Here is a 143616-nt window from a genome sequence, read left to right as displayed (position 1 = left end):
CTTTTTTCAGCAGAAAGGTTTTGGAGCCTCTTAAAAACCTTTTCCAATCAGCCACCAACCTGTTTATTGTATGTCCACATCCTTTGATTACCTGGCCTTTGCTTTGCAGCACATGAGCTTCCTACAAGCCTTAATGCATTTATCTTCACAGATAAATGTGAGGGAAGGGAAGAGCTACAAACTTCCTTGGACAGAGCAGATCTTTTGATGCACGTCTCCTAAATCCTCGGCCAGCCATTAAATCCCTCCAATGTTTAGTGATCTCCTCTTTAGGTCATTCATTATTTATAGTGTGTGTCTGGCTGTATGGTATTTCATTACCACTGGAGGAGGATGGCAAACACAGAGTGAGGAATCTGTGTCCTCCTTAGCCTCAGAGACACTGCAGAACTTCAGACTCCTTGGAGTTAATCCCATGCTCTTTTAACTAATTTGTAAACTTTTCCTCTATCGGAGAGGAAAGGATCCATCAATGTGATGTACAAGTCCTATACTGTCAGTTTGTCACATTGAGCCTGCAAGCTGAATGCAGACGAAAGCTTATAGAAATCAATATACCATAAAAAATGTCATTATTTCTAGTTCACATATTATCTCCAGCAGTGGTTCTTGCTGCAACTTCACAAGGGTAAAAAGCCCTTCACAATTGGGTTCTTCCCACAGAGCACCTACTAGCAAAGTTCCACTATCTGTCTCAATGTGATAAGTAGCCTGATCTCTCCAATTCCTGCAGTGCAAAGCAATCAAAACCTCTCAGATAATTTTTGCAGTGTGTAGCTTTCCACTGCAACATAATTTTTTAGTTCCTTTAAATATAAGCCTCATTTTATGAAGTCCACAATAAAGGCTTGGAAGGGGAGACTAAATGACATAGCTGGAGAAACTGGACAAGCCTTCAGTTAGTGAAGACTAATAAAAGATACTGCTTTTCTCCAGCATCCCTGCCTTGCTTTGTAGCCTTAAACCACCTCATCTTCAGCAATTCCAGTGCCACAAAGAAAGCATGGAAATCTTAAAAAGGCTGAACATCTAATCTGTACAGCCACAAAACAGCATTATTATGAGGACTGCACTGCCTGAGCTGGTTTGTTGTTGTAGGATAGCTCTCCAGTACTAGGCAGCTCCTATTTCTGAAACACAAATCAGCACTAAAACCATTTGTTTGAGTTCAAAACCAGCAATGGTGTACTCAAATTGCAATAAATTAGTTATGTAGGGTAACACAGAGAAACACCAAAACTACTTAAAGTCAAGGAGAATATAGTAAATATTTTGATAAGCTGTAGTCAAAGCACAATGCAGCTATTTTTAAGCTATAGCTTCAATCTTTGTCTGGCTACAGATATTGTGTGAGCTCCCTTTGCATTTTTCTGTTTTGTCTTCTCCTCAGGCTTCAAAAGTTAGATCTGGGGTAAAACATCCTCCCACCTTGAGGCAGGTTTTGAGGAACAGCTGCCCAGGATGTACCTGAGCTGAGATGCTGCAGTTCTCTTTCCCAGCAGCTAACGCAGCACCTGGGGGACAACCTAATGCCAAAATATCACATGTACAGAGAAAAGCATTTCAGGAAAGCATCACTCCTAAAGAGAATGAAGCAGACTGTAAATCTGTCCAGCTCAGCCTCCCCTACAGCTGGGAAGGTCTCTCACTTCAGATTCCCTCCATCTGTCTTTCCAGCATCGATCTGTCACCACAGAAAGCTGCTGACAGACGGCCCCGATTCACACAGCCACGCAGGAAATGGTGATAACCAATTATCACTGTGCAGGAATTCATCTCACAGACAGGCATCCCTGCCTGCCACTGTCTGCAGCTTGCGCAGCCAAGTACCAGCATCGTTGTAGCAGCACTTTTTAAATTTAGTTTTAAACAAAATTTCAAAAATCAGCAGCGTCATAACCTCTGCACTCTGCCTTGTTCAGTAATGCTAGCAGCAGCTGCTTGTGCCAGAGGGTTGGGGATGGTTTGTTCTTTTTCCTCAGGAAAAAAACAGACTTCAGAGAAGGCCATAAAGTTTCAGTCAAGAGTAGACCTGCCTTGTATCCTTCTTGCTCTGTTCCCAAGAGCAGTGTGGGCCTGGTGAAGCAGCTGAGAGATAATCCCTCAGTAGATCACACTCAGTAATTAGGATTTCTCCACCTGCTCCCATAATCCCCCCAGCAGACTTGCATGAATACAGCCCTGCCCACTGCAGCTACCCCAATACCAGTGCCAGAGAGCACGTCCTGCCCTTTGTGCTGCTCCATAGCAAGGGAAGTAAGCTGTACCAATACAAAAACATCACATCCTTGACATTAAAGCTCAGTTGATGTAACTAACACAAAATTACATCTTTACAGAATTATGCTGACCAAACTTCTATGAGGAGACCCAGACACAGAGAATGGCTTGATGAAAAGCAGTGTCTAAAAGTACAGCAAGTAAAAAAAAATTATATTCTGGATCAATTACTTACATGCTGCCCTAATCCCCATATCCTCAGGGCTGTTAAGGAAAGGATATTTATTTTACAGTTAAAGAAAGATACCAGGAGATACAATAAGTTATTTCAGACATTAAATGAAAGCATTCCTGAATGCTGAAAACAATTGTGTGCAGAACGGGCACAGAGAAGGAGCCTTTGAGAATCCTGAATAAGAAAATAAATCTCTCTTTATTTGCCTTGGAGAGTCTTTTTTTTGATGTCAGCTCAACTTTTCTTTGAAACCTTACCATCAAGTTGCATACTGCAAAAGGGAAACAGAGATGTTTATTTATCAGCAGAGAATCACAAGCCACTCTCTGCCCAGAATGGTCTCAGCCCTCTTTACAACTGCTGAGATGGCAAATACATCTTCTGGTATTGGAATTCACAGTGGTATTGCCCAGGATAACAAGCCCCAGGAGCAGTTTGCAAACCCCATCTGTATGTGAGGCATCCAGAGGGATGCATGAAAAGTTTCAAAGCAAAGGGTGAAATGGCTTGAAATTTCATTTGTTATATTCTATTCTTTATGAATATAGAAATATAATTTTTATTCCAGTCCCTTCACCCAGGATCTTAGGAAAAATCACCATATTTCCTGAATAACTGAGTGGAAAGAAAGACCATTTGGAATTAAAAACTAGTTTGTAGTGCAAAGGTTAAAAGGTAAGGTTTTCTCATGTATACTTTCAGTGCAAAAGCAGCCTTCCTGTTAAATCCTTGGTAATTTCATAATGTAAGAGGCACCTAACAAAAAAGCACCGAAAAACATGGCAAACTTCTTGATTATCAGGAGCCTACAGCCTGTTCCAAGGTCAGTATTTCCTCAGTCCCTAGGCAGAGCCCTTCCCACCTTCACCATAGATGAGCAATGCAGAGAGCTGAGCTCTCCCATGTGGGCTCTTCTCAGGGGCCGGGAGCTGCTGTGCAGGGACAGTGGGGGGGTGCTTGGTGCTGCCAACACAGGGACAGGGCTGGGACCTCACACAGACACAAACAGTCTCCAACATGAGCTGGATTTGGGCTGGTTCATCGAAAGAAAAAATCTGAGCAGCTTGGTCACTCTTTGGATTTTCTTCAAACATGTCTTCACAGGCAGTGAAGGATATATTTGGACATGGACTCATTAACTGCTTCCCTTCTCCTGAGGACTGGGATGACTGAATGTATCATTTTCCTTCTGCCTTGAAAATGTAATTTCCTATTGCCACCAGTGCCAGCAATGCTTTAAAGAGAGCCTTGCCCCCCTTGTACATCTCTATGCTTTTACAATCAATCCCTCCCAGTTAATGGCTGTCTGCAGTAGATGGGGAGCCTTAACCAGGGGGTGGACCAAGGCCATTGAGAGTTGCCCATCACTCAGGAAGCTCTGGGCACTGTTCCTGGGGTTACCCATGGGCAGGGCAGTGAGGGGCACAGCCACAGCCTGGGGCACAAGCACAGAACTGCAGCCCACCGCCTGAAGCAGAGGCTGCAGCCCATGGCACCTCTTGGACACCATGGGAGAGAAAATCCTGTCACTTCAGCAGGTGCCTTCAGACAGATCTTTGTGCTGGAGCAGTGCTTTCTCTGCCAGGAATGCCCTGATGCATTCTCCCCACCCTCACAAACCTTGATGCATCCAGCCAGCTCCTTGTTTTCAGAGATTGGTTTCAGGAAACCAGGATGCCCAGTTTAAAATCTCAAACAGTTTTGTGCAGCTGATCTCTAGAATGAAAACTAAATATATCCCTCCTAAAATGAATTGCTGATATATGATGAAATGCTGATATTGATCCAGGCTCTGAGCAAATAATTGAATGTACTTCTACTGTTTGAATGGCTAAATATTTCCAATAAAGAGCATTATGAACAATGCATAATATGTTTGCTTTGGAGGAAGGCTGGAGGATTTAAAGCTCATGTTAGAAACATTAGCTGCTGTCACTAATGTGACTTGCTGACTTGAATGTTTGTTTTTTCTGATTTTCCCCCTTTCCCTCCAATTTTTCAATTAAAACTTAATCGCCTGCCCTCTCACTCGCTGCAGAAGTGATAGGGAGATTATAAACTGTCATAAAAACCTTCTTTGGTTTCATATTTCTCTCAGGCAACACAAAGAAAAGGTCAATTCTAGTGCTGGCCTACACACTAAGCCACACTTGTGGCTTAAGCCCCTGCTGTAGGAATGTTCCTTGGGTGTTGGGTGGTGTGTTCATGTCCCACCTTGCTTCAGTTTGCCTGAGTGTCTTCTAGTGAGCTGCATTGCCATCTCTGCCACAGAAATCAGGAGCCAGCACTAGATGACATATTCCTTGTACATGCCTCTGAATTGGATATGTTAATCTGATTTTTATGGCTTATTTCTATATGTTGAATTAAAATAGGGCTGTCTCTGTGTATGTGAAATGAACAAAGAACTGTGTTCCAGCTGAGCAGCTGTCCAATCCAGAGGAATTCTGCAAAGATCATCACCTGGAAAAGCAGGCTGAGTAGGGAGAGCACAACACTTTACCTGCTAGGAGACCACAGCAGCCTGCTGCTATTGCCTCCATTTCCTTAAACAAGCCTGTAGCTGTAAAATGGCAAGGACTAGTTTGAGCCTGTCACCAGAGCAGTGGCTGGAGGGAGGCTGTAAAGGCAGTTTGTGTATATGTACAATGATAGCAGCAAGAGAAGAGATTAGACAAACAGGAGATCATTTACAGCATCATGTGCCTCACAAGCCTCTTCTGGCAGGAGATGTATTGCATCCACTCCAAAACAATTAGCTGAGCTGACAAGCAGGGAGTATTCACTGGGGGTAGGTAGCAAGGGTGATTTGCACTGAGACCCCTAGGCTATCAGAAGAGCAGAGGCCAGGGTTTTTCTGGACACTTTTATGGCCAGCTGTTTATTTTTAAGATGAATTTATTGTTCCTGGTTGGTGTGGTGCTCTAGCAGGCTAAAAGAGATGTTGGGAGTGTCATCCTTACAGGAAAAAACAGGGAGAAAATTTTGGCGTCCCTGGTTTACTAAGTGGCGTGGAGGCCAAGAGTTTGGATAAACCTTGTGCAGACAGCAATAGGAAACATTGCAGTGATCCCCTCACAGACACACGAGCTGCCATTCCCAGTAGGCACACACATCTCCTGCCTCCCAAAGGGAGCAGAGAGCCTCCTGGAACAACATTATCACTCCACAGTGCTGTAAATGAAGAGAATCATACACCTGCAAGGATTTTTTTCTCTCAACATACTGAACATTGAAAGTCAAGGCTTTTCAGTAATAAAAGGAAAATTCCTGTATTCCTCTTTCATCTACAGTTTTGGGGGTGGCAAATTTTTCAGATGCAGCAGAGTCAGCCCTGAGACAGAGCTGTAAGGAACTGCTGGGGCTCTGAGGCCCCAGGAAATGTTTTAGAGTAGCTCTTTGCTCCTTAAACTCTCACCAACTCCATACAATCCCAGGTGCAGCCCTACTGAGCTCCCACTGGCTGGAACTGCCATGTAGCTGGGAAAACCCCTCACAACAACCAAACACATGGGAACAGGGTGGGGGACAGAGCTTGGGGAGTGTGCAGTGCCCTGGGGAAGACCACAGACCTGTTGGAAGAGCTGTGGAGTCCTGGTGCCCATTGCCCAGACATGGTCCCTCCCATGGTCCTGGTGGCCACTGCCCAGGCACGGTCCCTCCCCTGGTCCTGGTCAGCTGCTGCTGGGCTGGAGGAGGGGGTAAGGCAGCATTTACCTGAGCAACAGAGTCATGAATACAGCTGCTCTGTGTCTTTGTGAAAAGTATTCCTTTTAGCAGAGTCATCCCTTTTAGCAGACTGTTTTCATCTGGATCCTCTTGGCATTTCCAAGGATTACCCAGATAGCCAGATGAAAAATGTTTGCAATCACTTTCCATATCTGATTGGTTTTTCTCATCTGAGCCTGGTATCTTGGAGCCCATGGCATTGTGCCTATTCCTGATTGGAAGGCTGAAGGATTTTTAAAAGGAGAGAAGTAAACTGCAGATAATAATATTTTTAACCTTTCTGCCAGGTGGTGTTAGCAGCAGGAACAGGCAGAATGACAGAGTCTAGAGTTTCCATTTAATATAACTAAAATAAATGGTTCTGGCCTCCACCTAATACCTTGCCCTCTAGAGTTTTAGGAATGCAGACTGTAAATCCCTGATCACTTTAATTCCTGTTATTTTCTGAGCCCAAAGTTTATGTTATTCATCAACTGACTGAACTGAAATTCTTCTGAGAAGGATTTCTTGGTAAAATTCCCCTAGACCTCACCTGTCAAAGAGTACAGGGAATTTTTAAAGCCTGGTGGTATCAGCAGCAATGCTGCAGTGCTTGAGGCCCTATTGCCATGGAGGATGGCATGAACAGATCTCCATTCCTGAGAAGGCATCACCAGAAAAAGGAGTTCTCTATGATTTGGGAAAGGATTTCCCTTGACTGCCTTCGTTCCAGAGCTACAGGCAATCTTTTAGATAGACTGGACCCCATGCCACAGCGTGCCTTGAAAATTTTATCTGAGACTTGTACTTGATTCTCATGAGGAAAGTTAGTTTTAAGGCTCAGTTTCTGGACAAACACCTCTGTCCCTCATTTCTCTACATTACAAATGTCAGCAGACATAGAAGTGACAGGGTGGATGTGCTTCCCAACCCTGGGCTGCAGAGGAAGAACCCTGCAACATTTCACGGATGTTTCTGGGGCTGGAGGGCTCGTGCCAAAGCACACTGCCCTGCTGGCTAGATAGAACCAGACAGAAGGCAGTGGAAGGATGGATACAGCCATGGCTTTATTTCTAGGGCTGCAGGTGAACAACACCCACAGGGTGCAAGAACATTTTAAAAGGCACATTCTTTGTTGCCTCAAGCAGAGTTCCTACAAAGGCTGCATCTGAGTCCTGTTTTCCATAGATGATCCAGATTTTTAAAATAGTACTATCTGGGGAGTAACAAAAGACATCCACTTGCAGATCTGCAAATATTTGGGTCAGGAGTTCAGGCCATTGGAAAAATACCTTCTGCTTGGGAGAGAAAAGGAAAACCCAGGGACCTCACTGATTTTGGTATAGAGTCTGGATAGTTCCTATTTCTTTGGAGGCTCATTCAGCTTTTTAATTTATACAGTCACACTTTGCCACACATGTCCAATGTATCTTTCTGATAAACTCTTCTTCCTGGCTTTTCAAGTGTAGGATCTCACCTTGCTTGGATGTCCTTGAGTAATGCTCACAGGAAAACAACCCCTGAAATGCCAGACAGATGTGAAAATGCATCTGAAGAGGAATGTAGGGGTGTTGTCTGTCTGTCATCACCCCTTTCACCATTTTACCTCCTCCCCTTTCATCTGGTGCCCACCTCTGCCCAGCCACAGACAGGGGAGCTATGTGAAATGTGAGACAGGGTCCTGTTTAACCTGACCTGGGTTTCTGCACTGTGAGCTCCCCACTGGTCTTTACCTGGCTGTGAGATTCAGCTTCACTTCACTGAACATTTCCTTTAGGGCGGAAGAGTTGTGCTTGGGTGTTTTGGGCAGGTTCCTATCAAAGAGCTGCTCTACCCTAACCAAGATCTTCAAGATAGGAAATCTCAGGAGCAATTTGTACTTAACACTGGAAAAGCACCACCATCACCACCCCCTGCATGTGAAGCCAGTGTGAGAGGTTGCTGCCTTTATTCTCAGTTGGCCACATTGTTTAAAGTTCAATTACTTTTCCACAACCTGTTCTTAAAAAGGTTGAAAAAGATCGAACACTTTTAAGCAAGCAGGTTTGGCTTTTTTTTTTTTTTCAGAAAAACAGATGTTTTTCTTCTGAGATTTTTTTATAACAAGAACAGGGGTTTCTGGCAAAATAAACACAGGCCTTATTATAGTAATTAACAGAACTTTGCTTGATAGAAATATAAATGCACCTAAAAACTAATAAGAAGTATATGACCAGTTTCTAGTTTAAGAAAAAAAAAAAAAGTAATTACATTCCCTCCCCAAAAGTACAAAAAATTTGCAGCAGATCCCTAAGGACTTTTTAAAAATACACAGATACAGTCTGAATTTCTCAGTAGAAGTTAAAAATAATGTCAGTCTGTAACCAACATCCACCAACATCTTCAGAAGGGTATTTTTCTTTCTCTTTCAACCTTTTTTCCTAAATGGTAAATTCCATTTTCTATAGGTAATTGAATAGCTAAATTAACCAAAATCTCTACTGCAATCTTCTTAAATTATAGCTTTTCCCTGCAAATGCTTTGAAAGTCCCTGCTTTCCAGTGCTTTCAAAACAAAGGCCAATTCTCTCCATCCTGTTCCTCTACACCACATGGGACAGAAAGCACATTCTTGCTGGCCATACTGAGAAAAGAGAGGGCATGGTTTGCTTCTTGCCTGTGTCTGAATTACTCTGATGCCTGCAGTAGAATCACTTCTAAATATTTTCTACCACCATAGAAACTGAAACTCTTCTTTCCACAGTATTTGCTCTTCTGCTCTGGACATTTGAATAATTTTGGTGCCCTCCTCCCAAAGAACCTCCTGTTAACAAACTGTGCCCCCCCACTCAATGCTCTTGAAGGTATTTTCCATCCTTAAGGATTCTATGAAAACATAATTACAAGGCAGAGAAAAGGATTGTTGATAAAAATAAACAAAGCAAATCATTACTTAGTAAGAATGGAGTGAATGTGATCTTAGTGTAGTGGAATTTGTGAGACAAGCTTTAGTTTAGGGAACAATATGTGACCTTTCTCTTTTTCAAGAGACAGAGGCTCTTGGCATTCTTCAGCCTGAAGAATTCTTAATTTGCTTGAAACCTGAGCCATGTTGATACAGATCTTTTAATTACTGTCCTCTGTTGACCTGGACTAAGCATTGTGAGAAGACTTCAAATCCATCATTCCACTACTTTGACTGAGTGCTCACCTGTTCAAAGGTTTGGTTTTGGTTGCTTTATTTTTTTGAAAAACTTGCAAGCAAGCAGAAAGAGAGAGTATTTTCTACTATCAGCAAGCTCTTTCAAGCAGCCATTGCAAGATAGGAGAAAACATTTTTCTACTCACTGATCCAAAACCTCAGAATTAAATTCCCAGAGACAATAATAATGAAAACCACAACAAAACAAATTAAAACCAATAAATAACAACAACAAAAAAACCCAACCAAAACCATGACCTGGTTGATTGCACTGGAATGAATTTGACCAACAGATGGCAGCTATGAAAAGCGAGATGGGTCATGTTCTCAGCCATGTAAACAAAATGAAAGCACTATAACCCATCTGCCATGAAAAAATGTTTTTAGTCCTGCTTTTGAGACAAGTAATATAAAAGAAACATTCTCATGTCCATTGATTTTGGCCTATTTGCAGCACAAAACACTGTGCAGAGATATTTATATGCTTCACTGTTCTCAGGTTAGTCTGTGACTTTGCAGCTTTCAGGGCACATAGGTTTTATTTCCTCTGTAGAAAACCTTTCTGCATTCAGAGGGTGAAAATGGAGGAGAAACTATAAATGCAGGAATTTGCAGGGACTATTCTGCCAGACAGCATGCAGGGGGCTGGAAATATCCCAGGAATAATAAAAACACCAACACGCAAATATCAAAGCCTTGCGAGGAGAAAAAAGGCTCAGCAGACTGGTGTGTGAGGGGCCAGTGCTCAGCCTGGGGACAGCCCCAAAAGCATCCCTGTCCTAAGGCACAACTCAGGCACCTGGCCACCAAGTGTGTGTGTGGACACAGGGCACATAAACCTCTCCCATGAAGATTCCTAAGCAAATCCAACAAACACCTCTCAATACCAGGGCAGAGTCAGACCTGGCCAGACACTGAAGTGGCAAAGGCTTTCAGTGGAGATGAAAGTTTGTCACCTATCTCCATTCAGGTGACAATTTTTAATTGAAAAATATAAATCTGTGCAAGTTTTTTTTTTTTTTAGTTATTTGAGTGATTTCCAGCTACAGGAATGCTTTTTGGTTCAAAAGAGTTTCAGTTTTGCCCTGAGAAATTTTTTCTTTGTTGTCGGCAATATTTCTGGGCATTAGTTGGTGCAAGAAGAAAAGGCAGGCAAGGAATCTGGGACTTCCTAATCCTTATAATTTGCACATGGGCACTCCTGGTCTCCTGCCTTCAGAAGGAGCACTTCGGCCAGGAAAGACATGAGGAGCAAAGAAGAGGAACAATTTGTGCAGCAGTAGAAGTTCTACTCTGATCTGTCAGATGATCACAGGCAAGGCTCAAATGCGATGGCAAAACAAAGAAAAGAGCTGCTTCTGGTGGTCTCTTCTGTGCTTTTCAGAAAAGCTCAAAACAGCCATCAGAAAACACAGGGATTGCTTATTTAATCTGGTTTTTTAAATGGAGTAAGCTTTTTAATGGCACAAAAGGCAACAAAAACAACAGAGGCTAAAGGAATCTGTTCTGGAAGGCTCAGGGTCTGGGGTCACAGCCTGAAGGTGCTCTTTGGGTGCACATCTTTCTTTGAACTCATGGTTTCAGCATCAGGTGCTGATCAGACCAAGGGGCTGAATAAAGGCATCAAAAAGCAAGAATGCAACACTGCAAAAGCTGTGGCTATAAGGTACACAGGTGAGTTAGAGAACAATCAGCTGCTCATCATTTCATGCAAATGTTGATCTGTCTGGCTCCTTTGAGACTGACCCCCTCCCCCAGAGTCAGAAGAAGCAGATCTTGTGGGGTAATTGGCTTGCTAGTTTGGAATATTTGAAGGTCCCGATAGGAGCACACCAACCTTTGTAGGCACTTCAGCATCTTGGGAAATCTGTGGATCTCTCTAAGGCTTAAGAGTGATCCCAAGCCAGGGAATGCAATTAAGCCAATAAGTCAGAAGCATTAATGTCAGAGTTCCTTGACTCCCCCCATTCCTGGGGCAGTAGGCTGAAGGCAGAGTGGGCACCATGAATTGCTCACCCCAGGGGCTGCAGTCTGAGCCCAGCAATGGATCCAGGCAGGAGTGCAGAGGGGCTGGAGCGTGGCAGGGACATTAACTACCAGCCATGGTGAGCAGTGATTCATTGCCCACTGGGAGAGGGAACCACAGCATTCCCAGTTTGTCATTTGCAGATGCTCAGCAGTATTCTGCCCACTGGCCCTGAGCCAGCTCAAGCAAGGAAGTAAAAACTTTCTCTCACTTCATGCACGGGGTAGTGTGTTGGAATTCATGGGGATGACAGGAGTGTTCACACATAACTTCTTCTTCAGACAGAGCTCACAGATACATACTCAGTGTGCGTGATGGCTGTGAAGAAGGGTCCCAGCACCAGCCTGTTTTCCTGTCACTTCTTTTCCCCATCTGTGAACCAGCTACAGCACTCACACTGTGAGGTGCTGAGAGGGAAAGCACAGAGATTTTTAGAGGCTGCCTTTAAAACAGCTAATGATAATGAGCTGAGCCAGGAACCCGGTGGGGTCGGATTGTGTTGCCATGCAGGCTGTTTCTACTGGAACTGAAGCAGAAGCTGTAAATGTCAGGAATTTGTCTGCCAAATGGAGCATTATCTGTCAGCAAAGCCTGCCAATGAGATGGCTGTGATTGGGAGAGGTCGTTAAGTGAGAGATCGCTCACTGAATCAAAATTATTTGTCATGGATTATGTGCATGTCCTCAGCCAGCCAAGGGATAAACAATCAGCTGTGAAAGAGATGCACAATTTGTAGGAACACAACAAGAGCACCATGGCTACACTGCTGAGAGCTCAGCATGCTCTGCAAAGGGATTGCCAGTGCCTGGCAAGTGCAGGATGTGTTGTGCCCCACAGCTCTCACCTCGTTTACAGCTCAGTTTGCACCGTGTCACCTCTCCAGGACTCGGGCAGCTGGAACCAGCACTGCTGACTGCATGGATTTTGTGCCTCATAGGAGATTACTCTGAAAAGCCAGTTTCTGGTGGGGAAGGGTCCGGTTTTTTCTTCCTTGCTTTTCTTTATTTTCTCTCCAGAACAGCTTCAATTATTGAGCCTGACTTTATTAAAGTTCCTGCAGCAGTCAAGCTGCTGCCCAGTGTGACAGGAACCCAGCATTCCTGGATGTCTACCTCCCAGGCTGGTTCCAGTTGCTGCTGATAAGAATGAAACCTTACATTTAAACTCAGTCCTGCTCTCAGTGCATCTCTGAGCTGTTTCCTCTTCCCTTGTGTTTCCCCTCACTCTCACACATACTTACTGCAGACTTCACCTGAAGGTAAGAAGGAGCCATGTTTCCCTGCTCCATCACCTTACAGTGGTGTGGCATTCCTGGCACCAACTCCAGTACAGGAATCCATCCATAAAATCCACTGTTGGAGCAGCAGGCAGGTGGGGTGCATCAGTGTGTCTCAGCCCTTCTTTAGACTGAAAACACCCAGGTCCCCGGTGTTCAGCAGCCCTGCTGAGCCACCATCCAGCCTCTGGCCTTTCACATGCAGGAACACCTTCTTTTGCCATAAACTGCAAGAGGCAACTCCATAAATCTGACAGGCTTTACCAGGTGCAAGAGACATTCCATGTTACAGAGTACACAGTTCTTGCTGTCCACAAGATCCATAGGTTTTTAAATCCAGAAGGAAATGTTAGTCAAGCAAGCTGGTGTTTGGCATCACACAGGCTGGAGAGCATCGTCACCTGTGGTGGGGTGAGCCCATCCTTCTGCTGAGGAAAGACATATTTTAGAGAGACACCTGGTCTTGATTAAAAAGTACTTATGATAGAGAACCCAGTACAGCCTCTAGTAAATTATTTCAGTAGTTAATTTTCTTCACTGTAAAAAAATCTGCACCTTATTTCCATGCTGAATTGTCTGGCTTCCAGTTCTCTGGATCTGCTTGGACCACACCTCTAAGAGAAGTGTTCTAGCATGCAGCTCTCTCCTTTGGCAGCTTGTGTAATGCTGGAACTGGTCACCTTTAAAGCTTTGCTTGAGCTACATCTGCAAGTTCTTTTTGTAAAAGCCTCAATCCTCACACAGCACATGTGCTGAGGCAACTAGGAATAAAGGCAGATGCCCGGAGAACACTCCTACCCAGCTCCTGACAGTAGCCATCCACAGGGGTTCAAATACAAATATAGAATCCAGGGCAAGCAGAATGACCCTTTACATGACACATCTCTGCAGCCTCAGTCCTCAGGGCTTTGCAGGTACCAAACTGGAGGCTGGAGTGAAATTTGTCAGCTGAGGCATAAGGTTGCTGCTCCCGTGGTTTCCAGACTGCTTGGGCATGGGCAGATTGAACTCCTCTCTATTTGCACATCACTTCACAGGCATATCCTTAGATAAACATAACAGAGGAACACTCAGGGCAGGTTTTCCAGGTACCAGCTCACCCACTTTCCTTACCTCATCATAAAACTTGATCTAAGATCTGTGATTTCTCACCAAAAGTCCCCAGTCACTTTCTCCTACAGTTTCCCTACTCAGAGCATGACCAGGATCATGGCTTGGTACCTATCCAGTCACACTTGTACTAAATTAAATGCAGAGAAAAGACTTTTGGCTGCATTTTGGCTGCCTCTTGGACTCACAGCTCAGCATTTCTGGTTCAGTTTACACCACCAATACAAATGCCCTAAATTGACAGTATCTGGTTTACATTTAAGGCAGTTTATACAATTCCTTTGGCTAGGTTTTTGCAAAATTCCCAGTAATGTGTATAGCCAAATACAAAAAAATCAGAGTAGATTATTGTGCTTTTCCCTGACAAATATCACATGCTTCTATGTTTACTACTACTAAGATGCCACACAGGTACACCAGCCTCAGGCCAGGCCCCTTTCTGTGCTTGATGCTGTACAGATACAGGAAGAAAAAGCCACTGCCTCACATAAGTGAAACTGGAGTCCTCTGGGAGCCTGCCACCTCCTAGAATGAAGTGTTGTTTCCTCCCACACATGATGGTACAGGGCACAGAGACCACAAGCGAGTTTCAGATATCCTGATTGACTGGCAAAACCATCATCTTACAAGCTTGGCCAGATTTGGGGTGCACCAAGTGCTGGCAAACTGGAGCAGGCAGCCAGCTCTGGTGCTGACTGGCAGCCCATGTGATACACAGTGAGAATGAAGGGGGACAAGTGCTGCTAACCCTGACAACAGCCCAGATCAGGAGCTAAATGAAGTTTGAATAGGACATAGGGCTTTTTGTTCCTGCCTGGGAAATCTGCTGAGCACCTCCCAGCTCCATGACAGCAAACTCCTGGCAGCGGGCCGCAGCTCATGTAACCCAGTAAGGATTGCTGGCACAGTGCCCCCGTGGTGGGAGGTGGGCTGCAGGTCAGCACCTGATTTCATGCTGGCAGCCCAGTGCCAACACTCAGCTGCTGCACAGAGCCAGAGGGCATGTATTGCTGAGCACACTGCACTGACAGCACTGAGGAGATTGCTGGAGCACAATGGTGCACGGGAAGCCAGCCATTCCTACCGTGACATTGCTGGATTCAGCTCCCGTTAGCTGTGCCCACTTGCTCTCAACAAAGCAAACAGCACAGGAGATAACTGGCCACAATACAAACTCCTGGAGGGCTGATAGGAGGCTCTGAGCTTTCTACAAGCATTTTTGTGGTCTGAGTTTTGCTTGCAGGAATATTTGTGGAGAGCAAGTAAGTAAGTATGGAGAATAGCATCAGCATGGCTTCCCATCTTTTATCACACTCATATTGCAGTATTTATCTTCCTCGACAGATTCACCAGCCTGATGAGTAGGTCACAAAGAAGTGGTGGAAAATTTTCCCATTTGCAAAATGCAACCCAGCAGCATGACTGCTTGGTGTTATGTTGGTACCATTGCCACTGTACTCCTCACTTGCAATGCTGGAATTCCTTGCTAAGTTTTGTCCTAGGCTGTCACCAGGCAGTGCTCTCTCAGTGCAGCTCCCTGAACTCCAGAGCTTGTGGCTGCTGCTTGCCAAGGCTCAGCAGACATCCATCAGGGCAGCACTGTCTCAAATCCCTGTGCAGTTAGAATGGGCCATACGTACTCATTGCCTTTTTGTGCAAAACCACATTGGAAATCAGACTTCTAAGAAAGGATAGCAAAAAAAGAGCAAGTGTACAAACTGGCCTCTTCAGTCCTCCCTAGAGCTGCACTGTTACTGGCTTTGTGACTTCAGTAGCATGTTAACTCTGTAATTAAATACAACACATTCTGGACAAACACAGGTTAGCTTACAAATTTATAGAGGTAGAGCTGGTTGTTGGCTTGTAAATAACCAGAAAACTGGTCACTTAGCAGAGTACTGTGGGGATCAGTATTTTTCTTCTTCTGTAACTCTGGTGCTCTAACACAACCCGAAGGTACCAGGATGCTTAGAATGCAGACTAAAATCCAGCTGGAAAATTCCTGTGTGGAAAACTGGACAAAGCAATGACTCAGCTTTGAGATGCTCAGGAGAGTACCCTTTAACCTGGGATTCTTAGCTACACATGCTCACTTTCATTCAGACAGACAAAGAAAGAGGGCTACAGGAAAAGAAACCGAACATAAAGTGAGAACTTCAGATAAGAGAAAGCTGCCAATTATGCACCCCCCTGCCCTGACCCTGCCCTGATCAGCCTCCAGCCCAGATCCTGGGACATTCTGCAGCTCTCAGCTCTGGCAGCACACTATAGGAATTGCAGATGCTTTTTGTGCCTGGGTATCCCTGGGTGTCAGACATGCCTTAGCAGCTCTCACAGCTGGGCCACTGCTGTCTGCACACTCAGCCAGTGTTAATTTTAGTGCTATGCTGCCTCAAAAGTCATCTCTACATCACCTTCCATCATATGTTAGCAAGATGTGACAGAATTTCAAGCTTTTGTATGGTCATGGTGATTTCCAGAGAGTCACTGGAGAGCTCAGGGACTTCATTTATGTTTTCCCTTTCCAAGTCTTAATGTTCTTTAACCTCTTAATGAGACTTCCCCCCCCTCCCCCGTGGAGGGATAGACATCCTGACTTCAGCCTGGCAGAACAGATTGGCACCACTGTCCTTCATCTGCAGACTATGGGGTTTGTGTCCCTGCAGCCTTCCAGGGGTAGGGAGTGGTGTTTTGGGGTGCCAGGGGTAGGGAGTGATGTATTGGGGTGCCAGGGGTGGGGAGTGTTGTATCGGTGTGCCAGGGGTAGGGAGTGATGTATTGGGGTGCCAGGGGTAGGGATTGTTGTATCAGGGTGCCAGAGGCAGATGCAGGTGCTTGGTGTGAGGCCACACACATGGCCAGCCCAGCAGGAGCTGCCTACCACTCCACGCTGTGCTTGCACCACGCTCTGCAGTGCTCAGGAAAACCTCTGGACTACTGTTTCCCCTCCCACCTTCTGACAGTCCAAGCCAAACTGCAGCACGTGGAGGTCTTCCCCTTTCTCTTGAAACATGAATGCGTTACAGCTGGTCAGCAGATTATTTTTTAATGAAAAATGGTTGTAATATAATCATCTGCCAGAAAATCAATTTGCAGAAGCAACAGCTAATTTTTCTTTTGAAAACATCCATCCCCTCTCAAATATTAGGTTTTTCTTTCTTGTTTTCATTTTTAGGAACCATTTAAGATTTTAATTGCAAAGCATGCACAAACTCAACACTAGAAATTTGGAAACATCATGGCATTTTCTAATAAAAATATTTTTTCTGTAGAAACTGTCAGCAAAATAAAAAAGCCAAAAAAACATTGAAATAGTACAAATTAGGAGCATGCAAACCGAATATCCTCAGCTTTCTGAGTAGTTTTGGCAGCATACAGGCAAAGGGATCCCAAACTCAGGAGGCAAGCCTGTGGTGAGCCTCTCTTCCAGTGGGTAGCCATGCAGAAACATGACTTCATAGTACCAGACACAGCATCCCCATTATCCCAGTTTGGTTTTGTGCTGAAACCCCCACAAGCTGGTCTCTCTACAGCTTCAGGAGAAAAGCAGCTGTAAGTTTGTTAGGACCTTGCAGCCCTTGGTGTGAGAGGGGTGTTAATCTTTCATGCTTCAGTCATCACAATCTTCGTGCACGCTGCAGTTTTCTGCTGCAACCATTCTTATTTAACTTGTCTATTTAAAGGCAACACTTTAAACCTGTATTTCCTTTGGACCTGGAGAAGAACTGTTGTTTGAAGATTGATACAGCCTGCTGTGCCAACTGCTTACAGAGCTAGTCAGAGCTGCCTGAGCCATCTCATGCTTCCAAGGGTTTGGCAAATCAATGTTTGATCCTTGTCCATGTCCCTGCTGCTGGTGAGGCTGGTGGTGGGCAGGAGTTTTGTTGGCTGACATAGCTGAGAACTGAGAGTGTTGTGGCTGGGAACCCACAGTGGCAGGAAGCACAGATGCTTCCCAAGATCTGGGTGATGGCTTCCTAAGGGCAGGCTCCTGGGCAGCCACAGAGGCTGCTGTTCCCCACAGACCCCAGAGCTGGGGAGCCACTGCCCCTGACCACAGGGGAAGGGCACAAGGAGGTGCCCCACAGGATTCTGCTCCAGCCAGGCTTCCACAGAGAGGCCCCACTTCCAGGCTGATCATTAATCACTGCTGTGCTGCCTTGAAGAATACTGGCCCCAGGATGAAGCAACTGCCTTGTTGTCCCTCCTCATACTCCTCCTCATCTCAGAGCATGGCTGAGGGCCCTGCCATGGCGAGCAGGGCTCCCAGCACAGCCTTCCCCTGCAAGGAGGCTCCCAATGAGTTTCCAGTGCAGGCTGGGTCTGGGATCTTCAAAGGGAACACTCTCTGGAGATGCCCAGGTGTAACTGAGGTGCCAGAGCATGGATGGGCTTGGGGAAGGGTGCACAACCCAGCCTCCTTGTGTGCTGCCTCAGTGACCCATGTGGTGGCCATGGGGCTGGGCCCCACTCACCCCCTGCCACAGCACATTCCTGGGGGCTCAGACCCCTTCCCACCCAGTTTGTCCTCTCCTCTGACCCCTGTTACTGTTATGGAGACATCACTGCCCAGCTGGGCCTGACTCCTGTCACCAGCATCACCACAAGGCCCCCATTCTCACCAGGGCCTTAATTCCCCTACCCCAGATTTGCAGTAAAATAGCTGAAATTCCTCAGCAGGAGGGGCCTAAGCCAGGCATGAATATGCAGCCCTACAAATAAACAAACTTCCCCCATGTTGTTTGGCCTTCTTAATATTTCAGTCAGCACAGGAAACTTCTGGTGAAGGGAATGGGCAATATTTCAGAGAGGGGAAACAGCCTGTTGGTCACGAGTTGAGCAGGGAAAGCTCCCCTGGGAAGGCCACAGGAGGGAAAGACACTGTGCATGTTCACTCCTTGTCACTGCTATTTTCTCTCCATTAGAGATAAAATACTACCAAGAACCAGACCCAGCCATGCAATCTCTCTATTTCAGTTGCCATTCTGGTCTTTTGCTAACTGTATCTAAGGATACAAACTGCCTGATTCTGAGAGACAGAAGATTAAAAGGGAGAAACAAATACTGATGCACATTGCAATTTTAGGTAAAATATCATGGTTTTCTCCTGATCCAGTTGTTTTGAGATGCTAACAAGAAGCACTTTTTATTCTGCTTATATTCTGTGGTCAGATTTTTTCTCTGTTCTTCTTTCATTGCTTTGTTTGGCTCTTGAAACCTCTGAACTGCAGGTATGGCCAAAATTATTCCTACCTGCTCTTGTGGAGCCATTCCTGGTACCAGAGAGCCATGTAGTTCAAAGGGATAGCCTTACCTCCTGTCAGCTGAGATGAAGTACAGAGTAAACATTTCGCCAATAATCTCCCAGGGTATGAGTCAGTTCTTTCTTCCCAACTTGTGCAGCCCATATCTCTGGTCCAAGTCTAAACCCTTCTACAGCTCCATCTCTTCCATTTAAGCAGAGGAAGGGCTTTCTGATTTGCCATCCATGAGCTCTGCCCTTGGCACTGACCATTGGGTCAACATCCCCAAAGGCAGCAGCATCTTTCTGGGAGATGTCACTGTGTGACCCTCATGCTAACAAGCAAGAAGCAAATGGCCTTGGAAATTGCATTTGGTAAAAAGAGCAAGGGATAGCCCCAGTCTAGGGAACTGCCACGTTTAGACCACGTGGATTGCTCTTCACCCTGACTGCTGGCTGCTGCCCAGCTGGACACAGGCCCAGGGACAGTGCCTAGAGGAGGGGGACATATCCACCATGGTGCCCAACAAGTGGCTCAGCCGTGGCTGTGCAGGAGCAGGGCAGTGCCCAGCACAGCAGCACAGCAGCACAGCCCTGGCACCTGTGTCTGAGCAGGGGCTGAGCCCACAGAGTGCAGCAAAGGCCAGGCACTGCCTCCACAGCAGCAGACAGGCAAAGGCACATCTGTGATCTGGTTATTGTGCTCACAAGGATTCCCCACATGAAGTCTTTCAACTTCTGATTCCTGTTCTTGAAGATGAGGCCAATGATAATCCCAGGATCTCCTGAAGAGAAAAGAGGAAACTTCAGTAATGCTTGCAAAATCCTTCAGAAAACAGCCTGAGGGTGAGCAAGGGTGATTTCGCTGATAAGCTGTGCATTAACCTGCAGCCTGAGGAGACAGGTTTGCTTCCCATTGCAGAGCAGACCAGCCACAGCAAAGAAGCTGTGCTGGAAACACTTCCCCTTTGCCCACCCGGACTGCAGTGGGATCAGTTCAGGACTGAAATAAGCTTTGGGGAGTCATTGAACTCTGACCTAAGCTAGAATAATAGGATGTGTTTATGTCTGACAATGGGGGAGCTTTGCAGAAACCTCCAGTGAGCTCCATGTGCAACACTGTTTTTATGGTCCTCCTAAGAAGGGAATTTCAAGGGATCATATGTGCCTTAAGTGTAAATTATGACATGCATTAAGGACCACCCACATCAAATGGATGGTTGCCCCAGCCCAGCATTTTCATGGTGAATTGAGAGCAAATTCCACAAACCCTCTGGTTTGTGCTTCCATAGAATAATATATTTTCAGGTCAGCAGAGCTGTCTGCTTCTCACACAATAGGTCCTTTCTCCCTTTCCTCATACCTGTCAATTGCTCTCTGCCTCTGCTGTAATTTATGTTTTACTTCCGAACTGTATGACTGAATTCTGGAAATGTGTGAGGGTGCAGCAGCTAGACAAGCCTGTTCCCAGCCACAGTCCATTTGGTGTTACCACTCCCAAAATCCAAAGGGGCACAAGAAGGTCTTAGACATACACTGTGTTATTACACAGACTGCATTCAAGATGGCAAGACTGTTACCATTGGACCTATTTTTGTAGTTTATTTCAAATGCATCATGCTGCATATCTGTAAGTAGAAAAGGTGTAATAATTTAGAGGTCAAAAGACATGTGAATAGATGTAAACAGATACACGGATCACGGTAATAAGTAAATTTTCAAACTCTTCCTTTAGTATCTGCTCAATATTGTAAACTGCATGTGATCTCTACCAGTTGTTTTGGGAATGGACAGCTTGTAAGCTATACTAGTTAGTTTCAGTGACTCTTCTGAAGTATATCCATCTTATCCTTTCATCACACTCAGATTAACTTCAAAATTACACCTCTTGATCTCCAGTGATGTTACTGAGCTCATGTTCTTTTCATCTTATCTAGAATAAAGAATCACTGATTTTCTTTTCACTGACTAAATTTGAAACCTTTTTCTCTTAAGGATTAATCATTGCTGCTATTTTCAAATTTGAAATGGTTTTCCTCACAAAGTGCTGATGAATAATATTCTACTGCATAAATACTCTATAATAGACTGCTTGCAGTTCTTCCATAGCCTGCTTTGTTTCTTTCCAAATCTTCCTTCTCATTTTTCATTATCTCTTAGAATGGTTGCAAGAAAGCCAATGCTCTAACACAGATTGTTTTCTTGTTTTATATCTCCAGGCAGGCCCGGTATCTCTTGCTCTCTCTCATACAGCATTTTTCAACATAATATCTTCCACTCTTTCTTCCACAGTGTGGAGTTTCAGTTTAATGTGGAGGCCAAACATAGTTCTTAGCCTTGAGAGCAGCCCTGAAGTTGTTCTAGTGTACACCTTGAGCTCTCTGTGACAATGAAAAGCTCCTGCCCTTTTCCCATATACAAGAACAAAACAGATCTCAAATTGCTGTCTCTTTCTCTAGTGCTTGTCCAGAGAATTGTTTAATATAACCATCCTCACATGGGACTTCTTTATCATAAGTATTAGACAGTGAGACAGATCTCTGAAGAGGGGCTATAGGACACACTCTGCATGTTTTTCATGCCTTGTTTCAGGCAGTAAGTAGCAGAAAAAAATGCCAGGGAACTTCCTGTTCTTGTGGGAATTCCTGTTAGTCTAAATCCCAAGCAGTGGATTCACTAGGCTCCCCACAAAGACTGTGCTCTTGTATCTCAGAGTCTGTAAAGCTAGAGATAACAGTGGAGAGAAATCAGGAGTTCAGGGTTGACAGTAATAATGGACTGGGGACTGAGAACTATCCCTGAAAAAGGGCTGGAATGTAGATGATCCAAACCAAGGGTGGCCACCATAATTTAGCAACACCTCCAGATGCAACTTCTCCCTCAGCTTCCCCAAAACACTCAGGCTCTGTGGCATTTCTGTTAGCAGTCTCACTGAGTTAGCTGCTCCCACCAAGCAACAGGAGGGACATCAGTGACCATCCAACACTGTTAGATTGGGCACCTGATCACAGCAGCCAACCAACAACCTGTAAGGGCTTTGTTCTTAGGGACTGTTCTAAACAATACAGAGCACCGATTTAACTGTTACCCAGTCCTGAATGTGGCAGAACTGTCTCTTAGAAACAAGCCAGTGAATTTTGTCTTCCCTTTTTTGCTGGTTTTGCTGTTTCCCATCACTGCTTTGCTCCTACCCTCTGTCAGGCTTCTCCTTCCCACCTCCTTTTTTTTGTGTGTATAATTCACTTAACATCAGATGCACCATTTTCCGCTATATGTGTTTCAAGATTTCTGCAGTGTAAACACATCTTGTCAGTAGATTGTATTTACTGCCAGTTCATTTACAATCTGACCATGGAATAAGCAGTTCAATTTTTTCAAGCTAAAATGGTTTGAGTTTTATATAGCAAAAAATTTTCTGTTGACTGATTTTCAAACTGCCAGCCATCTGTCTATTATTAGCATCAGACCCTGACAATGGGAATATTCTACTCATTAAATCACTGTTGAGCAAAGTGTTTAGGTTTTACCATTAAGAAAAAAGAAAAGTTTTTCATGTTATGAATGGTTCTCAGGAGATGCATGCTACCACTTACAGCCAAAGCTAACAAGGTCCTCAGAAATCACGTTGTTTCATGTTTCCAGCTTCAGAACCAAAGGAATGCAGGCCTGGAAACGACTTGCTGGATCATCAAGTTCACTTCTCACAGCACCACATAACACAATTTCTAGAGGCTTGCCTCATGTTTGGTTTCTCTGTATCAACTGGCAACAGATGATCACTGTCATTTAGGCACCAAAACTTCATCATACCTGCCTATGGTCAAAGGGAACTGCAGATACTCCATAGAACTCAATGGCAGGACCTCCAATTTAAGTGTCTAAAAACACCTGCAAAGTTTAAAAACAGCAGTGTAGACAGTGCTAAACATCAGACCTATCTCATATCTGACCTCATGGAGAGGTGTCACCCACAAAGCTAAACTGCCATTTACAGGCTCCCTCATGGCTTCACACAAAATTTCCAGGCAAGGCAGTGAACCCAGCATGATTCCTTTACAGCAAAACTTCTGTGGACAGCTGAGGTCTCTTTCAAAGAGGTGGCATCCCTCCAGACGTGCCCTGAAACTTGCAATATAAACTCAGCAGTGGCAGTTTGCAGTCAGTGGAACTGATATTTGAGAAGAAACATAAGTCTATGTCCTGCCTCTGCTGAGGACCAGGCAATGGACCTCTGCATGCTGGGTGAAATCAAATTCCTGCATGCATACTGCAAACTATGGGTAATTACAGACCATGCTCATTTTTGTGAGGTGCTGAATGCTCTGACCTCAGCTCAGCCAAATCATCCCGTTGATTTCCCATGCCTGGCCCCAGCAGCCAGCCAACCCACCTGTGAGGGTTTGGCTCTTAGTGACTTGTTCATAACAATACATAACACTCAGTATAATCACCACTACAACAGCAACCTTCAGGTGTCACCTCAGAGGTGCAAAGGAAAGGTTCATATCATCCTGGTTTGGACAATGCATCCTTTAGTACTAGGATGATAAATAGCTGAAAGAAGGAGCCAGCATTAAATGAGACTAAATTAAGTTTTGGGTTTGTATCCAGTTGCTGTACAGAGGAGCAATTCCAAGTTATTAGTAGCAGCACAGTTTAACAATAATAATAATTAAAAAAGACATCTGGATGAAATCAGAAGAGGGGAGCAGAACCACATGTGCAGAGGGAACCCAAGCATGTCCCAGACTCACTCACATATTTTGCTACAGAAAAGCCAGAGTATTTCATTGAGGGAGGAGGAGGAAGCCAGACAGAATGCACTTGAAACCTGGAGCTCTGCTACTTTTAAACTAAACATTTCTGCTTATCTCTTTACCCCTGCAAAGACAGCTTTTGCTGAACATCCAAACGTTAATGGAACAAGCCTTCAGGGAAGACAGCCAAGCCAAATATCCCTGCCCAGAACTAGCTTTTCTCCTTGATTGCTCCCTTTCTCCATTTGTCCAATATTCCTCAGCCTGTTTCATTCTCCTTATTACGTACAAAGATCTTCCTGACATCCTCCTAATTCATCTTGATTTGTACAACAGGCTCCCCCAGCCCTAGATGCCTCCAAAAGCATATGGTTTGCAGTGATTGTGGAGAGCAGATAACAATTGCTTCTCACATACAAATCCCAGTCTGGATGGTCCTCGGCAGGGAGAGAGAGTTGCCTGCCTTGGTCTGCAATGCACTCTTGAAGATGAGCTGACTGGGGCACCACGAGATTTCTCCGTTGTCCATGATCTGGGACATCCTTGGACACGAGGGTGGCACAGGTAGCACCCTTCTGCACTGTCTTCCCTCCAGTTCCCAACCAAGCCCAGCAAACACCAGCAAGACCAAGCTCCATTGCCATTTGAGAAGGCAAAACCAGCCAAGGTAAGCAGCCAAATACATCACACAAGATCAATTGAGGGAGGTGCCTTATTTGTAATTGCACAGGGAAAGGACTGAGGGCAGGAGTTCCCAGCTCTGCCATCTTTGACTTGCCTGTTTCAGGAGGATTTGCAGTCCCTAAATACATGATCCAGGTCAAAGGACACTGAGTCCACAGATAGCAAAGCCACCAGGGACCATTCTGTTCCTTACAATACACTCAGAGGACTTTCTCCAGCCACTCCTATCTCTAGGCAAACAAAATCAACGTGGGAGGATGTAGCTTTCAGAAAAGATATCCTCTCTCAGAAGTACTGGAGAGATGATTGCTCCCCAAAGTTGATCACCACATCAGAGGAAAGCTTCAGACTGGCCCCAGTGCAGACCCATGAGTGAAAATTAGGATTTATGGTGCAGCAGACAGGAGGTAATTACAGTCTGTCTCAATAGTTACCTGGGGACTAACGACCTTGCATAGATGAAATGGTGAGACTATTAGAACTGATTTTCTGAAAATACTCAAGCAGTCCTCTGACAGCTGGACAGACAGGGATGTTACTGGAATTGCTGGTCAGAGCAGCATCTGTCAGCACACTGCCAGGGAAATATGCTGCAGGAATGGAGTCTGCTGCACATGTTGCCTGCAGGGCCTCCTGGAGAAACTTTGCTTGCAGGGAGCAATTTGTAAGGATGAGAACAAGGAAATCCCTTTTCCTTTGGTTAATGCTAACTATCTTCCCATTTCCCCACCATTTTTTGAACACCATTATAATTGCTATATATAAATGCACAACCTGGGAAGAAGCATTATTAGTATGGAATCAAGAGAAAGAAGAGGATTGATATGAGGAGGCTGAACCAGAAGAAATCTGGTGACATATAGGAGGGGAAATTTGAAGGAATTAGATTTTTTTCTGGGGCAGATACTAGATGAATTTTCAGTGGACAAGAGAAACAAAGCCTGCCAAGTTACAGATCTAGATGGAGTTCTTATCACAGACCACACTCCCCAGGTATCTTCTCTTACAACAGGGGAATGCCTTTGCAGTAACTTCTTCTTAAGTAAAGAATAAGTATTTTCCCTAAATAGAAATAATATGGAAAACTGATCTCATTTTGGGCCTGAAAAGTCAATACATTGCTGTTACAAATGGAACTAGAAAAGGAAGGAGAGCTCTGTGAGGAAATAGCATTAAGATATCAGTACTCATACATTTTTTACAAGATGTCTCTAGTGTAGAACTGCAACACAGCTAAAAAAAGCCAACTATTTTAATAATTCAAAAATTAAAGGACACCACAACCAGAAGCTGCTTAAGTGGGTTGTGAAAAAACCTGCTGTTCCCTCCACCTTTATAAATTTCCTAGTCCCCTCTGAATGAACATCTTTGTCCTAACTTTCTGAATACCAGCCAAAATAACTCAGTTTTAGACTCTGCAAAGGATCACAAATTGAAAGAGGCTGCCACTCCTTTGAAAGGCAGGATCAGAATGAGAAATGGCCTTGATAATTGGACAGATAATCCCAACCAACATGAAATTTGGTAAGTTCAAGTACAAAGTATTACCATCAAAAGGAAAAATCAAGTGCAAAAGCAGAGGGGAGAATGATGAGCTATTTACCGACTGAACAGACAACTGCACAGTGCAGAATGGTCAAGTCATAAACTCAGTGAGTCAATGGTGTGATGCCATTGCAAGCAAGACAAATTTCCTTCTAAGATGTATTATCACAAGTGTTATGTGTATATAACACAAGAGCAATGATATCACTCTTCTGGAATACTGTATTCATTTTGGGGCACCACAGTTAAAGGGAGATGTAGAGAACTGGAAGAAGTCCAAAGGACAGTAATAGGAAGGATTGAGGTATTTGGAAATATGGCCCAGGAAGGATAGATGAAAGAAGTACATTTGTTTAGTCTAGAAAAGAGAAGACTAGGAGAGATGTAATAGCAATCTTCTCACATTTAAGAGGTCAAGAAGATTATGATCAATTGCTCTCCAGGTTCCCTAAGAGAAAGAGAAGAAAAACCAGTTTTTCTCCAAGCAAGGCAGATTTAAAGGGGTTATTAAGAATGCTCTCTGACTATTAGCATAGTAAAATATTGGAGAGGTTTTTTTAAGAAGTCAGACAAACAACCATAAGCATTTTGTAGAAGTAATCCTCCTGCCTAAATGCAGAGTGATGAAGGAGATCTCTGCAGGCCCCTTCCAGCACTAAAAGTTTATAATGAATCTATGATTTTTCATATTAACTTTAGCCCTTAGGAAAAACTCTGCACCTGTGGCTTCTCCAGCTTTAGGGAGGTAAAGTTAAAAAGAGATAAAATTCCATCCTTTGTTTCTGAGTACACATCAGATTTGTATGTGTTTAGTAGATGAAAACGGATACATCCAAAATATACACACAAAGAAATATGAATGCACACTTTCCTCTGGGTCCATAGGAGACTAGAGTTTGGCCCTGAATACCAAGCTTCTAAGGGCCATAGGACTCCCAAAGCCAGATAAAGAGCTAAAAACTTTTTGCAGTACTTTATTATTGAGTTACATTTATATTTCTGCAGTCTGTTTTCTAGCTTGGTAATAAGGTCCTTTGCTAAAGTTTCTGGATTCAGTTCTGCTCTGGAAGAATGAGCTGAGAGGAATTTGAGTGTCTTCAAATGTTCAGACACCCCCTGTCTCTGGAGCATTCCAGCCAATTAACTGTCCCTAGATATCCAGGTTTCTTGTCCAACCTTGGAGATAGTCCAAAGCACTTGACAAAGTTTGTTAGTCTCCACTCACTCCTGCAATCTGCTTTTATATATTTATTCTGTCACCATAAAAACACTGCATCCTTTGGGGAAAAAAGCAATTTCTTTGGGGAAGAAATAAATTCACTAGTGAAACTTAATTTAGAGGTGTTACAATAGTGGGGAGACAGTGAAATCACAAGTGGATTTAGAGAGATTTTAAAACACACTCTGAAGCATCCTAGGACCCAGACTGGGGAAAAGCAAGCAAGATGCTGTAAAACTGGGAAAATATAGCACATGCAGTTACTAGAGAAAGACCAACACCTTTTTACTCTATACCAGGTGGCATTCGGATAGTTTAGTGCCCTTTCCCGAGGGGTTCAACCCTGCACAGCCCAACAGGCCATTTGGATAACTGGGCATCTCACATTCCTGTAAGAGAAGATGCTGGTTTGTTCCTCCACCCTGGCATGTCCCGTGGGCCTGGCACCAATGCTAAACAAACCCATCCTCACTCCCAGCCTTTGGGGGGAGAAATAGAGGCACATTTTCTGTATCTCTCGAATCCAAGAGGGACTCAAACCCCTGCAAGAAGTAACAAGGTAAAAGTACAGCATCCCTCTGCTGAAGCAGTGGTAGGGAGAGGTGCCCTTGACTGCAACTTCTGTATCTACACCCCCAGGCCCTGGTGATCAATTCCCAATTTCATTCAACTGCTGCATGCACGCAGCAAGATCTGCCTGGCCCTTGCCTTTGCTTTGTTCTTGCACTGATTGCTCCAGCAGCCTTTTCCAATCCCCCTGCCAAGGGCCTTTCCTTCCCAGTGCTGCCTGGCCTCTGCTCAGGATCCAGACTTGGCATGTTGCAGACACCAAAATCAAACATTTTAGCAGGGAATTGGAAAGCTGTCACAATCCCTCCTTCACTGCACACTCGTGTTTGTGGCTGGGACCAAAACACTGCTCCTCACTGAAGGAAGAGACTGAACATGACAATTGCAGGGAGCCAACTTGATTTGCACTTGCACCCGGACCAAGAAATAAATTACATAATTATCAGCAAATTGCAAACAGATCAGGGCCTGAGTGTGGACTCTAATCATACCAGGAGCCCAATGCTGCTTAGAGGGAGCATGGTTCTGGGGCAGTTTAGAGAGGTTTGTCATGATGATAGATGTTATCCTCAGATATTTATCCTGTACTCCACAGCTGCTCAACAAATGCACAGAAAGGCTGATCTGCAGCATCCATAAAGCTCTGTCACAGCCCAGGGCACACACCACCACCAGCAGAGGGGTCCTGTGCCTCCGGGAGGGGAGAGCAGCTATAGCCAGCCCATCCAAAGCCCCGTGGTTTCCCATTTCCACGTTATTTGCATGCTGCAGACAGATGTCACCTGGTGTTTCTTGTGGTTCAAAGATGTGGGTCAAAGGCAGGGATGGGTTAACAAAGGGGTTTGCTGGTGTTTATCAAGGACAAGTAATTCAAAAACACACATATTTAAATAGCTGCTTCAAAATCTTGGGATACATAATGCCTGGAGGCATGATATTTTTGAATGGAGGGTTGGATTCCTCTACCTGCCACAGGGGCTCTTTGATGACAGGGAATTCAGCAGAGACCCATTCAGCTCCCTCACCAGGGCTGTTAATAAATACCCTCCCCTTTTCTACACACAGTTCTCCTCCTCCTTCAGCACAGGTAGTTGTTCAGGTATTAGCAAACACATAGCTAAGTAAAATGAATTTGAAAGTTTTTTTCTGGCATAAAATAATGTTTTCTGCAACAATATTAATAACTGTTGACATAATGCTATAAATATACATTTCCCCAATTATTGTAAAATTCAAAATTGTGGGAAAATACACCAAATATTTAACTTTTTTCTCCTTGGGAAAATGCTTTTTCCATGATACACATAGGCCTGCTCCTGGCAGGTATTGGCTTCACGTAATGAGAGGAGGCAAAACAACAGTTCAGGGGAACTCGACTGTTCCTTCCCCGTGAGAGGGTAAGTGTAAGCTCTGCTGGGGTTACAACAGGCAGTGTATGAGATGTCCAAGACTTTTCAGTGCTGCAGGCATCTCACACTTTATGGCCTGCCTGCCCCACCATACTCCCAGACCCCAGTGCATGGACAGCCCCCATCCCTCCCCAGCCTGAGCCTTGGTGCAGAGCATACAATCTGTTTCCATTCACAGCCAAGTCTTGCTGAGCTGCCAAGCTCTCCACTTCCTTGCCAGATCCATACATTCCCATCCCAAGGAGAAGCGGAAGCTGAAGATTACAATTCCCACAAAACAAAATCCCTGGATTATATTCGTGTTGAGGGCTGCTTCAAACCATTGTGCCTGAGGGAAGGCAGGCCCTGCCCTGCTCCTGGCTTGGTATGGGGTTGGTCTGCACATGATGGGAGCCACAGCCCCGCAGCATCTCACCCCAGTTGCTCTTGGGGACCTCACGTGGCAAACACAGCAGAGCCTGTGCACCAGCCCTGTGCTGGCACAGCCCCTTGGCTGGAAGGTGGGGCCTGAAGCAGAGTTTCTGAGGCCTTGCTGCATCAGAAGATATTTTAATGCCTGCAGGAGTAACCCTGCCCTGGCTTACACAGTTCATCACATCCCAGCTTGATCAGCTGCACATCTCCACAGCCTGCAGCATCACTGAGCTGTGAGAGGGGATTACTGCACAGAGTAGGATGCTTAATGCAAGTTAACTGATGTACCCAAGGGCGTACAAACAGCTAGTGACAGTCAGGGGAAATGGCAGAAATCCTCAATTCTGACATTAGGCATCTCACTCTAAAGATGGTGCCTAACTCCTTTGGACAGCTCTGGAAACCCAGATTTCATCTGCAAGAGGGGCACCTGGTTAGGGGAGGGGGAAAAGGCTGATGTCAAGCAGGCAGCTCTGAATGTCAGGTGTTCTGGATTCAGTTCCCAACAGTTTGTTTTTCCTTGCCCTGTATGTACTCAAGCACTCTTTAATTTAGCTTGAGTGACGATTCCTGTCTCAAGGGTGCTTGGTGAGCAGCCAGCAGCAGCCCAGTAATAAAACACCTTCCCACTGCTGATAAGACAGTGTAAGGCATTTGCACTGTGAAGCACCCAGCCTGGAGAAAGAATGCAGGTAGCCTGCGATGCATCAAGCCCAGCTTCTTCACTCCTTCCTCCCCCAAAAGGGCCTGAGCAACAAAGCAGCAAAATCCTCCCTTGCTGATCTTGTTTGGCAGCTGTTTTTTACAGTTTTGGCTGGAACAGCACACAGTCATGACCTATGCTTGCAACACTGCCTATGGACCATCTTTACTCAGCCAGATGGGAAACCACTTGCCACGGGGGACATCCCTCCAACTAGGGTCTGGTAGGCTTACTCAGGAATCAACTCACCCCAAAAAGCAGGTTATTTTCCCTGGCATGGTTTTCAGAGTGAGATTCAGTCTCTGTCCAAAGGCAAAAGCCATATAGCTACAACACACCACAGCCTGCGGCTCCTCTGGCTCTGGGCACCAGTGACTCTGAGGGCACCAGGACAGAGCCAGGGCACCCCTGGCCCCACACCAACTGATGGATGATGAGTGGAGGGTTCCAGGGACACTCAGTCAGGCCTCATGGCTTGTAAAACAAAATGCTACAACAGTAGGGATTATACTTTTTATGTGTAAACTCCTGCAAAGAGCAACTGAAAAGGACCTAACTCTAACACCCATGAACAAAGCATCCTTGACACTGCAACATAGTCTTTCCTGAGCCACTGAACTTCTCACCAAGCCATGTACAAGGAAACTGTAATGTTTCCTGTAAAGGCCTAAGAAAGAGGGACTTTTCTCTCCCAGGCATGTTTCTGTTGAGGCTGCAAATTAACACAGGCAGGGCCCTTCTCTGGGCAGGGTCGTGCAGAGCACCATGGCCTCAGGCAGGTACCTCCAACAGTGGTAAAATATCAACGGCCAAGTCAGTTTTCACAAGCTGGTCAGACACAGAGCTAAGAATCCCCAGTGACTGGCTGCACTTTATGGCAGGATACAGGAGGACAGAGCCTTTACAGGGCTTCTCTGTGCATTTCCCAAAGTAATTGCCTTCACCCTAAAAGCTGTATCTGGGAGGCAATCCCAAATTTCACCTCTGAAGTGGCTTTCAGTAAACAGACATTTAGGCACCTGCTTTTTGGCCATGAAAGTACTTACCTGGTAGCTGTACTGTTATATGACCAGGAGACTGCTTGCCATGAATACAAGAGTTTAAGGGATGCAAAATTCAGGATGATCTTTCAAGAGAAGCTGCAGAAAATAGACCACTTACTGCCCCAGCCTTGTCAGCAAGCAAAGCTGCTTTTTAGGGATGAGAGGAGGAGCACTCACTACTTACCCTGGAATACCTGACATTTGTGCAGGACAGATATATTGACCAGGAGGGAGCTGCTCTCCCTCCCTTTTAAAAATATTTACACATTTTACTTTTTTCTCCTTCTTCCTAAACATACAATTGAAATTGCAGGGATTATACGGAAATTTGGACATGAAAACAACATTATCCAGAGTTAACTCCAGAACATTTCCATCACTGTTCCCTTCCCATATGCCTGTCCTTCAGAGTCCAGAGCAAGCAGTAGACTCCAAAGGGAGCTCATCCCACAAGTAGTAGGATCAACTCACAAATCATTGCTTCTGGATCCAGCATCCTCCAACACAAAGCCACGTCTGATATTCCAGGAGCACAGTCAGACCACAGTGACATTTCCAGCCAAGCAGAGATGAAGTAACAGGCTTGGTCTGGTCCTGTTTGGCTTCATTTAACTGCCAATAAAAAAAAAAAAAAAAAAAAAAAAAAAAAAAAAAAAAAAAAAGAAAAAAAAAGCAGAGTAGTCATAGGCCTGCTGATAATTTGGGATGTTTCAATTTGTGAAACAAGCTCCACGTTTCTCTCATGACTAGCCATGGAATAACAAACAGGCTGATCTAGTTTCACTGCTGCTTGGATTGTCAGTTTGATTTGTTCTCAGATGTTATAGGTTACACACTGCTTTACAGAGACATTCAGCAAGGCAGAAACACAGAGAGGTCCATGAGTTAACGACACAGTCTCATAAGGATTTCAGTCTCATGGTAGTTATAAGCTTTGCCTGAAGCTGCAGCACAGTGAGTTTCTCCTGAGTCCTCTCCCTCCTTTTCTTTTCTTTTTTCTTTCTCTCTCTCCCTTTTTTTTTTTTCTTTTTTTTTTCTTTTTTTTTTTTCTTTTTTGGGTGGAGAGTATGTTTATAATTCCTAATGAATTCAACTCCCTGAAGTTTTGCCCCTTGCTCAAAACATTAACAAGGTCTTGCCCCTCTCTTCAGGCACTTATTTTCACAAAACATATTGGAACAAAATTACCTTTGAGAATGTGCCTTCCTGGTAAATTTGGATGAAATTAGTTGCCACAATAACAACACCAGATGGGTGAGATTGAAAGGCACTCATACATGCACAAATTGATTTATTTTGTAGCTTTTGCTTCCTTATGAAACCAAAGCAAAAAAAACCCCAAACCAAACACAACACAGAGAAGAGTGAAAGTTACTGAAAATAAAGATGAGAATAGAAACAAACCACAGCCAGCATAAGCATCCATTTATTCACCATTCGGTGAATAAAGACAGTGTGCTTTTTCTCTGTGGCTCAGCTGTCTTTGGTGGGATGTTCTAGTCTTTGCAGAACAGACTCAGCTTTACTTCATTGTTTGACATTATTTTTATTGCTAACCTGGATGGCCCTGGAAAGAAAAGTATTTAAATTACAAAAATTTAAAGAAAAAAATGGTTTGCAGACTCAACTAGCTTTATGAACCCATAAAACAGTTTGCAAGGTTCATAAAACCTCAAAAGCCAGAAAATCTCCGCCCCAATTTCCTTCATCCTTCAGCCCCAGTCTCACTCCACTCATTGCAGGATGCTATAAGCTCCTTCCTCTAATGGATTGTAACTTTTACACTCAGAGCTGATTACATTGCCTTCACTCTTTCTTGGCATCTCCCTGCTGGACTGCAGTCTGCATTTGAGCAGGATCTCCCAGGTAATGAACCTGACCCTCCTGCTGCTGGTGGACTGTCAATGAGAGCTGGTGGGGTTACTTGGCTTTGCTCTGATGCCAAGCAATTATTTGTGCAACAATATAGAAGTCCCTAATGTAATATTCTCTATTTTTCTTTTCCATTCTGCTGAATGAAGAGAAATCCTATTCAGCTCCCAGGCGAGGGGAGTGCATCCTCTTTGCAGCATCCCCAACTGGGCAGCAAGTGATTTGAGGAGAGCAGGAAATAATTATATTTTAATCCAATCAGCAAGCCTGAAGCAGCCTCCACCTCCTAAGGGCCACGTTTTATGTTCCAGTAAAGCCCCGAAAAAGGAATATTTTTCAGAGGGAAATAATTGACACTGAAATGCAGCCTGTGAGATTATTCCCTGAGCCCTGAGTTCCTGGCAGACCTTGTGACCCAGGTGCATGTGTCCCATAGCCTGTGTGGCCAGCAGTTATCAGTCCAGGCTGCTGCCAAACCCTCAGCAGGCAGTTTCAAGCCTCTTACAGGAAACACAGTGGAGCCTGCAGTGAAAATGCCCTGGGTGTTTTTCCTGCCTGACACCACTGCAGAGGCAGACATCTGCAGGCTGTACAGAGCAGAGGGTCTGGGCACACAGTAATTAAATGAAGCCTCCATTGCATTTTCAGAGGCCCACGCTCACAGCCCTCTCAACACACTTCTAAAAGGGATTTTCTGATGCTATCTAAGGTTTGCTTTGTCCTTGATAGAAACCTGCATGGTGCCAGTACAGGGAGATAGCAGATGGTGTCTGTGGAAAGGACCCACCTGCAGGTGGGGCTTGTGGAAGCTCAGCAGGAGGCAAAGGCATCACTTGATCCTTGGGCAATCCTTGGGCAATAGAAACAAGCACGGTCACCACAGCCTCACAGGTCCAGGACAGCATTCCCACAGTGTTTTACAGTGAAAAAAAAGGCAGGATGTATTTCCATCCTTACTCCTTTGAGAGCACTGCTAGACACAGCAAACCAGGTTTGACACTGTCTATGGCAGAGGCTGAAAACAGTCTCAAGAGCCTTGTCCACATCATCAGTGTTTGCTGCAGCAGAGGGCTGGGACAGTTGGCCACCTTTGAGCATTGTTCATGCATATGAGTAAGAGAAATACTAGAAACAGAGCCCCCCAGCCCAGCTTCTCCTCATGGGACAGTTTGGAGAGGCAGGGAAATTCAAGCACTCCCACCTCAGCCCTACACACTGACAGCCCTGTGACATTCCAGGAGCTGCAGATGAAGCCTGTAAGGCAATTCTAAGGGTGAACAACCAGAAAAGAAGCTGACTCACCAAGGAGAAAGTCCAGCCCAGACTGAGGACACCAAAGGAAAAATAATGAAAAGGAGAATAAAATACTTCACAACTAACACCAGTAAAAACGAACCAGTGACCTGCCTCCCTTGAACACAGGCAGAACTGCAAACTTCCTCTAACTATCTAAACAAAATAAAATCAACCTCATGTTACTTTTATTGAAGTAAGAAAGATGCATACATTGGTCTGAAGCAGGCACCAGCAAAAGAGCTTTAGCTCAAACATCAAAATGTTGGCAAAGGTATCAGCAGCTCAGAAATGCCTGTTAGAGCTGGAGCTGTGCTCCAGTTTGTAGGCAGTGCTGCTGGGCCTCCACTGCCACACATAGCATGGCACAGTCTTTGCCAGCCTGCCCAGGGGCAACCAAAACAACCCCAGGGGCAGCCAAAACACCTCAGGGGCAGCCAAAACACCCCAGGGGCAACCAAAACACCCCAGGGGCAACCAAAACACCTCGGGGGCAATCGCTGCTTGCCTGGGACAGCAGCAGAGGGAACCCACCCTGCAACCACCACACACAGAGCAAGTACTCACTGAGGTCAACAGCAGGCAAAGGCACACAGCTTGAGCTTCTCCCCACAGCAAAAGGCTACAGAGACTTCTCTTAAAGAAATCTTGTTTTAAGTGCCATGCAACTATTGCTAAGAACATTATGGATATGCTAAATAAATCAACTACTTAACAGTAAACACTTACTAATCAGTCTTGATGACTAGAAGCATAGTTTTAATTTGGATTTAGTTGCAGTATTAGTAATTTATGATGATACTAAATGACTAATATAGTCATAATGATTATGATCTAGTATTAATGGTGGTGTTTCCTTTTGCCATATAGCATATTCAGTTTTTCTCAAAATACAAACACATGCTTCTGAAGTCTCCTGAAGAAGATCCGGGATCCTTTGTGCACAGCAGCTCCCACTGTGCAAGAATCCCTGAGCTGTTTGCAGCATAGTCCTAATCACAATGACTGCCAGCAGTCACAGACCTTTATCCAAATAGGGAATTTTAACTCACCGAAACAAATGAGTTACTTATGCAAAAGGAACTCCCCATTTTGCAACCACTGCATCTAAATAGGCAGACAGACTCTTTCTGCAAACCAATACGGATAAGTGGCTGCAATTTTCCTAAGCTGCCTTTAAAACATGGGCTTTATTTTATTTTCAGTTCAGCCAGAAATGACCTCATGTGACTCTGGTTCCAGCCTCCCCTCCCCAGGCTGCCAATTCTTGCTGGGTGCTGGGCAGAGAGGGCTGGCTCCCATTGCCAGCGTGCTCCTCAGAAAGGCGGCACCACCGGAGTCCAGGGCTGCACTCCGAGCTCTCACTGAGCCACATTCACTGCATAGCAAGGGCAACTGAGAAAAAATAAACACTTCTCAAGTCTATGACCAACTGAAGCTGTAAATTTCAAACACTTATTATGGAGTCATAGCTTAGCAAAACAACACGGGACGTGTTACGTATCAGAGGGTAACCTTTAAAGAAGGACTTACACTCTGGGGAAAGTTCTGAAACAGAACAGGATGAAGTTTATGTGCCTTTTTTCATGTGGTTCTTATAATTAACCAAACTGCCACAGAAAATCATCCTAGAGGCCTGGATTCAATCCAGCCTTCTCTAACATACATCCCATCATCCTCTCCACTACTGAAATATCCATGCTGTATTTGTTAAATCATTAGGACTAGTGAACAATTTTTCAATATAGTTTTTCTCCAGCCCTCCTGTTTACAAATTTCCTCCTGGCAGATTGTGGGGATTTATCCCTCTTTTCATTTAGTAGAGCCAAATGGAGCTATTCCCATTAGGCCAGAGCACCAGGTGCTTCCCTAGCTGTGTTTTAACACATGTTTACCCAGTGTACACAACTTACTGCTTAGTCCCTGTGCCTGGTCATTCAAGGCACGTGCCATGATTTCTGATCATGACTACATAACCTTGCTTGACTTAAATACATTACCTTTGTTTCAAAGTTAAATAGCAAAAAATTCTATTTCTTAGATTCATGCATGTTGACCATAGGCTCAAAATTCTCTCTCCATCAACAATACAAATTCTCCCTGTGCAAGAATTTACAAAACAGCAAAAAGGGAAAGCTGCATAAAGAGGCCAAACTGTTTACAAACAGGTCTCAGTTTTACAACCACTTCTCTGTACAATCATAAAGTGCAGCCACAAGGGCCTTGGAGTTAGATTTTATCCAAGACATTTGAATGTTCAGACCTGGATTTTGGCTTATTCCACCATGAAGATCCACATAAAGGAAACTTGCACACTGTAGGGAGGATGAGGACAATCCTTACTCTGAGAAAGTTTAGCTCTGTGTATTGGGGATGGGCCATTGTTCACTGAAGGTCACAGTTCATCACGTCCAAAATGCTCTCAGACATCTCTATTACAAGAGCAGCTGGGATGAAAATATACATCAAGAGAAATATGTTGCACACATTTTTTTTTTCTCTATATTCTCTCTCTCTCTCCATAGGTTTTCTCAGATTCAATCAGTGAGAAAATCTGGCTGGTTGAGGAAATATGTAAACAGATGTGTTAAGCCATGCAAATATCTGGAAAATGTCTGTTTGGTGTAAGAAAGAGTTAACTGTGGAAAGACTCAGTCAGCGACTGCAACATTTTGCAGCAAGAGAACAATTTAATTTTATCATTCTTTGCCAGCTTGATACATGTAATCTTAAAAGAGATCTAATGGAGCACCAAGGTATTTGTAACTTTTTATCCATCAGTGGTGTAGCTGAGATGTATGAATATAAATAACAGACTCGTGTTGGTTACAAAATAATCACTGCTTATCATGCTCACTGAGGTGCAGATGACAGCTGTCTTTCTAGGTCTAGTTGTAGAGTGCAACGGTGGAAACACAAGACTGGAAAGGTTCACCTTGTTTGTGAGTCAGGTTATTGCTTTGTATACAATGACAGTGCTATTTATTTTGATTATATAGAGTGGTTTGAAAGAACAGATCACATCCATGCTCTTAGTTTTGTTTTTGATTCACATTGGCTGTTGTAGATGCTCAGTCTTCTCCAGGTATTCACATGGAAGTGACTGAGACATGCCAAATTTACCAGCAGCTTCTCATTAGTGGCTCTTCCTTGATTATGACATCTGGTGAGGTTGATGGCAATAACAGAAGAAAAATGTGAAGTTCAGTCATTTGGAAATTACTTAAGTGGAGGCCATTTTGCACAGTATGATGTTGAAATGTTAGGAATGATTGAGGCCAGATTTATAGCTCAAGCAGTTTTACATCTGTATTTCATTTGTGAGTAACCAATACAAAAAAACACCTTTAAAACATTTTAATCATTTCCCAACTGACCAAGAGCTCAAAATATTCTGTCAGCAATATAACCTAGACCACAGAATTGTTCTTGTCAAAAGGAATTTCCAGAGAATTGTTATATGGCTAGTCCAACAAACCTGTGCTAGTCAAGGCTGTCAGTATCTCACTTTTGTCTCTGCAGAGTGATTCTCAACTGCTGGTCAGTAGGAGAGGTTCCTGTAATACTCATGTATATGACAAAGAGACCATTCACAAATTTTTAGCTACAAAGAAGGACAGCTCATTTTTACCCTTCTTCAGTAATGGCCATCCTGCAGATTGTCCTGCTAAAGCAGCTTCTCTCCAATACCATCCACAGCTCAACATGACAGAGTCATGCAGAAATAGGATAAGTTATGTGAATTTGGTGACTAGGCTGTTAACAAATTAACTGCTTTTTAGAGTTATGCAAAACCATTCATTTCCAATGATGCTTTTGGAGTGCTAGATAGTTGTTGAAAATGTCTGATCCATTTAGGGCACACAGTGAGCACAAAGTGAGTTTAAACTGTATTTAATGCCACCCAAATATTCTCCTTACATGACACAGATCCAAAACCTCAGGCAAAATTATTCTCTATAACACACATGATTAACACTGCCACACACAATCAACAATGGCCCAAGGAACTGAGGTTAACAAAATAAATGAAACCATCTTATGAAGCCAGTCAGTGTACCAAATACAGGCATGCATTGCTTTGCAATGGAAGTTAAGCTCCTAATTCAGTGCCTAATCACTTTCTTAAGTGCTCACCCACAAGAGAAAGATGCACTTAAATATCCCCCAAGTCCCTAGAAGGGCAAAAATAATAGTTCTTTCCTGACCAGGCAGCTCTTCTGCTTGCACACCATGTAAGGCAAGGCGATAAGACAAAATTCCCATCCAAGATACAGCAGATAAATAAGTGGAGTAGAACATTTCTAAAGCAGACTCGGAATCATTGCCAGCAACAAAAGGAGGTTTTCATGACTTCTGCATGTCCATGGTTGGGTCATAAACCGAGATGCTCTGATTAACTTCAAAATTCCTATTTGCCAGTGTTATCACCTTTAAGCTAGCAATCACCTTTGTTACCTGTCTGCCAGACCTCCTGCAGGCTGGGGAGAAAACAAGGTTTGATGAAAAATTGACAGAATTTTCTGATGAGTTGCTCTACTCTCAGCACTATCCTCCCTACAGAAAAGGCTCAATGCTGCATTTGCAGAAAGCAAATTGAAAGATGAGGAGTTCCAACTATTTGCCCTTCTCACTGCCCTTTTTCTCTCCTATAAGCAGGAAATCTGAATACAGTGACTGGAGTGATGGAAATTCAACTGACCAGGGGAGGGATGGCTCTTTGAACAGATGCCTGTTCCTTTTCAAGTAAATGTCTTGGTCTCTGATATATGGCATGCATATAATAAATGTAGAAGTTTTTTCCTGTATTTACTTCTAAACCAGAGTTCCCCTCTTCCCTGAAAGATTTACTATCTTGTTTTGGCCCCATGGCCACAAGGATTCACTTTCCCTGTGCACTGGCTGATGGGAGCCACGCAGTTTTTTCTTGGAAGGTAAGTGGCACTCTTATAATGACAGAAACGCCAGTTAGGATCACAAGTTGCAGTGCACACACTGAACACCACGGGGCTGAACTGTGAGCAGAACAGCTGACCAGGAGCCTCACCTTGTTTTATCAGACTGAGGCCATTCACTGAGTTCAATGCCTCCCTGTTGTCCTCGCGCATCTTTCTGGGGCAGGCACCAAGTCTGAAGAGAAATTCTCACATCTGTACTATGACAGACTGTCTAACCAGCAAAACCTGGCATGCAGAGCTGGTTCTGCCGGAGCTGAGGGCACCAATATAGCTGAGGGGCAGCCCCAAAGATCCTACTGGACTGATTCATGTTTCTCCCAATGATATTTTAATTATTCAGGAGTGTTCGAGCTGCAGCTCTCTTCCTGATTAGTCCATGTAAACCACACAGACCTACTCAAAGTAGAACTTTAGGGCAGACCCCTGGAATGAATCAGTGGTCTCATATGCTCAAAATCAGAATAAAACTGTTTTGCTGAAGCAAATATGATTACAGAGAAAGCAACTGCCCGCAGTTAAGTCCCCAGAAAGACACTAATTGTTGGCAAACAGCAACTATTAACAAACATGAAAAACGATAGTGTCAAGATATACAATGTAATTATCTGTACACAAAACTGCAATATGAACCCTGTATAGCTATGAATAAAAGGCTTTGTTTGTTAAACTGGCCATTTCTCAACACTTGGATGAATGTGAACAAGTTCAAACATAAATCAAAGATATAAGCCAGGAGACCTCAACGCTGGTGATAATTCTTCGAGAGTCTGGACTGGACAACACCTTTCAAATAAAATATACTTCCATAATAGATGCTGTTTATTTTCCTCTACTTCCCTGTTGGCAAAGATACTTACTGACCAATTTATTCTTCACTGCTTGCAAATTTTCTGGCTGCCCCTTCTGATTGTAAACATTGGTGGAAGAATATTTATTTGTTCAGAAGTATACTCTTGGGAAGAATGATAAAAACTATTCTTCTAAAAAGCCATTCTTCTGCTAAAACCCTGAATCATGGGCCTAATTTGAGAAGAAATTACTTTGGCATTGTCAAATCTTGTGATTTTTATTCTACCTCTTCAATGTGCAAGACATTTTATCCAGAGAAAGTGCAAAGAAAAGGAAGGGGGAATCCTGGATTTTGATTTTAGTCTCAGAATTTGCTGAAATTAAACCTAATAAAGTACCCAAGCAGCTCCTACCAAACTGGGCAGCCACAACACAGGGGCAGCTTCACAACAAGGACACTCCAGAGGGAAGATGAGATGGGTTTGCATCACTGAAAAATGGAATCGTGGTGCTGCTGCAGACATGGTTGTGGACACAGAACACCAGGCTGAGTGCTGGACACATGAGAGAGAACCAACTTTTCTTCCATGTTTCCAGCCACTGTTAAATTTTAAAAAGCTAGAAAATTTGTCCCAGACAAATATGCCCAAAATTCAGAAGGGAAATAAAAATAAGGCAACAACTGCTGCCTTTTTATTCCCCAGTAATTATTTTTGAAGAAAAAACTGAGCTCCAGGTGGCTGATTCATTTTAGGAAAGGTGCGAGGTTAACAATATTCCTTTCTCTTTGCAAATGCTCTTATTAGTCAGGAGCAAAGCAGATTTGTTCCATATCTCCCTTATGAATTTTTAGATACAATGCAAAAGAGCTTTGTGATTAAGTATTTTTACATTGAACAAAATCTGAGTTGTATAAACATGTCAGTGAAATACTTGCAATGTTTTTGACAAAAAAAAAAAAAAAGCCTGGCTTCATACAAAAACAAGTGATGAAGTTTTTCTTAAATGTGATGCTCTTCTGTTCTATGGTAATCAACATGATCTGAGTGTCCTTGGAGGAAACACTGACATGATGGCAATTAAAAGGAAAGATTTCTGTGTGCCTGTTGCCCTAAACACTGGTCAGCCTTTGGTGTCCCTGCAGTGAGCAAGGCAGAGGGGATTACTCCTTCCTGTCAGTTTTGTTGTGGAGTGGAGGCACTGGAAGAGCAGTCACTATCCTGTTACAATTCTAACTCTTTTTCCCACCAGAGGTCCTGTGTTTTGAGTCCTTTCCCTTCCAGTAGATCATTTCTGCCTGAAGTTTATCCTGTGTGGTCTCCTGCCAAATTCTTTTCTAGCGGAAGTTTGTGGCCCATCACACAAGGCTTTCAAATCACTCACATTTGGAAAAGCCATCTTTGCTTTCCCTGGGAAGGCACAGCTTACAAATATCTTGTCTTTAAAAGTTCACATTTTTCATTTCCTTGCCCTCATACAGAACTCTCAAGAAAAGTAGTGTGTAAATTTGCAGTGTGACTTTGCAGTTGTTTGCTGCAAGATTTTCTTAGCTACTGAAAACTCTGAACTCCTTTGTCTTTTCTACAGACACACAAAAATCCAAGACAAATTAATCCTCGTGATGGGAAAGCTCCACATGGACCTTTCAAACTGCATGAAGAGGGAGTTCAGGATCAACTTGCTGTAGGAGCAGAGTAGCACATTTCACAAGCACCTTGGACAATACCAAGCAGAAATTATTCTGTCTGGGAAAAGGGGAGAAACCAACCCCTGCTTGCTTCACTTGAGTTGTGTTTACAGCCAGCTCTTCAAGACAGGAGGGTAAATGTGCAGTGCCGCATGCAGAAATCTTGCCCTCAACCATAACCATGCTGTATTTCACACTTCAAGCCCAGACAAGAGGAGCAGCAGTGACTGCCTGATACTCTGATTAGCAAATCAGAAGCCCAGTCGTCCTGCTGAGCTGAGAAGCCAGTTGTTAATAGCCAGGCTTTGGTGATTTCCAGATGGCATGACAGGAGCTGAAGGAAGACAATTAACAGGTAATTGCAAATAGTTTATCAGGGAAACTATTTCCATCAATAGACAAAACAGTTCCCCAGCAGGCTCCTCAATTTAACTAGACAGAAATAACATCCATAATTCTAGGCTTGCAATTTCTTAAGTGATTTACTCTTTGTCACTTTGTCCCTGTGTTCACCCAGATAGTTTGACTTAGTGCAGCCCAGCTGAAGAGGAAAAATGCCTGGAACAGTCAATGTGCAGAGAGCATCAGCTGTCTCCCAGCTCCCCAGTATCCTCCTGGTATGCTTCATCACACAGCATTTATATGCCCAGCCCCACTTATCAAGAAGATTAAATTTATCAAGAAGAGCCAAAACCACCCTTAGAACAGCAGAGAAAAGCATCCAGTGTGGGCAGCATTAAAATACAAATCGCATACTATTGCTCCACAAAACATGAGCACACAGGAAAGGTAAAATTCATTCAGCAGTTCTTCACAACTTTCTTCCCTTTGATGGCTCAACATGGGCTCCTCAACTCCACTGTCTGCACAATGCTAATACTTTCACCTCCCTTAATGTATCCTGCTTACTACTCCTCAGTCTTAGTGACCCACAAACACAACATTTAATAAGCTCCTGTGAAGGTAGGGCAGCATATTACCCCCAGTTTACAGACAAAACAGCAAGACACAGAGCTAAAGACCACAAATAGCTATGCTGAGAAATGAAGCATCAAGTTCCACCTGGTTTTAGGCACCCACCCAAAGTGGGGTCAGCATAGCTCCTTCACACTCCCCCAAAACAACACTAATGACAGACATCTACCTGTCAGTGCCATGCCATCTTGAGAGAAGGCTGATGTTTGAGGACATGATTTGCACAGTCTTTACACTGTGTTCCAGGTTTTAACCAGCATTCACCATTTAGCCACACTGATCTGGTGTGCACAGCATCTTCTCAACTCTCCACATCCCCTCTAGACAGCCCCAAAGCAGCATGCAAGCTTCCTCTTGTACACTCAACACACAAGAGTATGACAGTGATTAACCTGCCTCATATGCAACCAATTACCCAACTTTACAGACAAGTCCTCAAGACTCCACATTTCACTTTGTCTCCATAAGGTCATCCATCACAATAAAAATGCCTATCTTCAGCACTGGCAAATTCCTCTTGGGACAGGTAACTATCCTACAGGTACAGACTGTTTGTACAGCTCTCATATGTGTATAAAGCAAAGAGGAGCAATCAGGGAAAGAAAGGCCAGAGAAGGTATAATTGTATGAATCTGACCAAAGGACAGTTAATGGAGATTGATGGGAAGACATGGTTCCTAGACCAAGAAGGAGTCCAGGAAAAAGTGACAGATTTCCCATTACTTGAGACCATTTAAGGTAGCTTGGACAGAGTTTGGGAAGGAATAATAGCCCTGAGTTTTTGCATGCATCATCTGCCAAATAACTACTGCAGAACTGGCTCACTGCTACAGCATTATTTTCTGTGTAATTTTTTGCAGATATTTCAGCTGCACAGAGGAGCTATGTTTTACTTGGTCTTGTTAGGTGGAAAGCAGTATCCTACCCACTGCTGATCTTCAAATTCAGACAGGTCTCTCCCACTCCCTGCTGGCAGGTCTGCAAACAGTGTTACAAAACTCTTCTGCACCTTCTTCCTAGGCAGAGCATAATGTACAATGTTAAAGTGATCCTCCATATAAACATCACTGTATTCCTTAGCACAAAGTTCACTGAGCCTTTGGGTGTAAATTGTGTTTTATTTCAACCAGGAAAGCATCAGAACTACAAGAAACAAAAGTAAACATGCTAAAGCAAGCAGCATATTTATGTCCTCACGATCCTGATATACTACTTGCCCAATTCAGAGATTTAGCCAAACATGTAACAACCTCCTTTTGTCTTTTAGGATGCCTTTGAGAGGAAGGCAACCATGCACTGAAGCAGATTGTCCTGAATGGTTGTGGAGTCTCCTTCATTGGAGATATTCAAGAATTACCTGGACACAATTCTGTGCCAGGTGCTCTGGGATGACCCTGCTTGAGCAGAAAGGTTGGACCAGATGACCCACTGTGGTCCCTTCCAGCCTGACCCATTCTGTAATCGAGGGGTCACTGGAGCTGGTACTTTTCATATTACAGGACTGAAATACAGCCAGGACAAATATTCCAGTCCTGAAGCCACTGTCAAGGTGTACTGACACCAACAGTGCACACTGCTCTGCAGATGCCACAGCAGACTTGAGGAACTTCCAGTTTCTACAGATGTATCTTCCTCTTGCTGAGAGATCTCAAAGAAGTTTTTCCAATGACCTTTTCCTTCTGCTTCATGGGAATGTTTTGGCTGGTCAGTTAAGAGGGGGAGCCAACTCCCTTGAAACCAGCCACAACCTCACCACCCTCTTACACCCACATGAACACCTCCTTCAATAGCAGCTTTAGCCATGGTGTCCTGGAGGAATCACCACCACCAGCAGAGATGAGAGACAGTGGTTCCTCAGAGTCTGATCTGTATTACTTGAGAACAGATTGTTCCAATATGTTGTACTGGTTTCATGAGACAGACAAGTTTGGGACATAAGGTGTAATTATAGTGCAATTTCAATTAAGAGTCAAGCTGTGGTCCAATAAGGTGAAAAGGTCAGTGCTATATCTAGCAATACAGCTGGATGGTGGTTTTGCACTTGGCTACAAAACGAAGGGAAATCCTAACTGGGCCAAAAATAGCCCTGTCTTCAGCCACGATTTGCTGCCAAGCATCAATCCCAGAGCAAATTCTGAAAGGATATTTGCTGGGATTTACAGTTTAAGCAATGCATTATGCACTCCTGTGTTTTAGCAGGTTTAGGCTGCAACTTCCTCTCTTTCCAGAAAGACTTTTTTTACCCTGCTCTTTCCCAAGCTCTGATTACAAAAGAACTAGATGAAGAGATCTTCCTTTATAGAGAGTGTCTCAGCTGTCAAGTTTTACATTATGGAAAAAAAGACAACTAGCACATTGTCCTGTTGTAGCTTAAACAAGGATTTAAGGAACAAACACAGAAGACAGACTTGCCAATTAATCATCAACAGTGGGAAATTATCTCAGAGCACCTCCTAGGGGACGAAGTCTGAGAAAACATCTGGCAGGGAATTGGACGAAGCACTAACTAGGACAACAAATAAGTTAGCAGAGCATTCAAAAGGCAACATAAAGACAGCATAACTTGTTCAAGTTCTAAAATTCCCTCAAAAATTCAATATACTCAAAGATGTTGGACAGTGCTTAACATCAGAGACATGAAAGAGTATACTAAGCAAGAGTTTGAATAGGAAACCAGTTGAAAAACGAGCCAGTAAATTCCCATGGTGGCTGGAACCAGTACTGTAGGTGGGTCAGCCCTGGCACTACAACTGTTTCTTGGGGATTATACAAGTGACTTAGGCCATACACAACATCTTTACAAGAAGTCAAAGGAATGTTAGACGGGAAAATTATTTTTCTTCAAATAGATCTTAGCCTGGAAGCAAATTTTTGGAAAAAAATTGTGTGGCTGCTTTTTTGCAGTCATAGATATGCAGCCAAATGACAACAGATTACAGATTTAATGAAATCCTCAATCTGGCTTTTCACACTGGGTCTGCAAATGTTCACACGTGTCCATGAATGCTGCTAATCCCAAGGACTGGAGACAGAACAAGCCCTCCATCTGAGCCCCCTTGGAAAATAACCTCTGCCATCAGCAGGAATATTGTATATCCTATTAAGATTTTGGCAGCTACAGCTGGGAGCTTGATTTTAAAGCTGGGCCAGCTACGATGTCAGACACGTGCTCATGTCAGCCAACCATGAAGTGTCATCCAATTTGAAGTGCAAATTGCCTTCCAGTACTGTGTACAAGGATGTCCAGGGGAGTAGAATCTCTATAGCCTGCTGCAGAAATAGAGGATATAGCTTGGGGATGGAAAGGCTGAGTCAGTCATGACAGCAATGACTTTTACATCAGACTGGAATAGAAGAGCCTTTCCAAATAAAGCAGACATCATAGAAATAATTGGTCTTTATCTGATGTCCACCAAAATAAAAATTTTATCTGAGCCAGGTAAAAAAACTTTAACAGTTGGGCACAGAGAACTATGCCAACAAGATCTGAGCAGAGATAAAATGGATCTAGAAGATAACATGAAAAGCAGAATGCAAGGCTCTGAGCTTCCTACTCATAGATATCATGGAAAAGGAGAAAACCCTGAAAAATTAAGAAAAAAAAAAAGTCATGTTTTTACTAAGTAACAATATCTGACCTGACAGCAAATTATGGGTAAAATCACACTAATCTGCTCCTTCTGGAATAGGCAACATTTTCAATCTGTTCAACAACGCTGGTGAAAAAAATTCATATCTGAATAGCTCAGATATGCCTCTTGTCCAGAGATAACTTGCTTCCAAAATCCTTTGGCAAAGTGGGCACTGCCTCCATATCAGAGGATTCTCATTTATCTAGGTTTCTTATGAAAAGTTTTCTTATTTATCTATGCTTTCCAGAAAGTTGTCAGAAACTATTGTCATCTGAGCAGAAATGAACTGATTTCATCTTGCTCACACTTGTGAGAATTGCCATCCACTTCAGCAGGACAGATTCACACACACACACCAAAAAAAAGAAAAAAAAAAAAAAAGAGAAATCAGTTGGAGAGCTTCCTCATGGTTTTGAATGTACTAACAGTGTCTTTCCCAAATATGCTCGTGTGCAGTTGATAACAAATACAGCAGCACACACATGGGAAATCCCATTATGGTACAGAAAGGTATCTTAAAAACTGCTCATGAGTTCCCCTTTGTAGGAAACACCTTTTATTAGCACTGGGAAAACACCAGTTTTAAGTTTGGTTGAGCAAAGGCAAGCACTGGTTACCGGAGTATCATGCCAGTATAGAAGTGCAACCTTTTTAGCATCAGCACCAAGACAGAAATCTGTGGCAGCAATGCAAATGCAATACTCCACCCAGCTCTCAGTTATGGTGCCTGAGCCAGAAATATGGACAGAATAAAGAATTTAAAAATTTGGGAGTGTGCAGGACTGCCCACAGCTGCACAAAACATGCAGGAGAAAAATGCTTTGCTTCAAGGCTGCTGGACAAAAAGGCTTCTCACTTGAGATCTGCTTCAGTGCTCCCTAAGCCAAATGGAAGACAAGCTGGTCCACAGGGGCCCAGAGCAGAAATGATTGAGTCAGAACCTTTACACACACTAACAACTTAAAGAAATTAAAGGAAGAGCCCAGGAAAGACTTGGCTGGCAGTTCTCAGCCTTCTGCACCTGACAATGTGAGCAGCCAATTAGTTTGGATATCTTGCCATTTGCAGTTTGATGTGACATGGGAAACAAAACTTCTTGTCCTGACTGCTATTTGAACCCAGCATTTGAATCCCAAAGGAAAAGGCTTTGTTAAAGATGCTAGTTCCCAACACAAGACACATACCAAACAACACCCCAAGCTCTGCCTAATTAATCTTTTATCTCCTAAGCTCTCTGCCCTTTTGCTGGAACCACCCCATGGAAACACCACTCTTGCTCCTGCACCTGGTTTTCCATCCTTCCCTGTGATCCCACTCAGTCTGAATTCCCCATCTCCTCCAGGCCAGCCCCTTGCATTCAGTGCTCCTGCAGCCTGACAGCCAGATGTGGAGCTCAGCCTCAGCACCTCTGCTTTCCTCTTCACTGAGACTAAAGAGCTGCATCAGCTTTTGACTTCTATCTGGTCATACCTTTTTTAAAAATCATTTTACTTACACACCTGTGATCAACTGAAAAGTGCTCACAACTGCTGGAAAAAGCAGACAGATTCTCCAGCTTGCCCTGCAGATGCAACAGAGGAGCCAGGGCTCAGTTTCTCACTAGGAATACCTCCAGATCACCCTGGACACAAGAATCAATACAGGAAGCCAAGCTGCTATACACAAACTATCTGTCAACCCTCAGAACTGATCCTGCCCAACTTCCTAAATAACCCAAACTCACAATGTCTTTCTGCTATATCTCACAACTCTGCCAACATTTCTTGGACTGCCCATCTCCAACTGTCAATATATTGAGACCCATATTCTCTGTACACTCATAATTTAAAGGCAGAAGCTGGGAATGAAAGTGTTACCCACTTCCAAAGCCCTCCCTGCGCAGAAGGTGTCAGAACAAGCAGCAGCCCACTGCCATCCCCATCACTCACATGAAAAACACTCATTTTCCAGGAGGAGAGTTTTCTGCTCCCAACAACTTCCTAATGTGCCTGATTCATTAAATCCTGGGCACATCAGTTACATAGGCTCAGTTTAAAATCTGTTTACACAGAACTAGGACTGCATGTCCTGGATTTGGGTTGTACCTTTAATTTGTACAGCCTTCCTTAGGGCTTCAGAGATCTTGAACACTAAACATAACAAAAATAAATTAGATAAAATATAGCAGAGTTGCAGTTCTAAGAACAGAAACAAAAGACAGCAATAGTCCCAGTACTTCCACTCTGGTTGCAAACTTTCCAAATTCTTTTGAAATATTTGAGTGCTGCAGGGATAGCATGATGGATTTAGATTCAAGACACTGAAGAACTATCCAACAAAACTAAGCCTTTGATTTGCACTCAAGTAAATCTTCCTCTGGATTAATCTGCCCAGCTCTGAGATAACATGTAGATTTTTTTTTTTCCTTTCCACAGCCTAATATAAACAAATCCCCTACATGCAGCAAAAGTTGGGGCAGCAAAAAGAAAACCAGTTTGTACTTTCCAAGGAATGGAAAAACACTTTGTCATTCACTCCAGAGTTTGGCTTTCAGAAGTGCTGCCAGGGCACTGAGTGTTTGATATTATCAGTCTGCTACCAAGAACTTCATTTAAGCACAGGGAGCTGCCTGCATGGCTGGGTGATTCCCAAAACAGCAGGGATCTGGGTAACATCACCTCACCCACTCCTGCTCTCCCTCTGTTAAACATGACAGGGCAATGGAGCTCCAGCCTGAGGAAGCTGGTGGGTACTCACACAGCTGCATAAACTGGCATTACTGCTCCCCAGGGAATACAAGGCCATGAAGGCAGGCTGGCAATTTTTCAGCAGTAAATGAAATCTGCCTTTAGAAATGGTCATCAGTTACTTTTTTACCCTCTTGTTCCATCAGCAGTAGTCTTGCAGGAACAAGACAGTGTTCTAGGATGGACAAAGGTGCCATGAGTTCTTGTCTAACCTGCACAGATTTTATAGAAACAGACATGTCTTGATTTCTGGTCCCGAATTCTATGGTCAGTAAACCAAACCTCCACAGTAACACTGTGCCAGTCCTGGCTGGGCTCTGCCCCTCTTTGCCCTTGCAGCCCAGCCTCTGGCAGGCTGCAGGGCTGAGTGCCCACAGCCCCTGTGCCCTGCAGGCTCTGCCCAGGGTGGAAAGCAGCTCCCTGGGCTGGGCTCAAACGCAGCCCCTGCACAGAGCCCGCTGTCTGCTGGCTGCGTGGGAGCACAGGGCTGCTGAGCTCTGCTGGGGGAAAAGATCTCAGCTCCTCGATTGTATGCTACAAAATCCCCGCTGTGTCTGTTAGTTTGTTTTCCTCACCAGCAATTTTTTAGGAACAGCTGAGCACTCAGATTGCCCTTTCCCTGGGACTGAAAGCCAAGCAAACCCAGCTAGCACACACAGCTGCTCCTTCATAGGAGAGTGTTTTGCATCTGGTTAGATCAGTCCTCGAAAGCACGGTGAGAAAACACACTTGGATAGCAGTCAATTAACACAACAAAAGACACTTGAAGTAGTCCTTTGCCTGCTAAATGCTATCCCTGCAGCCAGTCTTCTGGGTTTCTACCCCATGCAAGGGAAACTTATCTATTCTCTCCTTGGCACACCTCAGGCAGCACACTACTTCCCAAAGGCACAGCCCTCCAGCTGGGAAAGCCAACCTGAGCCCAAACTGAGTCAGTAATGTGGGTTCTTTAAGCAGTTTCTGCTCAGTGGTGGGCTCCATTGCTGACAAGCTTTTGCCAATGTGTGTACTGCACTCTAGCAACAGTTGTGGGGATCACAGCTGCTGAAGATTCTTTGGCCCTTACTCTGATGCGCTCCAGCATCTTTTCTCACGTGGCTACACTGAAGCACCTCTCAGCAGTTTGAAACAACCAACCTTATACACCTTTGTGGAAAACTGGGTCCTGGATCTGCACTGACCATCCCAGGACCACCCCACCTTCTCATAAAGGCAGGATTGGAAAGCAAACCCAGACCTGTCAGCTCTGGAGATTTCAGCAACAAATCACAAGAAAAAACACTAGGACTGGCAAGAGACCCAAGTCTTGCAGCTCTCAAATCCACTCAAATTGAGGCAGACCTCTGCTGAAGATAAGCTGCAGTGCTGCCAGGAGGGAGCATGGACAGACACACAGGCTGCTGTTCAGGGCAGTTTCCCACACCTGAAGGGCTCCCTTTTTACACTCCTCTCCAGCAATAGCTGTGGAAACAGCCAGGAGAATACAGACATCACATTATGTGGAAAGCTAAAGGAATCAAGAGAAGTAACTCATGCCAATTATTTTACAATGCCTCTGGCCTTCACCTGCTGCACTGTGCACAGGCTGGTGGGGAGAGAGGGGGAACAGCAGATACCACCTCCAGCTCAAAACCTCCCATTAGAACCAACTGACTGCTTAATAGGGAGATCCTGAATTCAGGGAGTTCAGGCAAGTATGGCATTAGATTATGCCTCTATTTACATCTGTCCCAGAGGGCCACATTTCCTGTGCTGCAAACCCCACAAGAAGGGGTAATTAGATTTTTCCTTCATTGATATTTGGCTCTGTTACAGAGGCTTTGGCTTTTTGTTCCTGCAGGAGCTTCCCTGGGGAAACTATTTTCTTGAGTTCTCTTTCTCCTTCTGCCTGGCCTTTGCCTGAGCAAGGGTTACAGTGGGCCCCCATCCTGATCCTCAGCTGGTGTCCAAGGCTGAGGCTGGCCAGGATCCCTGCAGGGACCAGCCTCCCTCTGCATTAGGCAGCAATTTGCAAGGAAGGGCAATCGCACAGCAACTGATCTACAGCTGCTCACTCCAGGCCCTATGGAGAAGAATACCTGCACAGGAGATGTCCCCACTGCATTCTTGTGAGGCAGTGAGCGTGTGCATCCCAGAGGTGCCAGCCTGGACACAGACTCCCTGCCAGGCTGAGACTCCTCATTAACACGCCACAGCCCAAAGCTGTGGCACAGGATGCCCACTAGCCTGCAGATGTAGCACATTAGACTACTTCCCTCCTAGATAGTGTGGTTGGCACCCCCATGCTAAAATCTGAAGTTTATCCAAAAGGCTATCGAGCAAGGAGTTGGAGTTGTCTTTCATCTTGCTCTCTTCACAACATCATTTCAGCCTGAAAATTGTGTGAGCAGCAAAAGAAGTTCCTGAGAAAAATCTTAAGACTGCATGTGACCTTACCCCTGCAGCATATTGTCAACACATGAATTCACTTCTGGATAAAATTCTGATAGATTCTGACGTCCAGCATCAGGAAGACTTTCTTCAACAGCCACATAACCTGGCAGCCTGCTCCTTTGTTCATTCAGTGCTTGCAGAAACTTTTCAAAGGAGTCAATAGCAAGCGCATATCTCAGTTTCTTCAAATTGCTAATTCTAATTCTCTACACTTCTTCCAGCTACTTGCCATCCATAGAGAAATCATTGGGAAAATAGCCATGACCACACTTTATTGGTCATAAAGAAACACACTTAAGCCTATGAAGGTCACTGTTCATCCTGAAAGGTCATGTTATTGCAGGAGTTAGTCACAGCTACATTGACTGCTGGCTGAGTCTCTTGACTGTCACACAACTGGCTCCAGAGAGGCCAGGCAAGGTTTGTTTTGCTGCCCTCTTAAGCACAACAAACATTCAACAGCAAGGAGATGAGAGCATGCAAAGGGTTCAGAACATGGACTTCAGTCACATGCCAGCAGCATCCTTTCATTCCTCACCCTTGGGACATGTTTTAACAAAATGAAATGCATTTCATGGATAAAGGTGCTGCTAAAGCTAGGCTTGAGGTACGACATGCAGGACTCAGCAGGGCTGTGGAACCCAAATTCCAGGTAGAGCTGGGATGGTGGCAGAGTCCTCAGCAAAGGCACAGTGCCTCTGTACATGCCAAGACAAAGCACAAGAGAACCAAGGGGTTCCAGCAAATACTGGGGAGTGTGAAGGAGGAAAGTTTGAACATGTATGTCAGACAAGTTTCCCTGAAGGAACCCCAAGTGGCATGAAAACTTTGTGACCCTCTGTTGGCCAAAGTAGCAGCAACCAGTGTCATCCCACTGCACATGGCACAACTCTCACCCCAAACACCCCACCCAGAGGTTAGGAGCACACAGCAGCTCAGACCCAGAGCAGATCAAATAACAGGTGCATAGAAAGAACCACATACCCCCAGTTCTTTCCCAGGGGCTTAGGAAAGAGTAAGGAATGAGCCCATGACACAAGCTCAGGCACCACAGGGAGAAGAAATGCCCTGGCTGCTTGCTGGGCTGACAATGCCAGCATGACTCAGTCCCCAGCTTCAAGCAGAGCCCAAGCCAGATGGAGAGGACTCGGTGGGCTGGAGCTGAGGAGAAGGACAGCCTGTAGCAGACATTGCAATTCTCTGTACAAAAAGCCTGAATTACATGCTGCTCCTGGATCCAAGGGACAAAGCTCACAGCTGCTCATCTGGCAGCAGTGAGCTTCAGCAAGGAGCAGTGCAGGGAGCTTGCTTTTGGGTAGGTCCCATACAAAATAAGCCTCTTAACCACTACAGAGAAAGCAACTGAGCAGAACAGTGCTTCTGCAAAACTACTTCAATTTTGTTGAATTTACTTCCCCATATAACACAGCTGACAAATAAACAGAAAACAAGATCTTTGAACAAATAGAACATTTATACCTCTTAAAGATATTGGAAAACTTGAAACACAAGTTTGCTTCCAAACAGTAACAGAGGCAAAAAAGAACCCCATTTCCCAAGCCATCCATCTGTGCTCATGCTCCACCCCAACAGCTGTAGAGCTTCAGTTCTGCCTAATACCTCTCCAGATTTATTGGATGCCCAGCTAAAAAGCACTGATTGTTCCCTGTAGCAGTATTTTGCCACGGGTGAGGAATGTGGGAGGGATCCATAATATTTTTATGACTATTATATGACCTCCTGTTAACTTAATGGGATAAGTCACAGGGCCCTCCCTGAGAAGAGGGCAAGAATCCCTTGAGATGTATGCTCATGGAGAGGCACAGAGGTCAAACCAGCAGTGGAGCCTGAACATTGCTAGGAGTTTTAATTATGAATTATGAATCTAGGTACTATAGGTTGCTATTTCGGGAGCTGCTAAATTAACATGCAAGTAAGAAACAGGAGGATCTTCTCAAAAGATAGTGCACTTCTACCACCCACCCATTAAGGGATGTGAAAGGGATCTAACAACAGTGATTTGTGGCGCCTGATTTATCAAGGCCGTAGAGCACCAAGGCGAAATCTTGTCTTCGCTTCTGTCTCTCATCATGCCAAGGGGAAAGCTAATCCCCCAGAAAATCTCTAACTAGTACAGATAATATTTCTTAAAATAGGATATCATCTCCCCTCAGTTCACTTTTCACACTCTGAGTAAAACTAAGTAGCTTCTGACTGAAGCTAGATGATGCAACATTGTCTCTAGAAAGAAAAGAAAATGTTGCTAGATTCAAGCTGAGAGTTTTGCGAGCAGACATAAATCTAAAGAAAGAATAACTTCTGCTAGAAGTTCAACTATGAGAGTAAGAGAGTTTGGAGTCACTAAAAGAGAATTTTGCCTCTGGTCAAGACTACTGTTTTCTACCTTTCTGAAAAAGGCTAAAATTGCCTTTGAATTTCATGCCAGAGTTGAAACAAGTTTTATCAAAGACTACAGGAGATTCCCAATCCTATGCTCCCCAATCATAGGAAATTTCTTATCCATCAACTAAAAATGCTGCCACAGCTACTCCATGAGAATGTTAAGCCACTGAACTAGGCACAGGAAGTGAAATTTGTATCTGCTTGCCTCTGCTCCTGAGAGGCAGCCTTAGCATCAAAACAGGCACATGAGCCCCAGCTCCTCTCAGGGCTCAGGATACCCAGTGTGGATGGGAAAACCCCACTCCCAGGAGAGTGACTGTGTTTCTGGGGGGCTCACCGTGGCTGTGGCTGCAGAGAGGAGAGGGTTTCAGCGCCTTTTCTTAACAGAGCACTGCATTATTAGGAGCCTGGACACACTGATATTACCTTCCTGGGAACTGCTGCTTGCGTTGACTTGAGAGAAGATGGCAGTTGGGTGCAGAGCCTGCTTGAAACTAAAAGCATGCTCATTTTCCCCAGTGTCTTTATTTTTTTTTTCTTTTTTTTTTTTGCCAGCAAAGCATGAAACAGGCTGGGGAGTCAACAAGTTTCTTTTTAGGGCCAGTGGGTGAGGAAAGTAGTGTTTCATTCTCTTCATAATTAAAGCACATCTCATGAGAGCACATGAGGGCACTTTACCTCCTCAAGGGGAGGGGACTGCTGGCACTCAGCTCGTGGAAACAATCAGCTGGCCCAAGGGTGATCCTCAAGCCCTCTTTGCTTGTGTGGGGGGCAATCCCAGCCATGGCAGGGAAGCACCCACTGCCCTTCCTGCTCCCAGTAACCACAGCTCACAACCAGGCTCAATCAGCAGCTACACAAATCTACCAAGGACAGGAGTGATTTAGTAACAGTTACATCACCATCTCAGGTGAGCAGCACCATCTCTGCCCAGGACCCAACACCTCCAGCAAAGCCCTTGTTGGTTCAGGATGACCAGGGAAACAGACACTGGAGCTTGAAGGAGAGTTATGTACTTCAGACTCATGAAAGTTTAATTTACTCTGCTTATAGTTACTAAAAGAAGAAATGAGTTGTAACATTTCTACTAAAAGCATTTAAGGAAAAACCTTTCAGCTGGAACCAGAGTTGTTTGTTATCACAGACCACCTCCAGCAGGCCTTTCAGGTGAGAGGCCACCAGAGCTGTAGCAGGCTGTGTGCCACTGGAGATGCTGGCAGAAACACATCCACCCCATTCCCCCCATGTGTGTAGGGTGTAGGGTGTGAGAGGAAGATGGATGCATAATTGACTCCCAACTCATAAAATGGCTGCTTCTTTTTTTTTTTTTTTCTTTTTTTTTTTTTTGAGGGGGTCTGCTTACTGGGGGAGAGAATAATAATAATCTCCAGGGTGCTCACTTGAGACACCTGAGTTAAAGCATTGCAATGAGAAACCTCAGGCCTAACTCTGGTCAGACTTATGTGGTGACTAAAAATTTCCAAATGGGGATAAATATAGACAGATATATAGATGTCTTGTAGTCTATACAACTGGGTTGGTTTTGCAATTTCAAGCTGTATTCAAGTAAGAATGTTTGAAGAAGGGCCTGAATCTGACCCAGGTTCATATCCAAAGGTGCCCTTAAGTTCTGGTCCTTGTGCTCACAGCAGGAGCCTCTGGCATTCATGGTCACACAGCCAAGCGAGCCCTGGAGTTACCTCCAGCCTCCTCAGTTTTCACTCCTTACCCCCCCTTAACTTCCATGCATTTTATTCCAGCCTCATTTTTAGCTTTCTCATTCCATGGTGGCCTCTCAAACATACTAAATATAAATGTGTGGACCCAGCTATGTAAATAAAGTGGCCCATGTGGTGAGCACACATGAGGGCAGGGGACCTTTCCCATCCATGGGAGGGCTGATAGCCAAGCAAATCCCAAGCTCTGCACACAGGGAAAGGGAGCCTAAGATTTAGGAGCAGTCACAACTTATCTTGAAACAGCTGATATTTTTTTCTGCCTAGGGTAGAAAATGACAGGCACTGGCACACCAAGATCTGCCTCCATTACCAGGAGACAGAGACATGGAGGAGAGAGGGTCAGAGGACAGGGAGATATGTAGGAAGGAATTTTATGGATAAGTGGCCTGCAACCAGAAGGGATTACCAGTCTTACCCTTGTGTTGATGATATATGTGCACATCAGTGTTCATTGGGGTGCACACCTTATGGGGACAGTTTGGTATAATTTATTTGAACTCCTTTGTTCCTTCCTGAACAGTTGAGAAACAGCTCAGACTTGAAATGCAAGTGATGAAGCAGTTCAGATGGCCAGACAGCTGTGCAATATCCATTTCCTGTGCAATATCCCATGATGGTTCTGCCCCTCTGCAGAGGGTTCTGCCCCTCTGTCAGGTGAGTGGAGGTGTCAGGGTCTGCACGGAGGGCAGGGACTGGGTGTGAGGGCTGTGAGCTCTCCCTGGTGCACACTCTCAGGTGTGCAGGTGACCTTGCTGTCTGGCCCACAGAGTCTCTTCTGACACCAGAGGTTTTTGTCAAGCTGCCCTCTCTGACAGTTCTCTGTGCCATCCCATGAGGGCAAATGAGCAGGAGGGAGGTGATCTAGGGCACACAGCTTCCTCAGATTGTGAGTTCTTGGGGTGGGACAGCAGTGAGAGCACATGCAGGCTCTGGCTCACTGTCACACTAACACAGCACTCAGCCTGCTCCTAACCTTCAGCAGGCACAAATGAGCCCATGCCAGGTTCAGGGACTGGACCTCAGTGCAAAGGGAATACTACACAGCCAGAGGGACACAGGATTGCAGGGGATGTCCAAGCCAGGCAAATATAATACATGGCAGAAACTTATTCCCATTACCACAAACATACCTGATATGATGGACAAATTCAAATTTACATCCCAGCTTTCCAGCTAAGGCCAAGACTGTCTTCTCTTCTCCCTTCAAATCACACTAGTCATGGCAGGATTGCAAGGTTTTCAGAAGTAAGCACCCAGTGCTAGGCTGGGAGACCAAGCTGGCATCTGGGGTCCCTCCTGGGACTTGTGTGACCTCACCCAACCTCCATCTCCAGGAGGTCTGTTTCCTTTGCTGCTGCTTCTCCTTGCTCTCAGCCTTTTCCTATTCCCAACCCGAACTAGGGGTGATGTGACCAAACTTCTGGTTTTAAAGCTCAAAACTCTTTCAGACAACATAGTAAAAGAGGTGATGGATCCTGCTATGCTTGTTTGCTCTGCAGCCTTTTGGAGCCAATGCCAAGTAAAATGAAGCCCCAGAATAAATCCTACTAACAGGAACACTTTTACAAATAACCTCAGCTACACAGCTTCCAACTCCTTGAGCATTTCTACATCTCTGCAGCCAAAAACATATGTTTTGTATTGCTTCACATAAATCTCCCTGGTTATTTATCTATATAAACCCTTCTATAAATTGCTCACTGGGACTCGAAATGCAGCAAGCAGGCTCTTTGATGTGTCTCAACCCCCAGGTGCATCAATCACTGCTGTGCACACCTTGTTTGCTCCCATGCAGTGAGAAGTCACCAGTCCCCTTTGCCAGAGAAGAGGGCAAAGAGTCAAATGGTTCTGATGGATGGATGAATGTCTGTGGGATAAAGCCTATGCACAGAGCTTGTTTATACTGAGTTACTAGCTCTCCCTCCTCCCACTTACTAATAAAACACTGCTCCACCAGCCTTCCTTAGGAAATATACTCCGGATCAAGAGCCTGAACACAAATATTTGATCGCGTTGTGAGCTCCTTTTACACTACTGCATTTCCTCCCATGGTGGCAATTTCTCTGTCTACAGGAATAAGTAAAACAACAGCCTTATTTTGTGGTGTTAAGGTGGTATTTTAGTCTTGTTACAGACCTGCTCCACACAGAGGTGGATCTTACCCTTCATCATCATATCACACCTTTTAGTTCAGGAAATGAATCATGGGTTCAGGTTAGAGTTTAGCTAAGTAAGCTCCTCGACTGAGAGCTAGCACTGTATTTCACAAGGGAAGTGAAGACTTACAGACAGGTAGGCAAAGATTCATCATCCTTGAGTAAGCTGTGCTGGTGACAGTGCAGTGTGATACTATCTGGATCGAGGCATCACCCCACCTCAGTTTCCCCATTCAAAATGAAAATTAATCAGTGCAACAGAAAACTGAGAATATTTACTTTATGTTGACAAAGCACTTCTGTTGGCCTCCTTGGGTCTCAGTGATGAGAGCCAGCCAGCACATACAGAACACTGTAACATGTCACACTGCCCCAGGGACAGCTACTCCTTATGAACACCCTCTCACACCTGCATGTGGCTCCTGCGCTGCTGCTGCAAGTTGCTGCCTCCCACGGTGATGGCAGATGATAGAAATTTTTTTGTGGAGTGGAAGCTGAAGGGATGGAGAAGTTGGAAGAGGGGAGATGGAACCTCAGAGCAGCTTGGCCAGCAGTTCAAACACCTACTGTGACAGCCCAAAGCTCAGATCCACTGACAGCTACGGAGGAAGGAATTGCCTGGCTTTGGGAGCAAGTTACAGTCTTTATTCGGGGGTGCCAGCAGCAGCTGAGTGGCAAAGTCAGGCAAAAGATGTGTGATTGATTTCATTTCTTCTTCAGCTCTGTACAAATAGGCTGAGGCTACTCTAGCCTATCTCATGGGTAATTTTTCTGCCTCTGCACTGCTGCTGTGAAGTTACCTTTGGTGCCCCCTGAACTCTGGTTTTTTGTGACCTGTGGTGTGGGGCTGGACTTCTTTTACTATGGTCCAAACCATACTTCTTTTACTGTGCTACAAACAACACATCGTTATTGGTAAAGGCAGTGATGGTCTTTCAACCTCCAATTACCTCCCTGTTTGATTACTCCAGTCCCATGGGACTTCTTGTGTGGCGAGGAATTTTTCAGTGTCAGTGGGAAAAGTGGGTGTGTGCTTACTGGATCTATGTGAGGTGAAACCCATGGCCTTCACATCCAGATCCCAAGCCATGCCCATATTGCAGTAAGTGATCCTAAGCACAACCTTTTCCATCTGCTCTGCCTGCCTGTGTGTGCCTTACTGATCCCTTCTAGCTGCCTCTTAGACAATGCCAACCAACACACCCACCTGCTAAAGGACTGCCATCAAACTCAGACTCTGGGAATGATTTAGACTTCAATCTAGATATGGAAAAAAGGAGATGGATCTATTTTTAGTGATAGTCCATTGAGAGGCACTGATGCCAGTTTCAGCATGATGAGTCTCTCCCAAGTTCTGCAGCTGACTATCCATGGTAGAGGGTTCCTGTGCATGTGGGCAACATGGTCTTTGTGACATGTCAACTTTGAACACGTCTGGAGTTCCCATGGCTCCCATGGGAGCAGCTCATAGCAAGTGAGCCTGACTGTAAGAAAGAACAAGAACTGAGGGGCAGCAGGCATAGAGGACATGCAGGGACTTGTGCAGGGTGTAGCCATGCTTTAAGATCACATAAGGAACTCCCTTCACATTTCCCTGTCCTCTTTACATGCAAGTTGAGGTCTCCATTCATCCACTGAGAGCCAAAATCAGTCTCACAAAGGAGATTCCTAAGGAAGAGGGACAAAGCCCCCAAGTCCCCACTGCCAAGGCCAGCACTGAGCAGTGCTCCCTTTGCCCTGGCCATACCACAGCAGCCCCAACAGGCTGAAATCCCCCCTTGCCCACTGCCTCTCAGAGGAGCTGCCAAGCAGCTCCATGGCTCTGTTGCTACTCAGTGGAGTGCAGACAGTCCCACCGAGGGGGCTTGTACCTGCAACAGGGAGCAGCCCCCTTGTGAACCAGACACATTCCTAAGGAGCTCCCTGGCAGCTCCCTGGACAGAAGGTTCATACATCTGACTGGCTGGCATCCCCTGCCCCTTGTTAATCTGGGGGAGCACCCCTATCCCTATCAGGCCTCTGCTGCCTTCATGGTATTTTGCAGCTCCCAGCCTCAGTCCTCCTAGCCAGTCACACTGCTGTCAGCACAGAAACTTCACAGGCAGTTGAGAAGTGCTGAGATTGAAGGTATTTTTGCCTTGGGGTTTAGATTTGGAATTACTGCCTTGACCTTAATTTCAGCTCCTGATGTCCCCTCTCCTTAGTTCCCTGTGACATTTCTTGTTTAGCTATACTGTAATCCCCCAAAGATCATGCATTTTAATCATACAATTAGAAGTAATACTATTAGCAATAGGAAACAAAGATTAAACTTGGGAGCTTTCTTTCCTCTGGATTTTGAGTCTGTTTCTGCAGTTTTTCTCTGCAGTTTGCTGAGCTAGAAATGTGTTTTCATGGAGAGTCTTGCATAATCACACAGTTCTGGGAGCTGGACACCAATCGCTGGGAGCCCTGCTGTGGAAGTGGAGATCAAATGCATAATAAATAAATGTAATTTTGATAGTCCTTGTTATTACAGCTTAGTTTAAGAAAAACACGAGTTTTCAACACATATATATGTACACTTGCCTATGTATGCACACATCCTGATCACACATCTCTCTGCCAAGTACTGTAAAATGACACAAGCACACACTGCTCAGCCCACCCCCTTGGAGAGCAGAGCAGCACTGGGATGGGGATTGATCCCAGCTGTACAGAGCAGTGCCCCACTCCTGGGGGATGGCCTGCCAGGAGCCCCTCACACATGCTGCCACAGGGAACTGGTATCAGTCCATGTTTCTGAAAACCTCTTAAGTTGGTGTCAAACAGGTGACCAAGTGAGAAAACGGAAGTTCATGCTGACATGCTGGGAGGTCACTTTCCTGAGCAAAGGGCTGGGATGGGGAGACTTGCAGGCACTGGGAAAGCAGAAATCATCAGCAAGTCAGAGTGATAGAGGTGCTGAAGAGGTCTGTGAGATCCCCAGAAGTGCATCAGATGAGTTTCTACATCCATTTTCTGCTTAAGATTGCCTTTGCCACAGAGGTATCAACCTCAGCCTCCTTTCCCAGTATCACCCCCACATCATCCCACACCACTCTGTGTCCTGAGTTTCATTAACACCGGATGCCTGGATGAAAGCTCAGTCCCCAGGATAAAGGCAGCGTCTCTCCAGTTGTGCTGGCAGGGAGGGGGTCCCCAGGAGGGGCTGTGGGTACAGAGGCTCCTAACCAGCTCACCCTCTGTGCGGGGTCAGCCTGCATCCCTGGAGCTGTGCACCAGAGCCTCCTGGGGCTGGCGGGGCTGATGTGGGGCAGTCGGGGCAGTGTTGCCGAGCCTTGGCATTCCTGCTGCGAAGGGAAATTCCCGGAGGAGCAGACGAGTGCTCGGCAGCACGTTGATTCCTTTGATCGCAGAGCATAAAGCAAAACAGGCCAGTTGTTGATTTGTGTTCGCTGCAGCTCTGGGCTCTCCCCAGTCCCCTTCAGATCCATATTGTGGCTATCAGGCTTTTCTTGTTCAAACAGTAAAAGTTAACGATGCCCTTTCATCCCCACGTTGCAGGGGGCTGGCCCAGCCTGCCTTGCACGGGGAGCAGCCGGTCTGTGCCGTGCGGGGTCCTGCTGTCCCCTGCCGGGCGTCCCCAGCACGGCTCGCACGGCTGCCCGGGGCCGAGACTGCAGAGGGCATCGTTCTGTTATAGCAAAGGGAGGGACAGCGCATGTAAGGTCCTCTCTTTAGCTCTGCTGGTTCTGTGACTGCAGGCAGCCCTCTGCCATGTTTTTCCCTGGCTCAGGAGCGGAGGAAGGTCTGCCAAGCTCGCCTCAGGATGCTGTCAGTACATTCAGACTGTTCTGGAAAGCAGTGGACCTCTGGGGATACAAGGCAGAGTGAAACTCTTGCTGACTGCAAGGAGATATTCACAGCCAGTGAACCCACAGCTGCAGCTCATTGGTGCTTCCAATCGACTGGGTCCATCTGCCATCAGCCTGCGGTTGTGACACTCCATGTCCCCTCCATGGCAGGTGACCTGGTGGAAGGAGAGCACAGGGAGGCAGCACCTGGCACCACTGCAAAGGCTCTGGGCAGCTGCTTGCTGGCTCCCTGTCCTCTGGTGGGCCAGGAGAGCATTGGTGTCAGTCTGTCTTAGCTGGACACTCTGGTGGGAGCGCCTCAGCTGCTGCTGCTCAGAGAGGGACCAAGGCTGCTGAGCAAAGCTACCTGACATAGTGGTTATAGCTGAGGGCTGAGGAGAGAAGGTGAGAAATATCAGAAACCAATTTCCAGAAAACTGTCCAAGGCAGTTTGGGAACTGCTTTTGTACTTTGGGCAAGCTAAGCATGTTCCTGTAGGTTTCTTCCAGAGCATGATTTGTGGTACCCTATGCCCCAGGGTAGGACCTCCACCATCTGCATCACTCCTGCAGCATCACCATTTTGCAGAGACAAACATGAGGTGAGTGTGCTGCTCCCCTACATCCTTACTCGGGCAGCCAATCCCAGTGCTGCCTTGGTCACAGGAGAAGGGCCATGGTGGTGATGCCACACAAAACTAACTTGAGCAAAGTGTGAGCAGGGAGAGATGAAGACACAGACTAACACGACCATGAAGCCATAACCCTGAGATTAAATCCTCTCAAATCAGCCCATACATCCTGGGAAGCAGACTGTAAATGTGAATCCTGGCTGGCAGCCAAAGTGCAAATTGTAAATCCCTTGCAAGAGAAGTGGTTTAATGTGCTGTGGGGACCACTGCTGTTACGTGTCCCAGAACAGCCTGTGCTGGTGCATAGGTTTTGCAATGTTGGTTACAGGCTATTAAACCCTCTAAGCTCAGAAGTCATCAGTCCTCTTCTGACTGCATAAACTCATTCCTAAAAACCTCACTAAAACACACCTTCATTAAGGGTATCATCTCCCCACTTGAACAGAGACAGAAGGAGAAGGGATCCGTCTACCAAGAAAAATCAAGTTCATGTGAGGTGGCTTTGTAGGAGCACTAGCCAAAAAAATCCTAAATGGAGGGAAGGAGCTGCTAAATGGGTGTTGATACAAATGAAGTCTGAGGATACCAGCTCCCTCCATGCTACCCTGCTGGGCAGTGGAGTGAGAGAAACACCTAGGAAGAGTGAGTGAGGCCTTATGCTGCCCCAGGCTAAGGGTCTCCCCACATGGGGGACAAGGACCCTCAGGAAGGCAAATATAGGCCCACTCAGAGGATGGAGGTTGGGCAGTAGCCAAAGGAACATGGAGAGGAGATGGGAGTTTTAAATTGTTAATGTATTAATCTGCCTTTTCCAAATAGATTCTGTTCCTCCATGACCACCACCACTGGCACCCATACATTTACATTTATTTCAAACCCTGAGGCATGTTGCTTTCCAGAAAGGAAACATTGCTGTCAAGGGCACTCAGAGAAAGTCATGTACTTTCTGGGTGAGAGCTCAGTGAAGTTTAATAAGAATGCCAGAGTAAGAGCCCAGTATGCTGCACTGCCCATGGTGGCTAAGAGGACCCCCACCTTGGGAGGAGGCAGCAGCTTGCTGCCTTGAGCACTGCTGGGTGCTGAAGGATGGGTGGTCAGGGCTGCACTGTTTTCTGCATCTCTTCAAGACTAAGCTCATGGCTCTAACTGATTCTGAAAGACTCTTATGTCTTCCTTTCCTCTATTTGCTTTTAAAGTCGTTTTCTACTTTTCATATTTGTAAAGAGACATCAGTGTTAAAAAAAGAACATGACAGCCAGGAAAAAAGCATCCAGACTGTTTGCACAACCTGAAAGAACCTGCACAACCTGTGCAGCCTGGGAATCCCTGAGATTTGCTCAACTGGTTGGAGCATGGTGCTAGTAACACTAAGATTGTGGGCTCAATCCACATTTGGGCCATTTACTTAAGAGTTGGACTCGGTGACCCTTGTGGATCCCTTCCAACTCAGAGTATTCTGTGAATCTGTGTCCTGTAAATGCCAGGGCCTTTAGGCTGATCTGGTGATTACTGGAGGCAGAGGGTGCTCCTGGAGCCTGCAGCAAAGCACCATTAGAAGGCATAGGGACCACCCAGGCAATGCTCAGCCATAGCAGGGATGGGATTTTCTTCAGCCTTCATGTGAGCTTCCCTGTTGGCTGCCTCTGATTTCCACCCTCTTGGAAAGGGAGGCTCACCACTGAGTCACCAGGTGTGGGAAAGCAGGTAGCTCCATCAAACACCTGAGGTGGTGCAGGAGGACAAGAGGAAATGGGAACACCTGAAGTGTGACCCTGCCACAAAGCAAAGACATGAGTTGGGTTTGCACCATTCAGCATTGCACCCCAGGAAGCTCTGGAAACCCTTCTCCTGTGGGCCTTTCCATTTTTCACATGGAAAATGTGCACTATGCCCAAATATTGTCAGGAATCCCTGCTGCAAAATCTCTGCCACTCACAGCCTTGTGAACATTCAAAGAACCAGTATCAGCAGTTATTTACAGGAATCATGAACCCATTTCATAAGCTCAGGCATTTGGCTGCCATGGAAAAATACCAGTTTGAAATACAGACCAAGAAGCCATGGAAGAGAAGCTGTCACTTTGTCTTTCACACAAGTCATCTCTACTCCCAGGATAAGTCAGTACAGCACATACTGGCCAGGCTCAGCTTTGTGGTGTCAGGCAGGTGAGAAGGGCTCACAGGGAGACAGGTTCAGCTGGTTGCTCCCTCCCTGCAGGGCTCTGTGTGAGTTGAGCATGATTCACCCAGTCCCTTGCCCACAGCAGCTTCCCAGCCTGTGCTGCAAGGGGCAGGGGCTGCAGTGACAGTCCAGCACAAGGTGAGCTCACTGACCTATGAACCCACTGCCCTGCAGGCCTGTGCTGCCCACTGGGACTGTGCTGTGCTCACAGGACCCTCCTGCTGGGACTGCCATGCTGCTGCCCACTGGGATTGTGCTCACACCACCCTTCAGCTGGGACTGCCATGCTGCTGCCCACACCACCTCTTCCCTGGGTGGCAGCAGGTGGGGATCAATGGTGACCTCCAGCGAGGTGTACCCTGTTCAAGCACAAGGGAGGGTGGGGCTGGGGTTCAGAACAGCCACTCTTGTCTTGTCCTTCAGACATCCATAGGACTGCCCCTCTCCTGAGCCAGTGTGTCCTGCAGGGACAAGCCAGGGACTCCCAGGCTGCCTCCCAAATCCAAGGCAAAGAGGTCAGGGTACCTGTGCAGCTCATTCCATACGTTACTACACTTGTGAGACCCCGGTGCTGTTCAAATGGCTCCAGTAGCTACAAAACAAAAACATATTTTACTGGTGTTCCTAAAGAAAGAAAGTCAGATCCCTAGTCTGTGGGACCCCTCTGAATATGACCTTGTCCCTGTGGTTGCACATCAGCACAGACACCTCCCAAGCCATATTAGCTGGAAGCTGGATGGAGAGCAGCAGCACGGCCTCAGCTGCAGGCGGCAGTGGGCACCGGGTGCCCCCCATGACTTGCCACAAACGTGCTGCTCTCCTGCCAGGAGCAAACATCGTCATCCTCACAAATAGTTAACCTGCCGGGAGCCGCACAGCACTAATGATTTCACATTCATTTAATCAGCTTGGGCTTCCAGAGCGTCCACCTCAGGAGCAGGGCAGGCCGTGCACCCATGCTGCCCCAGCCGCACCCTGCCTCAGCAATCATTAATCACCGGCCGACAGGGAGCGGGCGGCGGGCGGGAAAGGGCCGAGGCTCCACAGCCCCCTCGGGAGCGGCGGCAAGCAGCGCTGACCGCTTCCCGGGGTGGCAGCTCGTTCTCCGACCACCCTCCCCTGGGAGGCCCTCTGGAGGTGGCCAGTCCTGCACGCACTGCCCTTTCCTCCAGGAAGGTCACTCAGTCCAGGGAACGAGAGGCTCTGCCTGCTCCTGGGAGCTGCTGGGCTGCGCCTGAGGTGGGGGCTCTGAGCCCCAGGAGCTCCTGCCTGGCTGTACCGCAGCCCTCATCCTCCGCCATGCAGCACAAGGCACTGTGGAGTGCTCTGGAGTACACCTGCCGATTGCTGGGCATCTCCACCGCAGCAGGTAAGAGCAGATTCTCTCTGTCTTTGGCACTAAAAGGCACCAAGTGGGAGCTGGGACCTCCAGGCTGCCTCCCTGCCTTTGGCCAGCTGCAGCCATGGCCCCTTCCTATGGGGAGGACAAGAAAACTTACCTGCTTTTGCTTTGGGACCCAGGGTGGGACAGTGGTGCTTGCCTGGCTAGGTTCTTTCCAAATGCTGTGGGAGGCACAGTGAGACATCAGAAAGGAAGGGCCAACATTCAGAGGGCAAGCTAATGCATGCCAAAAGAAAAAAAAAAAAGTAGAAAACAAAACCGTATTCTTCTAAAACAAGCATAGGTATAGACAAGATGTCAATGAGACTGAAAAGCAAAATACTCATGGCTGTGCAAAACTGCCGGGCTACACTGTGGGATGTGAAGGTGACGGAGGAGCTCCTTGTAGTGTGCACAAGGAGTGAGATGTCCTGTCCCAGGCAGGATGGAGAGGTTCTGTCCCAGCCACCATGGCATAGTTACAATAAAAGCACTGCTCTGCCTCTCTAGCTGCCTGTCGGGGAGCTGCTCAGAGCCGTTCAGGTTATGGCTGCATCACAAACACCATAAACTCACCCACCTGGTACCTGGGGAGAAGCATCCTCCCTCCCCCCCCCCCCCGCTGCCAGGGGCTGCTTTGGACCAGGGTGTTCTGGGTTTGGTGACACACCCAAGTGCTTGCACAAGCTGAATCATTTGGTTTCAGATGAAATGCAGGAGTTTTGAGCCAAGTGTCAGACACAGTGTCTCACTCAGGAGGGTGAAACGGCATTGCACAGGGGGCATCTCCAGGTGGGACTTGGGGAATCAGCTAAAGCAGAGGGCTCAGGGGTTGACTCTGGCACTGCTGCTGACTAGTTGTTATGGAACAGGACAGGCAGCACTCTCTGCCTCAGTTTCCCCATCAGTAAAGCAGAGATCAAAGGGTCTGATTTGTCTAAAGGCTGGACGGGTGAACCAGAGATTCCTGCTGAGAGGTGACTTGACGGGATGACTGTGGCTCCTGTTTCAGAACCCCAGGGATTTCAGTCAGACACTGCAGAGTAAGTCACAGCAGGCCCTCCTACCTTTGTATTTCCTTTATGAGCTGCAGAACGTCATGAAGAGGCACTTTGCTCAAACCAGGACAAAGTAGAAAGCACACAGGTCAGCTGAAGTGTGCACAGGTTCCCAAGGACACAGCTGGGGTGATGGAGGCTCTGGAATGTGCTTTAAAGGACTGATACTGATAACAGGCAGAGAGATCTAAGTCTCTGAGTTTATACAAACTCCCAGCAGATAAGTGCATGTTGTGATGATACTGCAACACTGGGAGATGGGACAAAGCTTTAATCAGAAAATGCAGATCACTTAATTTCTTCATCCCTATCCATTTGGGCCCCCATGAGCCTCACACTGCTCATATTCTCACTTAAAACTCCAAGGAAACTCATAGAGACCTTTCTGGGAGAAAATGTGGGCTTGTTGCCATGAGAAAACTGATGCTAAACCAACAAAATTGAAAGTAGATTACAATGTAGAAATGTGTTAGTGGAATATCATCTTTCTCTCCTGCATGTTTTCTTTTCATCATTTTGCAGCACATCTTTCTTTAATTTTTCTTTAAATGAGCATTGCAGTTATCTGTCTGCTTAGCATCAGAGCATAGAGGGCTGCACTTCAACTCCCTGTGCTTTTCTATAGGTCTGGTGCATTCCCAGTATCACCTGACTTTCCCAAAAGGCCCGTGAAGACTGAGATGTGCCTGTGTTTTATTCCTCTGTGTATTACAATGGAGTAAGAAATCAGCTTGATGCAGTGTTTAGTGCCTGATGAGGTGTGTGAGGCTTTTGAATGAAATGGAAACCATGCAGAAGAAATTCCCATGGGTTTTGTTTGAAAAAAAAACAACTATGAAATGGAGAGTGCATCAGCCTCGCTAATTGATTTTGAGAAGGCCTGCCCAGCTCTTTATGCTGCTAGTAAATACAAGTTACCCACATAATATAAACCTCCCCTTCCCCCAGGATCTTGGAGTGTATGGCTCTCTGCAGTGGTGAGGCTACAGGGCTTCCTTTGAATCAGAAAATGGCTAACTGGTCTCATGGCAAGTTAGCAAAGAGTTGTCAAACAGCCCTGTGTGATTTGCTGCAGGGTTTTCAGCATCTCTAGGTCAGTGATTCCAGGCCTTGTGTTTTTTGCATCTAGGAAAGATTTCCTACTTATTTCTTAATTCTCATGCTTTCAACCATTTAATTCCTAATCATGTGCCTTTAGCCACATGGTTTGGACAAGATCCAAATCAAGGCAGTGACTAGTCCAAACAAACACCTCGAAACAGCTCTTTTTTTCTTGCAGATTCTTCATCCAAACAGCTTTGTGGATAAAGCAGAAGCTGTGCAAAAGGAGGAAATCTCCCCATCCAGAGCAGAGGCTTGAGCTAGCAGCCAAGCTGTAGAATTCTGCATTCATCCACAGACTGAATGAATGAATGAATGAATGGGAATGAATGAAGTCCACATTTGTAGGGAAGATTATAAAGAATGGCCCTCAGTCACAAGATAGTAAAAGACAGTACTCTGCATGTAGGATTACACAACTCTTGCAGCTTCACAGCCCTCTGATGAGGGCTGATTTCCCTGTGCTCTGCTCAGGCCTGGAAAGGCAGTGTAGAAGGGTGGCACATGGGCCCCATAAGTTCCCTTGGCTGACAGGGGCCAGCAGTTGCAGGAGACACAGGGAAAACAGAGAGGGATTTCTTTCAGCCCAGGTGGGAAAGCTGACCATTGGTATTCACCTACACTTCAGTCTTGATGGACACTGAGATGTGTCCTTGTTTGGGGGCCTGGTATCCTTGTCCACATGGGGCAAACCACAGCTCAGAGAAATGGATCCAACCTGCACCTCAAACCTTGGCCAGTGTGCATTGAGCAGGAGCAGTGGAGAACTTCCTGAGCACCAGTGGATGGGTGGGGACTGCTCACTGAGGGGTGGAGATATCAGGCGCAGACAGGAGATTGCTCTGGCTATGAAAGCTGGATTTCATTCAGCTCCACACTGCTGACACTTGTGCCCTGTGAATTGGCTCCACACTGCTGACACTTGTGCCCTGTGACCAACTTGCTGCAGCTGGTGTGAGGCATTACATTTCTGCTCCATTCTAGAAATAATCTTGAAGGGAAGTGAAAGATGTTGAAGAAAATTTTCCATCCCCTGAAGCTATTGGCCAATCCATCAAAGATTTTAGCCTTGCTAATACTCTTAATCCCCCTAAAACTGACTCCCTGGTGCTCTGTACTGGCTGAGGCACTGAGAGAACGTTCATTCCCTGGTTTTAATCTGCCTGCTCCCATTATATGTTTTTGTGTTTGGCTAGCTAAAGATCCTGATGCTATGGCTACAGCCCTTCGTGAAGGCAGCTGGCACAGCTCCCCTGCTCTGCAGCCACGTGTTGGGTGCAGCAGGGAGGGCAAGGGAGTGGGGCTGGCAGGCACTGGGGGGACCTGGGCAGAGGAGGATGGGCAGTGGGCCTGTGGCAGTATGGCCCATCTCAGAGTGGAATGGTCACAGGACACTGCTGCTCACCTGCCCCAGCTGTCCAAGGCCAGCTGGTATTCCCAGAGCACCTTTCCCCAGCCCACACAGTGGCAAGGCTGCCATCACAGGGGTGCAGCTGGGATGGGTTTCAGGGCTCTGTGTCAAGGGCAACACTCAGCTCTGACTCTTCTGGGTGGGTGTGTCAGCATGAATCACCGGTGCTGGCAGTCCTGACACACTGCCCTGCATGGAAGAAGCTGCCTTGCTAGCCCCTGGGGAAATGGGAACATTCATCCTGGGAGCTGGTTACTGACCCAAGGGAACTGGGATTGAACTCTGCAGTCAGCATCTTTCCTGCCTTCTCTTTCTAGTGCTGATCGGTGTGGGCGTAGAAACCCTGCAGCGAGGACAGTTTAAAAGCCTGGCTTTCTATCTGCTGTGAGTATTTCTGCCCTTGAAATCAGAGCTGGCAGGGGTGACAAGGCCAACCCCTCCACTATATGTAGCACCAGATTAGACTGCAACAGCAGCAGGAGACAGTGTCCAAGGCTTTGGGTATTTCAGATCTCCATATTGAGTTTTCAGAAAAATACGCTATTTATGTTAGGAAAAGAAATGCTACTGCAGACTCAGGCAGGCCAGAGGCAACACTGGCTGCAAGTTGATTCCCCAGGGGCAGGAGGGCTGTGAGTTTTCCATAAACCAGATAAGCAGAGGGTGTTCAGACCCCTGCATACAGACTGTGTTGAGAACGGGATGGTAAATTCTGGCCCCCTGTGCCCTTTCTACCCACCTGCAGAACATACTCAAACACAGCCCTGCTCCCCTGACAGCTCTACCTTTCAGTTTTTCAGGGGTTGCAGTTGCTGTCTGTGAAGGCTTCTTCTTTATCAGTTTGTTCCTGGAGATGTGCTTCACGTGAGTAGACCCTGCCCACGGTGGGACCTCCCAAAGGCACCTTGCCCCTTACAGCAACACCAGATCTGGGGGAGCTGCAAGTGCCAGACCAAAGGTCCTGCCCCCAGTGCCAAGGCAAGTGCACTCAGACAGGGGGGAGGTAAATGGGTCCATGGGCACAACCATTTAAACCTGTGTTTTAATCCAGGCTTGTGCCCTAATTTCCTGAGCATCAGCACAACAAACAGTGGTCCTCAGCATCTGCTTAATACAGTGTGGAGGCACAAGGTACCAGGGTTGGAGGAAGACCCAGATCCCCAGGGTGAGCTTCAGCTCCCTCCAGAGACAGCACAGAAGTTAAGGCTAAAATGTCAACAATCCTTATGTCCTTTTCAGAGGCTGAGCACTGCTGCTGTCTTCTAGTAGAAACTCAAAAGTCCTCACAGCTTAGAGGCAACTCCTTACTTGTATTAGCAGGCACTTGGTTAGTGAGGCACTGAGATGCTGGCCTCTGGCAAATGCTCTTATCCCTGCAGGAGATGTTCAGGCTTTGCTTATCTTCCCTGAAAAGCACATCCATCTTCTGACAAACCAGACTGAAGATCTGCACATTTAGATGGGTCATGGTTAGGACCAAATCTTCTTGGCATATGGTTGGTGCCTCATGCCACAAGGACCTCTCTCTCTCTCCCCAGTCACAAGCCTGAATTCCTGGCACAGGCCTTCTGGAAGCGAGCTAGATGCCCAGGGAGCTTCCAGAAATTCCTGGGGTACACACTGCTCTCAGTGGCTTGCTTCCTGCATCCTGTCCTCGTCTGGCATGTCACCATCCCTGGTGAGAAGCTTGGGTGGGGAGTAGTGCAGATGGAAGAGGAGAATGGTCTGGTGAGGGGTGGGGATGTGCAGGGAGCTGGGCTGGTGGCACTGGGCTAGCCAGACCAAGCACTGCTTGGCAAGGCCTTCCCACAAGCCAGAGCCCACAGCCAACATATTCTTGTCCCCAGGGTCCATGCTGGTGCTCACTGCCCTGGCCTACTTCCTGCTGAGCAAGAGGAGGAAGAGCCCAGGGCACAAAGACACACATCCCCAGGCGGGTCAGTACGTGGACCCTTCAGGCACTGAGGCAGCCCCAACCATCATTGGTGACACTGAGCAGACCTACACCTTCCACGGGGCCCAGAGGGAGCAGCACCGCTCGCTTCTGGGCCATATGAAGAGCATCCTGAAGGGCAGCAAGGACAGCAGCTCAGCCCCAGACACTCCTGTCCAGCCAGCAGCCGTGCCAGCGCCTCGCAAGCAAGTGCACTTTGAGGAGAAGGTGGTGCAGATCATCCCCTCTGTCAGCGAGGACGTGGAGGATGTGGAGAGTGAGGCTGAGGAGACCACATCAGACACAACGCCCATCCTCACCCCACCTGATGCCCCCATCATCATCGCCCCTCTCAGCTCTCCTGGCCTCTTCTGAGCCCTCAGCAGGACTGAGGACAGAACAGCCTGCTGCTACCCTGGAGCAGATGCTCCAGCAGCCAACGGGCCCAAGGAGGTGGCCCTTATTGCCTTCCGTACTTTGGGGGTGACAGCTGTGCCACCCCCTCTCCAGGGGCTGCCTGCACTCCCTGGTCCCCTGCATTGTGGCGGCCAGGGGACAGGTGGGGTTCAGCTGGGGTAGGGCCAGCACAGTGAGGTTTCTGCTCCCACGGCCTCACCCGTGTCACCCCCTGTGCAGCACTGCACACCCCTCCGTGCTCCTCCTGACATCACAGCCACGGCATGTGCCTCCCTGCTGGCAGACTCAGGCAGCAGGAGTGGAGATCTGTGTGCCCTGGAGCAGCCTCTGCTGGGGCACTTGTGTCCCTCTGGCCTCGCTGCACATGGCAGAGCTCCGGGCTGGGCTGAATTCAGCACAGGCACTGCAGCCTGCAGGTTCCCTCTCAGCACCTGCACCTGCTGCAGTAGCTTGAGACATGCAAGACATATTTGTGAGGTGGGTTGAGACCAAGCACTCCCCTGGCATTAGCACCTGCTTAGTACCTTCCCAGGCACTCTGAGCCCAGCAGGGAAATCATCTCTGGCCTTGGGGACACCTAAGCAGGAGCAGAGGCCTTCCAGGTGTCCCCTGCTTGGACAGCCCGCTTGAATTAGAAGAACTTTGGGATGATATGGCAGCCCAGGTCCTGAGGTTCGCACCACACTGGCTCAGCAGACTGTGTGTAACTCCAATGTGTGTAATTATGGCCCCCAGAGGGAAAAGGCAATAATAAAATTACCATACTGTCCCACCAGTTTCTTCCATGCCAGCTCTTCCCTGAACCCCTTAATTCTGGCTTAATCCTGGCATAATTTCTGCCTTTTGAGGACCATTCAGTCATGATCAAGCATTTCCCTCCTATTCAGCTCCCACCTGAGGACATGTGGGAAGAGCTCAGGTGTCTGGGTTCCCTTGGACATGGGACAAGAAGCCAAACTGCCACTGCTGTTGGGATGAAAATCTGTAAATGCTCTGAGCCCAGACACATAGCACTGGGGGGAAGTGATGGAAATTAGAGCAAATTCCTGGGACCTGCTAGATTATTTATAAGGTAGAAGCCAGTTAACTGGCTGCTTTTCTTGTAAATACCTCATTTCTTTTATTTAAGATCTGATCTCTCCAAGAGGCAATCACCATGTTCATTTAGGAAAGTAGGTCAAAGTGTAATCAGAAGGCAATTGAGATAAGAAACCAGTGCTACTTTTTAATAAACTATTTTTAAGTGACTTCTAATTTGTGATATGGATGAGGAAGAAGATGAAAGATATTGACTCACAATATTTGACTGCCTGTGTTTAATACCAAAGCTGTTGACAAGAGGAGTTTATGAAGGGTTACACACACTTGTCAGTCCTACAATGAGACATAAACAGAAAACTTTTTGTTGCATCACCAACATTTAAAATATCAATCTGCTCTAAACATAATACATGGGTTAGAGACCTCCTGTTTCTGGCTGCAGAAATTAACCTCCTATCCTGTCATGGTGTGCTGGGGAAGAGTCACGTACACATGTGCCTTCAGGGTGGATTTGCACCTGTAAAAATATCTTCAGAAAATTATGCCAAGTTAACACTGCACAACTGATAGCAGCAAGCCAAGATGCAGCCACAGTTTCACCCTTCACCTGGTGTATTCATCACATTAGGAGAGAAAAAATAAAGCTCTTTTCCTCTAAACCTAGTGGCAAACATATCTGCACCAACCAAGGTCCCAACCCAGCCATGCTAACAGGATACCCACCCTGGCCTACCCTGGCCTACTCTGCCCAAAAAGGCAGAGCTGGCTCCCAGCTTCACCACACATCTGCTCTGCAATTAAAGCCACTTTCATCTGCAAAGTCAGCTTTCTGCATCATCCAAGGCCCTTCTTTGAACATTGCTTAATTAATTGCACACAGGGAGATCAACTTCATTGAACAGGCACTGCTCCCAATGTATGGAGCAATCTGCTGACTAGAGAAAGATTGTATTGCTGTAGACTCTTCTCCTTAGCAAAGCTCCTGGGCAGCCTGGGTGGGAACAGATGTTCTTCCACAGATTTCATCCCTCAGCCCTTGCTCAATCAGCCAGCCCCATGAGTTGTACCCGTGGGGCAGCACAAAGGGTGAAACAATGTGCTGGCAGCACCTTTGGCACTTGGAAGCTTGTAGGGAGCAAATTTCATTTCTGTGAAGTGCTTAAAATGCATTTGCAGTTTTTAGAGCTGCACAATTAAGTTTCCATTTTTAGGCTCATCTTTTAAAAGTCTGTTGTAGGTCTCCCTTCAGAACCAAGAATGGAGGAAGCTACAGGTGAGATGTTTTTTCAGGCTTCACAGAGCCAGCATTGGACCTGGTTGCTTTTCTTGCTTGCTCTCTTGTGTTGGCCTGGTTCTTCTCCAACCCCACAGCTAGCTAGCTCAGGAGATTAAGGCTGGGAAAAATAATCTTGTCTTTTTTGTGGTATTAAATTGCCTGTTCAGCTTAGGTCTGTGGCTGACTCACCCTGGAGTCTGCCAAGAGTTTGCATCCGTACTGGGGAAGTGGCTGCTCCCCCAGAGGCAGACAAGCTGCGCCTCAAACAGCACCTGAGCTGCTTCCCAGGTTCTCCCTGCCAAGGAGTCCATTTGTACATCCCCTCTCTGCTCCTCACCACCCATCCCACCCCTGGTGCCACCTTCTAGCTCCATCAGTGTACGGACCTGTTAGCCCAGAGGAACAATAATTAGGGAAAAGAAAGCAGGTGGCTATCTTCCTGGGTAATGAGCCAAATAAGTTCAGGGAGGGCCAGCCACAAATTAAGGGGATGGAGGATAAAAGAATCTCTTTCAGAGTCAGCAGGCTGTTAGAGCAGCTCAACTGCTTAGAGAAACAAAGCCTCAGGCTTTCTTTAAAACCCAGTGCAGAGGAAATGTTCAGCCTCAGGGGGTGTCAGATGACTTTGCAGAGGCCTCAGAGATTATTCACTCAAGTGTGCACTTCTCTGTTGGCCCCACTCCCTACGTCTAGCTGTGAGAGCCATCCCAGGGGCTACTGAAAGCACCAGAGATGATGTAGAGGGCTGTGGGGGGTCTGTATGAGAAAAGCTCTCATATATGCATGGTAATTGCAGGGAAAGAAAAAGAGGGAGAACTTGATGCTATTAACTTTGCAGTGCAGTGTATCTGAACATGAGCTGCCTGAACTGTAAGTCCACACACCACTACATGAACTCTGCTGTGTAATTTTTGCCTGCATTGCAAAAATTCATTACTCGGCTGGTCCATTGAGATTAATCCACTGAGTTAGAGTGCATAAAGCTATAAACTCCTGTGGATTCACATACTGAAAGGAAATGAGATGAATCATCCAAAAGAAATACATTTGTAAGGTAAAAACTCTGTGAGGTAATCCTGGCAGAAATTGTTTCCTTCAAAATTTCCACCAAAGATTCCCCTGCATCAGGAAAAGTTTGCCTGCTTTACATGTGAAATGGAATGACTCTACAACGCTACTTGACAGCCCCATCAAAACACAGTGAACTGGTATGTTGCAAACAGTTATTCCATTTTAAGTTTCATGTGCAGGAAAACCAAATTTTGGTGCAAGCTTCACTTTACAATTCCTCTCTTCTGATGCACAAGCAGCTGTTTCAGGGCCCTGGAGACCGGCACACTCCCTGCCCCACCACAGTGCTCCCACCTCGCACCAGGGGCTGGGATGGTCACCCTCCTAATTCCCCAAATCCCCACTGGGACTCTGGTCCCTCATTTCGCTGAGTGCTGCTTCATATTGGAAACATGGAAATTAATGTTTTACCCAAATAACAGCAGTGTTAGGAAAATAAAGCACACTTGGAGAGAAAAGTGTTCCGTTTCTGCAGTGTCAGCAATTAAAATCAAAAATGCCCTGATTGAGCCTGTAACTGCAGCACTCACAATCAGCAAACACCAGTATCAGCATCAGTGGCATTGGTGGCTTCTAAGTCAGTATTGAGTCATGTCCACATGCAGGAGAGGACCTGTCTCCACTAACACACCTGCAACCTTACCACTCTTCAGCCCTGCACCTTCTCCTGTCCCAGCCAGGAGATTCTCCTGTGTGCTGGGACAGAAATGCAGTTTCTGTTTTGGCTGGCCTCCTGCATTTCTTGCTGTGAGGGAAGTTACAGAAACCAAAACTAGATCCCAAACCTGCCTGGGATTTCTTGGAGCTGTCAGCTCCCTTGTCTGCTTGGCATGATGCAAAAGCAGGAATATGACTTGCAGCCACCATGTATCAGCTGACATACCACTAATGAGATGACTGCATAGGTTATATCCTAATGAATGTGTGAGGTACCTCTTGGATTCTAATTCTAGGCAATTATTCACTCAGCATGTGACTTTATTGAATCTTGTTTTGAGGCTCTAGGCAAACACCAGGAGCCAACCCAGGTCTTTGGATCACAGACTAAAGAGGCAATCCATATGTCAGATAGGAAATAAAAAACTAAATAAAAGGGAAAGAAAACAAAAAAAAGGAAAAAAAAAAAAAGGAAGAGTAATATTTATTGGGAGCTCCTCCTCAGCACATCCTGGACTTCCTACAGCTCAGGTGGAAGGTGAACAGCATCTTAACATTAATCCTTATCCCACTCTCCTCTCTTCTTTCTACCAAGCCACTTCTTCAGCTCAAACTTTTCCCCTCCAGAGCACTGTTTAAAAGGAAATGCTGTCTTGATCAAGTCACACTGAACAAAGTTGCATGCACTGTGACATGGCTGCACAGCTCCTTCCTGCCCCTCCCTCTCCAAAGCCCCTCTGTAGGAGTGGCTGTGTTTGGTACTCTCCAGATGCCCAACCTTGCTCGTCAGCCCCCTGCTGGCTCCGCACTCCCTGGAGACACACGCTTGCAGCTGCAGTTTTGGATGAGGCTTTCAACACTGCAGAGGGAGCTCACATCTTCCAAATTGTGCCTAGAAGGAAAGAAGGAAGCAGACACAGGGAATGTGCCCAGAAAAGAGAGACTACACAGCAGCCCTAGCTAACTCGTTATGTTTTTCCGGGGTTTTTTTGGCAAAGCTCACCTTCCAACTCTTCCAACTGCCTGCTGATGCAGTATGTAAAAAAAACAAAACAAAAACCCCAACACATAAAAATCATTTGTGCAATAAAAAAAAAGCAATTTGGGGGTTTTTTTCAGTTATGTTTTTGCTAGACTGCATTACTTCCTTCAATAGCATGAGAAGGCAGAAGAACACAAAAAGGTTTTATTGTGCACAAAACTGAGGGGAAGAAGCTTTTCTACACTGTCTTCTCTCTAAGCCACACTCAAGTAAAATTCTCTGGGGGAGTTTGGTATAATGGTAGGACTTTTGAATTTGATATAGTAGCACTCCATTTCTCCCTTTCAAGGTGGAGAGACTTGCTCTGGGTTCTTTATAACTTCTTTTACTTTTGTGCCTCTTGAGGAAACAGTCCCCAGCCCTTTCCTGCATATATAGCTTTGTAGCAGGGTGGCAAGGAAATTTGATCTGAGCAGTTCTTGGAAGATTGGACTTAAGAAGGAAATTTCACCCTTTAACCAGCACCTTTCCCTCAAAAACCCAGGCCCAGGCAGGAAAGTGAACTTCATCTTATTATTTTCTCATTAATTATGATTCCATCTCAGCATGTTTCTCATGCAAGCATCTGCAAGCTCAGAAGAAATCACCAGCTGCAGAAATGGAAATTCAGTGTCTTCTCCAGCAGAGCAGAGACATGTTATGTGTTTCACATTGGGACTACATGCTGTGACAATGTAAAAAATATCACAATCTTACTCAACATATCTCATGGAAGTGCCCTGAGAAGGAAATTGCAAACAAATTCTTGCTGACTGGTTTGGAAATGGAAAAGGCTCTGTTTTTATCATTACTTTTCCTGGCTCTTATCCAGTACTAAAATACTGCATTTCTGCTATAATCATTTTATCAAGCTTATTGTTTCATGTTTTCTTCACTTCCAACCAGTAATCACAGACACAAACATTTCCTTATTCAGGCTGATTCCTTCTAAATCAAAATTCCATGTATTTTTGTTTTCCACTTACATAGCACTTTCAACCATAGAAAAACTGGCATGAAATGGCAAAATATTTTTTGTTTATGTCCCAAAGCTACAATTAAGAATGCCCCAAACCCATTAATTTCAGTCCTACTCATCCTGAAACCGTGCCACAGGTGTGAATTACTCCATCAATACTGTGTATCTAGACAGGGTACCATGGCAGATCATGTGAGACAAACTACCAGACAAGGTGAAGTAAAAAATACCACATGGAATTACATTGCCATGGAAATGCTATTGCAGCCACTGTGCTGGTTCTGCCCCAAAACAATGTCCTGTGTGCCATTCTGGACAGACTCTTCTTTCTTGTTACTTGCTTGTAGCTGTGAAAACTCTTGTGTCACCTGTGAAATGCTCGTGGAGCCACTCTGCCCTGCACAGAACTGCCATGCACAAGCTGGCCTTTGTTACTCAATACTTTCATGGAAAAAGTAATTATTCAAATAACTGCCCTACAACCAGCTAAGTCTGTGTATCAATTCCAAACAAAAGTGTAAGAAAAATCAATTTGAGCAATGTCTCAAACCTTTTTTATAAGACTGTAATCCACATGTTACTGGCATTCAGATCAGCCGTTCAGATGGGTATTTTTTCTTATTAAAAAGATTCTACATCTCAGGCAAGCACAGTAAAAATTACAAGTTGAATGGAATTCAGTCAAAGCTAATCTCAAGTAGAAAATCAGCAATGATAATTATTAATCAAATTATACAGAGCTTTCACTTAACAATAATTAGAAATGACATGTTAAATAATATTTCTGAAAACATTAATTTGTTTTACAATTATTTTAATGCTGGAGTTACTAAGATGAAAGACAATTTTATTAGTAGAATATTGCCTTTTTTCTATCCTTTTAAAGAAAAAGTTTGACATCTAGGAAAAGCTTTCTTGTAAAGCTGAGTAGGTGTGTACATGGCTCAATACCTGTGCAGAACAACTTCTAAGAAGAACAGAAGCCAAGGGGAATTTCTGTTTTACTATGCTGTGGTTTATATTTGATCTCTAATCATGTTTTAGATCTGAGTTCACAAGTCTATAAACTTACTCTGCCCTGGATGAATCACTCGTAAATGGATGCATATGAAAAGCAGGAGAGGGCAAATGAAGATTTCTTTTTTTTCCTCCCTGAGCAGAAGTATGGCAACACAGAGTTGAATTTGGAACTGAAATTGCCACATATATTAGGAGTGTCTCCTTCCCCCTCAAAGACAGGAAGGCAGACTCAAAAAACACAAATATGTAGCAAGCATAAGCAAACACAGATACATGAGGATTAGTTGCCCTGTATAACTCTTCCATCAGCTTTTTAATTCTGAGATGGCTTGAGCACTGTGCAATGCTCTGCTGTTGCAGCATGGCTGTGTGGTTTGTGGCAGGAGCAGCAGGACAGGGTGCATCACCCCCCCTGCACAGGGAGGTCACTGCAGGGGACAGTGAGCCATGGCACACCAGGGTGTGTGGGGGAATGGCTTGTCCTCACAGCACCACCACTGGAGCTAACCAGCTTTTCCTCACCTCATCCAGGAGACACCACACCTTTCCATGCTATGATTGTATTTAGCAAACCAGGTTCGTCTCAGATGAACAGCCCTATCTATAACTAATAAACAAGACAATGTGCATTGCATAATAGGAGCCTGCTATTTCATTCTGTGTCACTTTGGTACATCCACATTGCTTTGATGGGAAATATCAGGGTGATTATCTCCAATTAGATGCAGTGACACCATTTCTGACTATGATTTCTCAGGCAGAAGTAGTGTGTGCACACTGGGTAGCTGATGCATCGTGCATTTGATGTTTCAAAGGCAGCAAACCCTCTGGGGTTCACATGCTAACAGAGCTAACCTCTGCAGCATGGTTATACACACTCTCTGTGTTGGACAGATTTCTGCAAGCCAACGTCTTTTGCACATTAGAAAATATACCATGGCTAGAAAAGACATAATGGTGTAAAATAGCCTCACCACCAGACTAAATACCAAAACCAAATATATCACTAACAGGAAAAACAAAACAAACAAGCAAACTGACAAACTAAAACTCTCTAACCTGCACAACATCAAAGGACTGGATAAGAACTGTGAGATTATCTATCAAGTATTCTGAAGTCCGAGGATAATATCAAACTGGATACAATCCTGCTAATAATTCCCAGGCTTGTCACAGCTATGAAAAGCCACAATTGAAATGATAATAATTATAATGATGTTATAAATTAATAAATTTACTAAGATTTTATTGAAATGTTGGTTGGCATTTCCATAAAGATTGCTACTCTTGGAGTCATGTGGGGATATCAGACACTGAGTTCCTATTCAAAGAGATGGCTCTGTCACAGAGAAAAATCCTGAAAACTGGGAGCACCTGCTGATCCTGGAGAGTTTGTTTGTGGCTTTGAATGCACAGAACTGACTAGTCTGCGTCACCTGGGAAAGGGAAAATGTTTAGAATTCCTCTCATAAATGACCACTTCTTTCATCCTTTTCCCCCCTATAATGTTCATCTACATACAGTGTAAATTTTGCAGACCACAGGTGTTCAGGATCTTAAACAACTTGTGCCCATCAGTCATCACAAATAGAAAATTTCTTCTACACCTGAAAATATGGCTGTTGCTTTGCATAAACCAAGTGAAGTTTACCTGAAAATCCAGTCTTCATTATTTACTTATAGTTTTGTAAATAAAGCAATCTTTAGCAGATTAAGATTAAACACAGTCCAGACATGATCGACCAAGAAACTGGTTCAGCCAAAATGACTACATACAAAGCCTGAGTCAAATCCCAGAGGCAGGCAAGGTTCCCAAAGGCATCTGAAATGGCACTAAAGCCCATTGGTTGCTGCTTGCTGATTGATCCAAGGTTTGATTACTGGTGTGTTGAGTAACCCCTTCTTTTGCTGCTCCCCACTCTTTGTCCAGTGTCCCACGGTCCTGTGGTTACCACGGTTTAAAGAAAAAGGAAGAAAGCAGAGAGATTAGTGCCTGAAATTCTGGGATTCTGAAAAAATTTTCTCCAAAATTCCCTGTGAAGTGAATTGCCATGTGAGGGAAGAAGTAGCCATTGTGAGCAGAGGATTGCATGAGCACACCCTGTGTGCATATACACCCTGTATTTACAATTTTACCCACTACTAGCTGACGGCTGGTGTACCACGTAGAGAAGTCAGTTTGCCCTAAGCAATTATCTAGCCCTGGCTGTGATTTCATTTTCTAATAAATAAAGTCTGAGGCTGTAATTCTCTGCAGTCCCAAGTGAAAATTATAGAGCAGTGGTCAGAGAAGCCATCTCAGAGATGACCTGCCCCTCATGCTGCTCCCCCTCCCTGGCGCCAGCGGCAGCATCTTGTGTGGGGAAGGCATCATGTGGAAAATCTGCTGATTTTAGCAGTCCTGCAGTGGGGAAGGCAAGGCTGTCTCCTTCCACAGATCATCCCAAAGGCCCTCCTCAATGTCCCTTGCTAGAACTTGGTATGGAGATGTTCTTCACTTCTGCACAATCTGGGACAAACTCCAGGGTGCTGAACATGCCAGGTGAGAATTCACAGTACACAAAATGGTAATGATTCTTTCCACATACGTGCCAAGATCCTTGGAGACTGGGAACTCCCATCCATTTTTTGGGTGGATCCCATTTTCTCTGAACTGGTCTAATTTCAGTTCCTCCCTTGTTAAAAGTGAACCATGCACAGCCATGCTGGAAACAGTGGCACTAACTTCAGGGTGCCTCCTAATCCAATGCCTTCTGTGGAATCAAATGCCTTCTTATGAAACTAAAAAGACAAGTATCCAGTACATGCATCACATACAAATTTGGAGCTGCACATTGCCCATAAGTTTAAGGGTGAGTCTGATTGCAGCAGTTCCATAACATCAGAATAACTCATTTATTAAAAGTACCTGTGCACATCTTCATTATTTGAAAATTATATTAGTCTAAAAAAATAGTTCTGTTTTGCAATGGCACAATCCATTTTCAAAACATGAAGATGAGCAATCTAGCAGAAGTATAGAAGCATACAGTGATTTTATTCAAAGGCTTAAGGGAAGATGGTTCAGCTGCCTTCCTAAGGAAAAAATGTTCAGCAGATTATGCTGCCTCATTTTTATCTGCATGTTCCCTGGTTTGCAGCATAGTCCTCCACAAAATAATTAAGGCTTTGTTGTGTGATAACAAAAAGTTGACAAACTAGAAGAGAAAGATTGCAAGTGTTCTGACCAGTAAAGAATGCAGCATGATTAGGAAATTAGAAGAGGAAGAAGAACAAGAGGTATCCTAAATACTTGACTGGTGCCTGCAATCAACTGTAGGGTGCAAACTGACAGGAAACCAGGGTGGCCTCATCTAGTGCTCAGGGAACGATTTATTAAACAAAGAAGAATTCTGATAGGATTGAATTAAAATTTTTACAGCTTTGCTGACTGTAAGAATTTACCTACCTGTTAAAATTTTGTTTAAATATTTCTTCCAGGTATTTTCTTTTTTTGAAAGGCAAAAAAAAAGTGACATTTTTATCTCCAGTAATCCATTCTCTAAACTCTCAGTACAATTTATAATTAGGGCATGATTTATAATTTATATGAAAAAAAAGTCTGACATCGCTTCGGGCACAAAGGGAAGGATTTCAGCCACAATTTTCATATACTTATTTGAATATTTATTCAGATTAACTAGATTGCAGTTTAGAAGCTGTTCAGACAAGTAGCAGGGACAGTTCGTGCACAAAATCCTCCTAATTGGAGGTGCCAGCTGAAGCACAGGAAGGAAGCAAAAGCCCTGGAGATCAGAACTACTGGAGAAGATTGAATAACAGTGATGAGAGCCCAATGTCCCAGCTCTCAGACACGGACACCAGACACCTATTTCAGGATGTCAGGATGACCTGAGAAGACTGTGGATACAACCAGTGCTGACTGATTTGGCTGGGCACTGCTGCAGCAGGGAGATGTCTGCCCAACCTTGCCAGCTGAGGGACAGAGCACAACAGTGCAAGGGGTACAGGGCCTAAAATCGGCACTGCCAGGGCCGGCTCTCAGCTGGTACCCCTGTGTGCTGCTCTGTAGGGCTGCTGCCAGCTCAATCAGCCTGAGGATCACTGCACCACAACTTTTTGGACAGTGAAGACCTGACTTGTTGTCCTGCTGGTTTTCAAAAGGAAAATACAAATGACCAGCTTTTCAGACTTGTTCTTCTCTAATATTGGAGCCTCTCCTCTGCAGATTGACAGTCCCACTCACAAAGAGGGACAGTGTCCTCTTAAACAGAACTTGGGAATGGACTGCTTTTCAGATGGCTGCTACTGTCTGCTCCAGAGGAGTGAAACAGCCACGAGACCCCTCTGCGATGGGATCTTCCTGCCTCAAGACCCTTCACAAAATGCTTCCAAAGCAAAGAGGTCATCCTGATCATCAAAAAGACATGGATTTCTTTTGGGATGGTAAGAATTATACTCTTGTCTGATATTGTTTGTCTTAATGATAGAACACTCCCTTGTTTAATGAAAACTTTTGGTGTCTAATGCAACATTCAGTGGAGCAGAGCTTGAAAGAGGTCCATAAGTTTCATTTGTTCCTCTGTGCAATATTGTGGAACTATGTGTTGGCACTAACATTTTAGAAGTTAACTTCCTTCACGTAGCAAGAGTATGAAACATTTTGTTGACATAAGTAAAATAGAACATGTAGGTTCTTCATTTGGTTTGGAAAGTATCGCTTTGGGGTCAGCAGGCAAATTTTGTCCTTATAAGGGAAAGCTTCCATTGAAAACACAGACTATATCTGATGAGCAGCTTTGCTATTTAAAGTGCATTTCTATAGCTAAGGTCAATATACTTTGATCATGTTCCTTTTCCCTTACAAAAGATCAAAACAATATTCTGCATCCTAAGTACAAAGTAATCATCTTAATTTTATAATTACTGTATATTTCATTTTTCACTGTTTACAGTAGATTATTTCATGTGGGAAAATTAATGCCGATGCTCAGAACAAACCATTAGTTTGTATTAGTAACTTTACTTTTAAAAGATAAATGATCTGTGAGTCAGCAAAACCTTTGCTGTTTCAAAAGAAATTCCTAATATGTCTAAAGGTACAAGTGATAAAATAAGTGCTTTACAATTTGGAAAGACAGGTCTGTGACTATCTTTCCTGCTGCCATAGCAGAAGTTGCCAGCAGTGTGCCCAGGTGGCCAAGAAGGTGCCCTGGTGGCCAGTATCAGGAGCAGTGTGGCCAGCAGGAGCAGGGAGATCACCCTTACCCTGTACTTGGCATTGCTGAGGCCACACCCTGAGTGCAGTGTCCAGCTCTGGCCCCTCAGGTTGGGAAGGACATTGAGACACTCGAGTGCATCCAGAGGAGGGAATGAGGCTGGACAGGGGCTGGGAACACAAACCCTGAGAGGAACCACTGAGGGAGCTGGGGGTGTTTAGCCTGGAGAAAACGAGACTCAGGGGTGACCTTAATGTTCTCTAGAAGTCCATGAAAGGTGGTTGTTGTCAGGTGGGCTTGGTCTCTTCCTCCAGGCAAACATTGACAGAACAAGAGGACACAGTTTCAAGCTGTGCCAAGGGAAATATGGGTTGGATATTAGGAAAAAGTTTTTAACTGAAAGTGTGACAAAGTTCTGGAATGGCCTGCCTGGTGGAGTCACCATCCCTGGATGTGTTTAAGAAAAGACTGGATGTGGCACTGGGTGCCTTGGTTTAGTTGAGCTGTTAGAGCATGGATGGGACTCGATGATCTTGAAGGTCTCTTCCAACCTAGTGATTATGTGTGATTCTGTGTGAAGTTAGGGGGAAGTTGGTTTTAATGCATGAAAAGAATGAAGAAACCATGATGGAGATGATTACTAATGGAATTCATATTTGGTGAGAATTTTCCAGCAGAAAGAAGGCAAGGAGAAAGGTGTTTGTAGGAAGAGAGACAGCCCACTCTGGGATGCTGCTAACTCAGCCCCCACTCAACCCAGCTACAGGTATGCAAAAATCCCAGTTTAAATGGAGGACAGAGGTTTAGTGGTGCTGTCTCTAACCTCCCTAGCACCTTCCTTCTTCCCCAGAGCAAATCCCTTACTTCAATTCTTAGGATTAAGAAAAACCAAAGCCCCTCTGCCCACAGTCCCTTTAACCTCTATAAACAGCTGGGTAGGTCCTGCTGATGGCAGCACGAAGCTGACCAGAGACTTCTTCAGTCTGGGCTTATCAGTGCTCACCAGGAGACTGCTGCACACTGAGTGTAAGGCCTGTACAGTGCTCCTACTGGTCCCAGTTTTTCTGCCAGAGGATCTCAAGTCACACTCCCAAGACTTTCATTTAGCAACAAGTACAAGAGAAATAATGCATATGTAATTTTCAGCTTTCCACACGTGTCGGCAGATGTGTAAATTCCTTTCTTCTCTAATTATAGTTGATAGCATTGATGTCTGGTGACTGTGGGAGTGAAAGATGCTGCTCTATACATTACTACAAAATTAGCAGAAGGATTAAAAAAACAATCTGCAGATTGTGAGGCAAAACATTTTTAACAATGCAAAGCTCATAAATTGCAACACAGACTTCATCCACCCTCGGACGTGCAGAAGTCCTGGCTTGCAGACATTTCACAAACTTCATCAGCAGCCAGAAAGTATTGTGGAAATAATTGCTCTTATCACAAGTTGTATCTCCCTTGGATAAGTTAACAGACAGGCTGGTGCTGAGCTTTTCATGTGGAAGCTGCCCCTTCTATAGGTGACTGACATTTGAGCAGGAGGGCAGCACTGCCTGGGGCATTTCCAGACAAGGCATCAGCAGTGTGAGCAGCACAGCCAGGCATGCAGCCCTCTCTGTCCCTCATGAGCCCCTGCTTTTGACACTTCTTAGCTTACCTTTGTCACAGGAAAGATTCATAATTATCCAAGTGCCAGGGCAGAGCTACTCATAACTTACAAATACTGTGCCACTCAGCCCAGTACTGGTAATCACAGGCAAGTCCATTGACCTTAATGATGACTACCAGAAATATTTTTGCAGGCCTGATGAGCTGGGAAGAATCTCTCACCCAAGCAGTGCCTGTTCCCGTTGGTGCTTTATGCTTCTGCAGTTCTGTCTGTGTGTGGGGACTCCCTTGAAAGCAGTTCCTTTGCTGCTTGGAAGTGTAGAGTCCATTTCTGAGTAGGGAGTGTCTGCCCTCACCCCCAAAATGTGCCTGTGCTAGGAGCCAGCCCTCCAGCTGAGGCAACAGCATGGGGTGGGTGGCTGAGGGCAACTGTATGCTGTGGGAACCAGGTATTATCCCAGGGATTCAGTGGAGAGCACACTGTCAGACCCTGTGCTTAGTCTTCAGTGTTTTTCTCACTCTCAGGAAGCAACTGTTTACACCATTTTGACATGAAATGTTTTTAAAGCCATATCAGTGTACAAGGGGATCCTTCTGGTTTTGCTGCTATGTGTTCCCTTGGAGACTCCTGGATGGCAACTTCCACAAAAACAAGTCTGTCTCTCAATAGAGCATACCTCCCCTTAAAGGCCCTCCTTAACATACTTAAAATAGCCAAACATTTCTGATAACTATGTTCACTAGCTACATGAAGAAGCCAAAAGGACATATTTGATCCATGATGAACTGCTATATTCAGCTGTATAAAAATATCTTCCATTCCTAAGTAATTTCCAGAGCCAGATCCAATTCCTGCAGCAGGAAGGAAAGGGGAGAGCAAAGAGTTTACAGAAAACACAAAAATGCTAGGGATTATATTCTGTACATTGATGGGGGTTTTATCCATAAAATACACTGGAAAGAGTTGAGGCTTCATAAACTGAGCACATAGTGAACAATTTATAAAAGGCACTTATTTATACAAGGGCACCTAGACTGACCAGTTTAAAGTTCATTTACGTATGACCACACTTGTGAAGATGCAGCCACAACTCTGACAGCAACATCTCAACCTTTAAGCATTTCCACTGAATTCCATACCTGATTATAGTGTGAGTAACTTCCCCTGAAACTGGCTAATTTACAACAGAGTGTGCATGTCTGGTTTTAAAAAAATCAGCCTAAGACTAACCCTACTTCACCTTTTTTGCCCATCTCAAACACTCACTCTGAACACATACTGCCTGCAATGACTTTATCCAGTCATTTGCTATTTATGGTATTATGGCGTGTGTATGTAATGTTTTAGTGAGTTTTTTGTTATTGGAGCATTGTTTTGCACTAAAGAATGAAGCTGGCTTTGTTCACAGTGAGTTAATAGCACATCTTAATGACACAGAATAGCATGAGGTACTCAAAGGCAAGTACACATTTAAACAGTTCACTCATGAAATTCTTGTCGAGCTTCAAAAGACACTGAGACTTTAGAAAGGCAGAAACCTGCTTTTGTTACAGGAAAGATGAAAGAAATTGGAGTATATAAAGGAAATAATGAGAAGATTCAAAAACATCCCATCCTGTGTGTAGAATCAATATTTGAAAACACTCCATGTTCTAAACCAGCTCTTTGAAAATCATTTCCTCTCCTTACTCGCTGCCAGAAACTGAACTCAGATGTTTCTATTTCTCTTTGAAAGCCTGATAACAACATTTGTAGGAACAGGTCTTCTGAGATTTTCTTTCACATTTCTTTCTGATCTGTAAATACTAAAGAAAATAACTTCTGGGGATATATTGAATATTTCTGATCCTAACCATGGGTAGTACTGCAAGAAGAAAGCATGCAAGCTATAATATGAATAGAAATATCAAATCCTGCTCAAAACCTTGGTCAATGTTCATCTCAGTGTTTAAGCTGATCTGTTCTATGTGGATGAACATTATTTGTGAGACAGAAAGAATATTTGGAGGAATAAAAATTGGGAGCTGAACAAGTAAGAATAATAAGTTTCAAGATTTAAAACTACTTGGAAAATGCAGAATGATAAATTCACCAGCTTTATACCACGGTACACAAGTGGAAAATAAAAATATTCTCACTCATCCTTCTGCAAGGCTTGTATTGCTATAGGGAGGTCACCACTCATGGTGGAACATGGCTGCACAGGGCTTGTCCTCCATAAAAAGAAGAGACTTTAAAAGGTCACTGTCCTGAACACCTTAAAAAGGACCTGTCTGGACTCTCCATTCAGGCCTGCCTAATTTCCATTGCTGAACAATCCTGGCCCACTCAGAGTATGCTTGAGACCACTGACACATGTGTGCCCATCTTGGCAATGTTTTCTGAGTCCATACAGATTACAGAAAACCCTTCTAGTTTCATAACTATCCATTTAGGGAATATCCATTCAATTCTATGCCCATTTAAGAGGTGAAATATAAATGGAAGAAAGTCTCCTGAAACCACTCCAGCAACAATGGAGAATTGTGGAGCAGCAACCAAAGCATTAAAAAATAAAAGAAAAATATGTGCAGTAACATCTGTAGAAGTAGCAGAGTTCCTTCCTTCCTTTCCAGATAACATGAGAAGCTGGAATTGGTTGTTAGTAAAAGAGAAAATTGATGCAAGTCTATTGACAATCTCCTTAGGTATGATAAGGTATATCTATGAATATATTTGTTTTCAAAATTCCTGATCCTGCTCTGCCACTCTACAGAGGCTGGTATTCTCCTTAAAAATCCAGCAATCTGTGATAGTAGAAGAGCCTTGTTATAGCTGTGGTGGCTAAGGAGCTGAAAAGCATGAGGTTTGAGAATAAAAGGAGTCACCTCTGTCTGATTCTGTGTCAGGGAAAAGCTGAAGTGATAGTAGAAGGAGTGAATAGTGGGAAAGAAACAGAGGCTTATTGTCAAGTTGCTGCATGACTGGGGGAAAAAACAGTGCATGACCATCCTTTCACTGCCAGCACTGCTTCCAAACAGGCAGGAATTGAGTTTTCATTCTTCTGCAGCCGCAGCTGCTCAGCCAAACACATGACTTTGGGCACAAGGTCAGTAATGCTTTGATTTATTTATGATCCAAAACTGGTGAAGCTTCATGGGAGCTGTAAAAGATGGTATGAAACCTGAGTTTGAGGAGTTGCTTTACTATTTGGGATCAAATGTATTTTGTGTGTTGTTTTGCTTGTAGGTAGGTGAAAGTATGGCATTTTCTCACAAGATTCTTTGTGACTAAATAGATTCAGGCCTGGCTCACCTAACCTGAATTTAGTAACTCTGGGGTAGCTGAAGAGGTGTGGGAAGATGGCAAGTGAGAGAATCAGAAAGTGGTGAGTTTAAACCAAAAGAAAGGGTGCTAGCTCAGTAAAACAAAGGTCTCTAAATGTCCCTTTTCTACAAAAGGAGCTACATATTTTCAACACACAGATTGTACCAGAGTGCAGTGCTAGGAAGTTAGTGTATAAATTGTTGTTCCGTGAGGAAAAAAAACATGCTATTCATATAATTTGGGGGGGAAATCATTTAAAAGTCTTCTTGAATAGGAAAACAATAAATGCAATAGATTTTGGCTGATCAGTCTGACTGAAAGATCTATCACTGGGACTACAGAAGTTTAGGTGTGGCCTCTGGGGGGTTATACAGTGTAGAGAAGATGCTAATACAAACACTGCATTTTCTTTGAGCCAAGAGTATGTACGTCTTCACAGACAGTGCTCTATGTGTGCCTCTAAGCAGGACAGCTACCTCCCAGGGGTTTTTGTTCCTTTTTTGCTGAACAAAACTGGATCCTGGTCCCTGTACTCAGTCTCTACCTAGCATTGCATTTAGCAAAGTGTCCTTTTCCTTTATCCATCTTCATCCTATGGAATAGATAAATTTTGTCATTAAGCAGATTTGTATGAATTTTGCAAATATAAAGAACTGTTTTATTTAGATTCCTAAGTTTTTAATTAAATGATAAATATTTAATTTTTTTATTTGCAATTGTTTTTAATTTTTCCACTAACTATCCAACACCTTGGTTATCTCCACTTTTTAATCTTCACTGTGACAATGACTGATTTACTTACAAGTTACCCAATAACTCTGTTTCACAGAGGTAACCAGAAATGTTTCCAAATTCACCTACAGTTCAAATGTATGGTATGGGAATGCAAGTGACCTGCTTCTCAGACAAATGAGTGAAGTTCATTTCTCCAGAAGCTTTGCTCCTTTTCTTGGATTCATTGATACTTTTGCCTTGATCAAGAGCAGCATCCTCGCCCAAATCTTAGCAGACAGTTCAGGTTGCTGCCCAGCGCCCTCAGACAGGTGTTTGAAGTCAGCTTTGTTCCATTTAATTAACAAGTAGGGAGTACCAGACTGGCTCCATTCATTATTAGACAGCACTTTCCTCATTAGAAAAATACAGAACCTGTCTGGATTGCAAGTGCAGAGGAGGACTTCTGACAGATTGATATATTGGATTTTGCAGGGAGAAGATATGGCTGTTTGTTGCTGTGACATATTTGTTTCCGGGAGTTGCTTATTCAGAAGAACTGAGAAGAATGAAGAGAGTTGTGGATCCTGAAGCCTTTATGAGTATTGTAAGTTGGTCGATGGAGAGACCTGAGGATGGATGGTATGCATGACTAACAGCAGAGGGGTTTCTAAGTGTTAGAAATAACAGGGTAGATATTTAACCTGTATTGCCTGTATTTAACCTATCCTCTCTAGTCACTGTATGTACTATTGCCTTCTCTTCTATTCTCTTCTGCCTGCATGTGTAACAGCCCGTCTTCTCTCTGGTAGAATTTAAAGCAAATAGTAAATCTCCAGACCTGTTTTCCTTTTAAATATCAGTTACCAGTTTGCTATTGCTGGCACTGCCTGCCTATCTGAAAGAATGACTATCTGGAATGTCAGCATTTCATCAGCAATGAAGTCTGTAAACAACTAGTGGTGACCAGCAGAGACCAGAAATGGCCAGCTTTTCAGAAAAACACCTCTTGCCAAGAAAGCTTGTGTAGGTCTTTCATTGTTTGTCAAAATCTTGGAGGTTCTGTCCTGCATGGCAAAACACATTGAGTAATTCTCTGAGTACAAGTTATAAAAGCCAATACTCTTTTGTAACAAAACAGATGGAATGTTACAGGTCAGAAGTAATATTTACTTCAGAGCTTAAGATGGGCTGTGCTGGTTTCCCTTGAAACTGGGCAAATGCCTGATCTTTTTTTTTCTCCATAATGTAGTCAGCTTTTCAGCAGTGATCACTGCATCTATGCTGTTCAGCAAACCACAGTTGTGAAGCTGTCTGGATTCCTCTGAAGGTAATTTAAATAAGCTGCTCCCAGGCTGAAATCAGAAGCATTGCACCCACACAGCCGCACACCTCATCTCAGCTCATAAAGTCCTGCTATGAGCTTATAGGGATACTTACATCCCCAGAATGTAAGAGCTTGTGATGATTGTATGGCAGGAGTGTAATACAGGTTTTATATGACATATTTAAACCAGGTAGTAAAGCCCTAGACATAACATAAAGAAAAAAGGAAATTTGTTGTTGCTTTAGGGTTACATACATTCAGATGCTTAATGTATATAGGTTAAATCCCCAGCTTACCTCCTTTCTAACATTCCTTCATTGTGACTGTCTTAAAATATATGAAATGGACTTGTGCAAACAAATGCATTTGTACCTTCTCTCCTAGAATGAGCTCATTACTTACAAAGGGTACCCCAGTGAGGAGTATGAAGTGGTGACAGAAGATGGTTATACCATTACCATTAGCAGAATCCCTTATGGTACTCAGAATCAAGGAAGCCCAGGTACAGTTATTTGATATGACACAACACCAGTCTAGATAAGGCATATTCTCAAAAGAGACAACTCATATTTTTAAAACATCCACCAAAGATTGTATACATGAGTGAAATTTTAGCAAAGAGTTCTGGCTGCCCTGAACAACCAGCAAGATCAATAGAATTAATGTCAAACACCTATTTATAATAAAAATCCACCATGGTATTAAGCATATGCTTCCTAGTAAGAGTTGATGAGTAAAAGTTTTTTAAAAATTAAAAATAGAATAAAGGTTGCCTAATCAACCTGTTTTGCAAAAGCTTTTCCCAGCTTCTCATTTTGCTTTGCTTTTGCTTACACTTGGTTAGTATCAGTGTCTGATTCATATTTTGGGTAAAGGAAATCTCTGAAAACAATGCACACCTTCATCTCCCTATCAGTGTTGAGAATCTCAAGCTGATGTGTCTGACTGTACCAACAATGACCAGAGGGTGCCAAGTTAGTTTGCTGTGCTGTCAGGCAGATCTTTCCATCAATTCTTTCAGAAGCTTAGCAGTTTTCTCTTACAGAAAGAGGGGTTTTGTTCTTATGATTTGTTGATTCAGGAAAAAATCCCAGTATTGAATATGAAACAATAATGTCTCTGAACAACCAGGAAATGAAAAGATAAAAACAATTATAAACTGTTTTGGTTTTGCTTTATTTTTCAGCTTCAAGGCCTGTTGTGTTTCTCCAGCATGGATTATTGGGAGATGCTCGTAACTGGGTCACAAACTTGCCCAACAACAGCTTGGGCTTCCTGCTAGCTGATGCTGGATTTGATGTTTGGATGGGAAATAGCAGAGGCAATCGCTGGTCAAGAAAACACCAGAAGTATTCCATTGATCAAGATGAATTCTGGGCTTTCAGGTAGACAGAACCACTGAAGGGATATCCACAGCCCATCCTTACATATTTATTTCAGATGGCTAAATCAGGGATTTACATATGCTACTTTTTAATAAGCACTGTTTACATTTGCTTTTGCTGAGGTGCCCCTATGAAAGCATGTGAACTGTAATAGTAATGGACACAACTTTAATTACTGCTTGATCAGGTTCTTCAAACTAGAGGACAGCAGCAGGATGACTCAGGGGAACCTGCCCAGGCCATCTCCAAGCCATTCCTCAGCCCTGGAGCCAGTTTTAGCAGCTGCTTAGAAACACTAGTCTGTGTGATACAATACCCCAAAAAAATCTTGAGTAGAATCTTCCATATCCAGTGCCAGAAAAACAAAGAACTTGGAACAATTGAACTATTCACTAAATCAGTCAGACTGTTTCTTTGCTGACAAGCTATTAATAAAAATGTGAATTCAATTTAATGTCTGGATTTTAATTTATGCATGCCTCTCTTTAAATCTCCTGCCTGCAGTTTTGATGAGATGGCAAAGTTTGATCTTCCAGCAGCAATAAATTTCATTTTGGAGAAAACGGGACAGGAAAAATTGTACTATATTGGCTATTCTCAAGGTACTACCATTGGTAAGTTACATACAAGAGAGGAATTCTTCCAGAAAACAGGAGTAAAATGTGATTTAAGATACTGAGTTACTGAATGTACTTGAAGTTTTCATTAACTCTTTCTAGTTGGGAAATACGGTGTTAGTATAAGCCATTTTCAACATGTAGGTGTTTAAAATGTATTATAAAGATAATGAAGCATAATGAATCAAATGCACTGCTGCTGGAAATCTGTCAACTAAGAATTAATCTGGAAAATGTTGTGCGTGGGCCGTGCAAATTGTTTCTATCCAAGATGCAAGGGTGTGCCCAACAGCAGCTGGTCAGTTCACCAAAATAAACAAAACAGGAAGATAAGAGTACAGAAAGAGAAGTTGACCAGTTTGGACCAGATGTAGGCATGAAAAAGAAAATACAAAATTGGATCAACCAGAAGAAAAATTGCTTTTCCTCCCAATAGTATAAGAAATACATGAATGTACATCAGAAATGTACATCCATTTTTAATCAAGTCTGGAAGAAAGCTGCAAAATATAGAAAGAAATTTCTCTGAATAGGAGAAAACTTGTACAAGCTGGTAACTTATGGAAAGGAGAGATTTCATACAAATCTAAGTTGGACCATAGTCTCTGAACAACTAACAAGGTTACTTATAAATTGAAAGTGCAGAATATATATTAATACTGAAAACAGCCTATTGCAAAAATATGGGGTTTAACTCCTCTTTTTTTTTTTTTTCAGCTTTCATTGCATTTTCAACAATGCCAGAGCTGGCTCAAAAAATCAAACTCTTCTTTGCATTGGCACCTGTCACTGCTATTAAGTACGCTAAAGGCCCAGCAACAAAACTCCTCTACCTTCCTGAGAAAATGCTCAGGGTGTGTGATACCTTGGTTTCTACTGTTTAACCATATACTTGTTTGTTCAGCTCTTAAAATGGATAAATAGAAAGTGTGAGGCTTTGTGAAGTCGACTCATTTGCATGTGGGCAGGTTTACCTTGTGGTGAGAGTTCAGACAGGGCAATAAGAAAAGCTTTCAGTCCAAGGCAGCACAGGGACAGGTCACCGAGAGAGGTACAAAGATGCAGATCCTCAAAGGTTTCCAAGATTCCTCCAGGCAAAGCCACTGATATAAAAGCTTAAACTATGAATTGAAGTTAATTTAACGTATCTCTTCATTAAAACTGATGTAACCCAGATTGAGTAATGCCCAAGCAGGCTGATGCAATGGGAAACCAAGTAATTTCTCACTTGTTTGTGGCAACATCATCTGAGAAGTGGAAAAAAGGCCAGTAAGAACCACTGAAATTGATGGAGAAGTGTGTACATTCCTAAATTGTTGTTACCTTTGTATTTCACAGGGTATGCTTGGCAACAGAGAATTCCTTCCCCAGACTGAGTGTCTAACAAAGATAATAGCCCCTGTCTGCAGCTACCAAGCTTTTGCCAGGCTTTGTAGAAGTGTCTTCTTCAATCTGGGTGGCTGTAACCTGAAAAACATTGATGTGGTACGTATAACTTTTATCAGCTCTTCTGGGAGTTTAAGCTTATGCTCCTCAAATTCACCTTCTATCCTGTAGTGTGAATCCTGAATTTCTGTTAGTATCACATTGCAGGGAACAGTCCCCACTACAGGACAGCAGTATCTGCTGATTGGCTATCCTTCTCTAGCAGGGAACCACTGCCCTCAGAAGAGCATTTGGCACCAGTTCTGCAGTTGGCAGCTGCTCAGAGCCCCCCAGAATTCTGCAGTCTGCCTCCTGACAGACCTCACCCAGGGCACCATATCCTGGTCCATCCTGTGGCTACTGGTCTCATCAGAGATATTTCACATGCTGGCACACTGAAAAAGAAGAAATGAAAAGTCTACCTGCTTCATGTTTTCACTTTCCAACACAGAAAGGAACACACATATTCCTCCTTGTCCTCGTTCTCCAAGCCTTGGGCCATCAGGGTAGGAGAGTATTAGGATGTACCTGGGCACCTCATGCTATGTTCAGCTATAGGTCAGATCACCTGGGAGTCAAAATTTTGCTCCAGAATTTTTCAAAAAATGCCTCAGAAAGTGTTCATGGAGGAAGGATCCCACAGCAGCTTGCTAAGAAACCCCTGCAGTACTAGGGTGTGTTTTATTTCAAATATTTGTGCATCCATCAGGACATTGCATTTTCCTTTGCTGTCCTGTCCAACAGTGATCCTCTCAGAATTCTGAAAAAAACCATACAGATTGGGATCTAAAATGCAGGCTTTTTAATAATTCCTTCTCACCTGTAGATTCTTTTAGATTCTTAGTCATCCTCAAAAATGCTCTGGTAAGGGATTGCTCTTTCCATGCTACTCCTAATCTGATATACTGCCACATGTAAAGTAAAACTGAGGGAGTCTCCAATCATGCCACTCCAATTTCTGTTGTTTAATTGATACATGACTCTGCTGCAGCAGTATACATCTTTTGATGTACATCTGCATAGAAGGGAAGAAGAGAATGCTCACTGAATATTCTCTTTCAGAACCGAATCAACGTGTATATTGCCCAAACCTCTGCTGGAACTTCTGTGCAGAACATAATCCACTGGAGTCAGGTATGAACACAGTCCACTGGAGTCGGGTATGAGCAATCCCCTAAAAGATAAAATATCTTTATATGATATATCTTATCTTTATAAGATATCATACCTCAGCTCACCTTGAGCTGAGTAGAGAGGTAAGAGATAGTCAGCTGTGAAGCCATTGCCAACTTCCTGGAAACACATGCAACTTGTGAATTGCAGCTGAAAACTCAGTTCAGAACACTATTTTTCATTGCTTCTTCTTTTGCCAGCAGGATAGAAATGCCCTGTGTGATACAGGTACATTTGAAGCCAACAATGAAGTGCTGCATTTGAGTGAAAATATGTAGGCTGGAAGCTGTGTGTGCAGGTGCACACATCACTCTTCTTATTGTGAATCTGGTTCCTTTTATGAATGATGTCCACAGTTTTTAGGGAATTTACCTTAAATTAGTCATGTTTCCAATGAGGTGTCAACAAATGAGCAAAATTTAGGCTGCCACATAAATTGTCACATTTTACTATTAAAACCTTGTAGTTTCTTCTCTTGCTTTCAAGGCTGTCAGTGTCTGGAGAGCAGTAGAACCATAAATAATAAATACTTTATTTAGTAGACTGTTTTTATCCCTTACCAACAAGGTACTGCCATAGTACCTCCTCAGCAGCAGTGCTGATGGGAGCTGCCTTTCTGTCTTTGGGCTCACACTCTGAGGATCCAACGTTTGCTGGCAGCACCACGGGCTCTGGAGCAGCCCTGGAAGCAGCTGTGAGCACACAGAACTTGCAGGAGTGTTTGTGCCCTTTTCAGCAAAGCAAACACACAGATATGTCTGAATGACATCTGCACAGGCACTTATTCAAAATAAAATTATACTTTTGGGTGTGAGATTGCATTAGATAGTAGGTTTGAATAAATTGCTTTTGTAACCATGACCTAGACTTTCTTCTGTAAAGAAAAAGGGTTACAAAAGCAGAGTGGGGGGAGTTCTGCAAATTGATGTAATTCAGCATCTAACCACAGAATACAAGCATAAACATGCAGAAGTAATACTCCTAAGTCTTTGTAGTCATTACTGTTATTAAAAATAAAGGAGCTAACAGAATTTCAATACTAAGATTCTGGTGAAGGTGTCTCTCAGAGTAGGAGCAACCCATGCTGCAGGTAAAGCCAAGAAGGGGGAGAACTAAAAATAGTAATTTCTGTATTCAAAATAGAGTGGGAAGAGAAAACATAAGATGGAGCCACTCACAGAGCTGAGTGTTGGCAGCATGACTGTAAGAATAGGACAGGGCAGTAGCACTGAGATGAACTTGCTGACAGCAGCTGTTAACAGCAGTTTTACAAACTTGAACAAATTGCCTGTCAGGACATCCTTGGGTCTGTCTGCAGATGTGAATTTCTTTCATTATGACAAAAACACCTGACTCTTCACTTTTTGACACTTCTAATTAATTTACTATTGGCTCTTTCATCGCCCTTGGAAGAACTTCTGTTGGGGCTTTAGATTGGAGTCAGAGGCTCATCAGGGAAAGAACACACAGACTTCCCAAATGATGGCTTTATAACTACCCTTCTCTTGTTCATCCTCTTAGGAGGCCCGCTCAGGGAAGTTCCAAGCTTATGACTGGGGCAGTTCAAAGAAGAACATGGAAAAATACCAACAGGTATGTCTTGGTGAAGCAACCTTGGACAGCACAGAAACACACAGGAAAAGAGCAAGGACATAGTAGGAGACATATTTTCAGAAAATATTATTGCTTTTCAGTTTGGAAGTCAACAGAGAAAGCATGCAAGCACTAGTGACAATAATACATTTAAAACATTTTAAAAGAAAGAGAGAGAGAGGAAGAGAAAAACTTTCCAATTAAATGATCAATACAAATAAGAGGAAGTAAGGGCAGAAAAAATAGAAAATCATTTTGAAAACGAAGAGTACACAGAAAATAACAAAAACATCTTGCCTACTAGTGTAACTGAAACAGATGACAACAATAGGAACAGGAAAACTGGAAAACTAACAAGCACCCCTAGATTCTGGCAGCCAGAGACAAAAGGACTTTGTCCTCAAGCAGACCCTGAGGAGCATCTTTTCCATTCAACAATCTAATCCCATCCTTGACCCTCCTAGCCTTTAGGTCTCCACAGCGGCCTGTCATTACAAGTTACATGTTTTAATGATGAATTGCATGAAACACAGCTTCCTTTGGTTTGCTTTGAATTTGCTTGCTCCTGGAAAGTCACGGGATACCTTCTAGGTTTTGTGTTTGGGATAATTACTTACAGTGCTCTTTCTTCATACCGTTTGTGGTTGTGTAAACCTGTCTCCTGCCCTTGCTCTGGCGTCTCTTTTCCAAACACAGGAGTCCTAAGCTGCTTTCCCTCTCCTCCTATAGAAGCCATTCTATGATCCTTTTCATCCTGGTCACATGTGGTGTTTTCTCTCTAGCCCCTGTCTCCTGGGACTGAACTGGTTCAAAAGGACCATGATGGGGGTTTATCCAGAGGCATCCTGATATCTCTGTCTAATTTCAGATTCCTGCCCTAAGATTCCCACTTGAGAAGGCAAAGACCCAACAATAACTCTTTGTCAGCTCAGAAGGTGTTTTACTTTTGGCTGTGCAATCAGTTGAGTAATCCCTGTGAGCACAGATAGAAAAGGCAAACAAGGGAACTTCCTTCCTCCTTGATTTAGACACCTCTACTTTGAGCAGTGACAGAAGAAAGCCCCAAATGAATGTTTAAAGTTGCTGTGCTCTCCTGGACACTCATTCCTCTGCTGTTTTCCAGACTATTCCTCCTCTCTACAACATAGAAGAGATGACTGTACCAACTGCGGTATGGACTGGGGGACGAGACCTGCTGGCAGATCCCAAGGATGCAGCCATTTTACTGTCCAAAATCAAGAAGCTTAGCTATCACAAGAAGATTCCTGAATGGGCACACCTGGATTTCATCTGGGGACTGGATGCACCTTTACATGTGTACAATGAAATTATTGACCTGATGCAGAAGTATCCTTAACCCACAGCCAGAAGCCTGACTCATTCAACAGCACTTAGATTCACTAGGTACAGAAACCCCCTTCTGTTGCATCTGGAGTCAGGGAAAGGGTTCCTCCTGCACACTACATGTCACTCCAATGCCTTTTGCATCCTGATAGTGCACCTCGTGTTTTCTGGCAACCTTGTGGATCTGTAATACTTTTTCAAATGATACGTCTTCAATTCTGCAATAACTATACTTTGCTAACAGAAGACAGGGTTTGCTTCCAGCCTACTCTCCTCTCTAGACTGTAACAGTAATGAAAGCACTTCCTTTCTCTGGATACATTCTGTGATTTCTAGATGTTTTCCATTCTTCAGATTATTGCTCAGTTTATTGGGCTGGAAGTTATTTAAAGGCATAGTGTAATCAAAATCTTATTCTAACGGTTCTGGTATTGTATAATTTTATTGTTAAGCAAGATTATTAAACAAAAAAGCGAGTTCATACAAAAAAAATCACCTCACTCCTGAAAAGAAGATGGTTTGTCTTTGTTTGAAACAGGAATGCTCCCTGTTTCATGAGGAAGAGCAAGGGACACAAGGTAGACAAACAGAAAACAGTAGCCAGTACCATGGTTCAAGCATGCACCTGGAAGCTGGGAAACTTGGCTTCAAGACCCACCCTGAAAAAGGGAAATCCTTACTGATTCAATCTTAATCATTTTGGCAATGGCAACACTTCCATGGGACCATTTATTTCCAAGTTACACCAGCAGAAACCTCACACGTACTGCTGTCTCACATGTGAGCTACTGGCTATCACAGAGCTGACATGATCTAACCTTTGTCAAGGCTCTGAGCAGCCTCTTTGGAGTTTAGACACTAAAATGAGAAGTACCTGAACATTGTTAGAAGGAATTCATTATCTTCATCCCATGTAAATTTAGAGCACTTTGACCCCTACTGGAAAGAGCTGCTTTCAAGGCAGTGCTAAAGAATTATTCATCCTATTAATTTCCTGAGGTAATTATGACTCTACCAATTCTGTTTCAAATAGTTACTGCACAAAACCACTCAGTTGGAGGGTAACCTCTGTGGTTGTTAGGTTACAGCATTATAGGTCACCATTCCTCCAAAACAAAGTTCCATTAGCTCCACTGTGGAAGGGAGCACAGTGCATTTAGGGGTTTCCTTTCAGCCTGATACCCTCATTCTCCTTTTCAATGACATGTTAATGTGGGCCAGGGCTGGGATCCTAGCCAGCACAGTGCAGCTGTTGCACTGGGACAGTTCTCTGGTGACACTGTAGGACCAAAGGACCAATGTCTCCCTCTGAGTAATGGTTCATTGGCCAAACAAATTAACCATGGCTGTTACCACTCCTGCACCTTTCCCTTCCAAGAGAAACAACAGGCCTTTTTCATCTCCTGAGCCCGCTGCTGAAGGCTGTCCTGTTTCCTTCTGTTTCACAAATGTAACCAGAGCTTGATCCAAACAAAACAGTGCCCGTCCAGAAAAGGACATTACTTCCATCAGATACAAATTCCTGGAGACAAATGCCCTTCAGAGAGTCAATCTTTCAACTAACTCACTGCTTGTAGGGAAAATGTATGAGGACATGAGACCTGCTTTATAAGTTTTCGATCCTTTCCTTGCTAAATGCAACAGCATCATACCTGAGAGTGACAGAGCATTCCATAAAGTTCCCTAGAAAGGAATTTGCAATTGTATGGCTATCTTGCAACCTGGGACACCATAGAAGAATTTTCTGGAAAATCAGGAAAGGCAGGCTGAGGAAAAAGCATTGGACACATCATGGGGACTGTTGATCCCACCCTGGGACATGAGAAGGGATGAGACATCATGTTGCAGAAATCCTTCTGAGTGATCAATTTATGGTTTGATGATAGTTATTGTCACTTACAGACATCAGAGAAGTCAAGTTATAGTGCTTTTCACTGAGAAATTATCAAACTACCTTTCCCACTATCCCAAACAATGTTCTTTACTCTGTATGTAAAACAGAGCTGTTACTGCGCTGGCATCCTGTTGTTTTACTTATTTCCTTCCCCTCAGTACACGAAGGCATCATACTATGCAATGGTGTTCCCAAGAACACATTCCTCTTATCTGGTGCTCTTCTAAATGCTCATCAGTCCATGATGAAACTCAAGTTCTCCTGAAGACACTTGTGAGTTAATTGGCTGAACAGGTTGATCCTCATCTAGGAGGACTGTACTTAGTTTACAGCCCAGCTGCCCAAGGACACGGAACAAGTCCTTGGAACAAGTCCTTCTGCCCATGGTCATCAGCCAATCTCAGTGAGGACTGAGCCCTCAGGCTGGCTACAGCTAATTGAGCCGTTAAGCAAAGATCTCCAGATACCATGTTTTCAGAGGTGATGAAAATAGCTTGGGATAAACAAGAACCCTTGTTTGTTCCCTCACTGGGAAAAAGGTTACATGTGCTCAAGTCTTCTTTGGCACTGGAGTGTAATTAATGCAGAATAAGGTGGGTTTCATTAGTTGTACTGCTCACTGGAAAAGAGATTTAGGTCAGTCTGCAATGTTAAAGTTAACATAAACCAAATTAAAAGCAATAGCAGAGACGGTGTTCTTGAGACACTATGTTGAGAAAAGCTGAACATTTCCTCCTTTTCATCTTAAAAGATTACATTTGAAGCAGCCCCTCAGTTGGGCAACAGTACAGATCAAGGTCTGCCACAGCCCCAGTGAACTGCAACACCCAGGTCCCAGCTAAACATTCTAACCACTGATTTGTAGGTAGTCTCTACACTCTCCTGCTCCACGGTGCATTTTGGGGTGGTGAATTAAACCAGATCATCTTTTTCATCACAAAGATTTCCCCACTTCTGAAATACTGCCTAATCAGCACTTAAACACGCTCTGCAATGCCTGTTGCCAGCTCATGACACTCACAGCTGCTTCCCTGAAGAGCTCATTTTGTTTGGACTTCCTTTTATCGGCGCAGGTTCCTGCCAGTGAATCAGTCTGCTGGTGGAGACAGACCAGTGACCGTGGCAGAAGGCAGAAGCAGGGCAGTCCAAGCAGAGGTAAGTTACTTGTACATACATGCTCATGGTCTCTTTCTGTTTCCTGTCTCCATGAAGATGTGCTGCCTTGCTTTTGTGCAGTTGGTTGTAAAAGTAAGCAGAGTTTTTCCTCTCATTTGTAAGTCTGCTGCGATGCACTGAAGTGCTTCTCTGCTTAACCTAGAAGATAAAATATTTGACCTGCACAAAAAGGAAAAAAAGATGAACTATTTAATTTTTTCCTACTTGTTTTCTTCCCTCTGAGAACAAGGGAATGAATGTGCAAGTATTGCAGCAATGTGTAATCTGGACCTCCTGTTCCTTCTGTATAATGCAGGTTTACGTTTTATTAGTGAGTAAGGCAGCAAATTCTCATGCATGTTTAGTCACAGTTGCTCTTCTGGTTGGTGTGCCTATGCCTTAGAGCTTCTATGAAGTAAATTTTAGACTGCTTAAGGCATGAGGATAAAAGGACAAATTTCAGAATGGCTTGCAACTTAGCTTCACAAAATCTTAAAAGTATGTAGAGGAACTTTCAAGGGCATTTATCTCTCTGATCTTTTTTCCACCTAAGCATATTCTTTTATGACAGTTTACCACACTCAGTAGTTACTTATGACTTCATCTCACTAGATGAAAACAGCTGTTTGCATCTCCTGTCTTTATTCCTAGAGTTTAAGGGAGCATTGGCCTGCCAAGGTTGATGCTACTTGGCCCCCTGCATCTGAGTAAAAGGTGAATACCTGGAAGTCCATAATCCATGCCAGCCAAGCCAGGTGATCACAGAGTGCATTGGGGAACGTTTACTTTAACAAGAGGAATGATTAAGCCTTTGCATTGCCTCAATTAAATTTTTGAGTGATGTGAAAACAAGCTGAGATATTAGCAGAACTTTTTCTTGTTAAATTGAGATTCCCAGTGCAGGGAGAGGCAGGCATATTTTGCTCCCACTAGAACAGACTAAAATAGCAGAAAGCAAAACAGTGTTGCACTGCCTGAGTATGTAATTGTGAGGCTTCCTGTTTTGAAAAAAAATTAAGAAGTATTTGATATACAAAGGGAATTTAATGAAGTGTGTTTTTATGCCAGATTTAAAGGTCTGGGTGTTTCCAAAAGCTACCTCATTTCAACTGTTTGATGACTCATGAGGTTTGACTTCTTTAAATTTGTTCAGTCAAATTTAAAGGCCAAATTGAAGATCACTAAAAGTTAAAACATATTTTCCTTGTTTATCTCTCTCTCATCCCACAAATTCTGTTCTTCTTCCCCACTACTTTTTGGGGAATACTTCCTTATTTTCTCTTGATCTTGATATTGAACATTCCTGAGTACAAATAAACTTCACAGAGCAGCATATCTTGTCATAACAGATGTCTTATGCTAGAAGCAGACTCAGAAAACATGTGGCTACATGAGAACCTCTGTTCATCAGTAAAAATTACATTCTGTCTAATGTCTAATGCCTGGTTCCCAAAAGACTTGTCTCCTGAGCCTGCTTAACTTCCTAACACAAACTTTAAGACAGGAAGGTCTCCTATGAAATTCACTCACAAACCATGTATGCTATGGCTACTGTGAAGTTAGATGGACTCTGAAATGTTGACAATCTCTCTCTTGCTGGCTGCTGCTGAGCATAACACCCGCTGCCTTTGCCTGCCTTCCCCCAGCAAGGCTGAACCCTCTAGAGTTCCCTGTCCTTCCCTGACAATCTGTCCTCAGGAACTGCTGCAGGCTTGTGCCTCAGTGCTGGACTTGGCAGATATTTAACAATTGCATCAAAAGTCCATTAAAGGATGGACAGGATGGTGAACACAAACACACCATGGTCATAGAAACCTGTCCTCTTCTTCTGAGGAAGCCCAGCCTGCAAGAGCAGTGGTGTTTCCAGCCACTCCTGGTGAGGCATTCTTACAAGGTGCTGCAATGAGCTGAAGCCTTACACTGCATTAAGTCCCATGGATTCTACTATTGAATATTCAGGTCTCCTGCCTGATCTTTATGGTCTTTATACTACTACTCTTCTCTTCAGAGGCACCATTCTCTCCTCACACATAAAACAAAAATCTGATGCATGATGTATGATGTGGCTTTTCCTGAAAATGTAAGCACAGTACTGAGCTTCCCGGACCAATCTTTTTTGTCAAAATGTCTGGGAAGCTCAGAGAGAGCAGTGCTCCTGCACTCATTGATCTGGATTCTAGAAAATAAAGACTAAAACCTGGCAGCATATCTATTTTCCATGGAGTTGGCATAAACTGGTACTAGATCGACTGCACTCTGCAATTTCTATTCAGAAATGCTAATCTGGAACCATCCACCATCCTAGGAAAGGGCAAGGTCTCACTTCCCCATGACCAATACAAGATTTGCAATATAGACACAATTTTTAAGAGGTACTGGAGACAAGCCCTTGGCAGCACAAAGGCAGTCTCAGGATCTCTTGCTCTCTCCTCACGGCTGCTTGCCTGGTGGGCAAAAGGTAAGGCTGACTAGGAACTGACAAAATGGGGATTTTGGGGAGCCACACATGGTCACCTTGTTTGCTCTGTATTCTCAGAGGAACTGATTATGTTCTGGGGCACATCACCCTATGAGGAAAGCACAAACTGACACTGAACATGCAAGCATGTTGCCCAACATCCACTTAATCTCTTCACAGAGTGACTGAATTATTCCTGACTCCTTCATGAGCCTCATTATCTGGTCCCTCCCCCCAGCACACCACTGACAGACACCAGAATAGCATTCAGTCCCAGAGGAAGAGAGGGCAAGCTTAAAGAGAGCCCATCCTGAACCTCTTTCACCTCATTCCTGAGGAGACTGGAAACAAACAGTGCTTTCCTCTCCCTTCACTCTCCTGCTGGCAGAAGGGTGGAAGCAGATAAAGGTGGGCAAGCTGGGTGACAATCACCTCAGGTGATCATGCTTCTTTGTCAAGCTTCTTCTGCTAGGCTCGTGCCAAGAGCTGGCCCTGGCTGCCAAGCCCAGTTCTCTTGTAATCTGCAGAGTGCTCAGGCATATTCTTGCATGGTATGCCCAGGTGCTTCCCACTCCTGTTCTGCAATCCTACCTGTTAAACAGGGTGAGTTTAAGACAGCCCATCCCCACACAGGTTGTTACTCAGGCAGTCCCTGGGGAACAGTTCTCAGAAAACCTTCAGGAGACTCTGCTCTTGGGTCCTCCTGTGGAGTTCCACACCGCTCTCTTCCTAACACAAGCACCCCTGCATGTGCTCTTCCACACAGCCCCAAGATGTGGTGCCTCCTCGTGCTGCTCTGCTCCCAGGGAATTGCCTTTTCAGCAGGATTCTCAGCAGGATTCTCAGCAGCCTCCAGTGCAGGTGTTGACACAAGCCGCTGCAAGAAGAGTCGCAACCCGGAATGCTTCATGAATGTTGTAAGTTGGGTCACCTTCTTCCTTTTCTAAAGCTTCTTTTCCAGTTGCATAACTAACACTCCTTGTCAGGAAAGCTAAGAAGAGCCCCTTTTGCATCTCCTGTTTTCCCAGCCTGCTGTTTCCAAAACCACTGCCTTAGGGTCACTCCCACCGTGAGGGCTGGCTCTGAACGTGCCAGGGACAGATGTGCCTCACTACATGAGGACAGACACACAGCACTGCAGTGGGGACTGCTGGCTGCTGCCTTTGCTTCCAAGGCTGGGCAGCTCCCCAGAACCTCCTGAGGGGCACTGGAGATCCACAACATGTAATTGTGGTCCCAGTGGCCAGACTCAGCCCTGGCTGTGGACAGAGCACTGACTACTGCTCCAGTCCATGCTAAACTGAACAACAGACTTTGCTGCCTGCATTTAGGGCGAAGCCCAACAGATATATGGTAAATGTGGAGATGTGTCATGGCTCACGATACCTGTTTGCAGTCAGCTTTCTCAACACGTGTTGGTATTTCAGGCTACTGCAGAACAGGAGGAATGCAAACCTGGCAAGAGAACAAGGAACCTTCCAGCACTAGCCTGGAAGAAACCTTGATTTTCATATCCAAACAATCTGGACTGCCACAGAGAAAAATTCCTTTGCAGTGAAGGCAAAGGCTGTTTCTAATATCAAGTGAAGCAAAGTGTTACCCTTCCATGACAAACTGTTTGCTCAGAACTGTGGTAAGGGAGGTTGAACCCCTTCTTCAGATTCTCTCAATGCAAGCTAATCAAAGATGCTTTGCCCTGAGTCACCAAAGGTATCCTCAGAGTGCATGCAAAATTAGGTGTAGGTGGTCCCATTAGTTCCTTTGACGAGATCTCCACCCTTGTTTGCTTTGCCTGTATGACTTGCCTAACCACACTTTTCCAAAAAGGGATTTGTTATGGACCATCCCCACAGGAATTGGCTTTGTCTTACACAGATACAGCTGCATATTTAATCTGTAGAAAGGTACAATTGTATAAGCCTTGCATAACATGACAAACTACTTCTCAGAAGGGAGCTGGTAACTCAGCACATTTCTGCTTTGTGCCGCAACAGGGGGCTAAATACCAGGCAACCAACATGTAAACAGGTCTGAAGAGGACTGTGCTTTATCTTTTTACAAGATTTGTAATGTTGATTCTCCGCCGTGGTCTCTGTGGCTGGGGCCTTGCACTACCATCAGAGCACATCCCACATCTGCACTGCTCATCTTAGTTAGGCTCTAGAACAGGACAACTGGAACATTAACAAACTCTCCTCTGGCTTTCCACAGAGTGAAATTATCAAGTATCATGGATACCCCAGCGAGGAATATGAAGTTATAACAGAGGATGGATACATTCTTGGTGTTTACAGAATTCCTGCTGGGAGGAATGACCGAAATACAGGTGACAATTACAGGACACAAGTAAGGTCTGAGAGGAGCCAACTCTTACAAGGATTCCCATCTTTCCCCCTTTCATGAGCAATGGAGTGTTCCATTCCTTTCCATCTCCACAAGGACACTTTGTCAGAAGTGTGACTCAAATCCTGAATCCATCTGAAGTCCACACATTCAGTGTCTCTGTCCTTATTTCTGACTTTCCTAATAATTTTGTTACATCCAAGGGTTGGAGGCTTTTTTTCCCTCAAATGGTCTGGCAGGTAGGCTGGTAAATAGGATTTGGGAACATAAACAACATAATAATTTGGGAACAATAACAACAGAAATCACACACATATAAAATAGTACCCTGACAACAGAGCCTCTGAGGTTAGGCATATGAATAATTCCCAGGCTTCTGAAGGACAGAGATATTCTTAGGGAAGGAGGAAAGAAATCAGGTTGTCAGTGAAAAGCAAATGCATTTCATCTGTTTCATCACATTTTCTGAATTGAATAAAAATTTCTAGCTGGAATTTGAGGTACCCTGGGTACTGTTACCTTGATTATTAGTCCTTGTTAGCATTATAGAATGATTTATTTGGATGCCTTCCCCTAACTGCATCTCCTTTGGAGATAATTTGGACCAGCCTGACTCTCAAAATAAAGCTAGCCAAGTAACATCAGGGGCCTCTCCCTGCTCAGTGGTTACTTGTGGGAATCTATAAAATCAGAGGGTTTTGGGAAAGCTGCAAAAGGCAGGCATCAGAAACTGCAGAATTGCGATTAGAGCTAAGCAGTAGCCATGAGATAGATCAGCAGAAAAATTATGTAAGAGGTAGAAAAGTAAGGAGAAATAGAACAATTATCTGTGTATTAACACTTGTCTAGAATTACTCCCTAAGCTGCAGAAAAGTTTATCTAGTGAGATATTAGGAAGTTCTAAGGTTAATAATGGAGCTCTGTGCATTGTGTTTTAAGGCTTACAAGCAGGTATTGTATTCGAAATAAGCAAGCATTGTTTTAACCAAAGGTACTTGTGCTTATAGTAATTAGAGAAAACTACTGTCAATATGCTTTTGCTGTGTGTGATTGGTCAAAAAACTTATGAAGTAAGTTGTAACATTAAGTTCTTTGTCTGCTGTCTGGATTAATTAATCCTTCTTTGGATTAATTTTTCTTCCTCTTCCATACACTGTTGTGCCTTGAGCAGTTTTCACCTTTGGGTAGATGGTTTCAGCATGGGGGCTGTAAGCTGCCTTTCCAGTGCAAGAGGAAGTAGGACAAGCACCCTCAGTAAATTCATTATTTGCTAGACCTGTCATAAAATTGTTATGAAATGTCATTAAATGGTTCCTGCTTGCATAGAAAAAATCCTTCAGGTTTCTCAAACCAATATCTATGTATAGTTCTCCTGGGAGCTTCTAGAAGACACAAACCTCACAAACTGAACTCTGTGCTCCAATATTAAATACACATTAATTGCTGTTCCAATAAAAGTATTTTTAAATCTTTTTCAGGGCAAAGGCCTGCAGTGTTCCTGCAACATGCTTTTCTAGGAGATGCTACTCACTGGATTTCCAACCTGCCCAGCAATAGCTTGGGCTTCGTGCTTGCAGATGCTGGCTATGATGTCTGGTTGGGAAACAGCAGAGGGAACACCTGGTCTCTAAAACACAAGACCCTTAAGCCCTGCCAGAAGGAGTTCTGGCAGTTCAGGTACTCAGTTGAGAGACAAAGACTCAACATAGAAACTCCAAGGGGACTAGATAGCTTCAGCCTGATGGCCTTTACCTAAACCAGCATCAGATCAGGATCTAGAGCAACCCAGGAGAGTAAAGAACCAGACAAAGATGGATGCTCACTACTACCCAGAGTTGGGAGCATTGGCTAGGGAAGAGATTTCAGATTGGGAAATGAAATGGGACGCTGAGGAAAAGGGAGACTGTACTGTGAGAGGGAGAGCAAGAACCTCATCTGGAACGTGCTGAGCAGTCTTGTCTAGAAATCTGATCTCTCACAGCTGAATTCAGCCAAGAGGGAAGGAAATGTGTTTTGTAACCCATGCAGGTGAAAGTCCTGATTAAATTCAGTTCCCCAGGGGCTGCAGCTGTCAGGTGAAAGTGGCACCTGATGCACACAGAGCCCAGGGCACCAGGCAGCCAGGCTGCACAGCTGCACCCTCTGCCCATTCCCCAGCTCAGGCAAGGGAGCAGACACTGTGTGCAGCCTCCTCCTGCAATGGCTCCTGCTCGCTGCCATGAACAAAACTGACAGTCAGGAACTCACACTGTGACAGTCACATTGTCTGCCAGCTTTTTGTGTTTCTCCCCACAGCTTCAATGAAATGGGTAAATACGATATTCCAGCAGAACTGAACTTCATCATGAATAAAACTGGACAGAAGGATGTTTACTATATTGGTCACTCCGAAGGGTCAACTTCAGGTAATGTCAGGAGAATTACTGACAACCATTTGTGTTCCTATTTGATCAGTAGGTGACTCTCCCCACTAATTCCCTTCTTTTTCTTGTTTGTAGAGAGTTAGAAAAAACATAGAGATTTTTCTGTGTTGAGATTTAGAAAATATGCAAAACTTTTCTAAAATCAGCTTTGGTTACCCTTAAGAAGCAAATAAACTTAATAGAATCTGCAGTGGTAGTTCAACTTTTTAAATAATAACAGACATAATAACAGTCATTTACTGGGTACTGCTTGTACTGCTATAGGGTATTTTTCTCAGCAACGGGAATTTACATGAAGTTGTTTTGTATTAAGGCAGACAATTAGAATCATAGAATATCTTGAGCTGGAAGGGACACAGGATCACTGAAGTCCAACTCCTGGCCCTGCCCAGGCCAGCCCCAACGTTCTCACCTTGTGCCAAAGAGCACTGTTCAAACACTTCTTGATCTCTGGCAGAATTGGTGCTATGACTCCTGCCCTGGGAACCCTGTTCTTGTGAACAGGATGGAAAACCTGAAAAGGTAAAACAGCCCAAAAAATTCATAATTTTCATGAATACATTTAATTAAATTAAATTGCTTGAAGGCAAGGAAAAATAACTTTAACATTACTAAGTCATGACTTTGTTTCAATCTTACAATTTAAGTTGTAGCTAATGACAGGCTATAACTGGCCACATTGCTGTTTAAAAACATGGTGTCAGAGAACAAAAATCAGGAAAGTAGAAACATTAATAGTTTATTTTCAAGGATCCAGCCCTTGTCATTACTCATTTCATGGCCTCTAAATGCAGCAAATTATCTTTTAGCATCAGTTGAAAGTTATGATGGTTATGGTTTATGTGTAAGATCCGTGAATGGACATTGATTATAAAGGAGCCACTGCCAGTTATTAGTGTAAACAACCCAGAAAAAAAGAGAAGGAAGGAAAAATCATATATCGTCACAAATTCTGATCTTTTCTCTTTTTTTGCCTCTCATAAGAGTACTTAAGTACCCCCTTGGCAAAACAAACCAGGCATCTAGGCTTTCTTCATCTGCCTGTGATGCAAGCACAGTTGAAAATACTCAAAGCTCCCAGTATTCAGTTAATTATTCTATAGTTTCATGAAAGCATAAACACGCATAGATCTTTAAAGACTCTAATTTGAAAAACTCTTTTTTAGTAAGAGTTTCATTAACTTTAGAACTTACGATATCTTCAAAACCTCACTGACATGTTCCCTACAAAAAAGTTTCTGATAAAGACAATGCCCAGACACGTTTTAAACCTTAAAATGAACTTTGCCTCCCAAATAAAATTAGTTTCAGGATTTCAGTTCAACACTTTCCTTAAGTAAAACCTGCAGCACAAACACAACAACAGACTGGGCTGCAAACATGCTATGATGCCTTGTTTTCTACCTGCTGTTCATGCATTTAGTTTGTCTGTGGAGGATACCTTCACTAACCCAGGCTGTCTCTTCTGTGTTTGCAGGCTTCGTAGCATTTTATATGTACCCCGAGCTGGCTAAACGGGTGAAAGTGTTCTTTGCTCTGGGCCCAGTGACTGCATGCCCACATGCTACAAGCCCTCTGATTAAGATAACAAATCTTCCTGAACCACTGCTCAGGGTATGTCACGTTTTCCTTCTAAGAGTCCAATGCCTGACTGATCTTCACAGGGTTCCCTCAGCCTGAGGTCGAGTGTTCCCAAACAAGTGGCAATGCTGACACTGAGCTGGGGATGAATTGAGTGCTCTCAAAAAACTGTTCCCAAACCCTGTGGTGAAAATAGTTAGGATATAGAGCTTGTAGCAGCAGCTCCCAATGAAGTAGGAGACTTGTGAAACTCTGTCCTGTTTTAGGATTCCTTCTGTTTAACTAAAATTTTGCTGGCCTCATGCAGGAGGAGTTAAACCAGAACTGTAATGACAGACATGACAATCTGCAGGACTTACAAAAATGAGTAGGCATTAGGGTCAGCACACTAGAAATGGAAGGACAGCTTGCTTGAGGATTGCTGATAGTAATATGGAGGAAGAATAAATGATGTGCCATGGGGAAGAGGGTGTTTTAAGGGGTACTGTGAGGGTAAGCTGTTCCAGCACTCTTTGAATACTGCATTACGAAGGCTAGGCAGCAATTATTAGCAACAATTTTCTGCATGAAATTCTTCTGTAACAAGAAAAAAAAGCATTGCACTTTTCCTTTCCCTCAGTTAATATTTGGCTGCAAAGGAACTGCCCACCAGATTGAGTTTCTCAAAGGACCCGTGACACAGTTCTGCACAAGCCTGGATAAGTTTTGTGCCCATGTTCTCTGTTACATAGCTGGAGGCAGTGTAAAAAATATCAACACGGTGAGTATGTGCAAGAACACCTACTCAGAGCAAAACTGAAGGGATTTTGGCAGTTGCACTTGTGCACAATATCCTTGTCTAGTTACTGTCATGCATGTGAATGCACATTGATCACAATGTAGCTCTCAGCAGACCGAGGGAATGCCAGGACTGTCAGCAGTGGGAACATGGATAGGGCAGGTGATGGGTGGGACCAACAGCTGGGCACATTCCAGTGGCAGAGAGAAAGAGCTGAGTTCAAAGTGGAGCTATATTGCATGTGTCAGGATGTACCCTCTTTGGGGCTAAGCCAACCAGATTTTTGTCACACACAGATGATCTTTAAAAAGAGACAAAGAGTGATGAGTCAGACTTCTTGCCAATACATTTGGCAGTTTTCTTCTTTAGCATATAGACACTGGGGTACTCTGAACACTGAAATAGCTAAAAGACAGGAGAAAAACCTCTTCTTCTTCTTCCCAATTTTCTATTTGCACCAAAACTTGGTCCCAAAGAACTACTGTAAGGGACTTTTCCTGGCTTTGTTGACCTTAGAACTGGGCCCAACAGCTCCATCCACAAGGAGCAGAGCTACAGAAAGTCCTTCCACTGTGCTGAGGAGTGCAGCACACCTACAGTGGGATCCACAAACACTTGTGCATCAGTCAGAGGGGACAGGAGAGACAGCAGAGTTTTCCCTCTGCTTGCCAATATATGGATGCTGTGGTGCCAATTCCCTTTACAGTGGCCAAAGTATGCAGAAGCTGGCCTGTATAATGTTTATAATTGCAGTGTCTGTAACAACTGGGCCCATTTTTTTCATCTATAATCCTTTTTAAAAGCACATATGGGAAAGCAGTTAGACTGAATGGCTCAATGCAAAATCAATTGCAGCTTTTGAATTGCAGAGCTAAACCATGAAGGATATTTCCTGCCTTGCTTAAGTCACTAATGTGGTTCTCAGAGCAAGATAACACAGCTGAAGAAGAATCCAGGGAGATGGAACTGGGACATCTCCCTAACAGACCTATGAAAAATGTTTTGTAAGCTGACTTCTTTAATAGAAACTCACTTTCTTCACAGTTTTATTCTGTCACAGCGCTGGATTCTGTCTTTATAAAATGTTTGCTTTCTCTCCAGAGTCGAGTAGATACGTACGTAGGACATTCCCCAGCTGGGACATCGGCACACAACGTTTTTCATTGGCGACAGGTACAACTGTAAACTGACATGTAAACCATCTCCTACTGCTGCTTTTTATGCACCTGACAGCCTACAGGGAAATCCAGAGGCTCTGGATTTGGGAAACCGACCATCATACCTTCTCACCTCTTGCCATGAGTACCTGCACATTTAATATGGTCTGGGATATAGATGTGCTCCTGAAGACAAAGATTCCCAACAGTCTATCCCACAGGATGCAACTAGCCAGGAAATGGACACAAACCATGAACAGCTAGTGACTCTATGGTTTATTTTACCAACCTCTCATGAAATCAAGTGGATGCAAAGCAAACACAGATACAGGAAGATAGAACAGCAAAGACAATGCATCAGGCAGATTTTTAGCACATACCCAGCTACTTAAATCTTGGAAGCAAAGGTTTTCTAAACTGGGTTTCTCTCACCCTTTATTACAGAACACTCACAAGTGAAATTGCTTGTCATGTTTGTGCAAAAAATTAAATTACCAAAACAAACAAATAACTCCAAGTATTCACTCACCAGTCCTGCCAGGCATATTACAAACACTCGTAATATGCTGTCACACTTGTAATAGCCCTGATACATTATAGACATTCAGGTTCTGTTTCCATGTGACAGCTGGACCCAATTCTGTATGACAAACAGCGATTCCCACTTCAGTTATCTAAGGTAGTAAAACAAAATTTTAAGTAACAAAACATACTGAGGGTAGAAGATAAGGATCTGGACAGAAAGTTAGCAAGAGAGAAAGCAAGGATGCCACTTATCCTATGATCTATCCTCAGCACACTGGAAGCCTGCAACCAGAGAAAGGTGTGGGAATAACACAGTCCACTACCTGAGCCTTGACTTAACTGTCAGGCAGGAATATGCCTCCTGCACTCTGCTCCTTCACCTCTCATACCTTTTATTTTGTCTGTCCTTTTAACAGCTAGCACATACAGACCGGTTTCAAGCTTATGACTATGGCTCTAAGGAAAACATGAAGAAATACAACCAGGTAAGACAAAATGGACCCCCTCAGAACTTAACCTTGAGTCTTGGTAAAACTAGTGATAGAAAAATTCAAATTTTAGCACCTGTGAGTATTAACAAGGGGGAGAGTGGTCTCAGCTGAATCACACACAAGTGTAAAAGTCTATTCACAAACAAGGCAGAGATAGACCTTTACAGACAATTAACAGAAGTTCATTTTGTCTCCCCTACTGATGCTGGGATGTGGTCAATGTCATTTCAAAAATTAATAAGAACCACATCCAAGTCCTAGGACTGGGTGAGTACAGAGCTCTTCACTTGCTCTAAAATCCTCAAAGCTTGTCTTTCATTTAAGAGAGGAATCAGATCTCACAGTGACCTCTCCAGTGGACTGGCAACCATTTCTCTTTTAACCAGCACATTTGCCTTGCAGTGCTCTGTGCTGTACTAAAATGCTGATTTTCACAAACAGAAAGGCTCCAGAGCTACAATCAGTCACTTCTATCTCACACACTCAGAAATTTTCTGTGGGAAAATCGTAAACAACCAAATTATTTCCTTTCCAGTTCAGTTCCAATCATGAGAACTAAGACCAAAATTTGCACTCTGTGCACTGCAAAAAACTTATAGGTCTTCTCACCCTGAATACACAGAGGAAAAATCTCCAGAAAAATCTCAAGACTGTTGAATACTGCCACTGTTCTCTCCATGCCCACACTCTGGAGAGCACAAGCAGGACCAAACTGCAGGACAACCCTTAGCCATGCTTTATAGGAAGAACAGGAATAGGATGGGTCATTCCATGGACAGGGAATGGGGTTAGGGCAATGAACAGTAAGAGAGTGACCTTCATCTTTATGGTTTTACTGCAGAGGCAAAAGACAAAGAGAGGTGCTTCCATAGAAACCTTTCTCTAAACACAACTTTGATACCCAGCACTCACTCAGGTCTCCTCCCTCTCTTACAGACTGCTCCTCCTGAGTACAAGATAGAGGAGATAAAGGTGCCAACTGCTGTTTGGAGTGGTGGACAGGACACGTTTGCAGACCCAACAGACATAGCAAGGCTTCTTCCTCGGATCACTAATCTCATTTACCATGAGCATTTTCCTACATGGGGACATCTTGATTTCATCTGGGGCCTTGATGCAACTGAGAAAATGTATTTGAAAATCATTGAATTATTAAGAAAATATTTTTGAATCCATGAGCAGAGTGTTGATTATAAAAACCTCCAAAATTTCTATTTGGCAATAAGGGTGGTAGCTGGGGAAGAGGTAAACACACAGGCACACATAATGGATACTTCTATAGGTATTTATTTGTTCTTATTTATTTCTTGCTTTCCTCATTATTTGAGTTTTTTCATGGTGTTACTGTGACCTGTCTTCCTGAGAAGTCCGAGGTATATAAGAATGAAAGCTGAAAACATGAATACGTTGGAGTACATATTGCAGGGATCATTAAATCTCAAAAGTTTTTATTTCTACAAGACTAATTTTCCTAAGCCTAAATTCTGTTTTTTCAGATAGATCTTATTTACCCAATTGAGGCATTCTCATTCCCAATTTTTGTCTTCCTAGTGTTGCCCGATAGATAAAGGACACAAAACTCGGATAAGTTTTGTGCGGTGCTTTATTAAGGGCCCGGGAGCCTGTGGACTAGCGTCCCAAGTCAGAGCCCCAACTTCACGTACAGGTGCTTCCCTTTTATACATGTGATTCATAACAAGGTCTCCAAGAAACAGTTCCCCTTACCTAGCAACAGACCCCTTGTGATACGTTCCTTAGTTCACAAACAAAATCATAAATCTTCTGCTTATCTTATTCTAAGAACATTGTATGCTGCCTCCAGACAGGTTAGCATTCTTACTTTCCTACACTAGTTTAAATATTTATTAAGTTCCTAAGACTACCTGCTAAGTTGCACACAAAACCCAACACATACTATCAACGGCTACAGAACTGTTTTTAACAAACTAATTCGCACACAACTCATAACTAAACTGTAATTAAACATTTCGCTAAATTTCATTTCTTTTTCCAACACTAGGGAGACCCAAAAGTGTGATTTGATCATTTCTCTGTTGAAATGAATAATTTTGTTCAAATTAAATTATTGATCCTCTTGACAGAGAATCTGTCTTTTTTGTTTTCCCTCCTCAAATTACCCCTTAATGCCAACACAACCAAGAGATCTTCAAGCACAAGAAACTGAGCAGATAATAGATGTCTAAAACTATCAAGGAATCCAACCTCAAAAAAATTTATTGAAGTATTTCTCTGCCTCCCATGCCTACAAATCACACAAATGTTTGTTCACACACCCTGAGCCCCTTACAGTTTCAAAGACCACAGATGGCAGCTGTGGCATAAGGAGATGTAGAGCCATCGAGCCATCCAGGCAATACAGCTTCCACCCTATGAATTATTTTCACACTGGCAGTGAAGCTGTTGCCAGCACTCTGAGCTGTCAGTGTTCAGTTTTACACAGCTCTGTGTCTGGGCCATTCTTCATTCAAGCAGTTCCTGAAACATAGTGCAGCAGTTGGATGTTTTCTCCTCCCAGCCATCAGTCCTAAGTGATGGTGTCTTCACAATCCATGCAAGTGCCTCCCCTCTTCTCACCTCAAGCTGCTCTGGAGTGTCTGTCCCCAGGCTGCACACAAAGTGTTCATTATTACAGGCTCCAACGGGAGCTTTATTTCATGGAGTGTTTCTGGCTGCAGCCTCAAGCTCGTCTTGCCCAGCCAAGACCCCTTGTAGTTGGAGTTGACATCCAATACAATAGTTACACTGAAAAATATAGCTGGCTTTGCAACACAGGAAAAGTAAACTACACACCTACTGTGGCACCATTAGCAATGTACTGCACTTCTGATAGCTTACAGGAAAAGGCCAAAATTGTCAACAAAAATAAAGATCCATTAGACCAAGGAGGCACAACACAGCAGTGTATGAAAGGAGCTTCCCCTTTATTGCTGCATTATTAAATCACAAAGCACTGGACCACTTTGATACATTGCTTATTACTGCAGGTTTTCTTCTGCCTTCCCTTATGCAAGAGAAGACTTGTGGATATATTATTATGATGATTGGTATTATCCCCTGCTGCATGCACCACTCTGTACAGCAGGCTATCCTGCCTAGTCCCATGGGAATGACACATCTGGTTTCCATCAACAGCATTTCATTTATTGACTCTTTTTTTTCTTTAGCGCACTGTTTATATTGGAAAGGTAGTCTAGAGACCTGTTTCTCTACTGAGCCAAACATATTTTCTTTACTATTTCTTAATGCATTTAAGTGATCTGGGAATTGACTTTCTTTCCTAATCCAGCAAGGCATTGAATCTCTTTTTGCTGTTTCTTAGATGAAATCTAAGTCCTACTCTTGTAGTAACACAGGGAGAATTAAGGTGTGTGAAAATCATAGGAAGGATGGAAGAAAGAAGGGCTCAACTGAGAGATCTGTTTTCCCAGCCCCTCCCATTGTAGGAAGATAAATACTAAGAAGAAGGGTACCAGACCTTTTATAACTGCTGTAGTACATTGTTTCGTTTCCCTATGGAACAAGTAGCACACACTGTAAGGGATATTTTATTTTTGCGTTGGCTGCCAACCATCATATACAATGTTTAGGCTTCCAGATATTTTATAGTTCGCTTTCAAAATCCACAGTCTGCAGAAGTCAAGTAATAAAACTGATGAAGCAGATGGAAAGGGCGATATTTTTAACACTATTGTAGTAATTCATGGCTTAGTAAAATAAAATTAACTTCATGGCCTTGGGGTACTGATAAATCTCACACAAAATTGTCCAAGTTTGCAGCAAGGAAGGAGTGGATGTGGACTGAGTCTTTATCAAGTATCAGCCCCCACTTCTGCTGTTGTGAAAGGTGGGGTGTCAGATGAGGTAATTTTCTGCATATTTGAGAGTCCTTGATGGCTAAGAATCTTTTCTTATCATGCTTTCAATGCTGTGGAACTGTAATCTTCTTGCTATATCTAGGGGAGTCTCCCCATTCTGAAAGAAACACATGAAATACATTGCAATATGACAGATATGGGTCACATACAAAGAGATTTCCTAACTTTGCCCCCTGTGTAAGGTCCCGTGTCACTTCTGCTCTAAAATAAAGGTTTGAGGACATGCTGGGCCTATACTGCTCTGGCTGAAGAAAGGAACAGAGACCTCCCCTACAGTAGGGAAAGCCTTTCCACTTTTTCTGGGAGTAATATCCAAATGTACAGAGCTCAGCTAAGATTTGATTTCAAGAGCAGCATATGTAATACACTGCTCACCTCAACTCAGCAGTGCAGATACTCCCAGGTCAATATTGATTTGGGAACAACTTAGGAACATCTTAGGAACAACTATAGAGTAGCTCTGAGCTAAGTAGAAAACAAGAAAGAAATTGGCTGCCAGGAAGCTGTGCACCGTTTTCCTTACATTGCTGTGCACCAGCTAAGGCCTACAATGTACCTCCTGGCTGACCACCATGATAAACAATACATTTATCAACTTCACCTTCTTACCTGATTCTTTACAGAAGTGTCTGCATGAGCTTCTAGCAGTAGAGGAATGACTGCCTGGTTTTTCATTTCACAAGCATAGTGAAGGGCTGTGCTGCCAGACTGAAGGGAAAGGGAAGCAAATTAATTTTATTTCTATGACTTCTTTAGTAGAGCTTAGTAAGTAGGACTACCTGTAGGCTATCAGATTCCCGCTAACAGCTGGTTGCAAAACACACATACCATTTCCTGTCACAGTACACTACAAGGTGAAACAAACACATTACCATGAGAAAAACGGGATCAAAAAAATTAATTCCTTCCCTGGGATGCAACTGCTAAAACAGGTTTGATACATTAGCAGGAAACCAGTAATTTCAGGGGATCACATGAGCTTGACCTCAGAAACTACATCTTAAACAATACTGTTTGCTTGCACTTCAGTGTTTTAGAATTTCATTGCTGTTAAAATTAATGTTTCTCCTTTTCTGCCTTGGAGAAGAGCAGTTCTTTACCTCACCCAAGTAGGATAGTGGATACATAACTCTGTATATACCAGATCAGCACACTCTGAAGAGCAAGAGAAGACATAGGGTCTTGCCCTGTAGCCCACAACTCTGTTCCAGTTCAAAATAAATGCTGATAAACTCAGATGCTTATATCACTAGAATCTTTACAGATTATTACTAGAATCTTTACTAGAATACAGGGGTATTTAATTCATAAGTACCTGAGCCCAGCTTGCCTGGATTCTCTTATGAGGGCATTGTTCAGAAAGGGAGGATTAGTTGATTAGTTGATCAGAATTATTTCTGTATACACTATAAATCTGTTGCCTGAGTGTCAAGCAGAAACACTGAATCCTCCTGGTACATTAGTGAGTTCAGTGCCTGATGCTCCTACTCCAACTATGCTGCTAGAAGGTTCTGTAGTCTGTTTTTAGTATTGTTTCCTTCCTGTGAGCCACATTTGCATTTGTATAAACCCACTTACAGAGTCTGTAGCATTCACATCCACTCCAGCTCTAAGCAACATCTTGACCAGGTGTTCATTCTGTTTTGTCTTTGAAACCTGAAAGAGTAACACAGTAAAACAGTTAATCTCATATAGCCTTAAGTATATTTGTGCTAAATACGGTGGGGTTTTCCCAAAAAGAGGCACGGTCTGTGGGAATGTCAGACTGATGCAGCAATACAAATCTGTTCCTTCACCAGTTACATCCACAGCAAAAACCCTTCTGTTGTACACATTCATTCTTGCTTTAAGAAAGCAGCCCATATTCTGTGGAGCTTCCTGGCCTGAAACACTGCCAGGAAAAATGGCAAGGGAAAGGTCCAGGGTCATTGTTGCTTCCCTCCAGACTCACCATGAGGAGGTACCCAATGAGCATAACTGGCATGAGGATTATGATCAGCACGTAGTCAAGGAAGGTGAACCGTTTCCTCACAGCATAGTGGAGGCAAGTGCAACCCTTCTAAACACAAAGCAACTCTCATTAGTACCAGATTCAGTCATCTCACTTTGACTAACATTGATTAGAGAAGACCATTTTAAATCCCACAAGCTTTCTTCTACAAATTCTAATAGGAAATCTCCTGGGATTTTCAAGCAGAAATAGACACATGCATCTTGCTTCCTTCAAGTAGAAGCACATTAACACATAGAGGGACATGGAAATTGGACTACACATGCAAGGAGGATGCGGGATCCAAAGGATTCCATGTGTATGTTGGCAAACTTGGACCTGGCTGCAGAAATTCAAAGGATAGAGTGGGTATTTCATGTGGCTGTTGCTGCCACACATCAAGGTAAACCAGCAGGAGGAGTCACCACAGCCCCCCTTCTTATGGAGGTGCTGGCTACTGAAACAAGGATATGTGAGACCTTAGAACATCGCTTTTGGGACATCAGAGAAAAACAGGAAAGCAGCAAAAACCACCACAGACTCCTACTGAGAATAGAGCTTTAAAAACAATCCTTGAATACTGAATACCAAAGTAACTAAAGGGCAGGTCTGCATACTTTTGTGCTACAGTGTTAAACTTGCTACAGGATGTCAAAATGGAGCTGGACACAGGACCCCAAAAGAAGCAGAGAAGCCTTTTAGTTCCATCTGTTTCTCCACATATCCTCAGTAGGAAACTAACTTGAGGTTTGTCTGTGCTTTCTAGTGTCCCCACTGGCACTCCCAGAATCTGAAAGAACAGTCCCACAAAGGCGAGTCAGTGGCCACTTACCTTATTTCTGAGGTTGACATCAGCATGTTTCCTAAGAAGATAGTTAACTATCCTGTTGTTTCCTTGTTTACATGCACAAATCAAGGGGGTGTCTCCAAGGAAGCTGTCCTGGACATTCAAATAGTTGCTGTTGCTCTCCAAAAGGAGATGAACTTTGTTGAAATCGTTGTTATAAGCTGCCTGACAGATGGGCTGAAGTGAGAAGATAATATTCATCAGCACGTGTTTCACTAAGACATCCGTACTTGCCATCCTGGCTGACTCCTCACACACCCCAGGACACTTGGCAGAGGCTGTAGTTCTTGGTGCCTTCCAGAAGATGGTGGTAGGAGACGCTCCTGCAGCTCTACACTGCTCCCAGCCCCAAAGTCACAGCCTTTGCACAGTGGAATGGATGTTCTGCTCCTTTTGGATGCTATTTCTATAACCCAGGAAATAAGTCCTGTTCATTTATGTTTAAATAATATTTTATTTATTATCCTATTTATAAATGGCTGTTTATTTGCAGCCATTAGCAAAGAACCCCCCAAAGCAGCTTCCATTCTGACGGGAGTTGGTCACGGTGTTAAGCAGCAGGCAGGGACAAGCTCCTGTGCCCGAGTTCTCCTCAGGCTTTACCTGTGGCTGAGCAGAATGAGCCACTCCTGACTCATCCGTTCCCAGAAGGGAACCACAATTCAGGTGAGAGTTGAAAAACCAAGCCCCACCAATGTTTCTTTTCTAGACCTTGAAATACCTAAAAAAAACCATACCAGTGAGCCCATAGGTCAGATCCTGCTTGGTTTTTTGTGGTTTGTTTTTTTTTTTTTTTTTTGAGAACTGCTTTCTGGTCAGCTTTTCGCTCAATGTTTCTACACATCCTTGACCTAAACTGCAATTTCTTCCATCTCCTGTAGCACTAATTCAGACTAAGGAGAAGCTGGGAAGGGCAGGAGTACTACAGGTTTCTAACAGCCTAATACAAGCAGAAACTAACATTTAGAGGTGAGGCAGACTGGTAACATTTGAATTCTCCAGACAAAAATAGAATAAGTCTGTCTTTTCTTTGATACTGAAGATTTTACCCAAAATTTTCCAAAACAGAAATTTTCTTTAAATATTAGCTGTAGTTTTCCTCTTCATTCTCCTTTTTTCACATTCTAAATACTTTATCTGAAAAAGATCTAGTCCTGATCTCTGAGCTCTTTCCTCACTCCTCCAGATTGTTCCCTTCTCTCTGTCCTCCCCTCTACTCCTACACCTTCCTGCATTAAAAATATTCATCTTATTTACACATTTTCAGCCAAACTTTGATTTACAAAACAGGTTTATCTCCAGCATAATTACTGCTTAGTTTTCTGGACAGCTGCATAAGGGAAGTGATTTGTTTCCAAAGAAAGTATTTACATGCTTACCAGACCTTGCACTACTTCTTGTTTTGTTTTTATTATGAGTCAAAAATCTACAAAGAACACATGCCATATTTTAAACTTGCACATCTGTCTGTATTTGTATAGACGTATACATATACAATTTGGGATTTTGCATTGAACCAGAACCAGAACTGTTTCAATGATTTTGAGGAGAAAAGCCTCTTTCAAACCCCTTTTGGTGTGATTTGCACACAGGTGCCATCTAAAAGATCAGTTTTCTCTAGAACCCTGCTCTCTGTCATGTTGGTGTCTAGTACTGTATCTTCATGTCCAGGAGAGAGAAGATCCTGTGGAGTTTGCCTGCACCTCTGATTTCCCTGCCACTCTTTTGCTTAGATATTGCTTTGCTTATTTAAAGATGTTCTTTGGTTGAACATCTGTTCAAATCCCAGTCATTTACCATATAAATTTGCTCCTTCCTAAGCTGGTTTTGCTCACTCAGCAGCTCAAGGATTTGCTTTTTTCTGCTTTTCTTTCTGTACTGCCTCAAAGACTTTTACTTGCTGGGTGAACCCAAGGCATTTCTGACTGATGCTCTCATTGATCCATGGGATCTTTCTCTAAACCTTCCACTCCTGCTGAACTCAGTTCTAGAGCCATGAACAGTGATGGCACACAGACCACTCCCTAAGAGACCACATTATTTGGGGTGAAGTCATGCACAGAGCCAGCACACACAAGTCACAGCTGCTCCTTCACCTGCTGAAACCAGAAAACATCCAGGGCACAGAGAATGCAAGGAAGCAGTTCTCATCCATTCCAGCAACTAATACCTGGGAAACTGATGTATTTTAAATATGATGTAAAGTAAAGATCCATTTTGAATCATTATTATTCCCCTGGAGTGGGGGTACTTTGTAGAAATTACGTTGTCTGCATTATGTTCCATTCATATTTAAAAAAAAAAAAAAAAACAACAAAGAAACACAACTTTTTTTCCCATTTCTATGGGATTTTTTTGAGGCCCACTCTGCTGGTTCATATTCTTGAAAACACCTTTTAGTCAAAGAAAGGTGAAAAATCTCACAGACCAAACTTGTAATATATCTCTCACATTGGCTTTTCCATGGCTGGAAAAGCAAACATAGTAGCAGAATATTTAAGTAAAGGAGCAAAGCACTACCAACAACTCTAAGTTCATGATATTGACATCAATAATAATAAGGATTCAGAAAAAAAAATGTTAGGAAAGTATAAAGATAAGAAAAAACACAAATAGGTGACAATCAGCCACTTCTCCAAGAAAGGCAAATGCTATATTAGATAGTGTCTCTCACAGAAAGAGGTGTTATAGAAGACACTTTACTGGGATGGTGTGTAGAGCTCTTGTAATTTGTGTGCTAAAATGAGATCAGACCATGGCATGAGCATGAAACATCTCTACAGCTGAGGAACATGAAGAGCCTGAGGAAAGGCTGATTTGCTTAGCTGGGCTAGGGAGACACAGCACTGTCACTGGTGCTCCAAAATAAATTAAAGAGACAGTATTAAAGAAAGACAAATTAATTTCAAGGAATATGGTAAAAAAGTTGATGCATCTGACCAAGAAATTTAGCATGAAAATTAAAAAGACATTTGTATTCATAAGCAGAGTAAAGTAACAAAACAGGCTTCCAGTAGCAACAGATTGGACACAAAACCTGCCTGGCCCCAGGCTGGGGCTTGAGCATGTGCCAGGATTTCTGTGGTTGTGAAGCCTCAGCCACAAAACTCTTTTCCACCTCTCACTTTTTTTGGGTTGTCACTCTGGCAACCCTATCTAAAGGAGGACTAACTGTGCTTTAGACTGTTTTAACCTATCCTGGAGGATAAGGGGCTGTAAAATCTCACTCTGTTTTCTATAGTGTTGGAAGATTGCCTCAGTAGTGATACAGCCAGTTCCATATTTGTGTTATGGTTATTACTGTTGTTATGTTATTGTTATCCACTCATCATACACAAGAGAGAAATAAACCTATGGGATAGTTCTCAGAATACCTGAGCCTCACATGCCAGGGGCAAGCCATACCCAAGGAACCCAAAGTTCATGTCTTGTGCTCATGTCTGTGCAGTCTCCTTTAGGGATGTGTGAGAAGAGAACACGACAACAAGTTCTGAAGAAAGCACCACTGAGAACTGAGTTCTCAGCTTCTGGAGGAGTAGTTTGCAGTCCAAGACACAGAGCGGCTTCTCTTGCCCACACCACATCATTTATACATCCCAGTGTCCTGGCTGCCCAGGGAACTCACAGCAGACCTGGCCACCCCCATGAAGCAGCAGGGCAGAGCCAGCACTGGCACAGCAAACACTGCACCCCACACAGACACGGGCTCAGCTCTGCAGGGAGGGGGAGTAGGAGCCACAATCCCAGCTCAGGCAAAGAGGAGGAGAGGGCCTCTGTGGAGGATCTGGCAGCAAAGCCCTCCAGCTCTGCTCTCATTCACACTTCTGCAGCACCACCCAGCATTCAGACACGGTGCATGGGATGAACCTGGCAGCGTGACTCTGCACAAAATGTACATGGAAGGGAGGGAAAAACCAGAATCACAACCCCAAACACTCCTTTAACCCTCTCCAGAGGTGCCTTTTCCCAGCCATAGCATCAGGGCTAATCATAAACTAGAGCACAGTCTGCCCAGCTGAAAAAAAAGCAGTGGGCAGACACTGGAGAATGGAAAGTAGAGTTTGAAGATTAGATATGCCAATAATTGAGTGTTTAAAATCTCTCTTTCTCCAATACTTCTTCTTCTGCAAGCCCTTCAGACCAGATTTTAGTTGTTCAGTATAAAAGGCTTCAGGGAAGGTGAGAAATACTCACAGGACATGCAAGGGTTTTCATGACTGAGACCACTCAGTATAAGATCACCAAACATGTGGTGCAAGATAAGCAATATCACTTTCGCTATCAGAAAGGGCAGTTATAGAACCAATTTTTAAAATTTTTTTTAATCAATTGTGGAACATGATTGATGCTAGGTCCTAGCAGTTTACCCAGATCCAGATGAACCAACACATCTGAACCTGTCTGGTGTTTTCAGAGTTTCTTGCATCACCCTCTGCTCAGCTTTGATGAGCTTAGTGATAAACCTCCAGCTGCTTAGCAAGTTCTACCAGCCAAGTAAAGGTTAAAGGCACAGTATGAAGGACAAAGCATTCAACCAATAGAGAGGAGGTGAAGGTAAAGCCTGTCTTGCAACTTGGAGAGCAATTTCAGTTGCAATTGCTTCCTCCTTTAGAACTCCAGGGGATTGCCTAAATTACATCAAGTCTTTGCAATTGTTTAGAAAAAAGGAAAACATTTTGCAATGTCAAAGTATTCTGAACCAATCCATAGCCTCTTCCTTTGCACTAAAATTATACGAACAGCATGCTGTCAACTTAACAGGAAAGTCTAAATTAGGTTTAGGATGTCAAGGAATACACTAATATCTAGGTTCTGCTTCTCAGAAAAGGCAACCTACAATTCTTAATTTTCAGTTGCCTAGCTTTCTATCCTGTATAATTTACATCATTTACCATATGAACCATAATTTATGCAGAAAACTGTTTCTCAAAATGTTAAAAGAGAGAAAATGAATTTATATGAAAATATTAACTAATAAGCATGAGAAATATGAACTGCATTTAAACATTCTTTAAAAACCTGTGTAATTAAGCTAGACAACACTGATTTCCATTGCAATACTATCCCAGAGTAGCAGATCTGGAGAGAGGCAAGAAATCCTTTCAGAATAAGCTACAGTCTCTTCAGCTGATCACCCTATGAATGCACAGATTCAAGTTCCTTGTAATACTGGAAGAGGAGAAGATGCCTGATTTCCTGATTTCACGGAATAGCTTTTTGAAAATAAAAGGGTGGCTTTCAGCATAGAAATGTAACCTTTAAAAGCAACAGCTATGTAATGCTACCTCCAGAAAAACAAACACAGTGCAACGCACTCTTTTCACAGTCACAAAGGACCAAAATCCTCATTTGTCCCCACATGTACAAATGGTAAATTTATAACAGAATACGTTTAGGTAGAATTTATTCTAAAGTGGAAAATGTTAAATGAACTGTAGTTTGGGGACAAACCATAAAGATAAGGTAAAAAATAATTACCTTCCTAAAACTATATGGGGGGCATGGGATGTTTTCTTAGGCATTAACTTTATTATCTGTATTCAGTGTAAGCCAAGGAGCTGTCTGCTTTTTGCAAAGCTGTTTGTCACTTGCGCCATGTAGAGGATCATTCTGATCTCAACACAGGACAACAGAAAATGTGGAACACATTTCACTTTGTGAAACCACGATAATTATGCCGGTTAGTGCATTTTTTTTTTGCTTCTACAAACAATACTACTGGCAGCTTGTAATAGACAAAGGAAAACATTTCCAAAGGAAAAAAAACTTCCAGATTTCTATAAGCCTGAGTATGGGAGGCTGCAAAGGGAGCAAACCAAGCCCAGTGAATATCCACACCTTGAACAGCGTCAGTAACTGCAGAAAATGGTCACGTACCTCTGAATAGAGTATCCCCATGCCTATTCTTCACTCTGGAGCTCCTTCTTGTTCAACAGCCCAAGTTACCCTCACTTGAAATGTGCTCGAGCCTGTTTGAATCTGGTTAATAGTTAACGTGAAAGTATCACTTTTTCTTAAGCTGTGTTTCCTCTCAGTGCTTTCTACTTAGTAGCATAAAACTATTGTCTTCAGAAACCCAACCCAGGGAGGCAAACGTGAGAACAGCAGCCTACGGAAGGCTGATGGAACAAGTTACAACACAGAAGCATTTTCCTTTGTCATTTCTGCAATAACATCCTCCAGTTACCTAAAAAGGAAAGTAGCAAAACAGGTTGAGGAGAGCAGGGAGAGAGAAGGGAAGGAAGTTTCACAAGTAAAGAAATGGAGGAGTGAAAAGAATAAAGAGCTTGAAATCTAAAACTTAAAATAAAGAAGAATTGTACTTAGTTTGCCACCCAAGCTGCTGTTGACTAAAATACGTTCCAAACCTTCTGCAAGAACACCTCAAATGCCTGTCAGGAAAAGGGAAGCGCCTAAATCCCACGCCTTTAATGAGAACTCCCAGTATAATTAGCCTTTCACTCTTTAATTAAACAGGCCGGCCACTTTCATCACATTTGCTCCATCTTCTCTTTCTAGCCCAGCCCAACCAATGAATATGATTCATGTTTACCCTGATAATTTTATATGCTAATTGGGAAGAGAATTATTGCTGATGGCCCTGAGGATAAGATGTTGATGGGATTTCTGTACTACACTCAGTCTTTCCGAGCAAGGCGTGTGTATTTCAAATTTCTTCATTCACCTCAAAAATATCTTATCCTTTTATAGTTTAAATCACATTTCATATATTTCAAGCAATTTAAAAAAAAAGTTTTAAAACATATTAATGTAAGGATGCATCTTAAATCCAAGACCTCTGCCTTACATTTAAGAACATCTGTTTCCAAATAATGTTCATATTTATTCTCAGCGAGGTGGAGGACCATATAAAATTTCTTATTCTATCTCCAGCCTAGTCTAATTAAAGTAGTACAACATTGCTGGCTGTGGTGTTCTTGTGCTGGCACCAGTTGTAGCCCTTTCAGTGGCTGTTTATCAGAGGAAAGTTAGGCTGGCAGTGACAGACACAGACACAACACTTACCTGTGGCAGACCCACTGGGATCCTCACAACAGCCTGCTCTTCAAGCATGTGTTGAATATCACGTTGGACTAAGGGCATGGAAGAGTGAGTAACCCCTCAAAGGCGAAAAGGTCTTCCTCACCAGTATTTCATTAAGATCTTCTTCACATCAAGATCCTTAGATAGTCACATCCTCCTGCATCTACTGACCAGCTTGTTGGAATTTATAAGCTACAACCTGTTGAAAGAAATATTGAATCACTAAGATGCTACATAAAACAACGTAGTAGTTTAATTAATCTCTTTCTAACAAAAATAAATAAATGTATGGTAATCTGAAAAAGTATTAGAAAAAACACAGCAAGCAAACCAACAACAACAACCGAAAAAAAAAAAAAAAGCCAAAAAAAACCAACCAAAAAACCACATCCTCTCCAAATCAGAGCAATAGCTTCAGGCAACACTTACTTTTCCCAAGACAGTGTAAATTACCCTTTAATCCAGCATCACATCCCAGGTCCTCTTGAAAAGCACTGAAGTGACTACTTTGGTCAGAGCTTCAGCTGAAGAACAGTCAAGCAGCCCAACCATGATGAGATATGAAACTCATGCAAATGTATATAGTCACAGGTTCACTTCTGACTGACCTGTTGCTTCAGTGCTTTTTTCCATACTTGTAAATGAAGATTAGAATCCTGAAAAACTTTGGTTTTTTTATGAATAAGGGTTTTTTTCTCCAAAGGGTGCCAAGACAGTGCATGGGCAAACTGTCCCCTACCCAGTCTGTGTGGGAAACATGATTCTTACTTCCTGACAGAATTCAACAATACTTCAAAAGTTTCATGTGAGCCAGAAGGGAACTAATATTTTTCATAAGAGCCTTTACCAGGGTACTAATAAGGTAAACTATTTTTTTAAACCAGATATTAATAGCTTAAGAACAGCATATTCAATAAAAGTCACAGAAGATCATTTGTCTCTTTAAATTCCAAGCACTATGATTTGTATTGCCACAAATCCCACGAGCCACGTTACCCTCAGGAAAGCAGCCTTTGGCTTGTTGGAGTCATGTGTGCAGAGCAGTCCTCCCAAATGCACATTCCTGAGAAATGCAGTCCTGGAACGGCCAGTGTCTGCACAAGAGGGACACTGACACCTTACACTTTCCCTGAGAAGAGTGTTAACCACTTGTACAACATCCTTGCAAGGTCCCTTGTGCCTCTGCTGCAGGACAGGGCTGACTCAACAGACCCAAGACACACAAAGAAACCCCTCCATGGCATGGACCAGAGCCTGGGTTTTGTAACACTTAACTGAGCTCCTCCTACGTCCAGCTCCAGGCCTGACCACCTGGACTTCAGTTTTGACACAGCATTTTAAAACAGAATACTTACTGTTTCAGCTTCCCTGGCTCTCTATGTCAGGGCAGCCCATCCTGAGAAGTTTCTGTTTCTAGGCTTTGTGGGTTTTATTCTCTGTTTGTATGCATTACTTTCCTTCTCTTTTCCCTTTTCAGATGGGCTAACATATATTTTGCTCTTCACTTGATTCCCGTCAATAATATCAGAAAATATATCATACATCCCATATGCCACCACAAGGTGATACAGGTAAAATGTTGCAGATCATTCCCAGCTGGCAATTCTATAAAACAAAAAATGCAGGATGTTGTAATCTGGGAATAGAGCAAAGTCTTCAATATTTCTCACTAAGTGGGGGTATCAGACCTGCTGATCTGATGCTTTTCATTGAGAAATCACCTTTTTGGCTTTTCCACAGAGTGTGCCCTATTTCCTAGAGCAAAACTGTTTCTGTGGTGACTCTCAGGTAGGTTGTGTTTACTAACAAGTACTTACTCCATTCATTTTCCCAGGCAAGGAGCATATCATTAGCACCCACGTTTCAAAGAATTTGCAGCATCAAGAAGCCAGGCCAGTTTCAGTGAGGATCAAGCCCCTCAGGCTGACTTCAACTAATTCAGTGGTGAGGCAGGGTCTCTAATATATTGTGTTCACAGAGTTATTGAGGGGGCTTGGAAATAGTAAGAATTAGTGTTAGCACCCTCTCTTGACTTGAAGTTTAAACAATATTTTAAAACTTAATTCAGTTCCTCAGAATCCCTACAGAAGCTGGGTAATTCAGAGCAAACTCCTTTTTGTATGTTGTGGGGTTCACACCTTCCAAATCACTTCTGGTTTTATTCTAAGATTATCTAACAAAGAAGGGTTGTCCCAGGCAATCAGCAATTCAGAGAACAAGAAACCGGTGTGGAACCTGTGACCAAAACAGTTTTTGTACTACCCTCAGCAGCAGAGATCAATTCACAGCTAGAAAGTTTTGAGAAAGATGGATCCTTCCTCCTTTTTATCCCAAAATATAGTAGTTACAGCACTTAGTAAGACAGATAGTAGTACAGATAAAGATCTGCCACAGCCTCAGGGAACAAGAATAACCAAGTTCCTCATAAGTATTCTAATAACAGGTTAGATGCCTCTTTACCTCACCAGATCCATGATGCAATTTGGTCTTTCAGAATTCATGCAACGGTGCTGTTTATCATACAAAAACTCCACTCCTTAAGTACTGCCAAACAAGCAGCACCTAAACATGCTCTCCCATGCATGCAGATCTCACACAGAACTCTGCTGCTGCTCCTTGCATTGGCACAAGCTTCTGGCAGTGAATCAGCAGGAGACTGACCAGGAACTGCAGCAGGAGGGGCAAGCACAGGAGCCAAACCAGAGGTGAGTTTGTTCCTATCCATCCATGCTCTCTTTCTCCCTTGCCCGTCTCCATGCAGGTGTGCTGTCCTGGCTCTGTGCAGCTGCTTCTCAGAGCAGCCAGCCTGCCATCCCTGCTGACTGCTGTGCACCAAAGGGCAGGTGTGCCAGAGGGGGAGAGGAAAAAGCCTTTGGCCCATGCAGATGGGAAAAAGGGTAACTGATGGTTTCATTTTCTTCTCCTTGTTTTTTCCCCCCTAGGGATGTCACTGTGGATGCACGGAAATCTCAGCATTGAAAGCATGTACATAGATTAAATAAATATTATATCTGCAAAAGCATTTGAGTTTTCCCTGTAAGTTAAGCCAGAGATTCTGACACCTGCTAGCCTGGTGTCTTTCTGTCCCATTTATAGTGTATGTGAAAGCCATAGCACTCTCTCAGGAGTACACTGATGAATTTCTAGAAGGTTTAAGGTTTGTTTTCATTAATATCAAAAAACTCCAGAAATGGCATTTTTGAGTGTATCTTTCAGGCATCTTCCTCTACCTTTTTTTTTCTTTTTAAAGTATTTCAGTTATTTCCAGTTTGCCATGGTAAATGCCACTCTTTGGCATTGTTTCATTGCATAAAAAGACTAGATTGTTGTTCAAAGCCCCTATGACTTGGTCATTGAAATTAATGAGACAGCTGTGTGCCAAGCCTTGGAGTTGATTGGTGCATTATGTCTGATTTACAAAGCTTTCATATTCAGTACAGTACAGAGAAATTTGCACACCATAAAAAAGGTAATAATTTACCTACCGCATAGATTCATCTTTAATACAAACTGTGACATGCTGAACTTTTCAGTTTTTTCCCAAACAATGTTCCACATGAGAAAAAGAGGAATGTGTTTTTTACTTTTGTTTGAACTAAATAAAATAGCAGAAAGCAGTGGAATATTTACTCTGAAACTGCTTCCAGAGCACACAGGTAGGAGGATTTCTGTTGTATTGACAGAAGAATTGGAGTGTTCTCCTACAAAGTGCATAGACCACAATGAGTTTGGATTTCAATATTGAAAATACAATATTGCACTGAATATATATTCTAATAATATATAATGATATATAACTTTTATATTATATCTATCCATCTATCTATAATATTTCAATTCTGGCTTAATCCAAATGCTGTAGTCACTCAAGGGATACGATAGATTTAATGAAAAATGAAGATAATTGACAACCCACTCACTCCCTCCCTCCTAAAGAAATTCAGAGGAAACAAATAAAAGAAATTTTACCTGTCCTTTTCAAACTCCAAAACCTCAATGATCTTCCCCATGGTGGTTCAGATAAAATGCTCTGGGTTTATGACCTGTTCCATCCATGCTAATTACAAAGGTGGCTACAACCAAAAAGCAGGGCATTAACTACACAGAGAGCACTATGATTTCTGCTCAGACAAGCTTTACTGTGACCACCAGACAATGCCTAAAATCCAGGAAGATTCAGCTTTTTCTCCAAGAAAGACAGATTTACAATAGAAAAGACCATATGTAGAAAGGAAGATACTCATCACAAACTAGCATCAATGTCATATAAACACAGGACCCCAGGTTGGTTCCTTCTCATCCTGGAGCCTTTGACTCATTTGTAATCCATATTAAACAGGAAAATCTGTAGACAATCCTTCCTTTACACAGGTACTTATTCTGTCAGCCCCTGGGGAACAGACCTTGGGCAACCTTCAGGAGACTCTGCTCTTGGGTCCTCCTGTGGAATTCCACACCACTCTCTTCCTAATGAACAAAAACCATGCGCTCTTCCACCCAGCCCCAAGATGTGGTGCCTCCTCGTGCTGCTCTGCTCCCAGGGAATTGCCTTTCCAGCAGGATTCTCAGCAGGATTCTCAGCAGCCTCCAGTGCAGGTGTTGACACAAGCCGCTGCAAGCGCCGCAACCCGGAATGCTTCATGAATGTTGTAAGTTGGGTCACCTTCTTTCCTTTTTTCCTAAAGCATCTCTCCCACTACCACTACTACTGACTAACAGTGCCTATCAGGAGGCTAAAGCTCCCTTCAAAGGGGTCCCTCCAGCACCACAGACCTAGAGGAAATGTTGGTGCTCCTATCCAAACAGTCTGAACTAGAGAGAAGAATTCCTTTGCAGAGGAAACAAAGTCTGGCTTCTAGTCTCAAGGTCTGCCCTTCTGTAACAACCTCTTTGCCTAGTACAGTGCTAAGGGTGCTTGTACCCCTTCTTCAAACAACAGATTCTCAAAACAAAACCTCTTGCTCTGAATCACCGAAGATTTCCTCACTGTGGCAGCAGTGTAGTAGGTGGTGCTGTGAGTCTGAAATAGTAGATCCACCCTCTGTGGCTTGCTTAACCTCACTTCAGCAAGAAAGGATTCCCTGTGGATCAGATAGAGATACTGCTGCATGTTCACTGTCTGGAAAGGTACAACCTTGTTGTGGGGAGAGTGAGAGCTGCAGACAAAGTTTATTAGAGAAGCCCTTCTGTTGAGTCCTGAGGTGCTGAAGGGAGTCTCTTGATTTCTAAACTCCTCAAAGAGGAGCTTGGGTGCAGCTGAATCCAGTCTCAGCCTCTGACTCTCACTGCTGAGGCCTAAGGAATCATAGAGGTGTGATTGAACCATTCTACAACTTTGTTCTGCAGGACTAACCATGGCAAACCAGATATATTTATATAAAAGAATAATGATTTATTATAATTAATGATTAGACAAAAATAACCTAATCAGAATTTTTTTGCTATACAGAAGAGTAGCTAAAACTACTGGTATATGGTAATATAGCACAGTGCATTATATCAAAGCAATCGTATAAAAGCAATTGTATTAAAGCTAGCAAAAAGAATCAATTATTAAAGTAGAGACTGATATAACTCACCCTCACCCATACCAACAACTGTGGGCAAAATCTCTTTTGCTCAGCCTCTAGGAGTAACTTTGAGGGGCATCCCAACCCAAAGGAGAAATCTTCATACACAGTCCAAGAAGGGATATATTAGGAGAACTTAACCCTATGAAAGTGGACTGGGCAGTGAAAGTATAAAGTGATTGACTACCAAACTTATGTCTGCAGGTTGGCTTAGCAGGTTATCCTTGCCAGATCTTTGTCTCATTACCAGGATGCTAATTTGGGGTTGATGTGTCAGACCTGTTTTAGCATAATTCAACACCAACAGGAAGACATGATGCTCCTTCCTAGCCTACCACTGATAGCTTGCAAAATAGGACATTATTTGAGTGGTTTGACCACATTCCAAGGCAGAATATCATAATACAGACCTGTGTCACCCTTGCAAAGCAGGATAAACTATCTCCCAAAAGGTTAGTCACTCACTTAACCCCATAATAGGGAATCAAATTCCAGACAACTACCATGTAAGCAGGTCTGATGAAGACTTTACTGCATCCTGCTACTCTTATAAATCTGTGTAGTGCTTGAGTGCCACAGCTACAGCAATTACTACCATTTGAGTGATATTAGGCATTAAGTAGAATACACAAACCAGTTCACAGAAACCCATCCCAACTCCTCTAGCTGCTGTTTGCATCCTCCAGCCTCCATGGCTACAGCATGGCAGCTATAGGATCATCCACAAAAAAGAGAGACCTGGGGTTTGCTTTCCTGCAGGAATCCCTGTCCCTTCCTACCAGTACCACACAGAGCAGTAGAGAAAGCCTAGCAATGTGCTATCACATTTATCTCCCTGGCATGTTCTTGGCTAGCTTCACATTCCTGGGCAGAAGCAGCCTCCAAACAGTTCTTACACCAATATCTTCACTGTAAATGCAGGATAACAAACTCTCCTTTGGCTTCCCACAGAGTGAAATTATCAGATATCATGGATTCCCCAGCGAGGAATATGAAGTTCCAACAGAGGATGGATACATTCTTGGTGTTTTCAGAATTCCTTCTGGAAGGAACAACCACAATACAGGTATGACATATATGATATAAGGGCAGTATGAGAGCCAACTCTCACATGGATTCCCCATCCTTCCCCTTTGCAAATGCAAAGTTCCACACCTTTCCATCTCAGCAAGGGTACCCAGTCATTCAGCCTAGAATGGGGCCTGAATTCCGTATATTGGTTAAAACACTCCTGCAAAACCAAATTCTGCACCCCACATTTAAATACACATTACCTATTACTATTACAGCTTAAGAAAATCTCTTCTGTTGTAGGGAAGAAGCCTGCAGTCTTGCTACATCATGGTTTTTTATCAGATTCTATTCACTGGATTGCCAACCTGCCCAACAACAGCTTGGGCTTCATCCTTGCAGATGCTGGCTATGATGTCTGGTTGGGAAACAGCCGAGGAGACACCTGGTCTTTAAAACATAAGACCCTTAAGCCCTGCCAGAAAGAGTTCTGGCAGTTCAGGTACTCTTTGGAGAAAGAATTTCTGAATAAAGCAACTGTCAGGGAACTAGCAAGATTAGGCAGTTGCCATTAGAATGCACAACCTTTCCCCTTCTGGCTAGATGAAAAAAATTCCCTTCTAAATTATATGAAAACATGACATGTTTTCATATAATCTGACTTCAAGTGGGACATGCAACATTTCAGGAGACTAGACAAACTCTTTTCCAGAGATGCAGCCACTCCTGGGCATATCAGGGAGGTTTTAAGAAGGAATTGGCTGCATAAGCTGGATTGGCTCTTCTGGAATCAGCACACACACAAGCAAAGCTGGAAGTACTCAGGTCATCTTTGCTGGTTTCTGTGGGAAAAGGCCTCCAAAACTGGGAGGAGGCATCTGTCGCCTTGAAGTCTCCCACCAGACACCATGTTCCAAGTGCAGAAAGGACAGGAGACTGCTCACCGCAGCCTGGAAATCTGATCTACCACAACTGATGCTATCTGAGAGAAAAATATTTCTTGTAACCCATGCAGGTGAAAGCCCTGATTAAATTCAGTCCCCCAGGGGCTGCAGCTGTCAGGTGAAAGTGGCACCTGATGCACACAGAGCCCAGGGCACCAGGCAGCCAGGCTGCACAGCTGCACCCTCTGCCCATTCCCCAGCTCAGGCAAGGGAGCAGACACTGTGTGCAGCCTCCTCCTGCAATGGCTCCTGCTCGCTGCCATGAACAAAACTGACAGTCAGGAACTCACACTGTGACAGTCACATTGTCTGCCAGCTTTTTGCGTTTCTCCCCACAGCTTCGATGAGATAGGTAAATACGATATTCCAGCAGAGCTGAACTTCATCCTGAATAAAACTGGACAGAAGGATGTTTACTATATTGGTCACTCCGAAGGGTCAGCTGCAGGTAATCTTAGAACTGCCTGGGTACCAAACAGTCGGTGTTAGTGTTTATGATTTATAGATAAGGTCTGTGAGCAGACTCTTATGTCACAGGGTACCATTATCCTTTTAGAAAAACAAACTCAGAAAGAGAGGAGAAAATGGAGGGAAATGGCATTATTAGAAAATTATTTTCCTTTCTTCCCATATGTGCATTCTAAGAGTCTTTTTACAGAATTAATAGTTCGGACAAAATCACCACCTTCTTTGTCTTCAGATAATTATGTCAGCCAGTCAAATCCATCAGTGGAGAAATTTAAATACATTCAGAAAAAGGATGGAACAACCTTTTTCTGAATGTATTTAAATTCCTTATACTCTTCCTTAATGTGTGAATTCACTTTCATGCAAGTATGTGCTTGATTACAAGGAAAAAATTTATTCTCAGTCTTCGGATAATTTTTGTATTGCTGAATGGCAGCATATGCATGTACAGTCTTTTAGAGACTACAAGCTGAAAAACTTTTTATTTTGAATTTAGGGAACTTTAGAGAGAATTTGAATTTTAAAAATCTAATTAATATATACCTTTTCAACCAAAACCGGCCTTAACACAAAGTTATCAGTTCTGACAAAAGCAGTATCAGGACATGCTCTAATGAGCTTCTATCCTTAGAATGAAATTTATCTTCCAAATAAAGATAAGGCTAGGCTTAGGCTCCAAATAAAGGTTTTAAGCAAGAATCAAACATTCTCCTTAGGTCTGCAGCACAGAAATAGAAAACAGCCAGTGGGATGCTAACCTAGTCTCATTCCTTTGCTGCCTACTGCTTTTTTATTTATTTGGTCTGTGGACATCTCTTCATCAACTTGACTTCTTTTTCTGAGCTTGCAGGCTTCATAGCACTTTCTACTTATCCTGACATGCCTCAGAAGATTAAAGCATTCTTTGCTTTGGCACCAGTGACCACCATCACACATTCTACCAGTCCTATGATAACAATTGCACTGCTTCCCCAGCCACTGATCAGGGTAAGGAATTTCTCCTTCTTAAGAGAAAGACATAATTGTCTGCTTTGTCTCTACTGGACTCACTCAACCTGAACTTTTATGGGGTGCTCAGTTAGAATTGAATTCAGTGTATCAGACTTCAGACTTTCCAAGGAGCTGAACTGCAAGGTTTCACATGGTATGGCTTTTGCAATTTCTTTAAGGTAGCAGGTATACTTTCACCATTATTTATTTAAGTCAAGTATTTCTGAAGAAAACTTTCAAATACCAGAACAAAAGCAATCTAATATAGTCTACTAAATCTAGCCTTAAGCACTAATAAAAACCACAAGTAAAATATTTCACATCTTAATTTTATCAGACATGCAGATCATTTATGCTTGTAAAGTATTTACTTTTAAAGTGATAAATTAAACTTAAACAGCAGGTGTCAACTTAATAGAATTCGCTGGGAAGGTGGAAATCATGCATGCTATGCTTTATATCAAACCACAGATGCACATCCTCTTTCTGTCCAAGCTGCACTCATGATACGACTATAGAGCATCCAGCTCTACACCCTTCTCATTTATCTGATCCCTCTTTACTTAGGAGTGGTACTCACAGTACAGTTTGCACCTGCCAGGAAAAGGTATTAGGGCAAAAAGGGACTTCCTATATTCTGCAGCCATCAGTGTAGCCAGCTTCCTTTCTCACTGAGATCAGTGCACTAAAAACAGATGGATAGTGACCTCCAGCATTTGTGCCAAGGAGAAGGAGGAACATGTGCTCTGCCCTTGGGAAGAACACTCTGTAAAGGATAGTGGGATGGCAAGAAGTTTCAGCAATCTTGCCCCTTGTGAAGAGGCAAGGCTATTAAAGGAGAGTAATTTAAAGAAGAGGGAGTTTTCTTCTTTAAATAATCTTGCAACAGCTAAGAAAAGTTTTGCACTTTTCCTCCCCTCAGTTACTGCTTGGCTGCAAAGGAGTTCTTCAATACAATGAGCTGATGAAAGGACCGGTAACACGGTTCTGCGCATGTCAGGGGAAAGTCTGTGGCAGTATCTTCTGCTACCTGACCGGGGGCAGGATACAAAATATGAACATGGTAAGCACCTCCCAGAAAAGCTTCATACAGGTAAATTTGAAGAAGCTTTGAAGGGCAACTGGACAAAGATGTTTTTCTCTTTCGCACAATTCATATATTTTCTTTCCTAAACAACAAGACATCTGACTCCTCTGAACAGAAGAAATGGGGTTTTTTTGTTTGCTACACATTGAAATATTTCCAGCCAAAACTCAAAACTTTTCTCCACGCTTCTCCCAGCAGAAAGATTGCATTCCTTTACTCTGGCTGCTACCTCTTGTTCTTACAGACCTTTCACATGTCTGTTCTCCAGTCACCTTTCATCTCTCAGACTATTTAACAAGTGTCCCTATTAAAAGCTTCATTATGCCAAAGAGAACTGTAGATAATCTTTCTCTACTGATTATGCACAGCACTATTTAAAAGCATTATACAAATCATACAAACTGGGAATACAAAGGCCATAGATGCTTCTCAAATGATGTTTTCTCTGTGTTGAGAATGTTGAAAATATTATCCCAAAGATATAAAATCCCATGTATTCATTCCTATGTAAACTAGCATGTTTGTGAACCTTTCCTCAACTTCCATTTTTATATCTGAAGAATATCCTATAAAAATGGGGGATGCAGCAGTATGTTTCTCAGAGCCTTCACAGCTTTATTCTGTCACAGCACTGGATCTCTGCCTTCACAACACTTCTGCTTTGTCTGCAGAGTCGAACAGATTCATACTCGGGACACTACCCAGCTGGAACATCGGTACAGAACGTTATTCACTGGCAGCAGGTATAACTGCACTGACACATAAACACTCTTAGGATGGCTTTCTATGCGACTGGGAGCCAACAGGGGAATCCAGAGGTGACAGATCTGGAAATCTGCCCATCACATCTTCTCACCTGTCACAGAGTGAGCCCTGTTTCCCATGGCTCACCAGATCATTCCCCAAACTTCCCCTTGGGCAACAGGCTCTGAGATTTCCCCAGGGCACATCACACCTCTCTCGGCTCTAATGGTTTCCAGCCTTCATCCTTATTTATGGAGATGTATGCAGAAAGCTGCAGAAGTGAACACAAGCACAGCCTAGGCACTTGGCAGGTGGGATAAGTGAGAACTTTACAGTCAGGGATGAACCAGACAAAGAAGGGATTTAGGTTAAAGCTTGTCTCCCAGAGGGTTAATTGCAGCCTTGACTACCTCCAAAAGCCAGTTTACTGCACAAATGCTTCTGCTGGCACAATGGCAAAATGGGGAACTGCCTCTTCTGCTGGTACCTCATGCCACTTTCAGACCCAAGCTTGTTCTGCCTAGGCTCCAAATCAGACCAGGGCAAGATGGCATTGGCTCAGAGACACATCACTCTATGAGGTGTGAACTTAAGTGAACCCTAAGTGCACTGTGCCACTTAAAGAAGCCCTTAAATACATGTGTGCTGCTGTACATCCCCTGCCTAAAATTCCTGGTATCCAGAACAGAAACCCAGCACTCAGAGCCAGAAATCAGACATGAGCTAGCAGATTTCTATAATATCCTCAGTTATTTAGAGGTTTAGATTAAAAAAAAAAATGCACACACATTAGTAAGACAGGTTAACCCTTTATTGTTTTGATATTCCTTTTAGACACATCACAGAAGACAAGAGTTTAGTGCTAAGGCGATCACACTCTGCTCCCAATATACTTGTATGCAGTTCACAACCTCTGATATCACTGCCACTACTGTGAGCAGACCAGACCAAGCAGGGACACAAAAGTTGAGGATTTTGAGGAGGTATCCCAGGCTAGTGAGAGCCCTGACATGCTCCTGCATCAAAAAGAGCTAAATTACCTAAGTAAAGAGCCAATTAAGATAGGGCAGCAAGGCTTTAATATTTAAACATAACGAGGGTGGTGGTTGAAGATTAGGAGAAAATGTTAGCAAGGGGAAAGGTGGTGAAACCACTTATCCCACAATCCCTCCTCAGTATCCCTGGGATCCTGTCTACTGCCTCAGACTTGAGTTCAATCATATGCTAGAAAACAACTCCTGCACTCTGTCTCTTAACATTTTCATTTTATCTGTCCTTGTTGCAATATTAACAGATAAAACATGCAGACCAATTTCAAGCTTATGACTACGGCTGTAAGGAAAACATGAAGAAATACAACCAGGTAAGGCAATTCATTTTTCTGAGAACTCATCCTTGGGTCCTGGAAAAACTAAAAATAGAAAAATTCATATACTAGTGCCTTGAATGCTACAAAAAGAAAGGAAGGGTGGTCTTAGGCAAAACTTCACCTGAATCTAATAGTCATAATTGTCAGAGTCGATTCACAAACATGGCATATACAGATTTTTGCAGCCTCCCCTACTGATGCAGGGATGTGTCCAACAACATGTCAGCTTACCTGCCATTCCCAAAAGGCCAAGAGTCACATCCAGGTCCTAGACTGGATGAGTACAGAGCTCTTCCCCAGAAATCCTCAAAGTCTACGTTTCAGTTAAACACTAAAATGGGGATGAAAAAAAATAAGTGGAAATGCATATCTGGGTTTTCAGAGGCTACTTGCTATAAAAATTAAACTTAAGGGACGGTTCAGTATGGCACAATGTAGACTGCTGGGGAGAACTAAAGTATCCTGTATGGAAAAATGGAAACAGGCAAAATTTGGTCTGTAGGAGCTTTATTTACTGTGTAGTCAACACCTGAAAATGCTCTGCTCCTCTTGCAACACTTATAACTCATCTGATTATTTTTTGAGGTTTGCTTTGTGAGTCAGGGCAGGTTAGTTCATGGGTGGCACATTATTTTGCAAGTGGATAAAGATTCCAAGGACACCTTCCTTCTCAGACACCTTGCATACACACATAGAGTCTTTAAACACCTGAAGTTTAAACTCTGAAATGGGCAATGTTTTATTCCCAATACTGTGGAAGGTTGGGAAATGGCCCAAAAAAGCAGTCAAGAAGAAAGATAACTGAACTGTCCTTTCATAAGGGTAAGTTTCAAAACATCTTGTGCACAGTCCCTTACCACACTGACAAATAACCATCCTGCACTAAGGCTTTTGGTTCAGATCTCAAAGGATCTCCATTTTAATCTTCTGTGTTCCTTTAACTTCTTCTGCGATGACAAGCAAGGCAGGGAATGGGGTTAGGGCAATGACCAGTAAGACCTTCATCCTCATGGTTTTACTGTAGTCAGTGCAGAAGCAAAAGACCAAAAGAGGTGCTTGCATAGAAACCTTTCTCTAAACACAACTTTGATACCCAGCACTCACTCAGGTCTCCTCCCTCTCTTACAGACTGCTCCTCCTGAGTACAAGATAGAGGAGATAAAGGTGCCAACTGCTGTTTGGAGTGGTGGACAGGACAAATTTGCAGACCCAACAGACATAGCAAGGCTTCTTCCTCGGATCACTAATCTCATTTACCATGAGCATTTTCCTACATGGGGACATCTTGATTTCCTCTGGGGCCTTGATGCAACTGAGAAAATGTATCTGAAAATCATTGAACTACTGAAGAAATATGCTTAGAGTGCCACAGAAGGCAGTAGAAACCCTAGATATTTCTATTTAGCAGTTGATTATTGGTATAGGTATAGAGGTTTACAAACTACTGACAATTGGTTTGCAATATTTTTACACTACTTCCTTTGGTGTTACACTATTTTGGTGATTGCAGAAAAAGCTGGGGTACATGTGAATGACCACTGAAATTACAAATACATTACATAGAAAACTTCAGGGATCACTTACTTTGGAAGATTTCTGGTTTTATATGACTGATTTTGCAAAGATGTCATTTTCTGTTTCCTTGTTGATCTGCACTACATGTTTCACTTGAGACAAAGGTGATTTCCCCTGAAAACCCAAAATGGGAGATAATCTCTCTGTTTACTGAACTTTGCTGAAGTTGAGTCATCTGTCATCCTGATAGTGTTTCACCTGTTTTCCTCTCTTCACAATACCAACAGCAGCAAGGAAGACCCAAAAGGTTTTCACTTGTAAAACTACCCTGGCATTTAAGCAGAAAGGAGTTGGCTATACTGGTCCAAATGCAAGAAATCCAACACCACAACATATGTGTCAGAGAAAAAGCACCTGACTGTTGGACAGATGCAGATATTCTCTTATCCTTACACTAACTAATGGTTTGTTACCCCTCTTACTACAAAGAGCACAATTGTCTTCATGCTCATAACTGGGCAACAGCAGCAAACTGTACATAAAAGACAACTGCACCCATCTCAATAAATATTCCTGCCACCATCAGTAAACAAGTTTAAGTTCTTCTAGGTCCTCATCTCACCATGTCAGCGCTTGCCTATGGGACTATCCCAGGGGCTACAGATCACACCAAAGGCTTCATCATGGCAGGGCAAGCCAGGAGAGCTCAGGCTCTGTGGGTGTTTCTGGGTGGGGGCATAAGCCTAGATTCCTCAGTTAAGACTTGTGGAAGGTGAAACCATTTGATAATAATCTGGGAGATAGAGAGCAATATAAACAAAACATGTTTGTCTCTCGTAATACAGAAAACACATGCAAAGGCCACCTTCACGCAAACATATGCAAACAACACACCTCCTCTAGCAACCTGTGGTACCACTGGGAACTGAGTTCTCAACTTCTGGGGATGTTTGCAGTCCAAGACACAGAGCGGCTTCTCTTGCCCACACCACATCATTTATACATCCCAGTGTCCTGGCTGCCCAGGGAACTCACAGCAGACCTGGCCACCCCCATGAAGCAGCAGGGCAGAGCCAGCACTGGCACAGCAAACACTGCACCCCACACAGATATGGGCTCAGCTCTGCAGGGAGGGGGAGTAGGAGCCACAATCCCAGCTCAGGCAAAGAGGAGGAGAGGGCCTCTGTGGAGGATCTGGCAGCAAAGCCCTCCAGCTCTGCTCTCATTCACACTTCTGCAGCACCACCCAGCATTCAGACACGGTGCATGGGATGAACCTGGCAGTGACTCTGCACAAAATGAACAATGGAAGGGAGGGAAAAACCAGAATCACAGCACTGAACTCCTTCCACCCTCACCAGTGGTGCCTTTTCCCTGCTGCAGAGTCAGGGCTAACCATGAACTAGAACTGATTCTCCATGAACCAGAGCACATGGCTCTGCCCAGCTGAAGAAAGCAGTGGGGACACATTGCCTTTTCAGGGAGGTTCAGGAAGGTGGATCTAGCAGTTCTTCAAAATCTGGTTGTGTGGACACTGGTCTGATATTAAGTTTACTCATTCTGGAAGCAGCCACCAAGGGCTGCCCCAGGACATCAAGTTCAATCTTTTCTAGAGCATCTTCCCATGCTGTAGAAGAAGAACCAGCCACAGACACATCCTGCAAGAGGTTACAGGGAAACATTCAGGTCAGTGACCAACAGTTCTTGGGAAAGAAGACTTTGGGCACTATCTTCAATACTGAACACCTAAATCAGACTAATGTTCAGCCTAATTGCACCTCTGACATAACTGAGTTTTAGAAAGGATTGCCAGTTTTTCTAACAGAAGACAATTTCCTAATACCCATCTGATAGGCTCTCCATTTACCAAAGTTTCCTGCAAGCAAACTTTATCTTCTTATTGCCATCCATCAGAAATGCAGTCCTGGAATGCACAGGGTCTGGACAATAGCAATAGCCATTCTTTACACTTCCCCTTGGAAAACCATCAGCCATCCAGACAAAATCCTTGCAGCACTGAAAGTGTCCTTCCCATGACTGCTTCAGGACAGGATTAACTCAACAGTCCACAGAAAACCCTCCATGGCATAGACTGGAGCCTCTATTTCATAACTCTCTCAGCCAAATCCAAGATAACAAGGTAGGTGCTTGAACATACTGGATTTGTGTTGCTTGCCCAAATCAGTCCCTCCTGTTCTTAAAGCCAGGGCCAAGACCTGTGGTGTCACTCCACAGCCACCAGCACCAAGAGCGGTACCTCAAAGCTGGGAAGCCAAGCAGCCAGAACAGCCTCACACACAATGAAACGAGGGAAGGAAAAATACATTACTGTGTTTGGGGGTGCAGGATGAGCTAAATACAAATATCTTAGATCATGTCTAGACTTCCATGTTCAGGTTTGGGGTCCAGGAAAGGCATCAATATGATCAATACCTGCCGAGCAAGTTCAGCAAAAAGACAGCATAAAGGTCAGCCAAACTTATCATGGAGTGACTATCTGCTGCATTGGCTGAACATTCAGAGAACAGCAGAGATCTAGGCCAGCCCACAGCAGTGCCCTGCCTCCTCAGAAACCCAGCCTACCTCCTCTGCTTCCGAGGAAGGCCCTC

General features: G+C 43.8%; 5 protein-coding genes across 6 annotated transcripts; 4 read left to right on the top strand and 1 right to left on the bottom strand.

Moving 5' to 3' along the window:
- Nucleotides 1-65943: 65943 nt before the first annotated feature.
- Nucleotides 65944-72142, top strand: TMEM72 (transmembrane protein 72). Its single transcript, XM_054277337.1, has 5 exons — nt 65944-66021; nt 69921-69987; nt 70396-70467; nt 71142-71281; nt 71451-72142. Exons 1-5 carry the CDS (start codon nt 65952-65954, stop codon nt 71909-71911), a joined length of 810 nt encoding a protein of 269 aa, XP_054133312.1. The 5' UTR covers nt 65944-65951; the 3' UTR covers nt 71912-72142.
- A 16673-nt stretch (nt 72143-88815) lies between these two features.
- On the top strand, nt 88816-98740 carry LOC128937340 (lipase member M-like; the record flags this gene model as incomplete). Its single annotated transcript, XM_054276973.1, has 10 exons — nt 88816-88934; nt 90359-90470; nt 91575-91692; nt 92377-92575; nt 93080-93189; nt 93910-94046; nt 94531-94677; nt 95680-95751; nt 97312-97383; nt 98507-98740. Coding segments are annotated over 10 exons (1320 nt in total), but the record flags the coding sequence as incomplete, so codon positions are not given.
- A 6267-nt stretch (nt 98741-105007) lies between these two features.
- Nucleotides 105008-114702, top strand: LOC128937347 (lysosomal acid lipase/cholesteryl ester hydrolase-like). Its single transcript, XM_054276981.1, has 9 exons — nt 105008-105151; nt 106446-106560; nt 108056-108254; nt 108873-108982; nt 110478-110614; nt 111201-111341; nt 112461-112532; nt 113458-113526; nt 114469-114702. Exons 1-9 carry the CDS (start codon nt 105008-105010, stop codon nt 114700-114702), a joined length of 1221 nt encoding a protein of 406 aa, XP_054132956.1.
- A 2745-nt stretch (nt 114703-117447) lies between these two features.
- On the bottom strand, nt 117448-126228 carry ANKRD22 (ankyrin repeat domain 22). 2 transcript variants are annotated; one of them, XM_054277368.1, is made up of 6 exons: nt 126143-126228; nt 120251-120442; nt 119380-119487; nt 119007-119084; nt 118038-118136; nt 117448-117525 (listed from the first exon to the last, which is right to left on the bottom strand). In XM_054277368.1, exons 1-6 carry the CDS (start codon nt 126161-126163, stop codon nt 117448-117450), a joined length of 576 nt encoding a protein of 191 aa, XP_054133343.1. In that variant the 5' UTR covers nt 126164-126228. The 2 variants fall into 2 exon arrangements, with proteins under 2 accessions (XP_054133343.1, XP_054133342.1); XM_054277367.1 differs by lacking the exon at nt 126143-126228 and having other exon boundaries at nt 120251-120502.
- Nucleotides 126229-131814: 5586 nt separating this feature from the next.
- LOC128937161 (lysosomal acid lipase/cholesteryl ester hydrolase-like) lies at nt 131815-140854 on the top strand. Its single transcript, XM_054276551.1, has 9 exons — nt 131815-131958; nt 133831-133945; nt 134194-134392; nt 135173-135282; nt 136153-136289; nt 137215-137355; nt 138051-138122; nt 139418-139486; nt 140621-140854. Exons 1-9 carry the CDS (start codon nt 131818-131820, stop codon nt 140852-140854), a joined length of 1218 nt encoding a protein of 405 aa, XP_054132526.1. The 5' UTR covers nt 131815-131817.
- Nucleotides 140855-143616: the final 2762 nt, after the last annotated feature.

This window comes from Melozone crissalis, unplaced genomic scaffold (genome assembly GCF_028551555.1).
Source record: "Melozone crissalis strain CALT ecotype California unplaced genomic scaffold, PUWL_Pcris_2 ptg000019l_1, whole genome shotgun sequence".
Taxonomy (NCBI): Eukaryota; Metazoa; Chordata; class Aves; order Passeriformes; family Passerellidae; genus Melozone; species Melozone crissalis.
Note: the sequence above shows the minus strand (reverse complement) of the source record. Positions and strands in the feature narration are given on the sequence as shown.

Excerpts from the sequence above, each read along its gene's own strand:
- TMEM72 (XM_054277337.1), top strand. The coding sequence starts at position 65,952 with ATGCAGCACAAGGCACTGTGGAGTGCTCTGGAGTACACCTGCCGATTG. Across the intron at positions 69,988-70,395 it reads AGCCTGGCTTTCTATCTGCT|TTTTTCAGGGGTTGCAGTTG; the intron begins GTGAGTATTTCT and ends TCTACCTTTCAG. Across the intron at positions 70,468-71,141 it reads TTCCTGGAGATGTGCTTCAC|TCACAAGCCTGAATTCCTGG; the intron begins GTGAGTAGACCC and ends CTCTCTCCCCAG.
- LOC128937347 (XM_054276981.1), top strand. The coding sequence starts at position 105,008 with ATGTGGTGCCTCCTCGTGCTGCTCTGCTCCCAGGGAATTGCCTTTTCA. Across the intron at positions 105,152-106,445 it reads CGGAATGCTTCATGAATGTT|AGTGAAATTATCAAGTATCA; the intron begins GTAAGTTGGGTC and ends GGCTTTCCACAG. Across the intron at positions 108,255-108,872 it reads AAGGAGTTCTGGCAGTTCAG|CTTCAATGAAATGGGTAAAT; the intron begins GTACTCAGTTGA and ends TTCTCCCCACAG.
- ANKRD22 (XM_054277367.1), bottom strand. The coding sequence starts at position 120,502 with ATGGCAAGTACGGATGTCTTAGTGAAACACGTGCTGATGAATATTATC. Across the intron at positions 119,085-119,379 it reads TCATTGGGTACCTCCTCATG|GTTTCAAAGACAAAACAGAA; the intron begins GTGAGTCTGGAG and ends TTACTCTTTCAG. Across the intron at positions 118,137-119,006 it reads ATGTGAATGCTACAGACTCT|TCTGGCAGCACAGCCCTTCA; the intron begins GTAAGTGGGTTT and ends CTTTCCCTTCAG.
- LOC128937161 (XM_054276551.1), top strand. The coding sequence starts at position 131,818 with ATGTGGTGCCTCCTCGTGCTGCTCTGCTCCCAGGGAATTGCCTTTCCA. Across the intron at positions 136,290-137,214 it reads TTCCCCAGCCACTGATCAGG|TTACTGCTTGGCTGCAAAGG; the intron begins GTAAGGAATTTC and ends TCCTCCCCTCAG. Across the intron at positions 137,356-138,050 it reads GGATACAAAATATGAACATG|AGTCGAACAGATTCATACTC; the intron begins GTAAGCACCTCC and ends CTTTGTCTGCAG.